The sequence below is a fragment of the Aphis gossypii genome, chromosome X (assembly GCF_020184175.1).
Source record: "Aphis gossypii isolate Hap1 chromosome X, ASM2018417v2, whole genome shotgun sequence".
NCBI classification, from domain to species: domain Eukaryota; kingdom Metazoa; phylum Arthropoda; class Insecta; order Hemiptera; family Aphididae; genus Aphis; species Aphis gossypii.
In genome coordinates this window covers 59,908,348-60,052,526 of record NC_065533.1, presented here as the reverse complement: position 1 = coordinate 60,052,526, position 144,179 = coordinate 59,908,348, and the positions used below count along the sequence as shown (strand labels likewise).

The window sequence follows — 144,179 nt, the reverse complement described above, 5'->3', positions numbered from 1 at the left end:
GTTGTGTACAGTGTACGACTGTACGAGTACTAGTATCATACTGCCATGCGTTATTATTAAATCTTGTACAATTTTGTTTTACACGTTTACTGTTTCACTATTTTTCTCTACCTTGACTACGATTACAATTTTTTTCTGCCTCAACTACAATTTGGATTGAAAAGGTACGTTCAAGTTTATTTAATATTAGTTTCATCGGTATTTCGACATATTGCCGTTAAATTTAGCAAAACGTAAATATTGTATTATATTATCGCTGGTAATACGATATTGATAGTCAGTACAGGAAAATATTATAAAATTTAATTTTATACTTAATACGTACTAAGTTATTTTTTTATTCAATAACATTTTTTTTCTATACAAAATATAATTTAATTTAAACTAATTACAAAATACATAGGTAATATTTTAGTATTTAGTTTATATTTATTCAGCATAAATCATTGACATTATTACATAAGTTATACTAATAAGTTAAATGTCAAATGATTATGTTAAAGCTCACACGTATGTAGGTATTTATATTTAAATATAAAAATACTCATTATAATTTATTTCAGTTTACCCATCTCTATAATAAATATTTTTATTAACTTTCCATATAATATTACAGAATATTTAATTAAAATGGGAAAAAAGCTTTCGGGAGCCCAGAATAGAAAACGAAAGGCAGAGGAAATTGCTGCTATAAAAAAGGAACAAAATAGTATAAAAAAGTTCATTAAGCCCATTGATAATAAACCAAAAGAATCTTTTGAAAAATCTAAAGAGACTTCTGATTTTGATTTAATTGATAGTGGTACCCATGAACAAAAACCTAATGTAGACATAGAAAAAAAAGAAATTCAAACACAATCTGATAAACTCATATTTGACGACGGCTTAGGTGTTTTAAATGAAAGTACTGTTTGTGATGTCAGTTATTTAGAAAATCCAGCCAAGTGGCCATTAGCAATAAATATGAAACGTCATATTATAGATAGATTAGTAATGATCGGTCCAAAAAGTATAGTTGAAAATATATCTTATCCACTAGATGAGCATAAAAGGCATTTTTCTAATTTTCATATATATCGTAATTGTGAAAACGGTGAAAAAATTATAAGACGATGGTTAATTTATTCAAAAACTTCCGACAAAGTATATTGTTTTTGTTGCAAACTATTCAAGCCAGATAGCGGAACATCGTTAGGAAACAGTGGTTGTAACGATTGGAAGCATATAGGGTCTATACTAAGTACTCATGAAAAATCCACACATCATTTTATTGCTACTAGCATATGGATTGAATCTGAAACCCGTTTAAAAAAAAATGCTTGTATAGATGCTCAAAATCAATGTCTATATGAACAGGAAAGTCTTCGCTGGACAAAAGTTTTTGATCGGTTAATAAGTATAATTTTGTACCTCGCTCAACACAATATGGCGTTTAGAGGTACATCTGATAAATTATTTCAACCAAATAATGGAAATTTTTTAGGTTTAGTTCAACTTCTTGGTAAGTATGATGATGCAATGGCAGAGCATTTACGTCACATATCCAAAAAATCGAACAGAAATCATTACTGCAGTCATGAAATTCAAGATCAATTGATAAACTTAATGGCTAATAACATTCGTGATACTATTATAGCTAATCTTCATGAGGCAAAATATTATTCAATTATTACAGATTGTACACCAGATATAAGTAAATCAGAACAAATGTCATTCACTGTTCGTTTTGTCGAGAAAGTTGGAAATAGCATGATTATAAAAGAACATTTCATTGGTTTTAAAACTGCTACTGATTCTACCGGATTAGGTCTTTCACAGCTTATGTTGCAAACACTCAAAGATAACAATATTGAATTTACCAACTGCAGGGGACAAGGATATGATAATGGGGCCAACATGAAAGGAAAAAATCAAGGAGTTCAGGCAAGATTATTAAATATAAACCCAAGAGCATTTTATACTCCATGCAGTTGTCACTCATTGAATTTAGTTGTGGCCGATGCTGCATCATCTTCTAAAGGATCGATTTCTTTATTTGGATTAATTCAACGTGTATATGTATTATTTTCGGCGTCTGTGAATCGTTGGGAAATTCTTAAAAGTCATATATCAGGATTTACAGTTAAGCAAGTATGTACAACTCGTTGGGAAAGCCGCATAAGTGCCGTTAAAGCAATGCGTTATGAAACTAATAACATAGTTAATGCTTTAATAGAAATTTCTGAATCATCAAATGCTGAAGCAGGTCTTCGTCATGAAGCGCAATGTTTAGCCGATAACCTATGCGAATTTGAATTTCTTATATCACTTGTTGTTTGGTACGATTTACTATTTCAAATCAATGTAGCCAGTAAAGCAATGCAAGGAATCACTATGGACATCATCACAGCAACTTCAATAGTTAAAGGTTGTTTAAATTATATTATTTCTTATCGTAATACAGGATATATTTCCGCTGTTTCATCTGCTAAAGACATCGCTGAAACTTTAAATGTGGAACCAAGTTTTAAACCAAAAAGACATAGACTAATTAAAAGACAATTTCAATATGAAAGCTTAGACAATTATGAACCTACCCTAGAAGAGGAATTTAAAAGAGATTTTTTCTATTGTCTTATAGATACAAGTGTAACATCAATACAGTCACGTTTTGAACAGTTGGAAGCTCATAAAAATACATGGGGATTCTTATATAATATTTCTGATTTGCCTGATCATGATACTTTGGTAAAACATTGTATGGATTTACATAGTACACTTAAAAATGAAGACCAAAATGATATCAACGGAATAGACTTATGTGTTGAGTTAGAACATATTAAAACTCTATTACCAAAAGATGTATCTTCTCCAAAAGCAGTATTGGAATATATGTTACAATCTAATACATCTGATCTATTCCCAAACATCTGGATATCCTTAAGAATTTTATTAACAATTCCTGTTACTGTTGCCAGTGGTGAGAGAAGTTTTTCAAAATTAAAACTTATTAAAACGTATCTGCGTTCAACATTGGGGAACGAAAAGCTGACATCTCTAGCAATTCTTTCTATTGAAAATGAAATAGCTCAAATGATGGATTTCTCAGAAATTATTAAAAATTTTGCAAAATTAAAAGCAAGAAAAGTTTTTATCAAGGTTTAGAATCTTCTTTTTTTATTAAAATTAGTATAAATAAATAACTAAATGTTAATTATAATATGATTTGAATTTTTTTGATTGTTTTTGTTTTTTTTTTTTTTTTTTTTTAATTAAAATAATATAGTAAATGTTTATTTATAAGTAGTATAATAAGCATAAACGATGTTTTTTAAATATGAGTTTACGTAAGTAAAGAAACCATAAAATCATGGCACTTGAATTTTTAATTACAATATTTAATTTAAAATAAAACGACTACTATTTATGTAGGGAGGGGCCAAGGGCGCATATTTGTTTACTCGCCCAGGGCGCCAATGACTCTACCGCCGGCACTGGTCCCGAATAGGCACATTTCAGACGTGATTTACCAGAGTTAGAGCGAGCACCTTCACGTCACCCAGCTCAAAAATTGTGTCTTTTGGACTTGGAATATTTTTCACTAGTTTAATTAAAATAATTATTTGGACTTGGAATATTTTCACAATAAAAACACTTAGAAATATTTTGTCAATCTTTTATTTTCTAACTACTATCTCAAATACCACATCATTACTGTTGCTCAAACGTGGCACGCTACAGTTATAATCATGAACAAGATATATCCTTAAATGATTTACAATGGATAGAGTCGTGCCATTTATTTAGATTACACATAATGTCGATGATGCACACATGCGAATTATGTGACCTCTACTGCGTATGCGTAAGCAACGAGTCGCAAATTTATCTCGGCCTATTTATTCCTATAATAATAATTATTATTATGTTATTATATTCATGTTACTTATAATATTTATAATATAAATATAACTTAAAGCCTTAAAAACAAATTATCAGTTACGTAATATTATTTTTATATTTATCATTATTGGGAAAAAATGTACAAGTCGTTTGCGCTTGCGCAGTAGGAATCACATAACTCGCGACTGGTCGTAAATATGTGTGCATCAAAATATTAAGCTATGGCTCCATCCGCGGCTGTATAATATGAAGTGAGGATATAATATTATCATAGTCCGTGGTTACAACATAGATAATCTATGGGTTACAATCACGGTAACAGCAATCACGGCTATAGATACTATAGTATAGTATCTATAATAGCCGTGACAGCAATATTGTTATTTTCGGTTATCACTTATCAGTAAGTTAGTTAATGTTATTAATCATTGTGTCTTAATTTATTTACATTATATGTTTCAAACATTTATTAAAAATTGTATACCTAGTTTATTACTGAATCAAAAAAATATTTATCCTCAAAATATTAGACTTAATTGAACAGGCTTACAGTGACGAGTATATTAAATGAGGTTACACAGTGTAATCGTATAACTGTTTGGCCTAATCATATCATACAACATTTTATTGCATCCACATACGTCATACATCCCAGTAGGTAGCTACATAGTTAATAAATTAAATATGGTTAATTTAACAGTTGATAGGTATTCATTACTTGTTGAGTATTCTACACATCATACATTTGAGTTGTTTACTCAGATTTTTTTAATTTACTGTTGTATTTCAATCCAAATACTAAGTTTACATATTTACCTATAGTATATGCCGGCTGATTTTGTTATTATTGCTGAAATGGAAGTCATATTTATTTGTATTGCTTTATCGTATCATTAATACCATTTTAAAAAAGGTTTAATTTGCATAGATGAGGTACCTACTGTCAGATTCAGTGGTGTGAATTTCACTAAATTTGTAATGATGTAGAAGAATGTTTACATAACCTTCTTTTTTAATAAATTACTTAGATACTACTCACTATGTATGTTTGTTGATGGTGCCTATGACAAATAACTAATTGTTATTGTTTAGAATTTTTGCTGATCACTAATGTGTACGTGATAATTATATTATTTACTGTTAATAATAGAAATTAATACCTCTAGTACCATACCTCACAATACATTCATTTTCTAAGTATTTAATTAAAATATACAATTTTTTTATTTTCTTTTGTTATCAATAATATAAAATGTTTCATTTTTCAATACGTACAACGTACACACATTAATTTTAGATCTATTGTTATAATGCATGTATTATAAATAATGTTTAATTTAGTTACTTGTTATTATTATTAGTTAATTATAACTGGTTACTATTTATACTTATTTTTATTATTATATATATATATATAATAATCTTATAAAGGTTTATCTTATAAAGGTTACATAAAAACCATTTAATAGAAAAATATAAGTTATATTTTATTAAAATAGAGTTCAAAATGAAATATTTTTAATATAATTTAAAAAAGTAGAACAGTAAACTAAAAAAATAGGGACCTAAATAACTAGGTTAACATTTTATTTAAAAAAATGTTAAATACTCACTTACAATTATACATACAATATAGTAAATTTGTGAATCAATTTTATGCTTATAGTTTTAATGTTAAAGAGAATTGACCTATTATCAAATTTTAATAATCAATATTATCTATCTAAGTGATGCCGCTTAGCTTTTGTTGTTGTTTTAATTTAAAGTTAGTTATATCTTTCTAAAAGTCATAATATGTGCTTCAAGTACTTTCCTTATTTTTAAATTTGATTAAAAATAGTTCAGCTTACTCTAAGATTAAAGCCAATAACCTAAAATAAGTTTTACTGAGCACATTTCCAGTATTTTTAAATCATAGAGAACAAAATATATATTGGCATGTCGTTAAAATGAATACAAGTTTTTTGATGTTTAAATTTCTTGTAAATAAATATTTAATTAATTAATTTTAAGTTTAATGATTTATGTTCTAAATTATAAAGTATTAATCGATTTAATAGTAATGACTTTTATATTATAACTTGAAAGTTATTAAGTAGGTAAAATATTTTGTTAATTCAATTTTTATTTTTTAGATAAAATGGAAGTCTGTGTTGATAGTGTGGAATCTGCTATCAATGCGGTTAATGGAGGAGCTCATAGATTAGAGTTATGCAGTGCATTAAGTGAAGGAGGATTAACACCATCACTGGGACTATTAAAAACCTTAAAAACCATTGTTTCAATTCCTATTTTTGTTATGCTTAGACCAAGATGTGGTTATGATTTCCAATTTTCAGATTTAGAAATTGGAGTTATTCTTAAAGATTGTACTTCATTCAAAGAAGCTGGAGCTGATGGATTTGTATTTGGGGCTCTTACTTCATCTGGGGATATTGATATTGCTGCTTGTGCTTCAGTAATTTTAACGGCTCAACCATTACCTGTTACATTCCATCGAGCGTTTGACGTAGCTACACAAAATCCAATAAAAATGGCACAAAAAATAGCTGATTTGGGTTTTAAACGCTTACTAACTAGTGGTAGAAGTCCTGTAGCATTTGATGGAAAATGTTTGATTAAAATTTTAATCGAAACAATGAAAGATCGTCTTATTATAATTCCCGGAGCTGGTATTCAAGTTGATAATCTAAAAGATATCCTAGTCACTACATTAGCACATGAATTTCATGGATCAGCAAAGGTTTTAAAGCAATATTTAAATAAAAATAATTTGAAATTTAATTCAATATTTAAAGAAGATCCCATTTATATTACAGACTGTGATACTGTAAAAAAATTACTTAATATTTATAAAAACCATTCAAAACTAGAATGATAAATAAAATATAATTACAAACTGTACCACAAATTATTTTGTGTCTGATTCGTATATTATTATATAATATAATATGATAAAATATTATTTTATACTTTATTTATATTATATTAAATTTAAATGTTATTTTTTATGTTGTTTCATGTTTCATATTTTTACTAATTTCAGTACAATAGTTATGTTATTCAATTATTTTCAACCAATAACAATTTTTTTTTCTTAATTTACCATACTATAGTGTAATATATTATGTAAAAATATATCAATTAGGAAAATAATAATTATTAATTACTTGTACTATAGTAGTTTCAGAGGAAAAATAGGTAATTATAAGAAATCAAAACAATATTTTGCATAAAATAACATTCAGTTTTTCAAAGTGGTTTTAAAAAAAAGTTAAAAATGTTAAAAAAAAATTAAATAAAAATTTGTTTTAATTATTATTTATTATAAAATAAATATACTCTAAAATGTACATGTCATTTTCTCTCAATTTTTTATTATTGTTATTACTTATTATCTTAGCAATGCAATATTATTAGAATCATTTATGGTCTATCTAAATCAACACATTTTAATTGCATTTTTGTATAAATGTTTAAGTAATTGTTGTGGACTACAAAATATTAAAATTGCCTATATTAAGCTGCTTAACAGACATCAGTAAAATTACCTTTTGAGATAAAATGTATCAAAATAAATATTAAAACAATTTCACTAAATTTTAATAAAATACAAAAATGTACCAAAGTTCAAAATCCTCTAAATTAACTATTTTTATTACTTACACCTAGAATGACTTGCACAGTTATACATATTAATACCAAACTTGTCAAATATTTGATGAAATTATAAAAATTTTACGATATTTTTTATTTAACACTTATACATTTTATTTCTACATACATACGTTTATGAATTGCTTTTATTTTATAAAATCAATATGATTAAATATTTAGACAATGTGACGGTGTTATAGTTGTTGTTTAATAACTGATTATTTTTCAAAATTTAAATATAATTGATTAACTTTGTTGTTATTTATTCAAATAAAGCAAATTATGCAAGTACAATTAACATTGCCTTTTTTTGAAAATATGTTTACGAAATCCAAAATTCCCCCTTAAAATAACGTTTTATTATCAAATTATTTTATATTTTTGTTATAGTTAAAAATTACTAGTTGTAGAAACTTGAAACACATACCAATTGTTTTAAATGGCATTTTCTCATCACATTTTTCATCTCAGTTCAAAATTGTTTTTCGTATAAAATGATACTTATTGTTGGATTCATATTTAACACATAAATAATAGTGACCTACTACACAGTAGAGCGTTACCTACTCACTTAACCAATATTTTAGAACTTATAATTTTGCAAAATTATTATAGAAGACAGGTATTTTATTAATTGTAATAGATTGCTTACATTTATTATGTCTAAATAAATAATTGATGAATAAGTACATGATTTTGTGTTGAATTATTCAAACTAGTAACGTCAATAAGATTTTTTTTTTTGGAATTTGATGATATTATTATTTGTATTGTAAAATGTAAAAATTATAATATAGTAATAATTGAAAAATAATATTAATAATTGTTTATATTTTATTAATTATTATAAACTTCTTAATTTTTATTTAATAATATGTATTTATTTATTATCATCAAAAGAATAATACAGACTATTCCACCATTTTTTTAATACTTAGATGTTAGTTATGCATACAAGTTAAGTTTAGCATTCGGCACGCGAATTATTTCATATTCTCGGCCAGCCTAAATTTTAATAAAGATAAAAGAAATAGGATCTCTACGATGTATAATTTGTATTCTATTGTGTACGTTTAGTTAGAAAAATGTTATTATTGTTTAAGTAATAATTAAAATGTTTAATAATTTTTCTAGCAATATCAGATAGAAGAGAATAACATTTTTTACAAAGGCCCAATATTGATCTAATATGGCATAATAGCTTTGTGTGGTTGTAATACCACCTTAAAAAATAACTTATTTAACATTTGAAAAACAATTTATTTATTATAAAATGAACTATCTAGTTAGAAATCGATAATTTAACTATATTAACAACACTATAGATGATTAAACTCAACAATAAAAAAAAAAAAAAACTCATTCAAACTGTATAAAATCCATTACAAATTGTATTTTAAAAAACAGTGATCAAGTGAGGAACGTTCTGCTGTATAGTAGGTCACTATAATGGTTGTGTAAAATTTGAATAAAATAATAGGTATCATCGTATAAGAAAAACAATACTGAACGAGGATAATTTGTCAGCCAAGGATATAATATTTTTCACTGGTTGGTGAAAGTAAAAGATTTTTAATTTGAAACAGTTCAAAACTTTAAGTACTTAGGAGTAGATATGAACTCGTAGGCTGATAGCCACGAAGCCATTTAAGCCATTGTGATTTTAAAAATTAAATAAGTGTTTCTAAAAAGAACTTCTTATTTGGTACAAAAAATCTAGTACATATGAAAGTAAAGTTTTGTATTAAATATAAAAAATTTAGATTTAGAAAAACCGTAACATTGAAGGAAACGAGTTAAAGATATTTGGTGTATCACTCTGTATATTGTTAAAAATACAAGTAACCAATGAGATTTTATGGCTGGTACACACTTTAAAAACAAATAAGAAAAACAAATAAGAAAAACAACCGAACAACTTAAAAGGCTTAAAAAAATCAGATTTTCTTTAGTATTAAGTTTTCTATATATTATTTATCACCATTCGTCGTTGAAAAACGTATCTATGTAGGTATAATAGAAAAGTCCGTAAAAATTTTCATAAGAAAATGGCTTCAATGTTATTCAAATTGAATGCCACATTTATAGTAATATGCATTAGCATAATTTTAATCGAAAATTCATCATCACAAGATTTCGGTACTATACATTATTATTTTTGTATTTATAAGATAATATGCATTTTATTTAACTACCTAACCTTATAAAGACTCATAATAATTAATAATATAAAAGTTATTAAATATACACTTAAATAATAATTCAATCCCAAAATGTACACATTATTTGACATGTATAATCTTTGTTCATATATTATATTGTATAATTTAATTGTCTGAATTATTTTTATAGTGAAAAAAATGAGTAAGTAAACTATGTTTCAATTATTAATGTTGTAAATTCTGAACACAGTATTTATTTATAATTGTAGTCAGTCCTTACTCCTTATTAAAAAAAAAAAAACATTTAAACACATTTTGTGTAATTTTAAGTGAAAAAAAGTCGGTAAGTGGGTACCGCTCTGCTGTACATTAGGAGATGGGGTGGACCTCGGACTAGGGTAGGTTAAATTTGAATGCAATGATAGGTATCGTTGTATACGAAAAACGATTCTGAACGGAGATGATTTGTCAGTCTAGGATATTATATTATATTTAAATAATTTGCAAATATTCATGATTTTGACGAATTTTTGTCAAAATTTGAACTTCAAATGCTAATAAAAAAAAATTGTGCCCATGCATTCTAATAATTTTTTAATCACTATAAGAGTAACACATGAGGAACTTTGTATAAAATTTTAAAGTATTGTGATTGGGCCAAAAAATTTTATCGATACTTCAAAAAAAAATTTTCAGACAAATTGAAAAATTCAGTTGTCTATAAACAGCCCAAAAAAAACTTAAAATATTTTGAAAATTAAATCATGTAAATAAAATGCCAATCTAAATAACTGGTAAAATTTTAAAGTATCTACGACTTATACTTTTTAAATAATAACAAATATTTAAAATAGTTTGAGGATAAATCGTTATCGTTACGCGATTTCGTAAAAATTTAAAATTCAAACGCACTTAAAATTTTTCCTAAAATGATGCTTCGAGTTTTCTCTATAGCTACTTGAAAAAAAACCTATGGAAAACTTAGTGTTGTATTTTTAATTCTTAGTTATAAACACAAAACATTTTATGATTTTTCAACTTCAAAATTACTTGTAAATTTTCACGTTTTCGATAGATTTCGTAAACATTTGAATTATAAACGCTTATAAAAAAAAATTGTGACCAACGATTTTTAATTTTTTTTAGCTACAATAAGAACAACTCATAAGGAACCTAGTATTAAATTTTCAAGTTTTTTTGGTCATCCAAAATTATTTTACCGACACTTCGAAAAAAATTCGCATAAAAATCGAAAATTTCAGTGGTCTATAAATAACTCAAAAAAAGTCAAACATTTTTGAAAATTTAATTGTATATAGATAACACTAACATAGAAATTTGGTGAATATTTCAACTATTTGCAGTGATTAGTTTTTGAATTAAAAATTTAAAACCATATAAAAAAATCGATTCGGTCGAAAACTGGTTTTGCGTAAAAATTCCCGTTTTTCTCGATTTTTTTGAAAATTGTTGGAAAATGTTTATTATTTACCTCTATAATGCATCAAAGTTATTCACTTTTCCATCGGAAACCACCCCCGAAGTTTGAAATTGAAGCATTATTTCGACTAGTTATGCTGTACACAGACACAAAAAAAAAAAACAAAAAAAAAAAAACATACATCATTGTAAAATCAATACATTCATCACTCCGTTCAGAATCTAAAACTCAGGTCTAAACTAAGAAATGCACAGTTGTAAGCTATAAGTTACACTAAATTTTGTTAGTATGTATTGTAAAAATAGTTTATATATTATAAGTATAGATTAAAAATAATCTTTTCATTTACAACAATATACACACTAGTTAGGTAAATACATAACTGCATAAGCATAACAATTATACGTTTTATGGTGAATTTTTTTTTTTTTTTTTTTGATTTAATGGGAATATGAGAAAAAATTAAGTTTTATGAATTTCTAAAAAAACTTGAATATAAGAACTAATTAAATTTTAAACAAATTTAATTTGATGGATTTAAGCTCAACAATAAAATTAAAACAAAATTATGTTTAAATATAGTATAATAATATTATTGTTATTTTATCTATATAATTATTAAATATCGTAATACATTTAATAATGATAAAAAGGGATTATATATCTACGATATATAATATAAAATTATGATTTAAAAAAAAATTAAAATGTTGAATTTTTTTACTAGTGTCATATGGTAAGTAAAGAAAATTACAATTATCAATATAGTTTAATGAGGACAAAGTAATTATCTATGATTGCCATTGCCAAAATAAGTTTTAAACGACTAAAATGGTTTTTGCCGAAACGAGTATCTGAGCGAAACGGGAAAGGTTGATTTATGGTAAAATGTGTCATGTTAATATGCTCCGATTGTTATGAGGCACAACGTGTGAAATCTAGTTCTGATTGAAACATTCTTAGTAATCATACGAATATTCGGTTATAAAAATAAATGATTATTGAGTATATCGTAATGATGTTATGCACGTAACAATTGCAATTACTAATTCAAACGAGTTGTTATAAATTTTATAAATTTTTTTAACTAACCAGTATCTATCCACCTCATAAATTAAACAATTACAAAGTAAATAAGGCGTAGGTACATTATTGAATTGCTACACGTTTACTAAGTTGGTACTTACGATATGCAATATAAATAAAACACATTTGTTCACGTAGGAAATCAACGATTAAATATCTGTGTCTTTTATATAATCAATAGCTAAAAAAATAATTTAAAATTTGAAAAAATGCAAAAAAAAAAAATTACAGCATTTAATAATTTATATAAAAAAGAATTACAGTGTGAACTAAAAATGTCCTATATTATGTTGCTGTAAATGGAATATATTTTCACTTGATACTTAGACGTCATAAATTTTACAGTATAAAATTAATCCACCAGTTGAAAAAATGTTTTCGCCCAATTCTTTAAAATACATTTTCAACTTGATATCCTTACTATATATAACTTTCAGCATATTGGAAAACAGAATAAAATAAACGTGGATAAATTTAAACTACAATAATATTGCTGTAGACGAATGCAGACTGCGAAACAATTTTTAATTTACGCATAATTATTCACATAATTTAACCTATACCTGAGTAGTATGGGTACTTTTATAAACGTTAAATCACAGATGGGATACTCGATTAACACTCAAAAGATGTTTGATTTGTTTGGAATATCAGTGTATCCATAATCCATATATATATATGATTTATATATTTATAATATATTATGCATACATCAAGTAGTTTGGTGGTGAGGCACTGAGGCGTGAACTCATACAATAGTTTGTAAGGGGCTGTGAAGCTCAAAGGTTGTGAACCCATGATCTACAACAACAAAATGTCGGAATAAAATTCTCGCTAGAAAAATAGAATAATAGAAAATATAATTTTGCCACAAGCACTGATATTTCAACAGGTGTAGCAATATATACATATTTATGTTGTACATGCTTATATATATAAACATATGTGTCCCATAAGAACCAGTGTTAAATTCAAAAAGTTTCAGTTTTGGTTGTTCTTTAGTTATTTAACTGGCCATATCAACTATTTAATTAAGTATTTAGCGAATTACGTTTTATTATTACTTTTTTTTTTATTCATAAGGACTGATTTAATGGGAATATAAGAAAGAATTGAGTTTAACACACTTTTAAAAAAACTTGAATATAAGAACTAATTAAATTTTAAACAAATTTAATTTGGTGGATTTAAGCTCAATAATAAAATTAAAACAAAATTATGTTTAAATATAGTATAATAATATTATTGTTATTTTATCTATATAATTATTAAATATCATAGTAAATTTAATAACGATAAAAAGGGATTATATATATTATATATCTACGATATATAATATAAAATTATGATCTTGAAAAAAATTAAAATGTTGAATTTTTTTTCTAGTGCCATGTGGTAAGTAAATAAAATTACAATTATCAATATAGTTTAATGAGGACAAAGTAATTATCTATGATTGCCATTGCCAACGTAATTTTTAAATGACTAAAAAGCACTAATTAAATTTTAAACAAATTTAGATGGATTTAAGCTCAACAATAAAAAATTAAATGCATATAGAAAAATTTAATAATTACAGTTTCCATATTGTACTTAATTATTAAATATCATACTAAATCGAATAATGATAAAATGAAGGATAAACTAGCTACTATGTATAATTTGTATTCTATTCTGTAAATATAATTTAATTATTGTTTTAGAAATAATATTAAAATGTTAAATCCTTATTCTAGTGAGCGGTGGAAGTAAGTAAATAAATTTATATTACTGATATTCTATATTTTATACAAAGTTTTTTTATCTGTAACTGTAATTAAAATACATTTTTTAAGTAAAGAGAAAACTAGAACATAAGATAAATCTTATTTCTGTTTAATAACATTGTACCTATTGGCTATTGCGTAATGCGTTATAATGTTATATGATAACTAGAAAGGTTTTAATTTGAAAAATTATCAACACATTTTACGTCAAAATTAAATACACATTTAAAATTTATATTAGGAAATATTTATTTATATTTTATAACAGATATACTTGGTAAAAATTTTAAAGTTTAAAAAAAACTAACACATTTCGTACTCAATAAAATTTTACGAGAAGAAGTTTGGTGTAGATATCTGATGAATAATAATTATTTTTTATAATTATAATAAGAATAATTCAAAATTGATATAATGTTGAATGATGGCTAGAGAAAAATGACAAAAAAAGAAGTCGACTGTAGAATTCATAAATAATAAAACACGACAAAAATAAATAGAAAAAATCACGTCGAGGTCACCAAAATGTAAGGGCCGGGGCGTAAAATGGTAATACGCGCACTCGAACACTAAATTTAATTACGCACCACTAACACTAACAGACTTAAAATATGAAGGACAAGCTGGGTGTGTAGTTATGTAATGGCTCGAACAGCAGTGGTCGGGATTGCTGGGTAAATACTGTCGAACCATCGATGTTCCTTCGGCAATGCATTTGTTCTTCATCTGGAATATGAGTCTCCTGTAGTAAACTACTTCAGCTTTAAGTTCTGATAATAATCGAGCTAAATAACTACTTTTGTCTCTGCTTAAGCCTTCAACATTCAGTTGGAAGATAATTAGCCGAGGGCCAAAATCTCGGGTCAAAGAGCAATAAAAAGGTTGTTTTTACTGTTAGTAGGTACATATTATTGTTGATGTTGTTGCTCATACTTGCTATGAAGTCATGGAGACAGTACAGCAGTTAGATTTGGTAAATCTTTAGTTGTTTAAAAATGTTGTTCGGGTTACACTAGGTGGAAGCAATTTACTTTCCTTTTTACCTCAACTTTAAAATAATTAATACATACTAATTAATAAAATTCAACGAGAAGAAATGTGGTGTAGGTACTGCTTAGATATTATAAACCAGTAATAGTTTTACTGACATTTTCCTTTGTTTTGCTTCTATTATACAATCCTTTATACATTGTAAATCTAATTGATAAATAATTGTTCTATTATAAATTGAACCGAGTTATTGAAATTTGATTATATAACAAATTAAACAAAATTAAATAGTTTTAACCTATAATAAAATTAATATTTTTATATTATTTTATTAAAAAATATCATTCTAAATCTAATAATGTTTAATAAAGATATGATATTTGTACGATGTATAATTTGAATTCTATTGTATATATATTTGTAAATATGTAATAATTATCTTAAAATTAATTAAAACGTTGAATTTTTTCTTCTAGAAACAACTGATGGTAAGATCATTAGAAGGGCTTTAAAAAACACAAATAAATCTTTAACATCAAAATTAAATTTATATCAAAATATTGGTATACTAGTAAATAAATTTTTACCGCGGATATTTATAGAAAAAAATTACTATTATTGATATTATATTATATATAGTAATAGAATATACTAAATATAATAATAATTAATAAAGATAGGATACATAGTACGATGTATAATTTGTATTCAATTGTATATATATTTGTAAATATGTAATAATTATCTTAAAATTAATTAAAACGTTGAATTTATTCTTCTAGAAACAACTTATGGTAAGATCATTAGAAGGGCTTTAAAAAACACAAATAAATCTTTAACATCAAAATTAAATTTATATCCAAATATTGGTATACTAGTAAATAAATTTTTACCGCGGATATTTATAGAAAAAAATTACTATTATTGATATTATATTATATATAGTAATAGAATATACTAAATCTAATAATGATTAATAGGGATAGGATACATAGTACGATGTATAATTTGTATTCAATGGTGTATTTATTTGTAAATATATAATTTTTTTTTTTAAATTTAAATGTTATATTATTTTTCTAGAAAAACCTAAAAGTAAGATAATTAGAATGATTTTAAACTTTAAATTTATACAAATAAATTTTTTTTCGTCAAGATATCTAGATAAGAACACAAATATAAAATTATTAATTATGTTACTAAAATTAATAATTCATAACGCAAGCTTATAGATAAAAATTATGAGTTAAAAAAATTAACTCATTGTGTGTGGTGGACCACGTAGGACCAACTAGCTGTGAATTTTTTATTATATAAATATGCAAGTAATTTTGTAGTTGAAAAATTATAAAAATGTTTGTGTTTATATCTAAGGTTAAAAATTCAACACTAAGTTTTCCATAAGTTAACTGTAGTAATTTCGCATATCTTTTTGAGACAAAGTTGACTTGACAGCCGCTATTCAAGATCGCCCTGCATTGTCGACGATAATCTTTCCTTTAGTTTGCTGCTCATAAATTTTTTTTCGATATTGTTAAACTATTTTGAAGATATGATAAATAATATTTCTATGAAATCGTGTACCTATTTAGAAGTTGAAAATTTAGGTAGATTTAAGAGTAGTGGTTTAGTCATTAAAATAAATAAATGTATTTGTACATAATATAGTAATAAATTATCATACTAAATATAATAAAAATTAATAGAGATTGGATACATAGTACGCTGTATAATTTGTATTCAATTGTGTATTTATTTGTAAATATATAATTTTTTTCTTTAAATTTAAATGTTATATTATTTTTCTAGAAAAACATATAAGTAAGATAATTAGAATGATTTTAAATTTTAAATTTATACAAATACATTTTTTTTGTCAAGATATCTAGATAAGAACACAAATATAAAATTATTAATTATGTTACTAAAATTAATAATTCATAACGCAAGCTTATAGATAAAAATTATGAGTAAAAAAATTAACTCATTGTGTGTGGTGGACCACGTAGGACCAACTAGCTGTGAATTTTTTATTATATAAATATGCAAGTAATTTTGTAGTTGAAAAATCATAAATATGTTTGTGTTTATATCTAAGGTTAAAAATCAACACTAAGTTTTCCATAAGTTTTCCTCAAGCACGTATAGGTACAAGGAGTGGTTGTGGGTTCAACCCCCCCCCCCCCCCCCGAAAATTATTAGTTGTGTAGTTTTTTTTATCATCATTCATCGATAAATATTGATTATTGTAAATTTTTTTATGAACCCTCATCCCGTTTGTGTATAGGCCTGGTTTTCCTTCAAATAGCTATAGAGAAGACTCGAAACATAATAATAGGAAGAATGTTATGTGCGTTTAAATTTTAAATTTTAATGAAGTAGGTAGGTAAACATTTCAGTAGGTAGGTAGATAGTAGATACTAATCTATATTGTCGTAGAGTTTCTTGGTTATCTATACGATCTGATAAAATAGGTATGAGTATAGTGTTATACAAGACTTGAATATGTTAGTCGTTGATGATTGATGATTTATGAAAAATTCTTAATTCACTTTACACTCTAAAATGACTTGTATGTTTATATTTATGATCAATTGTCGTGCGGTGAATTTTAATTGTGGTCAATTATATTCCGTCAGTTATTTATTTACGATAAATTGACGGTACACCAGTAGTAGCACCAGGTACAGTCATTTTTCTTTGGTTGATGGTGTTTATAGTTAAGGTTAAAAAATTCAACACTAAGTTTTCAATAAGTTTTCTTTCAAGTAGCTATAGAGAAAACTCGAAGCATCATTATAGAAAAAATTTTAAGTGCGTTTGAATTTTAAATTTTTACGAAATAGCGTAACGATAACGATTTATCCTTAAACGGTTTTAAATATTTGTTATTATTTAGAAAGTATAAATCGTAGATACTTGAAAATTTCACCAGTTATTTAGAATGGCATTTTCTTTACATAATTTAATTTTCAAAATATTTTGACTTTGTTGAGCTATTTATAGACAACTGCAATTTTAAATTTTTCTGAACATTTTTTTTTGAAGTGTCGATAAAATTTTTTGGAAAATCAAAATACTTGAATATTTAATACAAAGTTATACACAAGTCATTCTTATTGTGGTTAAAAAATTATAAGAATACATAGGCACATTTTTTTTTATTAACATTTGAAGTTTAAATATTGACAAAAATTAGTTAAAACCATGAATATTTGTAAAATATTTTGTAAGTATAATTCATAAAAATGTTTGTATAAGTAGCTAAAAGTTGAAAATTCAATACGTGATTTTCCAAAAGCTTTGTTTATAATAATTATAAAATAACTTAAATTCTGGCGTATTCAGGCCATTAAAATATAAATCACTTTTTTCACCAACCATTCGAAATAATATCCTAGGTTGATAAATCATCTTCTTGCAGAATCGTTTTTCGTATACAATGATGCCTATCACTGGATTCAAATTTAACACTACTATAATATATAATAATGATTCATACGGCACCTAATGTACAGCAGAGCGGTACCCACTTATCCGTTTTTTAATTGTTTTTTTAGTTGTTATCCTACGTATTATATTGTGTCATTTGGTAACTATCTACCTGTCCCAGTGAGATATGGGTCGCGCTAATTATGTTTTATCCAATTGGTACATAGACACATGGTAGCTTAAAATATTATATAGTTTACACCGTGTGCTATATAATTATTTATTCAACATGCTTAAACAGAATATGCACACAAAATCTCTACCTAAAAGCACTTTTAGTGATCTTGATTTCAAATCCATAATTAATGAATATTTCATAGCTACCTTAAATTAAGTTAATTCCGCTGATCTTAAGTTGAACTCGGTATTTGTTTGCTCCTCAAATAACTGAGCTGCGAGCTGAAAATTGCAATATTCGAGATGAAATTGATGTCCTGAAAAGAAAATTAATCAGCGTTGAGTACTCTCGTAATACTAAACATGCACTTTCACTTGTTACTCTATTTTTCTTCGGGAGATCTTCGTGTGGGAAAGTTGTTTATTTTATTGACACAGTGTATTTCCTTTTACTCCGATTTGTTTAAATATTGGTGTCTGTAAGGATATACCGTTTCATATTTCCATTGACCTATTTCTATTTAATCACATACCTACCTCTAAAATGTTGGAATCACTAGTATTGAATACTCTACAACCATCTATCAATAGTATGTTAATGGAGGAGCATCATGGTTTTCCACCCACTAACCTACTATTGTAATCACCCTTAATTACTAATTAGTACTGTTATTGGCGAGTCTCTTTTATAATGCTTCCTGTTCTAGATTAGGGACAGATATCAATGAGTAAAACATAGTGATATAATTATAATTAAAATTTAAAACACAAATTACGATGTTTTGATTCAGAATCGTAAAGTCGAAGTTATCAAGTCTGTTGCACACCCGAAGCATACACCTTTTATATTCATTAAAAATATATGATTGACTGTGGAATCACTTATTAAAAACCGTTTTTAATCCTCGTTCTTTGCAAGTGTAAGATTATGATTATTAATAGAATTTTTTTTCTATAGTTTTTTCTTACCGCCTCAATGCGTCACATATTATGCATGTTGTTTATGATTACCTCACGGACCTATGATTTAAATTCAACCGTAGACTTAATCTAAGTTTCAAATGAATTATTTTTGTTGTAATGGTTTAAAAACCCCTTAGTTCAGGTCTCCCGTTTAGTTTGTCGATTAATGCACTTTTTCGCACTTGTGCGTCCAATACTTACTAGAGTAAGGGGCGATTGTATGGTATTATTATACTGCAGATGACTCATTGTAGCTTGAAATGGTACAGCGATGATTTTTTTCGATTTATCAGTCATTTGTTGCAGATTCCATGTAAGCCCCATGGTTATACTCCTGTGTCTGACTTACTCAATTTGACTACACTAGTTTAGCATAGATATTTAGCAGGAATAAACTTCATGAAAGATCTCTTGAAAAATAAAAGTTTATTTTTCAGCTCTTATCCCATTGTTTTGTTTTAGGGTTCCTCAGCATACTTTTAGGATTGCAGTTTTTTTTTAAATTCTACATTCTACTAGTTACTACTAACTACATGCTTAATAACCCTATTAGGCAAATGTCTGCATAAGCGTAACTACGGGTCAAGACAGTCAGGCAGTGGCCTGACTTAATACTGGCTACATGTCATAGTATCATATTGACTTACTAATTAATAGAATTTAAAATAAAAATTTAAAACTTAGAATTTTTTTTTATAATTATCATTTAGCTTGTCCTAATAAATTTGTTAAGTTTCGCCGATGCACATATTGCTTCAATATGGATTCCTTCTTTTTTATGTGGTTGTTCATGTAATGTAACGGATTTGCATGCGCATGCACTTTTATAATAAACTTTTACACTTTTTTCTCTGTTCAATACTATTTCAATAAAATTATATCTTATAATCTTAAAATAATATTTTAATGTATTGTACTTTTGAAAATGAAGACTACGTTCGTTCATTTGTTGAATGAATTGATAAATAAATAATAAAATATCTTTAATAGTGTTAAAAAAAGTGGTTTACTATCTATTATGTATAATTTGGAATATAATATTTATAAATCTGTAACTATGGGTGTAGCTAGGATTTCAATGATGGGGGGGGGGATTAAGACTTGTTTTTTTTAAAGTTTTTTTAAAGGTATATTATTATTTTTAAATTATATCAATTACAATTGTCTAGAGTCCTCTCAAAATCAAAGTATAATACCAATTTCTAAAGTGATTTTAATGTAAAATTTGTACATTTTGTATAAAGAAATAGAATTAAATTTGAGGCGTAGTGGGGGGGGGGGGGCATTCCCCTCCATCGATACGCCCATGTGTGTAACATAACTGTCTTAAAAAAATTAAATTCCGTTTTAAAATCTCTCTAGGAAGTTCTGGTAATGATGGTGGTAATCATGGAGTATCAAGTAAGCTAATAAAGTTATAATTACTATTGCTTGTTAACACTGTAACAATTATCCATCAATATTTTCAATGTAAAATACTTCCAATACACTAGGTGGATTTTAGTTCCTCCGAAATATATATCATAGACATTATATTTTGATAATTGAAATGGCTATACGAAAATACACATAAATCATTTAGTTAAAAATTAAGTTCATCTTTATCTTCATATATTATTAAAACGTGAGGCGATTTTTCATGACAGTTATATCTGAAGTTCTACTGGATCGATTTTTATAATTTCTTTTTCTAACCCAAGTACTTATTGTGCAGATGAGCCACCAAAAGAGAAAAATTAAATTTGTTAATTACCTATTTAAATAGTTATAAGAAGTATAAAGTTTGCCGTATTTTTACATACAAAAAATAAAATAAGTCAGTTTGTTATACCAACTATATAAAACTACGAGATGGCACATTATTATATCTTATTCACTGTAGTAAAAAAAAAAATAATATAACTAAAACTAACCTTACCTAACTTAACCTAACCAAGGGTTAGAAGTTAATACCTATAAACTTACGTACACATCTTGCGGGGTCCACAATACACCACAGGTGGATTGCCTACCTGATAATATACTGCTCGCATAATCGTAAGGGTCTCACGAGCAACGCCAAGCTTAATGGTTATAACTTATAATATAATCTGACTAACTAACTAATTGATAAACGTAGAGCCTGAACAATGATAGATCGAGGCTTTCGATTTACACAGTACATATACGTACCACAAATTTAGTGTACAATAAGAAACCATTTTACAAAATTCGCATTTTAAAGTTGTGCTTGCACAAGTTTTTTGAAAGTAAAAATGATCAATGAAAATGTCTAAGTCTTGAATACCATTTAACCGAATATTAAATAACAAATTAAACAAAGTTTGAATAATATTATAGAATTGGAATTTTTAACGGTCAACGAAATGCATGGGGTCAACTAGTATATAATATATAATATATTTATATACATAATACAATGTCTTGTTGATTATTGGAAAAAAAAAATAAAAAGTTTTATACAACTTACATGATACCTACATACCACACTATACTCGATATAATTATTGGATAAGAAAAACTTTGATAGGCAATCAAGTTAGTGAAACAGTAGAACAATGGAAATGTAATTGATATCGTCCATCGGTTTTGGTTATTTTTATATATTTTAATAGGTATATATTATTAATCTATTTTAAAGATTTGAAAAATAATTTTTCTATTTATTAATAGTTAAGTGCTGTTATTGAAAATTCTTTATTTAAAAGTAATTAGTGAAGTTTGTGCTAAACAGTGTATATAATTTATTAATGATTATTTGGTAAAATGATGAGTTTTTTTTTGTAAATAAAATGTAGAAATTTGTAATTGTATAATAATACATTAAGGCCGTGACACGTCATTTGATCCTGTAGATAATAACCTGCGACAAAATAGCCGCCATTAAAAATATCCCTTGACAAGGATAACCGAGTACCAACAATAATCAGTTTTCTAGTTTTCGTAATGTATACAACACATTAACACCTGTAAGAATTTATTAAACGTTTTTCAAGATTGGTTATTATTAATAAAATTAGATATGTTACTCGCATTTTCTAAAAGTCAAAAAGGCAATAAACTTTTATTATGCAATGGATATTTACACAAATACACTATACATTAAAAAAGCATAAGATATTTTTTTAAAATGCCGATGTCATACTACGTCTTACGGTGAATCAGATATGAATAACATAGTTATATTCACCATTTTTACATTAATTTTATTTTTAAATAAAGATTTCGAAACACCACTTGAAAACTATTAAACATACTTGCAAATATGTATTAAAAACTAACAAAATATAGGTACTCTTATTTTTCAAAAATATGCCAAAAACCCATTAAAATTTAACTTTTATTTTTTATTTTTTGATTGTCTAATGATTTTTGCCATCTGTTATGTACGAATTAATATCAGTAAGTTAATTTAACTCCGATTTTGATAGTAAAATAGGTAGTCAATAATACATCGATTAAATACCCGACTAAAAATAGTCATAGTTTTAGATTAACCAAAAAAATGCCTTTTTTTGTTATTATATTTTTATTTTTAATATTTCACTAATAAAAATAGCTAAATAAAATTGAAATAATAATGTTTAAAGCATATTTTATTTACTTATTATATTAGTTATATTATTATAATATATATTATATGAATAAAAAATTCAGGGGAGTTAATAAAAGAAACGGCCATTGTCATTCACCAAATATTGCTCAAGTTGAAGCTCTATGAAAGAAACTGTTGCAAATGAACAAAAATGCACAAAAAATATTATCAGTGAAAATCTTCAAGATATAGCTGTTGCCTGTTCCTGTAATAGGACATTTACCTTCAATTAAAGCGCTATCTAGAATAATTCAGAGAACAAGAGTAATAAAAGAAAATCCACCAATTAATCCTAAATACATAAACGGTTTGATTATTACTGATTTATTCAAATTTTCTAAAAAAATAAACTATTTCTAACTTATAATAATGAAAATAGAGTTTTAATATTTTTGACTCGTATTATTAGCTTCAAAAATCTGATAGTTGGTTTGGAGATGGAACTTTTAAATCGGCTCTATCTATTTTTTCACAAATGTATTCTATACCTTGTCATAAAAACGAATTCGTATTACCATTAGTTAACGTTTTAATTACTAATAGTACAAAAGATGCATTTACAAAAGTATTAATCAATTGTTGAAATGTAAGTCCGATCCTGATCCAAAGTCAATACTAATTGATTTTGAGCAAGCGTCTATTTCAGCATTTAAAGACATTTTTTCGAATGAAAAAATTAATGGAGGTTTTTTTCACTTTTGTTAATGTTTTGGCGTATTATTAAAAATTTGTTCCGAAAACTCAACATTTGCTCTTCATGTTGTGTGCTTTGGCGTTGTACTTGTACACATGTAATGTAGTATATGCATTTAAAGAACTTATAAAGTTAGAATACTACGTAGAAAATGAATCTCATTTCCAGCCCAATCTGATTTACTTCGAAGACACTGGGATTGGTCGTCCTGTACAGAAGAAAAGAAGAAGTCCAATTTTTTCATTAAATATATGGAATGTATATGAAAATGTTTTAATGAAACGACCAAGAACTAATAATGCAGTAGAGGGGTGGCATAGTGCGTTTAATTCTTTCATATGAGTCTATCATACAAAAATATAAACATTTATTAATTTTATTAAAACTGAGCAAAACTTGGGAGCTAAAATAGAATTAATTTAGGTGAAAGCCATGCTTCAGAAAGAAAAAAATTCAATGATTTAACCAACGAATAGAAAATGTTGTAATAAATTATTTAAAGATCTTATTCATAATTTAAATTTTTAATCATTAAATTATATAATATATTTATCATAGAAAAACAATTATATATTTACAGTTAATAATTTTAATTATTTAAAAATACCGGACACTTTTAACCCGGTTAATTTGAGTATAGGATATTTTTGTACCGGATCTATAGTGACGCAACCATTTGTCGCTGGATATTATTAACCGGATCAAATGTCGTGGAACCATAACATATCTATAAAGTCATGATAGCCAAATGATAAAATACTAAATTTATTTAGTTAAATTAATATTATTATTATTTTTATAGCCTCGAGTTATGGTAGAGGTAATGATGCCGACAGCTCTGGATTAGTGATTATTTCTGTAACGACCAATAACGAAGGAAGCGAAGGTGCATATGGTGGTGCTGACTGTGGTGGTGGTGCTAGCTGTGGTGGTGGTTAACAAGATAATATTGATTTGATCGACACCTTTTCATACTAACTAAACATTTATCAATTTCTTCGAGTTTTAAACTGAATATTATTATAAACATTTTAAATTATAAACTTATATAAAGTTAGTTAATTATAAAGTGTTCGGAATAGGTTTATTGTAGAACGCATTAATAAATATCATTTAAGTTATTGTTTCACATCTTTGATTTATGTTCTTTTTTTTCATCACAGTCTTTAATTGTTTTTTGCTTAATGTAACAATTTAAAATATATATATATATATATATTATACCTTTGATGTTTCCTTTTGTTATTTATATTCTATTCATGTTTCTGAGCCTCATGTATCCGCTTGGTTAACCTTATCTGGCGTATCAATCCCATGGACTTCAGTTACTGATGTAGGTAAGTCCAGGAGACATAAATATAAGGTGCTCGCTCGAACTCTGGTAAATCACGTCTAAAATGGGCCTATTCGGGACTCGCTTATATATCGTCCAGAGACTCCCGCGGTACCGGCAGGTCTCTGCTGGTCAGTACACGTGCATCCGCTTTTACCACGCATTTGCGTCAATCATACATCGATGATTTTCTGTTGAATCATAAGCGTACGTGCGATGCTATGTGACCCTGGGACGATACAACTACGTATTATGATATAATTTTAATATAATATAATATTGTCGATGCGGTCAGCATTTCCATGAAAGACTGTTCCGTTATTATCGATGATTTTAGGCCTACAATTTCCTACGTTTATGACTTTTGTCATTCCTTTTGATTGAATTGGTAAGATCAACGATTCTTATACTGTGAACTGTAGTACTTAAGTTCCCCACGGCTCATATAAGAATAAAAAAAAAAAAAACACAATGGAAACCGTTTATAATGACACCAGTTTGAATGACCTTAGATCGAAGGTTTCTGCAATACTCTTACGTTGTATGTACTAATTTGTATCGATTATTATGATGTCTGAATAATGACTGTTATGTTATATATATTATACGGATGTTATGATGCTAATTTTTGGTTATATTAGAAAAATCTTCTTCAAAAACAAATGTTAAAACTGGAAATAAATAAAGCCTGATTTTTGTATAAAGTCCAATCTAAAATAACAGATTTTTATTATTAGATATTATATTATTAAAGATAATAATATTGTTATTTTGACATTTAATGTCTTTGTTTTGGCACACAGAATCGAAAAGCGTACGGAAATGCGTTACAGGGCAGTTACCCTGGTTAACAGTAAACATTGAATCATTATAATTATTGTTATTATCATTATTATTACACCAATTATATATGATAGCAAGAACGGCAAAGGCATAAAATGTGGTAAGTACTCATACTCGTATGCAATATGATTCCCACCGTTTGCTCCCCCCGTACACCCAGACCATTTAAATACAATTATGAAATAGCATTCATTCTAAAATGATTTACTGTGTATACCTGCATTGTGCCATAATTAGAATTTTTTTTTTTTAAAAGAGTACATAGATTTATGACTTATGGAATAAATTTTGTACAAATTACACTTTTAATTCATGTTTACATTCGAAACACGTTCACAGAATATTTATTTTTATGCTTGGAATATTTACAATATTTGCTCGTAAAGCACATTAAAAAAATAATGTGATGACATAGTAACATACTATACAAGTATTAACATGTATACTATGAGAAAGGAGGCTATTATCTATTGATAGAACCCAACGTGTTTGATAAGGACTAACTTGAGAAGTCTCTACTCCATTGTCGTTTCAAACGGCGTTTTGAATTTTCGAGAAAGTTAAGTTAGGTTTATTATTTTTAAAAAAATTATGAAATCATTTAAAATTAATTCTTATTGGTTACATTTTGAATATTAATTGCAAGTTTTTTTTTTAAAAAGTGTCATAAACAAGACTAACATAATATGGGTAGGTATAAAATTATAACACTTCTAAAAAAAAATACGTACAAATATTCAAAAAGTAACCATTAAGAATTAGTTTTAAAGGATTTTATAAATTTTAAAAAATAATAAAAATATGAATTATTAATTGAAATTGGCATGGCTCTTATTCAATCAATTTTGAAATTAGAACCATGTTTAATATATCAAAATTGTTGAAAAAATTAAGCTATCGAATATGGTGTTCAAAATAAGTGTTGCTATTAAAAAAAAAGTTTTTACTGAGCATGCGCAGACCAAAATTTTAAAAATTTTTGAAATGTAACGTTAATACGTATATAACACCAGTTTGTATAACTAACCTAACCTAACCCTTGACTTATTCCAAAAATATCTAGCCGAGAAATTTAGTGTACCCTAATTGAATTGATGAACGCCCTATTATTATTATACTAACTAAAACCATATTTATAAGTAACTAATTTTTATTATTTATATTAAACTACCTATTAATTTGTAAAACACACAGACATTTTTAGAGGGAGCTTGGATCCTGGGTGGTAAATTTTGAAGAGCATTTTGATATAATACAGTATCTAAGTTATTTGGGTGATAATAAAAAGTAATGGTACTCAGATAACCTGGGGTGTAAAATTCCTGAATACGTCTCTGGTAAGACATATATTGTAAATAATTAACCATAAACTGTGCATGTAACGTTAAATAGGTCCAGCCCGTAAAATAAATAAATAAATGATATTATGTACGAACATAAGTCAACCATCTTTCTGTTTGGCAGAAGAAGATAAATAAACAATAAAAGAAAACATCACATTTATTATTGTTATATTATTATTTAAATTATCTTTATCTACCTATTATTAAAACGTGAGGCGATTTCTTATGTCAGTTATATCTGAAGTTCTACTTGGCCGATTTTCATGATTTCTTTTTCTAACGAAAGTACTTGGTGTGCAGATGAACCATCAAAAGAGAAAAATTCAATAAGTTAATTATAAGTAAAGTATTAAGTACTACTAACAGGGTTCACAAATCACAATCCATCACAGGCGAATTACCTATCTGATAATATACTGCTCGCATAGTCGTCTCACAGGAAATGCCAAGCGTAATGGCTTGGTTAACCTGACTAACTCACTGACCGATAAACGTAAAGCCTCTATAATAATAGATCGAAGCTTGATTCTGATTCAAAAATTATTAGAATACATTTGTGAATAATTTTATAGATACCAACTTAAAAAGTTAACTATAAACATTTTTGTAAAAGTAGCTTAGAGTTGAAAATTTATTACAAGTTTTTCCAAAAGTTTGTCTCACAAATCACAATAGTCATAAAAAAGTTGGAGGTTACCCGATTAATTAAATGTTATCTAAAGATTAAATTTTTACAAAATCAATTATTCACGTGGTTTTCCAATGATTATTTACAATCAAATATTTTAGATTTTTGTTATCGGTAGTTAAAAATTAATAGTTCATAGTAACTTCAAACATAAACCTGTTATTCAAATCAGTATTTTTTATAAATGATTTAATTTTTGGGTGTTTTGATCATTAAAATATAAGCCACCGTTTTCACCATCGAGTAGAAAATATATTCTAGGCTGATAAATCATCTTCGTTCAGAACAATTTTTAGTATGTAAAGGTATCTATTATTGCATTCATATTAAACACATCCATTATAGTGACCTACGGTTTGTCTGAAGTCCACTCAATACTTACTTTACAATAGAGCGTAACCACTTGACCACCCTTTACATTATTATATTTTGTACAAATATTTACAGTAAATTAAATATAATTTTATTATAGATATTTACCTATTTAAAGTATGGTTCATATAACTCATTGTTACCTAAAACTATTATTTTCGTCTGATAAGTTATTAGAATAAACTAGAAAATCTATATTAGGAATATAAGTTTTTTTTTATTTATGTCTTCACTATCATCTATGTAGGTTTTCTGTTTATCTTGATTTTGTCAAACGTGGAAAATGTTGATTATTGTAATAAAAAATAAAATCCTGATTTTGCAAATGTATTCACAACATCGACGTGTCTCTATCGTAAACATTGTAATGAAAGTAGAACGAATAAACTTAAAAATGTTAGCACACATATTCTAGTTACTAGAATACAATATCCAATATTATAACAATACAATATTTTTCTTGGCACGCTCTAACAAAAAAAAAAAAAAAAAAGATAAATTGACACATAGTCTTTAAAAGGTTTACCAACCCTGTTCTAGTATTATCTTACTTTAGTTTTATAATTTTAATATTAAGTTACATACATTTTACTATTGAATTTATTAGTGAACCATACATTATTAAACTACCGTTATTATATGCGCATGAAAACAATTGAAATTAGTGGTCACACAGTTTTATGAAGGGTAAAAAAAAGGTTACCAAGTAATAAGAATATCAGAAAAATGTACGTACATTTTAATCTCTAACTAGAATCTAGTAGGTAATAAAACAATCGCTTAATAGGCAGTGTTGGATCTAAGGGGGGGGGGGGCGTTTGGCAAGTGGGTATCCTTAATTCGGGCGTTGTTGGTATAAGGGCGCTCTTATGTGTTGACATCCAGCACACTTATACTATGTGTTGTCGAGGCGATTTATTATTATAAGCGGCAAAAGTTGTAAATAAGTTAGAAACACAAGAACAAAAAGCATCTGATCAATCATATACTCAAAATCATCGACAGGGTGCTGAAACTCACATTAAGTTACCTAAAATCAACCTTCCGAAATTTAATGGAGAATATGAGAATTGGCAGTTTCTTTGGAATAATTTCACTGTTATCATTTATAACACTCGAATACCTACAGTGCAAAAACTTCAATATCTCCGTTCATCTCTGAAAGGTATATCGGCTCAGTTAATCGAAAGTCTAGAAGTAATGGAGGGGAATTACTTAGTAGCATGAAACTTAGTACACGAGAGTTTTGAAAACCAGCGTCTCATAGTACACACTCATGTTTCAAAATTATTTTCGGTAAATAAAATAGAAAAGGAATCTGCCTCGGAATGGGAAGTTTCTTCGACACTTTTAATCGACACCCGGGAACTTTAAAAGATATCGGAGAACCAGTAGATGAGTGGAGTAAGTTATGAGTACATATTACAGTATCTTCTAAAGTAGATTATAAGTCTCTTATGAAATGGGAAACTTCTCAACTAGACACCAGTGTACCTACCTGGAATAAAATCCTCACATTCCTAAATCATCGATGTTAAACACTCGCAGTGATTCAAATTTCTAAATTACAGAGAAGAGACACATGACAAAAACTATCAATCCCAGTACGATGATCTTTCACCACGGTTCACTCAAGGTCACCATTTTAGAGTCAAAATGTCCCATGTGCAAATTAGTACATGCCCTATATGAATGTCCTAAATGTTTAGCTATAACAACTCCAAAAAGAGTGAAATTTGCCAGAATAGTAAACGTTTGCGTTGATTGTTTGCGTGGTGGTCACAGAGCATCATCTTGTCGTAGTGCGGGTTGTCAAAAATTTAGCAAACGGCACAATATCAAACTACATCTTGGGGACGAGGAAAGGGCAGAAGCATTCGTGAACAGTGTATTAATTGTTGAAAAAATTGGAAGTGGTTATGAGATTTAGGAAAGCATCATGGATAACGAAGATGGCCAGATAGTATTGAAAGCACAAATAACAGAAGAGAAAAACTTTTGGTGAAATAACAATGTTATCAACGGCTTTAGTTATTATTACCGATATACGCGGAAAGGAAATTGTGGCAAGAGTTTTATTGGATTCTGGTTCCCAAGTACATCTCATGATTACAAGACTGGCAATAAAACTAGGTTATCCAATAACCTGAAACAGCTACAACTGTAAATGGAGTATCATTTATGTCATGGAAAGCAATTGGACAAGTCAACGCCACTATAGAATCGAGAATTAATGCATACTCAATAGTTTTAAAATTCTTGGTATTATAGAATATCGCGAACACATTACCGTCAGTACAACTAAACACTGAAGTCATGAAAACAATTAATCAAAGTGATTGTGCTGACACAGACTTAAGTTCTATAAAAAAATCGATATGATACTTGGCTCCGAAATATTCTACGAGCTATTATGCAGTGGTCAAATAAAACCTAACCTAACCAAAGGAACGAAGAAAATATAATGCTGAAGAAAGTAAATGTGAAACCTTTTTTTTTGAAGACGAGTTTAAGAGAAACCAATGGTAGATTTACGTTAAAGATACCATTATATATATGTCACGTTTATGCGTGAGTATCAAAATCTTGGTCATATGACCCTATCGACTATCGATGAATAAGAATATTCATTTGACAAAACATCCACAAGTATATCAAGTAAAAGGGCAGGATTCTCTATTAGAAAATGGTGTTCCAACTGTGAAGAGCTGTTAAACCGAATCCCCGACGATCTGAGAGGTACTAGTTCTGATCATAGTTTTAAAGAAGATCATTCAACTAAGATCCTTGGAATACGGTTGAAACCTTAGGCGGACCAGCTGCATTACAAGGTTCAAGTAATGAAATCATTAACATGAATGACGAAGCGAAACATAGTCTCTGAAATATTCTGTTTATTTGATCCACTAGAATTAGTTGGACCAGTGATTGTAAAGGCGAAAATATTCATTCAACAGTTGTGGAAATTATAGTTATCATATCATGGGATGAATCACTTGTGAGTGAATACCATACAGCTTGGTAACGATATAGAAAAAAACTTCTTGATATCACAAAAGTAAGCATACCAAGAAGTGTGATATGCTTTAGTGGGCAGCTACATGAACTTCATATATTTTGTGATGTGTCAAAAGTCGCATATGGAGCATGTGTATATATTCGCAAAATTAGCCATTCAGGTAAAATTCACTCACAGTTATTGATCGCTGAATCTCGGGTGTGCCCATTGAAGACAGTGACAATGCCTTGCCTGGAATATGTGCAGCACAGTTGGGCAGCAAGTTGATGACGGTTGTGGTGTAAATGGTGTAATCGTTAAATGATATTCTTATATTTGATCGGATTCTACTGTGGTCAGACTCATCAATTGCATTAAGCTGGATTCAAAGTGAAGGTGTCACCACAGACACTTGGAAAATTTTCGTAGCAAATCGCATTGAAGAAATCCGAGAACTAACAAAAAAAACAGGATTGACGGCACATTGACGGGATGGATAATCCAGTGGACTTAATTTCTCTTGGTTTAAACGACACAGAAATCACTTATTGCACCCAGTGGTGGAGTGGACCTCCATTCAGATCAGAAACCAAATGGCCAGAAAAAAACATTATTGTACTATGAATGGGAACCTTTAGAGCACCGTAAGATAGTTAAGGTATTACATGTCCAGACCAAGAATCAAAAGGAGTTTCAAGGTGTCATTAATAGATTTTCGAAACTAGAACGTTTGTAACGGGTTGCAACTTATCTAGTCCAAGCAGTAATTGTAAAAAAATATCGCCTCATTGGAGAGTTGAAGGCTGAGGAAGTAAAGCGTGGGTTGATGTATTGAGTAAAATGCACTCAAGCTCAAGCGTTTGCAACTGAAATTGCTCAGTTAAAATTTGGATATAGTTTAAATGAAAGTAAATTACAATCATTAGTTCCATTCACTGATGACAATGATATATTAAGAGTTGGAGATCGGCTACAAATTTCAAATGAGCTATATGACGCACGTGATCCTATTATTCTACCTTCTACAGCATATTTGGTTGAATTAATTACGGATAAAGAACACAGACGGTTAATCCATGCCGAACCTCAGCAAACAGTTGCTAGTTTGCAAATAATGAAATACTGTTTTGGATTCCGGGCTTAGCCAGTGTTATTTAAAAAATAATATTTAAATGCAATCCACGCTATAGATAAAAGGTACAGGTTTCCTAATGGGTTCCCTTCCAGTTAATCGAGCTAATCCATCATCAATATTTCATGTCTGTGATGTCTGTGGTCCGTTTCAAGTGTGCTTCAAGTCACGCAGATCCCAACACATATATAAATCATATGTTTCTTTATTTGTATGCTTCACAACAAAAGCCATACATTTAGAATGAGTAGATGACCTACTGTCTGAATCATTTCTCACTGCATTACGGATATTCATATCAAGACGTGAGTGTCCATTACATATTATATATTCCGATAATGGTCGAAATTTTGTTGGAGCATCGGCACAACTTAAGAACTTTCCCGGATCAAGGGAATTCAAACAAAGTATTACCGCGTAAACAAGTCATGCTGGAATTTATTTTTCTTCATTCTGTCATATTTCCTACATATGGGTGGACTATGGGAAGCAGGAATCAAATCTATGAATTACCATCTACGAAGAAATTTAGGATAGTGTACATTAAATCACCAGGAATCAAAAACAGTGTTAGTATAGATCGAAGCAGTGTTAAATTCAAGACCCTTAACTCCAGCATCAACTCATCCTAGTGACATGGAAGCCCTGATACTGGGTCACTTCATTATAGGAAAACCTTTAACTGCATTCCCGAACCAAATCATTTTGACGCAAAAAGTAAACGCCTTCGTTGGCACATTGTACAAAAACTACGAGTAGTACAAATATTTTGGAAAAGATGGCTAATCTTCAGCTATTACAAGCACGCCACAAATGGACTCAACCAGAAGAGAATTTAAAAGTTGGTGATTTGGTACTGATCAAAGAAGATTACGAAAAGCCACTAGCATGGAGTTGGGGGAGAATTCTTCTTTTACACACGAGAACCGATGGTCTCGTGTGCGTTGCTACGGTGAAAACAACAACTGGAGAAATGAAGCTGCCAATACACAAACTTTGCTTATTACCTGCTCAAAGAGAAATCCAATTAAACCCGTAAAGGGTTTAAAGGGGGCTGGAATGTTGTCGAGGTAATTTTTATTTATTATTATTATTATATGCAAAAAAACACGGCGGCCGCGGCGGCGACCCGTCTTTATCGTCTTTATCCTCCTCGTCCATTGTGTGTTTGATTTTTAATTACCTGCATGTAAATTATTTCATTATTATTGTTGTCGTCATATTGTCTTTGTTTTATAATCATCTGTTCAATTATTTTTATTGTGATTACGCGACTAAGAGACTTTTTTTATTATTATTCGATTTTTCCGTTAATGTAGACGTGTATCACCGATCATTGTTTTTTCATTTTTCTTGCTATTAAAGCAACTTAAAGTGATTTTGTTTTATTGCCAATGTGGCAACGAATTATCGCTAATATAATTTATTTTGTCATTGCGACATATCTTACGATTGTGCCGGTCAGGTCACTGTGACCGAAGTATTGTATTGTTATTTTCAGTATTGCCGTTATTATTATTATTGCTATACTCCACAATAAACATACCATTAACGCACCTTAACATGAGTTTCACATATTTTATTTGGGTGTGAATAATTATCGTACTTGTGACATCGAAAGAGACAGTGGACGTAGCTCTTCCATCCCTGAGACCGGAATTGGTGCCTGTTTGTCAGCATCGTCTGTGGACTAGTTGCTAATCCGTGTCCACTGTGTAAGACCGCCAGCATCCACCATGATGTGTGAGAAGCCGCCTAGGTCTTCGAGTCATCATCGTCATCATCATCTTAATTTTAAGTATAGTCCGAAATGTGTGAGCTCGGTGGTCATTGCACCATACAGATTCCGACCACCGAGACATCCCCCTCATAACTAAACTCATCTTCCCCTTTCCCGTGTCTAAAGTCAACTTCCTTATTCCCGTGGTCGTTAGTCTATTTTGGTCTCCTTCTGTCATCGCTTTTGTCGTCGTCGTATTTTATTGTCTACCCCGTTGATTCCAGGCAGTGTACATTGAGTTGCCTACCTACACCACACAAGGCGTTGTCTTATATTTTCTATAAGAAGGTATTAGTTATATTATTATATATTAGGAATAAACTATTACATATACATCGTAATAAGTCCCAGCGACAACACTGTGTAAAGGTGCTACATTTTTATTAGCCACAGGCGTTAAATTTTCTAGATATGGCACTGTTAATGGGTACTAGCTAGGTAATTTAATCTAATAAACTTTTATTACTCGAATCTCACGGTATTAGTAAATGGAACTTTTTTTTATAAGATTATTTGGATTATTAGAAAAAATGTAACTTATGAAAGATTATCATTGAAGTTTCATTGGTATAATATACGAATATTGTCTTAGCAATTCAAGTTTTCCAATCAAATTTTATTAATTATATTACATGAATGTATCTTAAAAGTTAGAGACATAACTTTTTATAGAAGATCAGTCATTAATTGATTTAAAAACAAGTCGAATCATATTATCAAACAATTAGTTATGTGAAAGTAGAAAGATCACCTCAGACTGAAACCATAATTATACATCATTTTATAATCAACTCACTGAACATTACGGAAAATTTTACGTTTAGAAACTTTGTTAGTGTAGTAAAATATTACTATTGTAATATAAAACATATACGATTTTACAACGATTAACCATTATCATAAGTATATTTAAACAAACTGACAATTTTTGTGATTTAACAATAGATAAATTATTATACGAAAAATATGTGGAAGAAAAAAGCATATTAGGTATCAAATTAACCTATAAACATTCTCAATTAACAATGGAAATACCATATATAATGTGAACTTATGTAGATTTTCGATGTGTATTTCAAGAAACACAACAATTGTTTGATCAGTTGTACACTGTGTACAATATTATAATGATAGTTATTAATTGTTATTAGGCATCGATAATACACATAATATTGTGTAGGCACTGTACTTACTTCGGTGCTATGTGATTGTGAAACGTAGCCTGCTAAAATAATGATCATAATTCATACGTAAATACCACATATATTTTCTCTGTGTGTTTCGATTAAACAATTTCAACAAACATATTGCATTTTATAACGTTATTTATTAATATTCAGAAAATTATTAGCTACTGATATAATATAATATAAGAGCTAATATATAGATATAGGTATAATATATTGCGCACACAGATAAAGCCCTATTAGTATCACAAAGATTATGTTCCCTAATTTCACAAGTATCTAAAAAAAAAAAAAATAACACAATAAAATAACAATAATACTAAAAAAATTACAAGTCACAAAGTCTTACATCAATTTACAATAATCTTTTTCCACGATCACATACAGAATTCATTATACAATAATATTATTATTTTTTTAACTTAAAAAACATAACTGATTTACTATTTACGTATAGGCATAGATATTAGATATCCTCGTATGAATAATTGCAGTGTATTAAAATACTCCAATACTTTATAATAACGTTTTTACAATCACAGAAAATTTAGTTATCATAATTTGAACTTACTTAAGTTTTTATTTGAATGATTATCGGTATCATAAATCATGGATTAAATAATATATTATATTGTAATCTATAAATTAAAATACATATTACATAATAATTCAATCTAGATATTTAATACAATTGATTTAATTTCAAATTAAATATTCGTGCAAGATAGCAAGTTGTGTCGGTTAATATAATAATATGTATGTTAGCATTTAGTAATGTTTGTATTTATTCATTTATAGAAAATATTATATTTATTATTTTAAAATCGAAAAGGACAATGAGTTGTATCATTATCTGATTAAGCTAGGTTCCTTTAAGGTTATAATAATTATTTTATTTACCCGTCTACTAATAGGTATATAATATTTCTAATTTTTAAATATAACAATATGATCGCATGAGTTATGATAAAATTGAAACATGTGTTTTCAATTGAAGTAATTTTATTCGTTATCAAGAGTAGTATCTGATTCATTTAGAATATTTTGATGCTTCCTATTTAATTAAATTATTATAAGTGCATTTTTTTAAAACTATTAAAGTAGGTACTGATCATAATTATTTTTATTATTCAATTTCTTGCATGATCTTTTGCTTATAAAATAAAAAAAATTTTTTAAAAATATGGTGATTTTAATAAAACAAACAAGTTGTTTCACTTTAAATAGTACCTATTAAAACAATAAATATTACTGATCCCTTTTAAATTCAGTGCTCGAGGTGCAGGTGGACAAAACTCTTTCACTATTTTTTTTTTTAATATTTTATAGATAAATTGAGATTGCGCCTACTTATTATATTATCTGTATTAAAATTTCTTATTATGATGGTAATGTGTTATTTTTTACACACTATTTTTTTAACATACATTATTTTTATAATTGTTATCTCGCAAATAAGATATTTAAATTGAATTTGGCATACAGGTACCTATGGACATTTGGATTATAATAAACAAATGAGTAAACATTAAATTAATTACAATTATTATAATAATTTTGTATAAAGATTAATGGATTGGTAAACCTTTGTTAAGTTAAGTTGTGCTCCATTATTCTAAGGGACGTTATTTTTTTTAAAGTATCTAAGTACCTATATCTTTTTATTTTTCCAATTAAAGAACTGCCTTTAATTAAGATATTTATTATGTTGTAATTTAATATTTCAATAGAAAATAGAAAAAATTGTTTTGCAATAATTTAGTTAGCAATTGAAATCGAAGTTAAAATGTATCGTTATAATATTTAGATGGATATGTTGAAGGATATAATAAACAGTAGTATCGCACTACTAGTACGTGAAGAATATGTAACTATAATTTATTAGGAATAGTACATTATGAAAAATGTTTTCAGTGAACTTATTCACTTCTTATAAATGTGAAATTCATAAATACGTAACAATGGTTTACACAAAATCAATATTTAGAAGTAGGAAGTTCTTAGCGAATTTCTAAATTTTAATGTTGTTTTGTAATTATTAATTTAATTGACAAAGTTAATTAATAAATGATAATAAGCTTAGGTAAAGGTAAAAATGATATGTCAAATAATAATACAAGTTTAAAAATAATATCATGTTTGTTTTTATTTTAAATTTGTTTTGTTAATTTTGTAAAGGTATAAAACTTATCACATTTTAGAAAATTAATTGAAATAAAAATTTATTTTTGTTTAATAATATTTATATATGTTTAATTTTTCCCAAAGCCTAATAGTATTATTATTTATAGTTTTAGTAGAAACGTCTTATAAGACAAACCGAGTTTTATGACTTTAGGGTGAAGGAACTAGACAAATGCCTGTATTATATTGTGTACTAATTTATATTGATGATTTTAATATCTGTGTAATGACTTATATTTTATAAAGGTTATTTTTGGTTAGATACGAAAAATATTTCATCCAAAATGACTGTATTATATTTTATTGACGGTAATATATATATAACAGCCGTTAATATTAACTGTATCGAAGAACAAGAAGAAAAAATATGTTTGAAAATATAGATGATTATGTTAACTTTAATAATGATGTGATAACTTCAGAGCCATTAAGTAATTAAGTAATTATGTATAATTTTAATATATTAAAAAAAAAAATTGTTATTACCTATTCAATTTAAATTAATATAAAAATTTTGTCTATGAACTGTAAGTAGGTACCTACATTATTTAAATGTATACCTATAATATTTTCATGAAATTGTCAGCTATATTGAAAAATAATTAAAATTGAATCTATTTAATAAATTATTGAAACGTTGAAAGTGTTGCTTTTTAAGAAATTAACTCAATAAATAGGTAGATACTATATAAATACTATTATCTGTTAAAAATATTATAACGTATTATTTTTGGTTTAGAACTTTGTGTACCTATTTAGACATCCAATAAAGTGAAAATAATTTTTAGAGTTTAATGCATCATTTATTATCGTTTTATAATACGTTTATAAATAAATAAATACAAGTAAAATACACCTAATATTATAATAATATTAAAAATTATTTGCTCGGAATAATATGTTTAAAATTATTTTTGAATTATAATATTATAAATATTAATATTATATTGTGAATGTGATATTTTCTATATATTTTTTTTTAAGTATAATATTGTGCCAACAGCTAAGTTGAGAATTAAAATTTTAAAATTGATAGAAATGAATAAACTGGTATTTTTTATCTTGTGCTTAGCAAACTTTATGAATTTCAAGTATACTTTTGTACCTACTATGCATTTTTAAGATTATTTTTAAAACTCAGCAATATCGAATTCTTGTAAAGGATAAAATAAAATTATTTTTGAGGTTCATTTTAATATTTTGATAAGCTTTATATCAAGGAGTAGGTATACTGAAAGCTTTGAAATAATGTAAATAATATGTAAAACACAAAAAAGCATATGGTTTTAAAATGCACAGTATTATAGACCAACTATAAAGAACAAATATTATTTAGAATGTTAATAATCAATATCTATTTATGTAGCACATTATTTGGCGTTTATATTATTATGTATTATAATGTAAAATATAATTACATATTTTTTGAATCAATATTTTAGGAAGTTTTATAATATTATTGTCTCGGTTTCCAATATTAAGAATATCAAATTATCTAATGTTCTTTTACACATACATTTTTAGTTTATAGATTTATTGTCCATTTTCGTGTACATAATAATGTTGCTTAATGCTAAAAATAATCATAAAATAAAACATAATCGTGTTCTCTTAATATGTTGTACATAACAATTTTCTCCATACAAAATAATTGATAGATATCAGTATAACAAAAACGATATTACCAATAGTATAATATAACATATCAACATTAAAATATTATTATTACCCATACACTTTAACATATAATAAACAGTCGAACAAAAACTTAATTGAAATTTTAAACATAAACAAAATAAAATGTATTATTGTCAAAATTATTATCAAACTACGGTTACATGCAAATCTCACTTTTTGTTATTGTCATAAAATTTCATATTGTATTATATTATAATGCATATATATAGGTACAACTGCTATATAATATTAGTTGCTTAAAATAAATTCATAATTTTTTTATTGTCATCAAAGTACTATAAATTACTGTTTTTTTTTTTTTATTTTATTTTTTTAACTGTACAATAAATTATCCATACAATTTATTAATATACTTGGATTATTATAATCTTGAATGCCTGTTAATATTATAATATTTACTTATTGAAACTATTGTGTTTTCCCTCTAAAATTTACCTGATAACTATAAAATTGTATCGACACTGTTTTAAAGTGAGTTTTTAAAAATTATATCAACAGCATATTAATTAATATATTTTATTTTTCAAAAGAGATTTTTCTATTTATAATTTTATTCTACATTATATATATCTGTATTTTTTTTTTACTTGTATAATATATATTTTTATTATCAATATTTATATAATTTCAATAAAAAAACTTTTTAAATACGAATGAATTAATGTAATATTCAATGAATTACATAGGTACCTATTCTATTAAATAATTTCAATTTTAAACATTTTATAAAATAGCTTTTAAGTATTATTATATCAGCATATTTTTCAATTGTATTATTAAACAATAGAACCTAGTTATAGAAATAAAATACGGTGATTCATAAAATGTTTTTTAAAAGTTTCATAAAATAGTTGTATTTTATTTATTTAAGATTAAATAAATCGAGACGTTTCCACTCTTACTTAAATAATTCAAAATATTTGTTTACATACTAATTATTATAATAATATGAATTTATGAAATATATTTCTAATACATAAATAAACATTGTAAATAGAATATTATTAGTAGCTTATTTTAAAAATTTAAAAATCAAATAACTTATAATATCATTCAGCATGATGCTTGAGATGATAGATAAAAAATGGTAACTTTCAAACCACAATACTAGCGAAAGTAAATAAATTTCAATTTCAATCAGTTATTTTAGATTAAATTTTTATTCTAAATATCTTCATTTATAGCTTATAGATTTTAAATATTGATTCCAATATATAATAATAATAATTTATTTTATTTTAATTTCATTAAAAATAGACCAAGACAATTTAAAATATTTTATTCATGGTATCACTGTGGTTTAGGAGAATAGGCATAATAATAAAATAAACCAAAATCTACTTTAAATAAAATGTAAATGCATATTTTTTCGTGAAAATTATAGAAAAAATGTTTTATAATAATTATAATGTTATGAAATATTTCATCTTATTATAATCATAATATCTATATATAGTATATACGTATAACCTATTTAAAATACATATCAATGTATCAACTGAATTTAAGTACTGGTAGATACATATTTATTAACTGTTATATTTATCCTAATCACGAACGAGACATTTTTATAACGTTTTGATTAAAGTATATATTTTAATTTAATTAAAATTTTTTGTAATAAGTACATTAAATTCGGTGCTCGTCAATTGCGCCGATTTTTCTAAAACACCTTTAAAGCTACCTATACATCTTTCACGCCGGTGGATTTATCACAAACAAAAAAGGTATACCTACATTTTTTGCACCAGTAAATTTATTAAAAATTAATTATATATACAACGACTGCATCAAGAAAATATAATATTATATAGATACAATAATATTTTTAAAGTAAAAATACTTGTTGAAAATTGAATTAAATTAATTATTAAGTCTTAAATACAATCAATAGGATAATATAGAAAATAGAACAATAACATATAAAATTAATTTAATTTAAAAAACCATAAAATATTAAAATGTTATTTTTCAATTTTGGTATCACCGGTGCAATGTATGCACTATGCATAACCTTTTTAATAACTCAACATCGTCCGGCGCAATTGATGTATAATCTTTTGAATCCCATAATTTTTTTCCCATACTTGTTATTTCTGGCGTAATTGACGTATGTCCATTAAACTAACAATTATAATATTATAATGATAAAATAATTTCCCTTTTTTTTCTATATTATTTTTGATGATGTGATTTATATGAATGGCGATAATAATAATAATTATAATAAAACACTTAATAAATATTCTATATTACAATACATTATTAAATTATAATAAATTGTAATATAAACTTAATTATTAATGATACATTACATATACTTTCACACGTCAGCCTAACTTAAACTAATATCCGAATTCCCGCGTTACGGGAATTCAGTCTCACTTTTCTGTCTTTATTGTTAAGACCCCTTGTCAATAGACAAGGTGAATAGCCTTTAAAACGGTAATAATAATTATTACAAAATAAAAAATAATTCAAAGTAATCATCACAAACATTTATCCAGTATAATATTCATTAGGTAGGTAATTATTATGTTTCTATATACACTATTCTAGATACTCGAAAGCGTCTTTTATAATATAATTTGAATTATTATCTTTTTGTATTACGTATATTAGCCTAATTTTATAATAGTTATATTTTTATATTACTAAACTTTCACTTGAGCAATAATAGATTAAACTAGCATGAAACCGTAAAAATAATTTAAATTTTATACTAAATATCTTTTATCAAGTATTTAGAATAATGGTAATAATAAATAAACTAATAAAAGTATAACGATTATAATATTAATATTAATATTAATAATTAGGTATACATTATTAATAACACAACCATATTTATATATTATATCAATATAAGAAGAAAATAGTGTACAATATTCAGAACTGTACACATTTTATTGAGACAAGCGTTAAATGCTGAGTTAAGAAGTAACAGAAAACCAACGATACGAAATATTTATTGAAAAAGAAATAGATATATCGATGATATTATTGCCATGGTAGAAATTGCATAAAATGAAGTCTGTAAAAGTATAGGTATTGAAAAAACGTGTTGATTTTTGATTTTATGTGGTAACGTTTATAGAGATTGCACTTCCATATTAAATACATTATAAATAAAACATACATAATTTAGGTAGACTAAAAATAATACGCTACCACTTACAAAGCATAATTTCAAGCAGTGCTTTACGTTTGCATTTTTCTTTTCATGATAAGTCAAAACATCCAAAACTTATATATTTATCCTGAATGAAGCGTAACTCGAATAATTTTTAACTCTAAACAATTTAAATGACATATTTTTTGCGATTGATTTAATTTTTTTTTTTTTTTTAATTATTATACTAAAAATATAATAATAACCTAATATGATATAGGTAAAATATTATCCATATAATATTATGCTTTTAGCGAAATAATTTTTTTTATCGATACAAGTATCGGAATAAACATTTATAAGTAAACATGTTCATAGTAGTATAATATTTTATGAGTTTAAATAATATTCCTAGGAGTTAAGGAATATCCTATAAATTAAATTGAAATATTGTGTGTATATTAGGTTTTAAGCAGTTAAAACTAAATAAACTTGTTTTGTCAACTAACCGGTTGTTTGTTTGAATTTTATAGTTTATAAACAAACTTAAAATTTTATATTTTATCTGTTAAACATTTAATAGTTTATTAATAAGGTATGTTTGACTTGAGAAATCGTCGCTCCCATTCTTACAACTTAGTTAACATAATACTTTTGGAGAGCTATTTAAACTGGTATATTAAATTGTACATTTAGACTTTTTCCGCTTTTACTACCAAACCCTGATTATAATAATGTGCAAAGATGTTGAAATATCATCCTGCGTCTCAAGCGTGTTATTATGTGCGGCCGTTGGCAGTTTCGTATACCATATTGCGAATCGTCTTACCAGAAAAAGCTTCACTACCATTTTTACGATACTTTGATATTATTTTTTCAAAAGAACTACGACCATATTGGTTAATCCTTTTATTGGGAAGCGCACGCATTAGTGTATGTGTGTATTGATATAAGGTAGTCGGTACTTGGTAGGTATAAGGTGCACTGGAACGTTTGGAAATAAAAGTTCGAGGTAGTTAAGAGTTAAGTATTGTGCCTAGTGAGAGTATGTCAATTATGGTTTGATATTTTTTTTTTTTTTACAATGTTGTTTAGATATAATAAAATTATGTTGATTAGCATAGGCTAAAATAAATGCACTGTTAGAAAAAAAAACAATAAATATTTTACTCAACATTCTTTTAGAAATTTTATAATCATTAACTCATTGGTAACATGAATGATTAAATTATTTAACTATTGTGTACAAGTAGTATTTGATTAGTATTTATGTATATATATATATATATTTTATTGAAGGTTTACGTATATGATAGTTACTACAGTACATGTTAAAACAGTAATGATAACACAATTTAAAGCTTTGGGATTTAATTTCATGTAATTGTATATTTTCTTTTATCTTTAAATCTTTATTTTTTTATTACCTATTTATATTAGCTTATTCAGACTTCATTTTACAAAAAATTCTATGTAACTTATAAAGCTTATAATCTATTTAAAATAAAATTAATTATAAAAGTACTAATCAAATCAGTCTCATTACCTATATGTTATAGATTTTATACTTATTGGTTAGTTATAATAAATACAGGAAGATTGGAGAATCATTATGTGAATCTACTATCATTTTTTTACTCTTGCATTTTTTTTTTAATAATTTTTAATATGGCTGATTAAAATAAAATATTATAAAAATTTCTGTTTTTAAATGTAATTAAAAGTTAAATAGCTAACCAAATAGTTTATAAATGTCACTCGAAATTGTTTACAGGTAATAAAGTTTTAATAATAATTATCAACGTCAGATAAAATAAAAATAAAGTAAGTTTCACGCTTTATGATCTTAACAATAAAATAAAATTGATTATGGCTCTATAATATATTATATATATACTATGATGTAATATTTATACTAACTATGTTTTTTAATCACAATTCAATTTACTATTCTATGGTTATTTAATATTTAATTAAGCAAAGATTTATAATACTCATGTTAAATTAAAGAACACGACTTTAACAGGCATTCAAAATCAATAATAATTTACACAAAAAATGAATTAAATTAATTGTTAGTTTAAAATATAATTAATATATGATGAATAATAAGTGTATCTATGCTTACCTTAATCTTGTTTTATTTATACACAAGAACAAGCGTAACGAATCAGGTAATTCATCGTCGGAAGGAAGACAAATGGTAAGTTTCTGTGAATGGACGTAGGATTTGCTTGGAATATAATATATGAACATAATATTGTGTACCTAGGTATTCTGGGCTTTACTGTCGACGTAATATTGTCTTTATGACATTTACCATCTAGAATTCCATGGTCTGATAAGTGGTGAAGATTTATACTGAAAACACAAAAGAAACTGTTATTAAACGACTAACAATTCGAAAACGAGGACGAATAAGAAGACTGAAATATTAAACGCGAAAATTTAATCAATCAAATTAAGAATTATAGTTTTCTACAATGTTTAAACTGAGATTTATTCTACTTAATATTTATCTTTTAAATTCGGGGTATTGTTTAATGCTGTAGTATGAATAGAAGGTGTTTTCCGTCGCAGATGAAATGGGATGAATTTAAAAATAATAAATAGGTTTCTCAGGTTTCTGTATGCTAGAAGTTTTTATAAATTAGAGTGTATTTAAATTAACATCTACAAATTATATTGGCTCGTTGATCGATGGATATTTTTGCAGCGCTACAATGAATTATTATAATATCAACGTTATTTCTATATCAGTCATACAAAATAAAAATCTCCAGGATAAATTCTTTTTTCTGCCTCCTTGAGTAATATTTCTTTGATAATAAATTGTTTAACAAGCTCATCTTAATAGTATGGTTATTAGTGTGATACCTATTTATGGCTACAATAAAATATTATGCACTTTAAATTTCAATGCTAAATAAAATTCATATCCTAGTTTAATATTGGTATATAATAAATAAAATTTAATGTAATGTACTCTTTAAAATTGTAAATTAACGAGTTCAAATATTTGTGAATCCATATAAAAATGTATACTTCTATATTATTAATATAACAAATTAACTGAAAACTAAAAATATCATGACACAAATGCACGATAAATACATTATAAAAATATCAAGATAAGACAATTACATTATTTTGAATATAAAATTACAATAAACATTTTTAAAGGTAGTGCCTAAAAATTATATAAAATAATAATTATAATATTATTAATATTTATTATATACCTATATTGTAGGTAGGTATTCATTATTTATTTAAAATTGAGATTATTATTTTTTGATCATAATTATCGAAAATATCATTACATTAAATAGTTAAAATGTAAAAAATAATAATTTAAGTTAAAGTGGAATATTTAAAGCGTCTTACGTAAATATTTTTTTAATTTAAACAAAAAAAAAAACATAAATCATCTGAGAAGAAAATAAATTGTCATTTACATGTAAATTTCTAACTTCATCATAATTCAAACTTTGAAGGCTCGTAAAGAATAATGATTTTTCTTTATGTTCAACTATTTTGTTTTTTTTTTTTTTTTTTTAATTCCAGTTAGAAATACTTATGAGAAACCTGTTGTTTTATATTTACAAGCATTTTGACAGAAAACAATATTGTAATACTCAATCATTTTTTAGAAAAGAAACTAAAAAAAGGTAGAATATTTAAATGTCTATAAATAAGTCAAAATAAGCCAAAATTGTTTAAAAATAATAAAATGTCAAAAGTAACTAAAACAACATGTCTAGAACTATCTTAATTTTATAATATTATATAATTTAATGATATTTGGTAAGAATTACATTTACAGTTTATCATTTTTGAATTTGAAACAAAATAACAAAATCGATTTAGTCAAGTATTGGTGTTGCGTACCTAAATATATCAGTGGACGAGTGATTGTTTTTGTTTTTTAATTTTATCTGATTGTTATTTATTATTAATACACCGACTCGCTCATAATCTAATATTGTCCCACGTGTCTCATATATTATCTATATCTATATCTATACTACTATATAAAATAGAACCCCCTTTTTTGTATGTACGCGCATAACTCAACAATGCCTTTACCGATTTCGTTCATTCTTTTTTTGTTTGGGTCGTAATTGCCAGGAGAAGGTTCTTACAGACGAAAAATTTGAGAAATTTATCGGGTTAGAGAAATATGACGAGGTGGTGATGAAATAATAGAAGCGCCATCTATCCAGCAAATAGTCAACTAAATTATTTTTGGTAGTCAATGGCAACCATTTAAATAAAATAAATCATTTATTTAAAATGTTTTTAAAAATGCATGCAAATAGACATACAAACTTAAATCGTTGTCATAGTAAAAAAGAAATTAAAAATCTATATATATAAAAATGGAGACAAAAATGTATAAAAATTTATCAATTGAGAACAGCTGAACCGATTTCGCTAATTATTTTTTAGTTGTATTTGTTATTGTCTGGAGAAAGTTTTTACGAAAGAAAATTTTTAAAAATTTTATTAAAATTAAAATTTATTACTATTAATTTTTAATAGTCAACCGAATAAATAGAAAAAGTGCAAAATCTATTCATTGATATCTGGGATTTGAACTCGATACCATTGTCTTTATTTACTCTATGGTAGACGTAGACATCTAAACCTCAGCTCGATGTACAATCAATATAATCTATGGTTTCTATAGTTATTTTAGTTTGGAAATTTGAAATTTGTTGAGTGAATTTTTTTTTATTTCACAATAATCTATCTATCTTCTATCTTCTATATATATAAAAATAGAGACTAAAATGTATAACATTTCATCAATTGAGAACGGCTGGGTCGATTTCGCTCATTCTTATTTTGTTTGGGTCGTAATTTCCAGGTTCTTATGTAAGAAAAAGTTAAGAAAATTGCACGGAAAATTAATAAAAATACAATGAAAAATAAAAAATACCGATGACTACTATTACTATTATTATTATTATTATTATTACTATTTTATTTTCGGTAATCATGGTAACAATTTTTTTGTTATTATTATTTATTTTCCCCATTTTTGTAACATTTTTCACTGATGATTCGCTCCTATTGGTCGCAAGAGAAGGTGCTTATGTAGTACAATTTTAGGAAAATCCACCAGAAGACTTCGGAATCTGGATGTAAAAAAACAACAACAACTATCACTGCAGTGATAAAAAAACTATATTAAGGTCACTATTGATTATGATTAAATATAATAATTATAGACCTGTAGTTGTTATATTTTGTTAAAACCATAACAACAAAAATAAGAATTAGCAAAATAAGTCAATGTCTACAGTAAATTTCAAATTCACAGCAATAAACTAACATAACATAAGTTATACCAAGTTTTATTGTGTTACCAACGGGCAACAATATAAAAACCACGAGATGGCACATTATTGTATTTTACCCACCGTAGTAAAATAAAAAAATGATATAACTTTGAAACTTAAGTGTTAGAAATTATAAGCTTACGTACACATCTCGCGGATTGCCTACATGATAATATACTGCTCGTGTTATGGCTTAATTAAAAATAATTTTAATTCCCCAGCCACCAAAAATATAAAAAAAGTTTTGTAAATTATAACGGTGACACAAGGTCCCCAGTATAACCAGTATAATCAGTATAATCAGTATAATTATTATCAGTATAATTAGTATCAGTATAATTGGCATTTAACTTATCAAAGTAATAGTCGAAAACTGTTTGCATACGTTCCTAACTTGTGTTTTATCATTCAACTCGGACGCGGTGCGGCAGTTTTCTACCATTTTCTTTTCTTTTTGCTTGCTGCATGTTCGAGAAGGTCGTCCGTGTGTGGCTCGACTTGTCTATTTTTTATGTCGTCAAAACACGTGTTGTCTTGGCACATTTGTACATTGCTGCCATTCGGGTAAATATCGTTCGATATTATTATTCATATTATTATTTACATTGCTGTCGTTAAATTTAGGATGTTTCGACTCTCGTTTGCATTTGATTATTTCAATTCTTCTGTTTACCTGCGTTAATGCGCTGTGATGGTAGTTAGCGTTCCCATCATTGGCAGCAGACTCTTCTGTGAGTGAGTTAGCGGAGGTGCTGTGTGTGTGCGGGATCACACCTGTTATTTTTATTGTATTTAAAGAGTTACCTACAGATCCCGGCGCCACGCACCCCATAACCTCAGAATAGGTAGGTGGTGCACCACTATCTTTTATTTATTTGTATCTGTGCCATCAGGCCAGAATTGTTAATTAATTATTATTTATTTGTATCTGTGCTACCAGGCCAGAATTGTTAATTAATTATTATTTATTTGAATCTGTGCCATCAGGCCAGAATTGTTAATTATTCTTTATTTATTTGTATCTGTGCCACCAGGCCAGAATTGTTAATTTATCTTTTATTTATTGTATCTGTGCCACCAGGCCAGACAAATTTAATTTGTATTAAATTTATATTGCACATTATTTGTTTTATTTTATTATTTATTGCTAACCGGTTTATACAACAACGACACCCTAAAAGGTCATTCACCAATACAGTCCACTAAAACACTAAAATATTAAACCAGTAAAACATTCACCAAAGCCCGCCTAATAAGCTCTTTGGTCTTAACAGCTCGCATAATCAAAAGAGAGTCTCACGGCAACGGCAAGCAGAATGACTATAATATTATGACTTGAGTAACTCACTGACTAATAAACGTAGAGCCTGAGCAATGATAGATCGATGCTTACAATTTACACGGTACATTCGTAAAATCGTACCACAAATTTAGTGTGCAATAAGAAAGCATTTTACAAAATTCGCATATTAAAGTGGTGGTTTTACAAGATTTTTGAGAATCAAAACGGTCAATGAAAATGTCTAAGTTTTGAACACCGTTAAACCGAATATTAAATAACAAATTAATCAAAATTCGAATCATATTATATAGAATTGGCATTTTTAACGGGCAACGAAGTGCACGGAGCCAGCTATAAATATAAATAGATAATTAATAAAGACAAATAAATTTATTTATGTTTTTCTCAATTATTATTATAACCAGATAATATCAATTGTACTGGAAAAGATAATATGATTAATATAATTGTACCTATAAATGACAACATTAATGGTCTGCAAATAAGTGTAAGCATAATAGTGGATTTTTTTCGTCCCCCTTGTTTAGTAATCGCGCATTAAATGATTGGAAATCAGTATTGCAATATAAAAAATAAAATATAAATATAATTGCCTGGGGTGTAATTGTCACAGTATCGTCGATCTCTTCGCCGTTTGGTTTCACGTTCATATAATGCCCTTGTGAAAAGTGCCTGGGTCGAGACATCAACGTCTCGTAGCCTGGTCGTTTTTTACCTGCAGTGCCATTGGAAGTAACCGCCGCCGAGGTGATCGGTACGACGGAAAACTGTTCGTCTTCGCTGTCTCCCGTTTGGTAATTATTGGATTTCTCATGGCGCATCAATTCTTTTAACTCTTGAAATCTGTCTTTGGCCGTTAGGCGCATGGCAATTACGGGGATTTTAGTTAAGGGATGATAGCCTAAACGAAATAAATTTGCTTTTCTCGTCAATTGATCGTCCATGATAGCCCTCGTTGTAGTAGTCAGCCTAGCGATTTTTTCAAACGGTCTGAGTTGTCTGTAAATATGAAATCTGTAAATTTATAATAAATTAAAACGAATAATTTAAATAGCTGTTATGAGACGATATAATTTATTTAATTAACTAAAAATCCATGAAATGTACATGATATTATACAGGCAAATTTAAAAAAAATGTAAGTATTTTATTTATTAAAAAGTATATTTTTGGTTTGAAAGGAACAAATAAATAATAAGTGTATAATTACACACATGTTCACAATATATATATATATATATATATATATATATATATATATATTATACAATATACATAATACAATGTATAAAAACAATAAATAGATAAACTTTATAAAATAATAGATAGTTTTTGAAAGAATTTAATACGTAAAATAAACTTTATATGATTTAATATCATATTGCTTTTATTATATTTGTATAGTATGCCAAATAAAATAGCTTTTAAAAGATATGTAATAATAAAACATAAAAAAGGGAGTTAGGTAATATCTGGTATATGAATTTCAATGCAAAATAAAATTTCGTATAACAGAAGTCAAGTAATAGTTTTGAGCCCAGTTAACAAAAGTAATTTTTAGATGAAATAAAATAATTTCGTTAAAAATTATCTAAATACAGATTCAGGTGACAATTTTTACTTTTATTTAGATAAAGTAAAGATAAAAATGTTTTTATATAGATAGCATAATAGATATTTTAATTTTATCTTTAAAATGCATAAAAAAACAAATATACTTATTAATTATTTCAAACAATTTTTTTATTATATTATGACCATTCTTTGTAATAACCGATTTTCGTATACGATGCCTTATTTTAATTGTCAAACAATGATTTATTTCTGAGTACCTTCTTTTTTACTTCAATTCAAACTGAACATGAAGATTGTTCGAGCGAACGTACGAAATTTAATATATTATAATATGCCTCACCGCCGACCATCACACACACACACACACACACACACACACACACACACACACCACACACACACACACACACACACTCATGCACACGTAATTATTGTTATCTGTTTATTTATTTATTTTTGTATGTTTAATTGTCTCGTGAATTATATAACTAGCATTACGTAAATTACGACGACGTAATAACACAGATATGCCGCCGTAATAGTAGTCAGTCTATTCTCCAGCGTTGTCGCAATAACGCCGTCGTGCATTTTTATATTTTTAATTGTATTTTTTGGGTGCTAATCATCAGGCTTTAATCAGCAAGTGAAAAACGTGAGCGCGAATCGCCACTAGCTTTTTACTTATATTTTACAAAGATATGGGCGCGAATCGTCACCATTGATTATCATTTTGTCGTGAACGCGAATAGCCCATATTATTATTATTATATTAATTTTTTGTTGTACGCGAATCGCCACACATTATTATTATTATATTCATTTTTTTTGTGAGCGCAAATCGCCACACATTATTATTATTATTATTATTATTACATTCATTTTTGTCGGCGCTAATCGCCTTACCTATTTGCTTATTATTTTTGTGTATTATTTCAATTATTATTTTTGTGTTGTGTGTGTTAATTTTTCATAGGATAGTTTAGGTAGCAGCTGGCCAGCCGAGCACCTACAAAATTGTGAGTTTTATTTATTTTATTATTATTTATATTTATATTTACATTATTATTAGGCAAAAGGAGCCATAAATTATTATTTTATTATTGTTATCGGCTGTGTCAAATCATTTTTACTTGTTGGGCCAAAAGGGCCGTGAATTATTATAGTTTTGTTAAATTATATACCTAGCCGTTATAACCATTTAAACTGAGTTACCGTTTTTTTGTAGAGTTACCTATCCGTTTTAGAATTTAAGTTTTACACACACACAATAATACACACTTACACACACCACTGCACACTAGCTCTCTTTGGTCTTGCTCGGCGACCCCGTCCACTTCCTTAGAGTCGCTATACACATTACACACACGCACACATCTACACAGATCGGTCGGTGTGTGCGGAGCACGAAGTATTTTGGTGACCGGGCGCCACGGCCTATTATTGTCCGTACCCGGCCCGAACAAAGATACTGTAAGTCTTATTAGTTTTTTTCAATGATTACTAATTGGTAACTTATAATGAATGTACTACCAAAAAATAAATTATTTTATAAAGCGTCGGTAATTTATATAATGAAAAATAACCTTACTTTTAAAACTGAACATGGACATAATACTATACAAATATCTTATGTCAAAGTACCAATTATGTACAAAAAATCAACACAATCCATATTCTTATATATTGGTATATAGTGCTCATTACTGTCAAGTAATGACTGGATTATAGACCATTTAATCATCATACTATTATAGTATGTACCTATTATATCAAACATACATATTTTTAATTTATTTAGAATGAGATTGATCGGTATGCGAGTTTAGTAAAATTTTATACAATGTTATATTATTTTCTATCATCGCATTTTGACTATCATACTTTTTCATATTTTGATTGTAATAAAATTATTTACATGGTTTTAATCAGCTATAATATTAAATATTAATTATTTTTTTTACGACTAAGAAATATACGATTATTTTGAAGACTATGATAGTTTGAAAATCAGAGGACTAAATAAATATTGATACAAATAAATGCAATAGAACTATAAAACAATGGGATATTTACAATACTAAGATATTGTAATAAAAAATACTATATAAAATTAATTTCAAATATTGAATCATATTTTTAAAGACTATAGGTAAAACTACTAAAAATAGTCAAAATCGAAATATATTATCCATAATTAATAAAAGATTGGCATAACAGTTTAAAACTTTAAACGTAATTTGGTAAATTTTATTGGGAAAAGTTTGACAGTTAATATGTTTTGTTATCGAGAGAATATATTTTGAAGCGAGTAAAAGAAAGGATTTCAGGATAATCAATACTTAATATTCAATTATGTAAAAAGTGAGAGACTAAAAACGAACGATTGGCATTAATCGGAAATAAATTAAGAAAATTAAGTGCTGTTTGGTACGATTTATATGAATTATGGGTCTGAGAATGTTAAATTTAAATCAAAAAAAATCAAACAAGATATATTTTTACGTATTCGAAAATTTCATCTTTCTTGTATTAATATTATATTAATACAAATCAAAAGGCAATATTCGAGCAACCGTGAGAGAAGTTGAACGTTTTAAAATATGTGTGATCATTGAATAAACGACTTGTTCTTTTAATAACTCTAAAGTTGAGCATTTATTTTTTTTCTTTCAGTATTATTGAAGAAATTTCATATGAGTCAATTGAATTGCACTGAGATCTTTAAAATAGATACTAGATCAAGATTCAATCCAGAGAGATCAAATAATTAAAATTAATCTTTTTTTTTTTTATATATTTATCATTAAAGCGAAACATCCATATATATTTTTATCAATAATTAGTTTTAGACAGTTATTAGTGAACAGTTTCTCAAAATTATTAACATAATTTTTTATACTAACTGTGTCTTGATAATATATTATTTTATGTTCGATATCTTTGTATCGTTAGTAAATAAAAATAATATTGTAGGAAATCATTGAAATCAATTAAACAAACATTTGTTTATTTATTCAATATTTATAAGATGGATATTAGCTTAAGCTAATTAAACAAAGATTATGAAAATAATGTATTAGTTACCTACTATAATAATACATATATTCATATACCTACGTAGTTAAAATTAAAAGAAAGTGTTCATATTATTTGTATATCTCAGATTTCCAGCGAGTGGATATAGTGTTTTTTTTTGTTTTATACCTTAGATAACCAATACGAAGATAATATGAAGAAAGGAAGAAAAAAGCTATGTTTCGGAACTCTATAATCAATGCGTTGTAGAAGAGAGAAGAATCAGTTATACCATGGTAAAACTTCTGTGCGCAGAAAAGATTATTTATGAGTAATACTTAACAAGTCGATGATCGACAAAAAATTTAAGCACATGAAGCACCATAATTGTAAGGAAAATTATTTTAATATATTTTTAATATCGATTATAACTAATAAAACCCTAATTTAATATTTTTAAAGATATGAACTTATAAATGTGTTTAAGAATGATTAATTATAGTTTTAGTACTAAATATTAGTTAAATAAAATAGAAAGATTACGGTTTTTAAAAATAAAAATATTAAAATGTAGTGAACGCAGGGTGAAACTCTCCACATTTTTTTTAAATATAAAAATCATAAAATACAGGAGTATAACAAATCAAAATTCAAAATTAGTTTAATGAACCTTACACTAAATGATCTATTACTAATCCAACGCGATCATTAAATGAGGACCATTTTTTTCTGATCTTAATTAAATGTCAGTTTTTAATAAATAACAACTATATTTTGTATAAGTAATATTTTGATAAATTGGTATTCAAATTTTTTTAAATTATTTTGATACTTAAAATATTATACTCACTGCACACTGTTGGACATAATTTGAATAATACTGTGTCTATTATTTTATTAATATATTACCTGTCCGGTATGGTTCTTTCAAACATCATTGATTTTTGTCTGTTAATATATCTTGGCTTGATGTAATCTTCCCACGTATTAAATGCAAACGGATCGAAAGCCAGCGGTAAATTGTTGGCTGACTGTGAAAATTGATTTTGCCGCTGATATGTACGCCACATTAAACGCAATTCTAGGCAGCTGGGTTCGTCCAAAAAGTCTTCGGGCTGAGAAATAATTTTTACCTCATTAATTCCGTCTTGTCCAATTTTCGCCTCAGGTTTTCGACGATCTATGACTGTTACTTTGGGACCATACATTTTGACTCTAGGATGAGTAGTACAATCCGTATACTTATTGAGTATTAATATGAATGAGATGTACAATACGACGCTGATTTTCATCAGGTCCATCTATAACATTAAAACAAATATTTGATTTCTAAGTATAATGTTATTACATTCTCTAAACTTTGTAATATTATAAATAAACAAGTTTAAGTGTTTAAAAAAGCATATGAATCAACCAAATAAATCAACAAAAAAAATGTTTTTTTTTCTCTCTTTTAATATTATTATTCAAAAAGTTTAACTACGTTAATAATACAATATATAAATAATTGTTTACGTTTCAATTTGTGTACGTTATATTACACTGATATTAAACTGAGTAACTAAATTCTCCAAATAAGAGATTAAAGGAACTCAATGAAAACGCAACAGGTCTACGCTTAAAAACAGTTTGTCAAACAATGTGACTGTTTATTTTCGTTTGAAAAATGTATTGAATTTAATTTTTCATCATAAATCCAACAATATATTTTTAATTAAAAATGATAGGTTTAATGATAGTCTTATAATGACAATAATTAATACTATAAGTATAAGATACCTACTGAAAGTATCTATATAATACATATTGTATTGAATTATTTTCAAATAAAATGATTTTAATGTGACTTTTAAAGTAATGCGTTTAAACCGAATTAAAGTATAATTCAAAAATATATATTAATATACGTTATAGTCGTTTTAAAGAACCACCTATAGACTGATTCTTATTGGTAATGATCAGAGCAAGGACTTTAATGCACTTAAAAATCATCAAATATGCATTTAAAAACATGCAGTTAATTAAGCCCTCAAAAAAAAAAAAATAATACACTAAAATTTAGAGCTCTAAAAATTATATTTTTCTTAAAATATTTAATTTTAATAATTTTATATTATCTCTCTATGACTCTATAAGTTTTAACTAAATTTGATATCACTTAATTGTAATCTAATCTACAGATTCGCAATTAAGATAAAATGAGTCTCTATTGTCTTTATGAGAAATTATATAGAAACAGTGAAATACAATAATTTGTGTTCTTGATCATGAAAAATATTCACCGAAGTACACGATTTTCAAAAAACCTTCAAAATATGCTCTTATAATCAAAAAATATTTCCTTAAGCTCAAAAATATCAAAATATGCAAAAATATGCACTAAAAACGTTGAACTTATGATTACAAACATTGTGAAATGTATTGTGTACTTACTCTGCATACGAAAAAGTTAACCAGATAAATATGCGAATGCATGAAAGTCCTTGCCCTGTAATAATAAAGTGTTAGTTTGATTATTTTATTTATAATTTATATTGATAGAACGATAATTATTCTGTGAGTAAAGTGAGTAATATACAATTGGCTTACAATATCGTGATTAAGTATTTTCGACTTTTTTTATGAACGCATATTCTGTTATATAAAGGAGATGATTTTCAAATATATAATTTAACCTTTTAAAAATTTTTCCTTAAAACATTATATACTATCATTAAATATATAACAAAATTAAATTTATTTTTGATAAAAATATCTTATGACACAGTTCTCGAAATGTGGGAGAGTAATACAGAGTTATACAGAGGGAATGCAACTCATCTAGTATTTTCTTTTTACTAAAACAGGACAAACTATTACTCAAAATATTTTTTCTAGAAATGTGGTTTTAAATCACCATCAATGTTATAATACATTTAAAAATTTTTAATATCAAAATTATTTTTGATCACGTTTATATTTGTGCTTAGCACAATAGTGTATATATGCCCACAATAAATTATTGTACTTTTGCACATGTCTATGAAGTAGTGTTGACATAGGTCCGTTTCAGACAACTCACAACTTAAGTAACTAATTAATATGTCCGTGCTAGTCCGAATATAACTTATACACATATAAATGGCTAGACACCAGTCATACCTATCACGTAAAATGCATATGATTATACAATTATTATGAGATTGTAATGTAGGATCTGGGAAAATTGTGTTACTTGTTATATCCCTAATGTATAAAAAATAAAAGTTATTACCTGAGAACTAACTTAAGACCTAAGTTGTTCATTAAACATTGTACAATAGCTTATTGCTAAATGTCTTATTATGAGTTTAAATAAAACCATTAAACTCAACTGTATTTTTTAAATAATAATATTATTAAGTTTGTTCGTTTTATTTTTATTAATATTATGTATAACATGTTAACAATATAAATATGTAATTATATTATCAAAAAATATTGCAATAATATGCATTTAAATTAAACTTTATCAAAGTTGTCAAAGTAAAATTAAAATCGATTAGAAAATAAATAAATAACTAAAAACATAAGCTAAATGATCAAATAAATATAATTTTGTAAGAATAAAACATATTTGCGAACGTATACATATATGTTAAGTTTGTTCAAAAGTGGTATATTTTTATTTTTTATAAATCTGGGCGAATATGTCAATAAACACGTAGAATAATTAGTAGTAGTTATTATCGATTTTATTTTATTTATTTCGTTCGAAAAATGTTAATACCGTTACGAAAAATCTGACTTAATAATTAACAGAATTGCAATTTTAAATGTATTTTAATTAAGTTAGGTAGCAGCAAAATCAAATTATTCATTGATATATTGTGATGTGTGTGTGTCTGTTTATAAAATAATTTATTAAAATAAATAATGTACCTTTGTACGGAGATGTGATTACTAGCAAAAGCACTATTGAGTACGTTTATGAAATAATTTAATAATCTATTATGACGTGCATCCGGATTTTTTATTTTGGACACTGTAAAGATTGTAATAATATCGTTTTATAAGTCATGACTTTAAGCAGTATATTACAAGCAGTATAATATTAGGTATATTAACGGGACGTAACGACGTGACCGGTCGAACAACATGATCACACTCTTACATTCGAGTGTATTTCACTTAAACCATTGCAGTAAATCACATATAATATCGTGATAGTTTGTGTATTCTACCGACACTCACGTCAAAATGTAATATTTTACTTGTAATATAAGGTGTCCCAAAAAATTTTTGATTTATTCTCGAGATCCGGGAATCACAATGCTCAAAATGTTGAGAAATGATGAACTATGATGATCACGTTTCAAAAATAAAACCCGAAAAGATCGTTTTTATTTTGACTTAGTCATAAAAAATAAAATAAATGTGAAAATATTGTTAAATAATTTGTATAAATTAAGATATTTTAGATATCACGAAGGGTGACGTTTGTACAGGATCATCATTTTATTACATTGTGTAATACGACGTGTTTCATATCTTTATAGCTGACAATATTGTACGTCCGTTGCTTTGACAATCTTTCCATGCAAATTGTTTACTATAACTTTGTTTTTTGTTTAAAAATATTGTTTTGCATTTATTTTGTGTACAGGTGGTTTATATGTATTTATATATTAATATATTATATATATTTATTTCAAGATAGATTAGATGACACGATGCTAAAATAAACGAGTGGCCCACCCTACTAGATACTGCATTTATTTGAGGTAATATAATTAAATAATTAATGTTTTATTAGTTTAATTAAAGATTTTATAAGATATTTTTTTCTAATTAAAAACTTTTGAAAAATAATTAATATAAATTTAAAGCTCAGGCCTATAATTTAAAATGAAAACGTAATGCGTTTACATATAAACATGAGCTTAGACTTCAAAATAAATTTATTAACTTACATAATTTATTACAGTATTAGTTTATAAAATGAATAAAAATAAATTGACTAGTGTTCACAACTATAAAATATATAGTCTATTACAATATTACGATATAATATGTTTGTACCTTTTTCAGAATATATTTTATGATGCAGCTTAGTTTTTTTTTTAATGTTAATAATGCGTTAACATATTTTATCAAGAATAACATTTATCACACACTAAGACTTAGACGAAATAATTAGTAATTGGATTGAATAATTTCACTCTCAAAAGTTAGATAAAGACATGTGACTAAAGTGCATTCGTAATTATTTTATTATTAAATAAGATATTATAATAAGCGCCTGATGCTTATGGGATAGGAGAGATATTGATGTACCTAAATTGCCTCTTCTAAACGCCGTGCGTTCGTAATTTTGTTATTGAATAAACATAATTTGCATAATTTAGTTGTTTATATATATATATTATATTTTTACTTATATTGTACTGTTATATTCGATTCGTACCTAATGACATCCTTAATTTTTTTTTTATGTCCCAAACCAGTAGCTGAATAACTATAAAATAATTAGTAGGAAAATCAGAGAAATAGTTTGTAAGTGTTATATTTGTTATATTTTTTTAATAGTTTGTATATGTTATATTATTTCTAAATAAAAATGTCACATTTATAAAACAATACTTATAATTTTTTTAAAAGGTAAAATAAAAAATAAAAATAACTAACTACCTAAAAAAACCAGTTAGTTAACTGTGATGTATGTATATGATAACATGCTATAATATATTATATTCTAGGTGTATAAAAATAACTGTTTTTTAATGTGATTTTCATTTTGCACTAAAAGCTATTAAAGTAAGTCCAAATGTACAGAGTAATTTAAAATAAAAACTACATATATATATATATATTTGTTTCATGGTTCGATTTCAAAGAATACAACAATAAGTTCTTAGACTGTTATTGTACTGCAAAAAAAATGCGTTTTGAGAAAATAATAAAGAAGAAAAATATAGTTTTAAAATAAAGGTTTATGTGGAGTTATATTATTTATGAATATCGCCACGACCGTCTGGCAGCTACACGTAAAAACAACTCTAATAGCTCTTTATTGATACCGAAAAATACGGCTGATTTTTGTTTATAAATAATAAATATAAAATACAAAGGCGTGAAGGTTACATCTCACTCATCTACAGGAATATTGCTGACATTTCACTCAAGGTCCTGTCGGAGATCACATTTAATAATATAGAAATCACAGTGAGTGGAAATAATTTTAAAAGCACTCACAGTATTTTTCATAATAAATAATAATAGATTCGTTTGAATAGTAAATCGAATTCTTCGAAAATATTGTAACTACGAGTTTTACAATATGATATTTCCAAGTTAATTAAAATATCTTCTTGATATTAATTTATAATAAACTAAAGTAACCATCAACGTTTTATTATTATCTATAAAAGTATTTGTGATTATCACTTACGAAAAAGAGAGAGTAGATATCTACGTACCTATTATCATTTATTAGCGGGTATTCTGGTCGTATTTTTTGGTGAAGAGACTTATGCGCACATTTTTTATTCATAAGACATGTACTCAAATAAGTTCGTTACAAAACAATTTCTTTAAAAAAAAAAAAAAAACAACTAATTTTGTTTTGTTATGAGCGAAAACCGACAAAATAAAAGATATGTTTCATGGAGTTTTTTAAATAATAAAAATAATTACTTCTGTTAAGTACTATATTTATTATAACTAATTTTTCATTATGATATTATCATTTTAAGTAACTTGATGACCTTATTTTTGGTGTCCGAGATGATGAAAAACGTCGACTCGGATCGAAGTAAGTCGCGCTGTGCATTTCTTTGATTCTTTCTATTTTTCAATGATACCTATGTTTGTGTAATTTACCTATTATATAACGATAAACACTAGACTATGTCTATGTTTTTGGTGATTTAATAATCAAAAATTTAATTATAGTATTGATTCCATGCATTGGCTGATTTCCTATTAGTTATTTAAAACTTAATTCTTGAATGCTTAAAAAACCTAAAATTTGTTTTTTTGATAAACAGTATGTATGTATACATCTAAAGAGTATTAATTAAATATATATTGTTCACTCAAAATTTTAGGTGAGACACCACCTCACTTGCCTCACTATGAAAAACATCCTTGTATAGTATTAAGGTACATTTTCCGTAGACGAATATGGAACGGGAACATTTTAGGCGCTTGTTGTACGCGAAATTAATTAAAACATACGCACTATAAACAAAATTAAATTTAAACGTAGATAAATGCTTTACAAAATAACCATACAGGTAGCTAATAGTGTTAAAGATAGACGCCACTACACCAATTACATTCACTGTATTTCGTTTACTGCAGTCCATTACAATACAATTTAATGGTGAAAACATTTATTTATTTCGATACTCTATTCGTAAATCGAAAAATTGAACACTAAATAATAGTAGGTACGTTCTACAAGATGTATACAAATAAAAAGAACTATTGATTTTCTCATCATTAAAATGGAAACATCGACAAAACTAGTGTACATTTTTATAGATTTATTTTAGATACATTAACTATATAATATGCCAACTGTTTTTTCGATTCAACGATAAATAATTATAATCGAATTTTTGCACATTGACTAAGCTCACAGTAGTGTAATGAAAATATATAGATAACTTCTTTCAATATTTAAATGAACCTTTCTAATAACGATGTAATAACCAGTAGTATTTAAAAATATTGTTATTCATGTTTTATTCATGGATCATAACACAAACAAATATCTTAAGTTTGGGCATATTTAGATTTTTACTTACAAATTAATAAATTTAAAAAATAAACTCTTTTTTTCCTGTTATACTAATATATATATTATATAAAGTGATACTTGCGAATATAATTGATACTACAATATAGATTATAATCTAGAGCTAAAAGTGACAAACAAAAAACATAGTGTACTGTGACATTTTTAATATAATTTTGACCATAATATACATATATAGTTAATATTTATTTCACTAACTTTTATGATAATATTAACATTTAGATAAAGACAGTTTAGGAATATCATCAGTTCACTAGATATTAATCATGATTGATTTTTAAATACAGTGAAGTCCTAGGCTTCAAAAGAAACTGAAATATCACATCATTATCTCACAAGTACTATTTTTTACTAAATTAAAAATTTGAACTCAACATATTTTTTGATAAATAAATTAAGATGAAATTTTGAAAACTAATTAATTTTATTATTAATAAAGGCGATTATCTGATTTCAGGTTTTAGAGTTCTATCACACTTATTGGCCGATTTTAGGGATAAATAAATTTATTCTCTTTGAACCACTCCTCCCTAATCAATATCCTAAGGCCTTAGTAAAAAAAAAAAAAATATCATCATGAACAATGATGTTCAAGTATCCAAATACATTATAACAATTTATTATTTTATAATACAACATTCGAGTTTTTATTCATAATAATTTGTTTGTAAAGCACAAAATTAATATTAATTGTAGTTTTTTTTTTTATCTAATAATATATTTTTAGTTATGATATATCAAGGGTTTTTTTTTAAATTAAAAAAAAAAAAAAAATTAAATTAGTATAAATGTAAATTTTCTAGGTAGTCATATCAAAAGAAATTTTAATAAAATAAATAAGTATTATATTTTTTTAGTTTTAATTATGGATCATTTTGTTTTAATGAATTATAAATTATATTACATGACGTCTAGTCACTGTAAATACATTTTATTTTATTTTTTATATTAAGCTTATATTTTTTAACTTTTATAAAATGTTAATATACTAATTTATTATAAGCATTATATTTAAGCTTTTTTTATGATTCCTATAACATAAGTAGGCCACTAACACAAAGTATTATTAATGATTATATATTAACATTTCTGTCAATTAAGCAAATACCTGCTGGCGTGTGTGCAATATTTATAATTTAAATGTGAAGACAGTATACTGTCATTCATAAAACATTTTTTTTTTGTTGCATGTAATCATTTTAAATATAACCAAAAAGAAAAAGGACCAATAAGCATTTTAGAAAAAATGTACATTCTCAGCAATCTCCTTGGAAAAGCTGCCCATCTGTTTATAAGTTTCCGGTACAGATCTGTGTAAAGGTCTGGAAATTCAAACATTTCCAAACTTTAAGTAAAATTAAGTTTATGTAAGGTTGTTATTTGTAAACTTATTTTAATATTTAACAAGGAATTTTTATGCGTATTATTATGTACAAAATAATGTATAAAATATACTTTAAAACAGTAAATAAAATAAGCTTAAGAACTCATATGGGTATACACAACTTGTTTACCTTTAGATCAATAGTTAAGCTCAGGTGGTAGGTACTTTCGAAATTCTTCTCCAGTTAATTATTGCGATCATCTGTTTTTAGCTATCTCATATTTTCTTTTTTTTTTTTTTTAATGTTGTATTCTTTTTGCTTTCTAATTTATCATTTTTTATTTATTAACAATTTTTAATTTTTATAATGTTATCCATATGATATTGACATAGTATTGCGCTTGCGATCTCTTCTCATCCATACACTACTACTCTGGCACAGATAGGAAAATATCGAAGTTAAAATGATAAGACCATGGTGACTCACTGTTACGAGGCTTGTGCTCCATCCTCGTGAGTCGTGGGTTTCGGAATAATTGAATTGCACTTAATACTTAAAAATAAATGGTCGAATCGCACTTGAATTGTAAAAATGTAATGTTTGAACTGCACTTAGGCTCAAAAAAAGTATTTCAATAAAAATATCATACATTTGAAGGAGTAAAACGTTTAGAAAACCTTATTTATTTTTCAACATACAGTCTTAGGACTAGCAATAATTTTAGTCGTTGGCGTCGTTATAATTCACTTATTGAATTTTTCCTTAATATAGAATAATAGGTTGTAGATTCCATTTATAGCAATAATGATATGTTAAATACAAAATTTGAAACTCATTACAAATAACACGATTTGTAACGTCAATGATGCGATTTGACATTGTACTAATTTTAGAAAGTCGTGACAATTGGTGAAATGTGTCACATATTAAATTTGTAAGTATAAAAAAATCCTACCCGGTAAATTTATTTATAATGCAAGTATAGTGCCTACCTATATTATATAAAAAACCATTCATACTCATCTCTGTAAATATATAATTATTTTCAGTAATTTAATAGAATCAATAATGATATATGGTATAATAATAAATGGACTGCGGTAGAATATAATTAAGTATCGAATTTTTGACGAAAAAAGTATGTTCAAACAGTTGAACTTTTAAGAGGTTTAAATAATATTTCTAGATATTTTTTTTTTTTATGATTTATTTATAAAAAATGTAACTAGAATAGTATTTAAAATACATATTTTTGTATTTGTTAGCTGTTCCGTGAATCTGAAATTATAAAGATAATTCATTATGATATTTCGACACAGATCTAGTGGCATATATTTTATATATCTGTTTTTGAATATAATATATATATATATTTTTTTTTTTTTTTTGCAACCTAAGTTATGAGAATTTTTTTCACACAGCTTTAATATTCTTGTTATACACTATTTAAAAAAAAGAAAATGTATCTGACGTTATCTATAAAACATTTTTATTTAAAATTATAAGAATATATTTTACAGTCTTACTTTCTAAAATTACTGCGAGCCAAGTAAGCACAGTTCACCCTATGTTTAATCTTACAATAAATATTAAGAAGTACAACTTCCTAGCAGGGATGTTAGCACATTATTACTTTGTTCTCTCTGACCTGTTCAACGTTAACAACTTTGAGTTCAACAGAACAAACTTTTTTTTTGTATTGCTAGTATAAGAGTGAATTGACCTATTATCAAACTTTAAGTTATATATATTATCTATGAATTTATATTGCTGTATTACGATATTTTAACTGTATTGTTTGTTATGAGAAATTTTAAATTTTATACATTTTACTCATAACTAGCATTAAAACTGAAATATCTTAAAATAACTAACGTAAACAATTTGATAAGGTTCCCAACTTTAATTTTGTTAAAAGATCAATCCACACTAACATTAAAGCTATCAACAAAAAGTAGGTTTTGCTGAACGAAAATTTTCTATATTGTATGCATAGTTCAGAGAAAGAAATATGTAGAAAAAACAGTACACTAATATCTTCTTAGATTTTTTAATTATAGACCATTATTTTGCTAACAGTACTGCGTAGACACTATTTTAAAAATAATATAAAAATCAATAAGTTACAGCGATCGTAATCATAATAATACATTAGAAGAAAAATTTTAGGTTTCTCATTATCGTGATACTTCTTACTTTGTTTGATTAATAAGTCTGTGGTTCGGTCTAGTAATTATTTTCGATGAAAACGTTCTTCAAGAGAATGTGAAATAACATGATTTTTCTTCAATCGTCAAATAATTGTAAAGTAAAATTAACCCTATAATAAGACAATAAATTGTGATGATATTTTTAAAAAGCTCTTAAACTACTTAATAGCAGGGCATGTGATATTTTCATTGATATTATTATAGTATTTCTATTTACTTTATTCGTCAGACTTATTCAAATTTAAATATAATTATATTCTAAAACAAATTAAAACATTGTATAAATGTACATATTATTATGTATACATAATATGTACATATTACATAGTCATGTTAGACACAGGGACTTAACTTTGAAGTATCTGTTTCTCAATTAATACAATTTGAATTTGAATACTTGAGTCCTGAATACCTACTTGTATTATTTTTGTTAACTAATTTGTATTACAAATGCATATTAAAGTATGAATAAACTTTCGTATTCATTATTGTAGCTCATCTCTTCAAACAATATCCAATAAATAATGTGTTGTTCTTTTCATACTGTTTAATTAATTAAAACTAGTCAAATATATTATAATATCATAGAGTATTATTTTCGATGACGCTCGTAATAAAAAAAATTAGCACAATAGTACGCATAACAATGCAAACAATATTTAACTATTTACAAAGTCCGACTCGACAAGCTTTAATGTATTTTATAATAATAATAATAATAATAATAAGACACCTTAATGTTTCTCTTTGTATAACTTAACGATTTAACATATTTTCTTAGAACCTATACTTGTTCAAACGTTCATTTAGCCATCATTTCCATTGGTATTAAAAATAATACTCTATGTACCAAATAGCACATAAACTTTTAACCTTTTCACTAATACCACAAAAGCAGGAAATTTTGCAATTAGATGAATTTCTTGAATTTTATTAAAGCGAATACTTTAAGTAAAAATTAATTGGAATTTATAAGATTAAGCGTTATACTATTTTCTATTATATTAAATAATTTATAAATATTTCTCTAAGTGTTCGAAAGTTCTAAAAGAAAAAATGTGCAGTAGAGTTGGTATACCAAAGAACTAAGAAGATAGGTATTGAAATGATGATAAAGTTTTATTTTTATATATATATATTTTAAATATTTAATTAAAAAAAATAATTTAGATTTCGCTAAGCATTTTTAAAACGTATTTTACGTTAATCTATATTTAACATAATAATAAAAAAGTAAATAACTATGGTCGTCGTTTTTTCATTAGATACTTGATACTTAATATATTAATAAGAAGTATATTTTATTTAAAGTATATTGTTTTAATGTTTGTTTTTCAAGATTTTTTTTTTTATACTACGTATGATAAATACATACGACAGAGATTATTATGTTTAAAAAACTTGCAAGCAACTGCAAAGATACAATGAATTTTATATATAGGAATTTGAAGTTTAAATTTAACATATTTTAACGATAGGTTAGGTAGGTAATGAATTAGATATAATTAAGTATTAAATTAATTAAGTTAATTAAAATGTCACTAAATTATTTTGAACGTAAAATGTTTCTTTATTGAGTATTTTTAACAGAATAAATAAAAAAATAAAACAAAACCTTATATTTATGATAAAAATTAATATTTAAACATAGTTAGGTATATTAACATAATATACTTAGTATATTGGGTCAAAATGGATTTACTAATATAATAATGTTAGTGAACTCCCAACAACCTATGTATTTAATTAATTAAAACCAGTATATCATTTTTCGTAAATAATCCATATGTATTCAAAGTATTTCTTTCAATAAAAAACACACAATTATTATTAACAGTACTAAATAAATTGTTATTCACGATTAACATTAAAAATTCATATCTAATTTTTTCATAGTTCAGTATTCAATTTTTAAAATTCAAAACTCTCTATTAGGCACTATTTACCTTCATCGTTCAATTTGACATTTTTTTCCTACTTTGAATTATCGAAAGTATTGAAAATCTGTATTAACACAAGTAATTCTTTATTATCGAAAATTAGGAATAATAATTTATATCTTGACTTTTTAGATTCTGAACGAAGTGATGTATGTATTGATTTTACAATGATGTGTGTTATAAGTTATAACTAGTATAATATGTAGTAGTTATGTATGCATAACTAGTCGAAATAATGCTCAAATGTCAAACTATGGGGGTGGTTTCCGATGTAAAAGTGAATATCCTTGGTGCATTTTAGAGGTAAAAAGTTAACATTTTCCAACAGTTTTCAAAAAAATCGAGAAAAACAAAAAAAAAAATGACGGAAAAACGGCAATTTTTACGCAAAACCAAAAACCAGTTTTCGACCAAATCGATTTTTTTTTATGGTTGTAATTCAAAAACTAATCTCTGAACATACTTGAAATTTTCACCAAATGTCAATGTCAATGGTATCTGTATATAGTTAAATTTTCAAAAAAATTTGACTTTTTTTGAGTTATTTATAGACCACTAAAATTTTCGATTTTTTTGAGAAATTTTTTTTAAAGTGTCGATAAAAAATTGTTGGATGACCAAAAAGTTTTGAAAATTTAATACAAGGTTCCTTATGAGTTGTTTTTATTGTAGCTAAAATAAATTAAAAATCGTTAGTCACAATTTTTTTTTATAAGCGTTTATAGTTCAAATGTTTACGAAATCTGTCGAAAACGCGAAAATTTGCAAGTAATTTTGAAGTTGAAAAATCATAAATTTTTTTCCTTTTATAACTAAGTTTTGAAAATTTGGTACAAGGTTCTCCATACATTTTTCTTCAAATATCTGTAAAAAAAACTCTACCGGATTCAGACAAAAAAATTTTATGAGTGTTTGAAATTTAAGTTTTTACGAAACCGCGTTAAATAACGGTTTAGCCTCAAACGATTTTTGATTTTTTTGAGCTATTTATAGACAACTGAAATTTTCAATTTTTCTGAAAAGTGTCGATAAAATTTTTTTGGCCCTATCAAAATACTTGTAAATTTTATACAAAGTTCCTCATATGTTATTCTTATAGTGATTAAAAAATTATAAGAATACATAGGCACAAATTTTTTTTATTAGCATTTGAAGTTCAAATTTTGACAAAAATTCGTCAAAATCATGAATATTTGCAAATTATTTTGTAGTTCAAAATTCATAAAATTGTTTGTATTTATATCTAACGTTAAAAAATTCAACACTAAGTTTTCCATAAGTTTTCCTTCAAAAAGCTATATAGAAAATATAAGCGTCATTAGAGGAAAAATGTTTTGAGCGTTTGAGCTTTAAATTTTTATGAAATCGGAATATTTGTTTCAAAATAGAATATATGACAATATTTAATTATAATATATTCTAGACTGACAAATCATCTCCGTTCAGAATCGTTTTTCGTATTCAATGATACCTATCATTGCATTCAAATTTAATCTACCCTAGTCCGAGGTCCACCCCACCCCTAATGTACAGCAGAGCGGTACCCACTTGCCGACTTTGTTTGTTTAAGTTTATTGTTTCACAATAATTTAAATTTATAAACAAAGATAAAAACATTTGAACAAGCATTGGGGGATTTTGGGAAAGGCAATAATCTCGCCATCTAATATCTTTAAATCCCGATAATACAAATGTATAACCCTTATGTTTACAAAATTAATTTTTAATAGTAGTAGTATTTTTTCAAAAGGACCATTCTTGGAATTTTTAACTAGACTTACTAATTGATTGAGTAACTGAATTTGATTACTTTTAGCTAATAAAAGAAGACTTTTCATATTCTACGAAAATAATAAAACTCTAATAAAATATCAATTTAAAAAAATCTATACTGGATTTTAAATTATTTCCAACTTATTTACAGTAATTAAAGAATACTATTACTGTAGTTTGTTGTAATGTAAATTAAATATTTAAATATTTGTATAATTAAATTAATATACATTTAATTAAATTTTAAATGTATCAAGGTCATTTTGCAATAGAAAATTAGTAATAAATGATATAATAGTACATTGATAATACGCTCTGTGCATTTCTAAATAATAATATCTTTAGGTAGTGATTGAAACGAGGGAGTTAACTCGTTATTGATTTGAAATAAATTCTTCTTTACAATCAATAAAACCTATACATAAATTTTCTCTTTGAAATAATTATTATTAAGCACCTGTGGTATGTTCAACAGTTGTTATTGAATCATTTACTATCAATGTTTATACCAAATATGTTTTTTTTATTTATTTTTTTTTGAATGGCATTAACCAACACGCGTTTCTTTTTATCTTGCATAATATTTGATGCAATGAAATGCATTATAAGATAACTGCAGAAATGTATTAATGTGCAATAATAAACGTAAATAACTTTGTACAGTTTTAAAAGTAAATAATTTAAACTATTACAACTCATTTGTTTTGAGTATCTAAATGAATTTGATCATTTTTTTTGTTTTTGTTTCGATCAAGCTTAATATGTAACATAATTTTATGTGTGTAAAATACGGTAGGTAATGAAATTAAATACTTTTTTTGTTCCTTAACTATTTAAGTCTGTGTTGCGAGTATAAATATCTACATAAATCCAAATATAGGTAATAGGTATATTAATTAAATTAATCTTTTTTCGAAGGTTATTGGTAAACTTTTTAGTGCTGTAGTTATGGTTTATTTAAAAACCATGTAATTGGACACTATCATTAATGTTTACTATCGTTACTTACACACTTTATGTATTTTAAGTTATGTGAGAATTCGCCAAAAATCACGACTCTTAAAGATGAATAAAGGCTCGGTACGTGGAGGTTCCATGATTTATTTCTTCGAGTGTTTCAGTACTAGTAAAAATACTGTTCACATTTAAAGCATTTATCAGTCCATCGACTACTCTACTCAAGAAATAATAAATTAACATTTTATATTTTTTTCAGATAGTTCTTTAAAAAAAATTGTTTTTGTATTAATAATAATACTGGAGATTGAACTAATATGTTCTTAGAACATTGTATAAATTAAATAAAAAAATGATTTTATTATTGTCATTAAGTTATTAGCTGATGATTCTAACACACAGTTAAACTGTGTTCACAGATCTTATAGTAGAATTAAAAGTTATAGTATGAATAGTTTAAATAAATCTAAAAATTTTAAATATGAAAAACGATAATGTAAGTATAATATCTGTTAATAGTTTAAGTTTGTTCTACAGAATAAACTGTATGCAATTAACAATAACGTCCTCTAGAGATGCTTTTAAATTACATTTAAAAAAATAAAAACAAATCTTTACCTTTAATATCGACAAAGCTCAAAAATACAAGCACATTGGTGCAGGGCCGGTTTTAGGGGAGGACTGAGTGGGCTGCAACCCAGGGGCCCCTACAATTCTGTGATATTTTAATAAGTAAAATAATATGTATTCTTGTTTATGTATAAGGAACCCTCACAATGCATACAGCACAGGCTACCATATACCTAAATCTGCCCCTTCATTGGTGTATTCTTTAACGTTTAAAATTAAATCGACGAAAGCACGTTTAAATTTCATTGTGAGCTATAGAACATCGAATAAATTAATTACGCAAGAGAGCATTTCATTAAAGCTTTGTTTATACAGTTGAGGAAATTGTTCCTAACCAATCAGATAATTTACACTAAGGACCACTAATGATAAATTCCTCAAAGATGTGAACTATATCCCTAATCTCAAAGTACACAGTCTCTTCTATCAAACAAATAATAAAAATAAAAATATATATTGTAAATTACTTTATTTGACAAGCGTTCAAAGACAGATTATCATCTTATCAACACTTTACTTATCAATATAATAACACTATCACAGCAATAATAATTGGCGGATCATAAAGTTGTAAATTGTAATAGCTTTTTTTATTAATAAATAATAGGTAAAATTAAAAAAAAAAAAACTAATTAATATATTTATTTTAATAAAATTAATTGTAGAATTTAATGATTGAAAAGAAAAAGAAGAATTTCCAATTTGACATATTATGCCAAACATAAAGGTTTAAAAACCAATTTAGACCAAACCATATTAATATATTTTTAAACCAAATAACCGCATATTATTGTAAATTAGGTATGGTAATGATTTTTAAATCAACGTTACTCTTTTTTTATAAGAAGTGTTTGATGTTTACAGTTTATACAACATATTAATATTTTTTATAACATTTCTGCATTCTAGCTTCCAACTAGTACTCAAGAAACAATTGTTGTTATATAATATATTAATATAGTTATATTTTTGGTTCTTAATGACTAATGAGTAAAATAAAAACTTAAATTTATGTATTAATACTTAAAAATAGAGTACTATAATTCGATTATTACTAAGCTATAGTTAAATATCTATTTCGATTAAATTAAGTTATTATAGAATAATTCAAGTGTCTAATAAACTTGTTAGTTATAATTAATATTAGTATTTATAGGAATATAAACAAAATCAAAATCAAAAATACATTTCAAATACAGTAATATCATCAATTATTATTTTTTTCTCTAATTTTAGTATGCATGTTCAAATTGTCAGTTAATAATAATATGTGGAATATCATCTTGCCTTTTGTATTTTTTTTATTTGGTAAACAACTATAACTGTTGGCTTTAAATGTAAATATTATGCTTGATTTTCTTTCATAAGTTTTGAACCTACCTACCCACCAATATTCGATATCATCATTCATCGGTTTTATAAGTTAACGGTGTACTATTTAAAATTGTCCAAATTTATTCAATTATGTTTTTAATTTTAAAAATGTATAGATAAATTAACAAAAAAAAAAAAGTAAATAAATAAATAAATTTAAAAAAAAAAAATCATTTAGTTAAACCAATGGACCCAGATGGGGAATACTTCATTTTATAAATACTTATTGAATTATGTATTTAATTAAGTTGCGTACAAGTTTAATCACTGTGTTGTTAAATAATATTTTATTTCAAATATTAAAACTTGATCGAACATAATACCACAAAGGTTAAATAATTGTTTACTAACTAAATTCATTCGAAGTAATTAAATAAATATTTCCAATAACATTAAATCATGATATTATAACGGCGATAAACTACACTTATATTGCATACCTCGCAGATCCGGAGTAGAATCATTTATATTTGTTTTTCAAGTTACTCCTAAATATGTAATATGTTTCAATAAGCCTAAAGGATCCATCTTTAAGTTTGAACAATTTTGTTGAGCCCGTAGAGGTGGATTTTAAATAAAGGCGTTGTTTATTTGAAACATTTCAACACTATTATTACATATAACCTAATCTGTATATAGACCGAAACAACAACAATTTGATATAATAATATACCTATCAAATACGTAAAATTTCAATTTCAATTTAAAAAGGTTGAAACGTTTTTGTTTGTGTCTATTATAATATTATACCAGTGTATTTAATTATTTATCGACATTATAATTAATTAAAAACATTTAAAAATTGGTATTATGGTTGTGGATGAGTCAAAAGGTTTCAAAAAAAAATCCTATTATCTCGACAATAGACACATGAGTTAAATTACTGTATGTACTATAAAGTGTTAAATACAACACGATATTGTTTTTTTTTCATATACAGCAGTTATTATTTTAACAAACAATAATCTTTATTTCAAAATCTATTACAATTTTTGAAAATACTATTCTTACATAATTTTTAGAAAAAAAAATTTTCAAATGTGTTTTTAAAAATTTTTCATCATTAAATTTTTTTTTGCAGTTTTTTACTTTTTAAATGATGAACCTTACCACTTCTCCCATTTAAACTTTAAATCATTTTAAATCATTCAAATTTCAATTTTGATGTATCAAAATACTCCCAAAAGTATACTGCTTCAGAACATGAAATACCCATATATTGTCATTCGAAATAGTAAAACCTTAAAGAATTATAACAATAGAATTTTTTTTTTTAATGTTATTTTATTTCAACAAAATAAAATGTTTAATATCATATTAATAAAATATTTTCAAAAGAAGTAGTATAGATTTTTAAATAGCAAGTGTTGTTCGATAAAAAAGAGATACCCAGTACTCTATGTAAATTTGATAAAATATAATATCCATCAACTTAAAAATTATTTAAATAACAGATATGATTGTTTATAGAAAATAAATAACACTTAAAAATAATTGCTATTTTGCGTTACTTTTGATAACTATTTTAATGAATACGTAAATATGGTAAATAAAAAAATTGTCAAGTTTGCATTCATATGCCAAATAATATTTCTAAGTATCGGATGGATTTTAAATAATTTTCATAAAACATAAAATTAATATGAATTTCAAATATTCAAAATTCTTGTCAATAATTTATTATTAGGAACTACAAAGTTTCTCTATGTTTTGGATTTTTTTTTATTGATACAATTTTAGTTTACGAGGAACTGAGTCAATTTTAGATTGCCTTGTATACATGTTGAATTTGCCAAACACGCCCTACTATTTTATTCTGAAAAAATAATGGATTTACTCAATAAGTGAAACATTTTGAGATTTACTAAAATATCATATTTTCAAATACTTAGTCTATTAGAATAAATTGTTATGCCATTTTAAGAATTTATCGTGAAACATCAGTTTTTCTTTAAATAAAAATTATTACTCTTTCCGTAAATAGTTAATTACGTGGATTTTTGCAAATGTATTTAAATATAATTTTGAACTAGTAGTTTTTGAGTTGTTAATTATATAGACAATAATGATGATACTTAAAATTTAAATTAGAATTTTATGCAGTCTATTACCTAATGCTTATTATCTTGGACAATTTTTACACACATAAAATGTTAATATACCTAACAATATTTAATAACATAACAATTAATTATAATAATATTTAAATCACAAAAGCTTCAACATATTTGATTCAATCATCTTAACCTAATTATCTTTAGTACAGAACCTATAATATTTTAGAAATTCCTCATTCAAATTTCAATTTATATGCATCAATATTTAGAAAAATATAATCAGTTTAACGATTTACAGTAAAAGGATGATACTCGTAAAAAATGAAGTTTATATCGACACATAACAATCATTAATAATGGCATAAAAATATCCAAGTACTTAGAAAAAATAAATAGTGTTTTAGTGAACATAAAAAAAAAAAAATATATTATTTTAATAAATAAATTATTAAATTTAAAAAATGGCGGTGTACATGATTATTTGTAATCATGTGTAATATATTATTACATATATGTTGCACTTTTTTTTTCTGGTGATTTTGTCCGTTACATCTAGGTTTATGATGATTTACGGTTTACGACAGATGCATTTACTTAGATATGAATAATTTTTCGGTTATTAGATAAAAAAAAAAGATGAGCACTCATATGATAATAATATGATATTTTCCCATATATACGTATAATGCCCAGTGAATATATCGAATATATGTGCACATATTTTATCATGTATTTGGGATGGAATAAATAAAATGCAAAAGTTCCACTATTATAATATTATACTTGTACTAATATATTGAAAACAAATTTTGAACTTTTTCAAAACTTCTTGCATTGTCAATGGTAATTTTATATAAATATTTCAAATACTCTATTAAGCTTGCAATGACACGTATGATAGTAGAATATAAATCCGTTGGTACAATACGTTTTTATAATACTATGTGTACATTATTTCAAATACCTATGTGAGTGGTCGAACGTACTCTTTGTTCAAAATATTATCTATTTCGTTTTGTATGCTTTAATTCTGTGATGTACATACTCGTAATATGGTATTATGTTTGTATAATTACATTTTTTTTGAAGTCAGAAACCTAAAAAATGTAACGCAAGTCTCATTATTATAGTAATTCATACTAAAATATTAGGAAAATATAGAAAATAACACTATTTTTTTTTTTTACATATATAAGGGTTTATGTTTAACTTTTTACAAAAGTTAAAACTTCGTAAAACTCACGTAAAATTATAAATTTAAAAATTAATAATATTTGAAATTTTAATATGTACAATATATGGTTTTAAAATTAAATACCATATTCCTCATAAGTATTTTAATTAGAAATTAAATAAAACTATTTATAGTCTATAAAACATAAATTTAAATTAATTTTAAGCTGTTTAAATCATGAACAAATTTAAGCCATTTTACGGTACGTCAATATTTACTTGTAAGTTAATAAAACTAATAATACCTATTTCATAAAATAATCATAATAATAATTACTAAATAATATAAAAGATGTAATTTGATTTTGTAAAAAAAAAAAAAAAATAGCTTAACCTTCTGGATTTACTTATATTTAAACTGCTAGTATAGTCAGTATACTATATATACTTAATAACTAACCCTTGGTTAATCATAAATATCATTAAATTTATCCCCACTTTCAGCCTAAAATAATAAATTTAACAATAAAATTAAAATATATTATAACTAAACATATTATAATATGTACACCCAATGGTCTTTACTCAATAATAATAATAAAAAAAAAAAAAAATAAATAATAATATTACTAATATTAATTATAAAATATATTTTAAACTATAACTTGACAAATGGTCTACGTTCATAATATTTTTACATAAGCAATGAATACAAGTTTAACACAATGTCTACACAGTAACCTACTTAACGATGAGATACTATACTCACATATTCTACCACACATCAGAGTGACTTTTCTGGTTTTTCTTTTGGCTCTTAATGATATATTAAAAATTATAATTTTAAAAAATAGACCAGTTTGGATAAGTTTATACATTTTTTAAATTTACAGCAACATATTAATTATGTAACTAATGTGTAAATGCGATAAAATTGACTGTATACCGTTCAACAGTATTAAAATATAATACGATAAATACAGGTTGTTTATTTCAACAGTAATCACGCGCGCGTTATCTTGAAAATTCTTAACTTTTTTTTTTAATACATTGTTTATACTATTTATTATATTTAACGCATGATTTTCGTAATAAATGGTCTTACAGCTTTCTATAAATACCAAAATAAGTATGTAGGTTTAAATTTTTTTCACAGACACTTCAAGTTCTAATTTAAACGTATAATAAAAAAAAATATATATTTTCTAACCATTTTAGGGACTATGTCACCATTCAAAAAGTACTACCTATTCGTAAAATGTTGTATTTTTTGGTAAAAGGCGACTCGTATTATTTACCGTTAAAATAATCACACTGCATAATATATTATGTTGTTTTATTAAAACCAAGCAATTCATAGTACAGTTATTTAGTGTTGCTCGGTGTAATTATAATTTACAAAAATGTTATGCGTGTTGACCTTATCCAAATGAGCGTCTAATATGATTAAGTATGCCTACTGTAAAATATCTGGAAATTTGTCGAGTATTGATATTTTTTTTACACATTTTGTATCTATAGATAGTATGTCATATGTGTTTGTGTAGGTACGTATATGTACGTAAACTCTTACGTATGTTTGAAAAATGAAAGAAACACTATGTGTAGGTATATTATAAGCACGTAAAATATAGTAAATCGAGCTTCTATAAGGATCATATTTCCAAATTTCGTACGCGATGATTTATTATTCAAATTTATAATAACACAAAACTGTCTTGCGCTTGAAGCACGCACGAGGGACCCAATTCTTTATGCATTTTTTCAAGCGCTCACGCTTGTATTACACTTTATGTACATTTTTTCTTGGATTTATTCGACTCTCGAAATTTAGCTATAATTTATAATAATATTGTGATCTTCCTATATCGATGTAGTATGCAATAATATAAAATGCCATTGAAAATATTAAGGCAAGATTATTTACGGTAATCGGTATATGCCTATATTTAGCCTGTTGTGAACTTTTTATTGTGAAGACTTTTTAATCAATGTTTACACATAGTGTAAGTAAATTTGTTTTCATAAAACAGTAAAAAAAAAAAATGTAGATGACTATCAATATTAATTTAAACTAAACATAATAATAAATACCTATGTATAGCGAATAATAGATAGTGTGTGTAGGACGTAGGTGTGAAAAATGTTTTTGGTTTTTGTTAATCATTATAATTATTTATAGTTGTATATTGGCATTCACAATTAAATCGATGCATATCACATGTATTACTAATTATCTGTTTTAACCAGATTTGAATAGTGTAAATATAGATTATGTTTTGTGATAAAAATGATATAAATTTAAACGTTTTGTTTTACATACATTTATTTTTAATAGGCACAAATAAAAAAATAATACATTAATAATAATTAATAATTTTTATTTTTCAGTGTTTAATTTCTACAATAGGTACATATATTGATGGATTTCATTATAAATAAACACGATATTATCGTCATATTGTTTATTTATTACATTAATATCAATAGTATAAAAACTGACACATTTTTTATACATATATATTTATTTAAATACGATATTTTTATTCTGTTAATTCAAATTGTTTCTCATACATTATACACTCATGTTAGTACATAAAAAAACTAGCTTATTTAAAACAAATTTTTCTTTTAATTTATTTAGTTAAGAGATTTCGGATTTATCTTTTTATTATTATTATTTTGTATATATTGAAATGGTCGAGACTGATTCAATAAATAAAGTTGTATCATTATAAACCTCGAAAAATAGACATCTAAAAAATTAAAAAAGTTGAGATTTAAAGTATAGTTATTATGGCTCTCATATAACGACATAATTTAATCAAGTTTTAATGTATTTGAAGAGAAAGTTTTTAGTGTAAACCTGATATAAAAAATAAATGATCAAATAATAAACTTTTCAAAATCAAAAAAACATACAATTATATATTAAACTCTTCTACGAAAGAAAATTGCTTATAAAAATACGTTTTAAATATAAAACAAATCGTGTAAAAAAATAAAACAGTTCATTTACAAATTACCACCAAAGGTCAAATATAAAACAGCATTTTTTTTTTTGAACCAGCTGTTAAAGTTAAACGTTTCAAAAGCTCAAATTATAAAATAGCTAATTTCCCATACTTCCGAATTAAATGCAAATATTATTATTATATTTATGATAAATGATAAATTGATAATAATTAAATGTCAAACGCACGTTCGAGTAATTAATATTTTATATTAAATATACGTAGGTGTATAATGGAAAATATTTATCTTTAATAAATATTTCAACGTTTTGTCTTGAACGAATTTAAACAAAACCATTCTAATCATTTGTATAGAAAAAAGGAAGTTTTTAATAAATTAACAGAATGTGCAAGTAAGTGTAGATACAGCTCAAAGAAAAGAACTTTTGTATACTATAACGATTAAAAATAAAACAATGGTTTTATTATTTTATGAACACATATTTTGTTTGATTAAAATTATAAGTGTATGAATATTGAATAATAACAAAAATTAATTGGAAATGTTTTTTTAACGTTCTATTAAAATCATTTAAAAATAATCATTTGTGTTGTTCAAATAGAAAGCTCAACGTATTTTTCAAAGTAAGTTGTTTAAAAAATTATATGATATTCTTGGGTTATGTTAATTATAATGGTATGTATTCATAATATTATGTGATATATTTCATATGGTAATATTTTAACCAACAAAGATTTAACTTCGTAACATTTATACACATAGTTAGTAATTAGTAAGTGTTCAAATTTAAATTCAGATATAAGCAATAAAAAATAAGTACCAAAACTGAAAATACAATATAATGTAATGTATATGATTTCGTCAAATATATACCTATATATTTATTAAAAATATGTATTAATAAGTTACGATGTTATTAAAAACAACTTAATCCATCAGTAACAACTAACTTGTATAATATCCTCCCTCAACCTCAGTTTCTTTGCGATTACGTTTGGTTTTTGATCTGCAGAAAAAAGTATTCAAAGTAGTTTGGTTCTTTTTAAATTAAACTCACACAATAACATAAGTCATATTATAATACCTGTATATTTATGTTTTTTTAAACTTATATTACTTCGAAGAATGTTTCAAACATATTAATAAAATTGTAATAAACAACAACTGCATAATAACTACTGCTGAATTATAGCAACTGTAAATATTGTTATCTTACAGTTGGATAGTAATAAAATTTTTTTACTGTGAACTGTGATGTGTAAATACATTGTTGTAAATAAGATCAGATAATGTTATTTTATTAAAATATCTAACTCATTTTTATGGTAGGCAGCCACCACATACCTACCTACCAACTTAATATCATTTATTTTAGATGTCTATATCCAGACAAAATATTTTTATAAATCATATTGTCATCGTTTTTATATTATTCTAGCTCAAGTTTAACATAGTTTTTGTTTTTCCTAGATCAAGGATCGGATGTTGTGGTCGTTGACGGATCACACGCGGACCGTCGGAAACACGCCTCATACAGAATAAATCATCCTCTACGTGTCCACATTGCTGTGTGTAACGCTAACCGTTAAGCATAATGCTATTCTGACCGAATATCTAATACACTGCGATTAAAAGGGAAAATGTCAACTACCTGACGAGTTTTGCGATATACCGTGCCCAGGACCCAAAAACGTTGACAAGCACTATTCCGCCGTAAAACTGGCTCAGTATAAAGTGATATAATATAATATAATATTATACGTACATTAATAACAATCAACATGAAATCAGTAATCGTAGTGAGAAAATGTACGGATATTTAGCAACTATAAAAATACGCAAGCCTCCCCTTAAAAATCCATGTTTGATGAGTATTATTAATTAATTCTGACTATTGATTCTGTTTTGATTTATATTTTGGTCAATTTTTTTTTAACTATGACAACCCGTCTTATTCAGAAATTATATTTTATCAAAGCTACCCATTCTTCAATCGATCAATCATTTCCTTAATCGATTAATTCTAATAAAAAAAATGAATTCATACCATTATCATAGAATAAAATATATCATGATAGATTATTAACTATACTGTATAGATCATACATTTTAGGTTTTGTGAAATGTAAGTTTTATTAGCTTTCGTGAAGTTTGACTAAATACTTCAGCCTTTATTTATGAACGTATGAATTATGTGTTGAAATATTTATAGTACCTATTTATATTTTATTAAATAATTTAATATGTATCTTGTCAAATAATCAAGTGTTTAAATACATGTATTTCAGCAAAAATTTAAAATCCCTGTTTACGAATGAATCACGAATGAATATTATCTATCGACGTGTTTCTCATTTCCGTGAGACAAGTATTTCTCTGTCGTCATCAATACTTTCTCGTCAATATAATAATTCACTATGATACTTATTTTGCAGTATACTAAAATTTTATCATATTTGATTGACGAAGTCATTTTCAATTATCAAGACACAGTGCTTACCCACTCACATAACAGTTAAAGTTAAAGTTTTTGTTTATAAAATAATTTGTTTAAAACTTTTAAATGATATGATGAGAATATTTTTAAAACATAAGATCAGAAACATATATATTTTGAAATAATTAATATTATAAAATCATTGGGATAAAATATTTTACTTATAAAGATTTTGGAAACCCAAATATATTCCTACATTAATCACATTAAAACATATTTTTTTTTCAAAACTTATTTTCAATATTTTCAAGAATTTGGTATTTTAAGACATTTAGCATTTAATATTTCAATAATTATTGTTTATTATCACCACATGAATGTTAATGGTAGATTTAATTAGTAACCGTAAGTTTGAAGTTTTGTAAAAATAACAAAACGTCGTTGCATAATATTTTCTGCTTTCCGGGTTTCGAAATAGAGTAAAATATACGATTTAAAAATAACTTTATGTTTTAATATTTAATTATTTTGATCTCTAGTACTTTCATCTCATATATTTCATCAAAGCGCAGGCTAATCGATCTACGCTTGTATTTTAAATTCGTTTATATTTTTTTTTTTTGCCAAACGACCATTGAGTACCACAAAATTTTGCACATTTACGTCATATTTTTCAAAGGCGTGTTATTGGAAGAACGCCAGAAAATCCGGCCGAAAACCACCCCAGATATGGCTTGGCCACTACTTTATAGTCCATATTTCATTCCCTCTTAACGTTTTTTTTTCTAGATGTCATCTGCATTGCTACTATGAATGAATATCAACAAATTTCAAGGTAACTATTTCAACAATACGACTGTGCGTCACAACAGCCAATACTATGCGAAGTAGCCTGCGAAATCAAATCGATAACCGAATAACCAACCTCGAATATAGACAAAGGAAAATTATGATATTTTATATACGTAAAAACAGAAAATTATTTGTTTTTAATCAATTTTAAATTCAAAAAACGTCAATTACATAATGTCAAAATGAAAATTTTTGTACACATAATAAATTTAAGATGTACTATCATGTACGCGCATTCCAGGAAGATCTCCCGGCGTTGGACCGACAACCCGACAACAGTTAGACCAGCGAAAATAATATTAGTGCACACAAATTAGGTCACACAGTTTTTCCTTACTGTTTGTTTTTTATTAATTACCACACCAAAATTGTGTTTTCTGATATATCTCGGAAAATAGTTTTAATATGTACAAAATAGTTTATACATTCTATAAATGTTTCTAATGTATATAAACAAATAAAAATGATGTGACCTAAATATACAGAAACTAATATATCATGCAAAAACAGATTTAAACTACGAACATAATTTTTTTTATTTTTAGAGAACTTTTAAAAACATGATGTAGGTAACTAAAAGTTTTGTGCACGGTGAATGTTTGTTTACAAGATGCAGACAGTTAATAAGGGGCTTCAGAAAAACGTATAAGTGAACATTATGTTTTTAATTCGTTATAGGAAAATACTATCGGTGTTTGGTGACTTTGAATGAAATTTTACTTTAAAAAAGAAATAATACTAAATCGATATAGTTAAGTTTTCTAAAATAGTGAAGTATACTCCATGACGAAACGAAATAAATTTCAAACAAAACAAAAAAATATGAAAAAATATGAATATATTTATATATTTTAGCACACGTGTGTATTGTATTATACATTATTATAGTAGAGATCGTATTTAAAAGATCTCTTCTGTTACATCAGATTAGTAAAATCATAATGGCTTCCAACCATATAAGAATGTTTGTAGATCAAGGAATACTCATTGTTATTATAAATGTGAAATTATATGTTTATACTAAATGCTATTATAATTTATAAGTTACGTATACTATCGAGAATAACTATAAGTATTCGAGGCACCTCTGTTATTTGACTCTCTGTTTATATAAATACCACATTAAGATATAAAAAAATGGAAGTAAATCCTTATCAAAAGTTTTTTTTCTTTTTTTGAATTACCTACAAATTATTGTATATTTTTTTTCAAATCAAGAATTGTTTTTCAGTTCAATGTTTATTATAATTGGCTAAAATGTATTGGTATTTGTCATTTGATACTTGTTAATTCGCTGAAGAATGATTTCACTGAAAATGCGGTGAATAATAATCCGGAGATAAGGTTGTAGATGCAAATATTATAATTCGATAAGGTAATATATTTTAGAAATTTAATATAACAGTTGCCAGAAAAACATAAGTTACAGTGTGACAGATAATAAAAGTTTGAATTATATTTGTTGCACAATTTGATTTTTTTACTTTCAATATAAATATAGAGCATTGCCGTGACATTTGTCTGTAAAGAATTAATGCAAACACAATATTTCATTAAAAATTAATAAAACACACTACATCGTCTAAAGGAAAAATTTAACAGGAAATGTGCTTACTTAACACTTTAACAAAGAATCTAATAAATTAAATTGAATTTAAAAAATATATATACGTCCTGGTTTATTTATAAACAGAAAAATAACGCTAAACGAGTTCTTCTACTACAGTGCAGTTTTTGAAAAGCAATGACTTGAGATAAAAGAATGTTTTTTTTTTTGGTCCAGTTATCTGAAATTAAAGATTGGACAATTTATTGTTACTATTATTATGCCAAGGCTCTGCAATGACTCGAAGCATACAAAAGAAGATTATAGCCATTATAGGTACACGTAAAACATCGATTTGTCCAATACCTATTGGTTTTTAAAGCATCTCAAAATTACAAAAACAAAAATTATAAATAATATTAAAAAATTCAAGGTCATTTTCGAAAGATAAAATATTATTTATTGTATGATGTGACTTCGGGGAAAAATCACAAACTGGCCAAAAATAAAATTGCGTAAAATGCTCTCAACGCACAGTAATTTAAAATCTTAAATGTTCATAAAAATTTCCCAACTTACTTCTTAAAATATAAAAAGAGAAACATTCCTTACACAAATATGCAGTACGATAAATAACTAGTGTAAACAAACCAATGACTTTATATCAATATTTAATTTATAAGTATATAAATTCATTTTTATTCAAAAAAATACGTTATAGTGAATTTTAATTTTTTGTTAACCTTGTATTTCATATCCTATAATTCTATATTTATGATATTATATCGTATTTCGTGCCTCTGTTATGTATTAAATGTACGCGTTAGCGTTATAATACGTAAAATAATAAATGATAATTCATTAGCCATATAGGTACGTGAACTCTGATTTCTGAGGACGAACCAAAATATTTTTAAATTTAAGTCGAACCTAAGTCGTAATTTTTATTATTACCTATCTGAACCGATCAGAACTATTCTAAAAGCTTTTAGATTAGAATTACTATCACGATAAAATTAACAGATACCTAACAGTTAAATAATTATTTAATTTTATATTTTTCGTTTGTTTTACCTGGCATGGCTTGCTTTTGTTCGATTCGAGTAGTCGTAATATCACCACAATCTAATCAACTATAATATATTATTAGTCACTATACACGTTAAATAATAACATATACTTACTAATAATAATAATAATAATAATAAGAACAAATACGACAAGAACGAATTTATCGTCGATCGTGTACATGGTACCTACTGTTCGTTATTTAAAAAAAATGTGCCCGAACAACGCTTTGACGGGCTTCAAAACCGCGCGTAATTCGAAAATAATCACGTGTTCCGTATTAAACGAGGTCGACTCATAACGTATCATTTCAATGGTATTATAAAATTATTAACGTGTATAATATTGTTATGGAGAAAAAAAAATGAAAAGAAAAAAAAAATGTAAGTTGAGAAAAAAAAAAATAGTCATCGCGCGTGTTTTTTACCTCCGGTGTTAGTGTGATGGTTCAACGTCGCCGGGCGGCAGCCTCCAGGCGCGTTCGCAGGTGGTGGCGATGTGTTTTTGACTGGATCGTATCACAGAGTCAGTGATTACGGCGGCGGCGGCCGGTGCTTGGGATGTGTGTGAGAGAAGGAGGCGAGGACAGGGACGTGGAGTGACGGCGGGGGACGGTGCTCGTTTGGCGGCGGTGGTGGTGCTCTGCGACGACGTGCCGATGTTCTGGTGTCCTGTGGCGTACTGAACGGCGAAACGGTGCCGCCGTCCGCGAGGCGAGCCGAGAGAGCGAGACACCGACGACGTCACCGCGACGACGGTCGTCGCGAGCGCGATGGGTTGGTGACCACTACCGGCGATACGCGGCGGGGTGGTTTTTTCGGGGGGGGGGGGGGGGGGGGGGGCGATACCGGCGGAAACCGTGCGCCGACGGGGGGGGTGAGTGTAGCGGATTCGCGCGCGCCAGCGATCTACAACAGGTGCCTCTCTGTGATAGGTTTGGCGCGGGCGCGCGAGCCAGCGAGAGATGCCGTCGCGAGCGTGTCCGTGCGTGCGCGCGTGTTGCATCCGACTCCGGGAGCTTTTATCCGGCGGCGGGGTTATGGGACAACCCACACGCATACTTTTAGCCGGGGGTCGCGATTTCCCCGTCTTCTGCTCCCCCCCATCCCGTACTCACGTCCTCTCGCGGGGCCGTACACACCCTACAGCGGCGGACTTTTATCGCCGTGCCGTTTCGCTCTACCGCGCCGCTCGCTCCGTTATCGCTCCGCCGCCGCCGCCGCAGCCGCCCGTACCTCGACGAGTCACACGCACTTCTCTACGCCCCCGCGGACACACACACACACCCACGCACGCACACAGATTCCGTTGGACCGCGAAATCCCTCGCCGCGCTCCCCGCCGGGGCTTAAGCGTCCGCCGCCGGAAATATAGATTTCACTCGTTTCGGGATTGTGAATGAATGATAAGCCGATTACTACGCCGACCAAGGCCGCCGCCGTAAATTTCGCGCGCGGAAAATCGCAACAATATAAAACATAATATATATATATATATATATACGTCATCGTCATCATTATAACCGCCGCCTCCGCCGTCGCTGAGTATTATTGTTTTTCCGGTTACCACGCTGACAGTGTTATTATTGTTATTATTATTATTATTATTGAGCGCGAAATAATAATAACAATAATAATAATATTATGATAAACGCAGGTGGACCCGCAGAGTATAATCTGAAACACGTAACACGTAATTTAATATATGCGTATGCGACGAAACCCGTAGCTGGACGATAATAATATATTATTATTCCGCCCGCCGACACAACGTCATTATTATTATTATTATTGTCGTAATATATTACGTATACCCGCGTATTAATTCTCGTAAACAAGGACCTATTCGATGTGAATCCTATGCACGACCGAAACGATCTTACGATTTCGATAATACTTACACCGATATCGCGGGTTCGAATGACCTAGGTCCGTCGTCCTGGTGAGATTTTACAAGTCTACTACGTGATGACTATTTTTTTTTTTTTATATAATATCGTGTACTGCGTCATGGTGATTGGAGGGCTTCGAATCAACTTGACCCGAAAAATTTTGTAACGACTTTGGTCGCACTGTTCGACTATCGGGATACACGACCGACGCTTTTCTACACAATCTATTAAAATATCGCTGTATACGTTCCACGACAGTGGTTTTAAAAATAGTGGCTCAATACGATAATATTTTAATCACAAATTTAAATCGACATTAGTCTATTTGTGATGGTCGTCATTCTGGATTTATTATTATACAAACGTGCATATTTTACAAGATTTTGTCACCAAACCAGAGGTTAATACTGATTAATTATTGGTTTCAAATCCACTTGCGGTGATATCTGAAATATGATACACAAACTCTTCCTGTATAATACAACTAAATACCTATGACTTAATTGTTTCGGTGTAAACTCTTGGGTAGTCGAACAATTTCCCCTCGGACATTTACCCCCCCACCCCCCATTTTTTTTAAGTTTATTATTTAATAAGAAATTATTTTTTTTTCATAAATATAATCAATCATACTATAATTAGTTTTATAAATGTATACTATAAATTACATTTTTTTTTCATAAATATAATAAAATGTAAAAAAATTGTATATAAGTAAAATAGGTTAAAAATTGTAGAAGAATCTTATCTTAATGGTCTAATTCATATAATTAAGACAGTTTTTGACGATCCGGCAATCGATTGGGTTTTAGATACAATTTTAGATTTCAATGTTACAAGCGAATAATATGTATAGTATGCTAGTATTATTATTTTTTATTTAGACAATCTTTTAAATATAATATTACTATTATTTTACTGTTTCAAGTATTTAGGTAAACTTAACCTAACTATTGATATTTTGACAATAACTCTACATTCCCATAAATTGTCCGATATTGATAATAACACAAGGCGTATCGTATTACTTATACACGATTCGATAATATGTAGATAACAAATGATAATTATAATGACTAATAACGGAACGTCAAATATGTGTTCAGTACGTAGTAAGTGTAACTGTGTAATAAATTTCTAAATTATAGAAAAAGTTTTGTGCGTATAATTTGTTTTTTCACTCGTGACTATTAATTCAGTTTATTATTATCTCGGTAGAAAATTGAAAACGGGAAATGAAATGATAAAATATTATGTTAAAACCAGTCAAATATAACGTTTCGGGATGAAAAATATTCTGTTCCGTTAAATTATCCATTCAAATCTTTACGCATAGTGATTACTATTATATTAAACAAAATAAATTTATAATATGATTGTCTGCAACTGTTGTGGTTTGGTAGATGATTCTACGGTAAACACATCGTACTAGATGAGAATCTATCGTCATTAAAATTACCTATTTCTCGATAATTTCAGTGTAATTAACGCTATAATTTGCACAAGACTTCTGACCCTCATTCAGTAAAACTCATTTTTGTTGTTGTTGTTAATGTTATACTGACAAATCTGAGTTTGGAGAACTTTGTGCAATATATAACAATTAACAACACTTTGTCGATAAATTAATATTTAAATAAATAAAATCTATCATCGATTCTATGCAAATATATTGTGTACCCGTGACGAAGACATCATGCATTGGTTATAGTATTATGACATTCTATATTTATGTTACTTTTATAAACTCAAGATATGAAAGTTATTTTATTGAAGAATAGTAAGGTTAGTACACGAAAGTTATAGATTAAAAAAAAATTGTACATTAATTTCTACTAATTAGATGTGTATTTTTTTATATAGCTGAAAAAATGATATAATATAAAAATTATAATACTATGTAAATTCCTACATGATCAATATTGTTAAATATGTACAATTTAACATGATATTTATTTTTTATAACATTTTTATAAGTTAAAATATGAAATATATTTTTTTTAATGTTTTTACAAGTATTGAATAATGTAATATTCACAACTATAATAATTTTTTATATTGTTAAGGATAAATATTAATTTTTGATTTTTTAAGACAGTTGTAGAACTTTTATTTCTGTCGAGGAACTTAAATATATAGGTAATTAATTATTCGTGTAAGAATTTAAATACCTCATTTATTATTCATGTAGGAACTTAAATACATCGTTAATTATTCGTGTAGGAACTAACATAATATACGTTTGTTTTACTTGCAAGGTATTAGCCCTCTCACCACCAACTAAGCTTTCATTCATCTATTGAAATCACAATATTATGTTATTTTATTACAAATTGTTTTCTGTACCATTAAGTAGAAAATATAATTTAAGGATTATTAGATTATTCGGCGAACGCGTTTGGCCAATATCTAAATAATAATTTTCCTATCATAATTTCTGAAGAATGATGAAATTAATTTTTTCTGAATGTAAAAGATACTCTTTTCGGTATTTTGTAATTTCTCTGTAAGTTTATAATACTACCATATTTTAATAATAAGTCCATACAATTGTTTTAAACAAATCTGTTTCTTACAAATTTGATGTCAAGCAAGCAGTTGATTTAATAGTTTATACCTGATTATATGTTCAAAATGCATGAAACACGATTTAATACATTGGTTTACAGATTTAACGTGCCCATAGAAAGTCGTGATCATGATGGAAAAAGTTATCAAATTCTCTCTTTGTCTTATTTTTTGTCTATCGATTCTTATAATTTATTATTCAAATCAAAATTCATGTTTTCAATATTTTTTGTAGAGTTTTTAAATTTTTCAAGATGATTGATAACAATAAAATATATAAGGTAACAAAAACGCCATCATGGGATGATTTATGTCAAGATGTTACTAGTTCTGAGAATATTCATAATATGCATAACCCCTCATTCCTTTAGAAAAAAAAAATAACATAACATAACTGGACCATATTATAATAGCTAATGAAATTAAAAGTCCAGAAAAATACTTTTAGCTTAATTTTTTTTAAAAAAAAACAAAATTATTCGATAATTATTATTGGTATACTAATTTTATTTTAAAGATATTTCAAAAATAACTGTCATGAAAAATGTGTGTTTGTTTAAAAGTTTGAGAAACTGTGGCTTCATAATAATTATTATGCTGTATTACAGATGTAGTCTACAGTTATGATTGTTAGTGATTTCTGTTAATGAAATCTTTTATTTTTAACTTTGATTTCAATACAGTGCTATGAAAATATTATTTTGTATACAAGTATTTAATTTTTTTATGCTCATAATATAGTAAAATGATAAAATTAACCTAACCATATTAAATAAACATCACGCCATAAAATAAACGTATGTTTAACGTGATATTTAATGGGACAAGTGGACATTATACCCAACAAATAGACAATTTCGTTATAGACGGGACGTGTATGGTCACCTATCACCATTATACAGATACTGCAGTACATTTTACGCTGTTTTCTCGTTTCCTAAAACGATAACATAATATTTATAAATTAACATAGATACATAGGCACATTGCTGATAATATATAATATCCAATTCAAAGCTTATAATACAATTAGCAGAGATAAACTTAAGGACTTTCAAGAAAAAGGTATGGAGAAAAATATGTGGATCTATCATCGATAAAACAACAGGAACTGAAAAAATATAACAAACACCTATACAATATTTTTGAACAAGCACCAGTAACCAGCTTTATTAAGAACCAAAGGGTACAATGGTTAAGCATATAACGAGAATAAAAGAGTACAAAACAGTTAAAATACTAGGATGAAAACTATAAGAGAAAAGACCTGAAGGAAGAACTAAGAAAAAGTGGATTGAAGAAGTCAAAGTAGAAGTATCTGCAATAATTATTAAGTCTAACAGTACACAAGGCCGGACTGGGTCGTAGCGTGTATAATATTATATATTTAATATTCGTGTTACTCAAGTCAATATTTGCAGTGAAATCATCTATTTAAATTATATTTTAGTAAAACTTAAATTTTATTATGATAAACGGGTTTTTTTACAAAACATAGATTTCATTACACAGTTTATTTTATACTACGTAATTATTTCGGCGCAGACGGGTAGTGAGTAGCACTTAAAAAAATGCTTTACGAAAAGGTGTGACTGTATTTATGTCTCTCTTTTTTTTTCTTTTTTTTTTTTAAAGGTGGGTGGGTCGTTCGTATTTGTGATGTGGACTGTATAGTTAACTATTTATCGTTGAGATAATTATTATTTCATATTAATAATTTCTATTTATTTATTTATTTGACGTTTAAGACTGTAACTTTTTTTATATTATTAAAAAATAAAAATAATTATACTTTAGAATAAATTCTAGTATTTAAAGTCTAATAATTAACTTGATAGTAGCATCTGACAGTACCTAGTTGAGAGTTTTGAATTAATTTGTGACTTCGTTAACTTTTTGAATTTAATGGTGGAGTTTTTAATAGCATGAACTATAATTAAGAAATAAATGCAAATTGAAAGTATATATGCAAATTAAATTGTACAACCAAGGAAATATTTTACAAATAATAAGAAAACTAATAAGGCATATACCTTTTACATTAAGAATAAAAATCATTGCATTTTACTAGTTTAATTGTTATTAGATCGACTAAAGTTAGATACGTATTATGCGTTTAACACATCATTTTTATAACGATAACTAAACTATATATTTTCCATTCAAAAGGATATGTAACGGTATTATGAACACTGTAGTAACTTCAATTCTTTTAAAATTACATTATTTATAACATTTATATACCAATATAATATTATTAAGATTTAAAAAAATTATAATACAATAATAAACAAGAAATAAAACCCGTATACATGGCATTGTTTTAGTTCAACATCTTTTATCTCATAATAAATTATATTATATATTATATTACTAAATGATATAACAATTGTAAGAATGATATTTTTTAAGTCTAATGATTAAAATATTCAATTAATTAGTAATTTTTAAGTTACCAATTTTACAATAAAATTAAAAAAGTCGAGACAATTCTTTGAAAATATAATTTTAACCATAAAACTTTTATGGATTTATATTTATCTTAAACGATAATGTGAGTATATATAGCAAATATTTTCTGTGTTTTTGACAACTCACTTTAAAAATGACATAATTTTTATAAATCTTTGTTTTAATAGTTCCATTTTCAAATTTCCAATAGATTATCATAATTGTAAATTGTTAACCTATACTATAATGATAAAATAAAAATCTGCTACTACCTTTATTTTTATGATCTAGATAAAATATATACTGAACCCATACATTTAAAAAATCAAAAATTTCAAACTTAAATAATATTCATATAGATTATACTTATTAGTTATTATATTTCAATTTATACATATTATAGTTTTAGAAAAAAAAGTACAAAATGTTATGTTTAAACATATTATTTATAATTATACGTTTATAATAACAAAGAACTATAGGTGTAATAAATTATAACTATAGTAGGGGTCTCTATTCCACGTTTACCATTTTTAAACTAATATATCAAGAAGTACAGTATTGTTAAAATACACAATTATATTATGCATATTTCACGTTAAAAAAGTACCGAATAAGATGTACAATACAATATGCTTTCCGAGGTGTTTATATTTCCGAATAACTTTTTTTTTGAGACAATAGGCTCAAGTCTAAAATGAGTAAGTGTTTAATAAGTGTTAAAAATATAAAATATGTATCATCAAATGTAGGTAAATAAGTAATTTTTTTTTTTTTTTTGTAAGACATTATTTATAGGTAATATAAATTCATATTTTAAGCATGTGGGTCCTTGATTTATTGTCTGACCCAACTTTAAAAACTATCCCATGAATCACTCAGGTTAGGTTAGGTTAGGTTAAGTTAATCTAACTGTATTTGGTACATTTTATTGAATAATTTAATTATACGTATTAATAATTTTAATATTACAGTGATTAAATTACGAATAAAAAAAAGTTATATATTTCTGATTCGTTGTGAAAATTACTGCTGCTTACTTCAAAGTGACCCAGATGTGATAAGTGTAGGGGATAATTACATTGGTTTAGACTTAAGAGTTTAATATTTTTAAGTGTCGATGTATGTCTTTTCACAGAAATTGTGTTTTATTTTTATTACTCACTTTTTTAGTTAGTACGGTAAATTATCTTGGTGTTGCACTTGATCAGAAATATACTAAGAAAATATCGATAAATTTTGTTGTAAGACTCATTTGTCTGTTATTTGATTTGGGTTTGTTAAAAATTATAAAACACATTATTTATTCCAGGGAAACCAGAATAACCAATTCATGAATTTCGTTTAAACAAAATAACAGTCTTAGTTTTCTTGTACTTAGTCAAAATCAAACAGTCACACAAATTAGTGTTTTTACTAATTATTTTGAATGATAATAAATTATAAATACATTAACTATTCGGTCGAAACAAAATAGGCATATGCTTATAAACACATTGATAATATAATACAAGATTCATCATTAGTTGCACGTATAAAAATTTAAAAATATCTAAATATTTACTTACAATTTTACTGATACAATGACATTAACATAATGTGTACAAGTTAAATTTAATAGTGCATAATTATTATATATTAATAAACATGTGTATATTTGACAAAATTTCTTAAAATATATACTGGCAGACTGTCTCTATCCAGAATCTTTTTTCATTGTAGATAATTAGATTTTTTTACTATAATATTTACAATAAAAAACAAAAAGCCGTTATGGTGATTTTACTTCTATATTTCTTATTTTTATCGTATACATTACTGTATTTTAAAACGTAATAATTCTATTTCAGAGTTCATTCCGTTACTATAATTAATTTGTTTAAAGTTGTCACTGGACAAATATTTTATAGCTACTTTTTTGTTGTTGCTTTTAATCAGTTGTAATGATCGGAATAATTACCCGCACATTTTGCGTAAATTCGCGTGTTCCTTTGTGGTTTAACCGACATGGAATAAATTCAGTATTTCGTCTGGTCGTCATTTTGCATTTTATAATGGTGTTTAAATTTATGAAAAAAAAAACGAAACAAACACAAATTGTTTAACACAGATTAATGTATAAAAACTAAGTATAAAAGCTTTTTACGACATTTGTAAGCTATATATATATGTGAATGTGTGTGTATGTGTGTTATTATTATTATTAAGCTTATATAAAATCAATACTAAAATACAGCTCTAAAAACATTGATTTTATATATGGGTTTTTTTTTACTCCCACAATCACTGAAACATACTTTTGAGTATAATTTTGAATGTTAATTGCATTTTTCGACTTTGCATTTATTTGTTAACACCCGTAATATTATGTTTTTATGCATGATGTTTTCAATAATAATTACAGACACGATATTTTTAATTTGACATGGTGGAGGGGTTGGAGGTATATTTTATGTTTATAACTTATAAGTCATATTACAATATATATTTTAAAATCATGCAGTACACATTTCCGGACTAAAAACAATAAGAACGTATGGTTATCATTTGTTTTTCTTCGTGCATTTAATGATTAGATGGAAGCACAAAAAAACTTAAAGAATTATTTTAACTAAATAACTGTTGTACAGAAAAATGGTAAAATCCCGTGATGAATATTTTATGTTATATTTGAAACGGATTGGTTATTATATAAGGTATAATATCATTGTGTTCATAATTTTATTAATCATAAATAAAATTCAGTAACAATTTATATTGTTCATCAAAATGTGTCCAGTTTGGTGGCCAAGTAAAGTGTTATCTGACTTAAAATTGGTATTCCGAAGACTTTTAATTATTATCTTAGTAATTAATTTTTCAAACTTAAAATTGTTTAATCAACTGCATTTAATATTGTTGTGAAACGTATAATACCAAATAAATATAGTGTACGATTTTAAATAACAATGAAATATTTTACTAGAGAGATAGAATTATATAAATAAAATGGGTAAATTTTCCAATATAGTTTTGACTCGCTTAGAAAATTAAAATATTATTTATTTCATTAATTCCAATATAATATACACTCTTATTATTATTAATGCATTTTACACGTTGTATTGGATTTTTATAATTACTAGCGTATTTTATTCAATATTGTTACAATTTTAATTCACTGTAATTTTTTCCTTTCAAATGGTGCTTCAAATAAATAATACGCATATGGTACGTATAAGGTTTTCCAACTCGAAGTTGTGGGTATAATAATGTTATAATATAATATTTTTTCAATGATAATAATATAATTCATATATGTTGGCCGGCGCGTTGTATAGGCAATTTCGGTACATTGGCGTGTAGGCAGCTGTCGAACGGTATACAATGTATACTATACATTTATATTCCATAAACGATTAATGATTATTCACGTCGTATTGTTCCACTTTATCCTTGCTTAGTTGTGTATAATAATATGACTATTCCAGTTTAATAATGAGCGATGGAAAATACTCAGATTTCAAATAGAATGGTTCTTTAAGTCGAACCATGGTTAAGTTTTCATCGAACGAAACAATAGATTTAGCGTGTTATAATACTGATATGATTATAATATGAGCGAAATACTTCAATGACTTCGAAATATCAAAACAATAAATTAATACTTACATTTTTTTTCAGTTTTTCACAGACGCGTATTATTTTTTGAATAAAAATTCGATTTGTTTCAAATAGACGTATTCATATATATTTTCATATGATATATAAATATACGTTACTTATTGTCTTTAATACGTTACGTAGATGTGTAAATCAAAAATAAATATTTATTCGAAATTATTATCGAAAATATCAAGAATAAATACTTGTATGATTATTAAGTATAAATATAAGTTATACAACTTTATAAAATATATAAAATCACAATAGTTAAAGTTATAAAATTAAAGTTTATAATATTTGCATAGTTTCGACAATATTAAAATGTTGTAAACTGTACCTATTATAAACATAATTTAATATGAAATATAAAAAATAAATAATAAAATTATTTAGTATATTTGTTTAAACTTGAAATTATTTAAATTCAATATATAGGTATATATATATGTATACACTATACATATATAAAAGTACGTAATGTAATATAAATATGCTAACCTTAAACAAAAAAACAATTTCTGTACAACTATAGATTATATTTATACGTTATATTATATCTTTCTATATTTATCCATTTTATGAGTTTTAATAATTTTAAACATATTTAATATCACAGAATAGTATTGACTTAACGACTTATGTAAGCAACATTCAATTTAATATAGTATTCCACTTGGAATCATTGTTATTTTATTTATCATCAAAATTAGATTTCTATGTATAAATTTCATGATTATTTTTAGACATAACTTGTATAAAGATATAAAACTCTAGTTAAAATAATATTTATTTTATATAAAAAAAAAAAAAAAAAATCGTCTTTGAATAAATAATTTTATAATGAAAATAAATAAATTCACTATTTCATTATGTGAACAATCATTAATATTATGTACGTGGGTCTAAGAGGAATTAGAATACGTATTTGTGTAGTATATATATATACTTAACCGAAAAAAAAATACTAATGGAATTTTTAATGTAGTTTAATTATTAGGTAGTGATATAATAGGAATCTGTTTCATATAAATAGAGGGATTAAAATAACATATAATGTGATATTTCATTTACTTTTACTTTTTGCATACTTGTAAGTTTTCAGATTATTTGACACATTTAATAGTGTTTTCTAAATTCTATAGTTCATATTTTATAGTAGGTAGTGTACTTTATATATATACATATTATTCTAGTGAAACTATATATTTTCAAAATATATTCATTTATAATTTAAAAAAGGTAAACTTTAGGTTACTATAATGGATGTATTAAATTTAAATCCAAAGATATATATCATTGTATACGAAAAAAGATTTTGAATTGAGATGATTTGTCAGCCTAGGATATATATATATATATTTCAATAGATGGTGAAAAAGGTGGTTTATGTTTTAATGACCTGAGTACCCCGAAATTTAAGTAATTTTTTTTTTATTATTTCAAGTCGAACTTATGGAAAGTCTTGTATTAAATTCTCAACTCTTAGCTGATTTTACAATTTTTTTTATAAATTTTAATTACAAAATAATTCATAAATATTCATAACGAATTTTTATCAATATTTAAACTCCAAATGCTAATGGTTACGCGAATTTGTAAAGATTTAAAATGCAAACATTCGTAATATTTTACCTACAATGATGCTTCAAGTTTTCTCTATAACTATTTTAAAGGAAAACTAATGGAAAACTTTACTTAATTTGTAATTTTTTTAAATTTAGATATTTTTTTTTTTTATAACATTTATTTAGAAAATATACAATCTGTAAGATTATTTACAATAAGCATATATGCGGTGTTTATGTGATTTTAACGTGAGTTAACATGATTTAAGGAACTATCCAACAGTAGTACTTATGGCTTGGGGGATTTTATTTAGATATAAACACAAAGAATTTTATGTATTTTCAACTACTTGTAAATTTTTGTAATTTTGACATATTTCGTAAAAATATAAAGATAGGTTAGCATTAAATATAAAGAACGCTTATAAAAAAAAATGTGATTAACGATTTTTGATTTTTTTTTAACTACAATAAGAATATCTTATAAGAAACATTGTATTAAATTTTTATCGACACTTTATAAAAATATGCTTAGAAAAATTGAAAATTTCAGGTGACTATAAATAGTTTAAAAAAGTCAAAATATTTTGAAAATATATCGCTAATATAAACATTTGGTGGAAATATTAAATATTTACAGTGATTATTTTTTGAGTTACAACCATATCAAAATATCGATTTTTTTTTAAACTGTTAGAAAGTTTTTACTTTTAATCTCTATAATGCACCAATGATATTCACTTTGTCATCGAAAACCACCCCCAAAGATGGAAATTGAATCATTATTTCAACAAGTTAATCTGTAAATAGATGCAAAAAACACATGCACGCACATCATTGTAAAATCAATACATTCATCACTTCGTTCAGAATCCAAAAAAGTAATTTAACATTTTCATTAAGGACGACCACATTTTTCAATTAAAATCAAATCAAATTATCAATTTACCAATAAATAATAGAGTAAGGTTATGTATCCATAATTAAGTGAACTATTACTATTCAGAACACATATTTTTGTACTGTCGTTAGATTGCGTACCACTTGAATCAATCTCGATGGTTTTTGCGAAAAACTCATTTTGAAACTTTAACTAAGATGCATTCATATTATTAATTGGTTTTTAATAGTTTTTATATTTAAATCAATATCTGCTAAAATTATGAGGTCTTAGATTTTTGGTGAACATCAAAAAACAGAACTATATATTTGGTCAATAAAAGTTCAAAATAAATAATCTGGATATGGTGTTTTTTCAGCCAATTTTTAACGTACTAACTTTCAACCCGGGTGTTTGCCGGTTTTTAATAATATTTTATTTTATCATATTATACACAGTATAATGGGCCACTAATATTATTATATTTAACGAATTTAACCCGTTTGTTTTGCAGTAAAATAAACTACGTTTAGTATAATTAGTGATTTGAAAATGTTGAAATTACTCGACTGCTTAAACTGCTTAATATTATGTGCACGAAATTCGTATTTATTCAGTCAATAAAAAAGTTTGTACCATTAAATAATTTTAACGTTCTTACAAGTTACAAATACCCATTTAATATTAAATACTTAATAGTTTTATACAGGTATATTATATACATATATATATAAATGATTATTATTATTATATTGAGTTTATTTTGTTGCATATTTTATTTTATGTTTTTATTTTTTTTTTTCTAACTCACAATATTTACAAATGATTTTTTATATTATTATTTGATTTGAAACGACTCTACGAATTTCACACTTCCACTGAAAAAATAATTCATTACAGTTTTTGAGTTTATTTAAATTTTTTTTAAATTTAATCTCTTTATAGCCATTATATAATATAATTTAAGTTCAAGTGGATTATCCAATAGACATTTAACGCAATCTTAACTTTTCAAGTATTAATTAATTTATGTAATAAATCAAAATTCAAATTTTACCGCGTTTTAGAGTGAGTTTGTGAAAGGTAAAGCACTACTGAAATCATTGAAAATTCCACGTGGTTAGTCTTCTGGAAACTATAATAAACGTATAGCTACTTGCTACCTTCAGAATCCTTTGATTAACAGTGCACTGAAATAATACAACGTTTACGTACATATTGGCTTGGTGGTTAGAACGAGGGGTGTTGTGGAGGGTTCTGGGTTGCTAGGCGGACAGACCCTTTCAAGAATTCACTCGAACCCTTTCAATAATATCAACTCTTAACTGTGTGAAAGACTATATATATTTATTTTAGGCAAAGATAGACTTACAGAAATATTTTTAAAACACGTTGACACATGGCCTTAGATAAACGTTTGTAATTAATGATCGGTTATACACACCGCGGTACTCGGTAGATTAATATTATTAATGTGTATGTGTTGTACGATATACCATCTGTAAAAAGAATCATACCCAGCATTGACTTAAGAGCTATTGATTATGTCGAGTTTTGAACTGTGAATTAAACTGATTCAAAAAAAAATATGCAAACGCAACAATGTTAAGTACATAATGATATATTGATATATTGATATGTTATAGGATGATTAGGCCTCAGGAGTAGTAAGAGTTGCGTATTGTTCAAAATTCTCTCGATATATAGCTGTCAGTAGACCAAACTAAAACACTAACTATACGTTTGCGAGTTTAAAAATCGAAAATTTAAAATGTATATTTTGCACATTTCGTCAATTTTATGAAAAAAGTGTGTATAGTATTAATTTCCAAACGCTTATTAAGCATAATATCTAATATTTTTTTCTAAACCGATGTATTTTAAACAATTATTAATTATAAAATTCAATATTTATTTAGGTTTTTAATGTCATCGTCACAATTGAGTATGTATTTTACGATAACAGCACGATGTGCATTTAATCCGTATCACGCTAATATGCTGAAATAATATCTTATCGTTGATAAATTATCGAATTAACTAATCGTAAATTTATTTATTGTTTATTCGTTAGTAGATCTGTTGTAGGTATTCAATTCACATTTTAAAATATCTTTTAGTATAAAAATATGTCAAAATGCCAATCAATTTTCCGTTATATTTTAAATATTACCTATAAATCTTTTTTTCCTATCTTTAAATCTATCTTTATAGATATTATTAACTATTAATATCATTAGACAATTTTTTTTTTTTTTTGGAATTCTGAATAATTGTTTGAGCATCCTTTACCTACTTTAGCTCCTATAACTTCTAAACACTAATAATGATAATACCTGTGCAGTATATTATCGTTTCCATAAATATTTTTGTGTTGTTTTCGGGAAAATTTTGAATACGGCTGTTGGATACGCTAAATGAATATTTCATGGTCGTTGAAAACCCCTAGTATATAGCTAGGTACAATAATTAATTGTATTGTGAGCTATAGTAAGAAATTTTTACTAAGAATGCATCATCAAAACCCTCAACAACAGTTAACACTAATAACCTCATAGGTCGATTTGAACAGTTTTCCAAGGTTGTTTAGCATTTCATCACTATAACGCTATTACAACTATGAAACTTATAATTGTTATGCGATAGTTATGACAACAATACCAACACTGTTTCCCCATTATTCAAACTCAATTAGTAAATACCTATGATATTCATATTAAACAAATCAAAGCAGAAACCCGTTAAACGACTATTGTGATTTGTTGGCGCCTGTCATGTTATACGTCACGTCAATTACGTATTACATATTCTGTGTCTTGATACTAAAAATCATATTGTTCTCGGTTTAATAATATATCACTTTGACAAAGGACTTGGATTTCACTACGCTTTGCATCATGTTTTTGCAATGACGTAGCAATGCATTGCTTTTATTTGCGATTAAGCTTCATATTATAATATAAACTTATATAGGTACATTATTGACCGAAAATATTGTCATTCAATGTATTTATGTGATTTCCACACTAATTCGTTTTTTAGATTAAATGTTAAGAACTGCATTTGATTGCAAAATTTTTATTCGTTGGTTCAGTCGGTATATCGATTTTTTGCTTAAGTCACAAGACGATAAACAATATTCAAAATAAAAATAATAGAACCATTAAATTTTTCAATAATAGGTACTCATTTGAATTTCAATACCAATCACTATATTTTTTTACTTTACCTGTTAAATGTATCGTTAAAAATTAAAATGGTTTTAAATCAAAAAAATTTCAATACGTTGTATTAACTTTAGGGCGGTATTGTGTATAGACATTTCCTCGGAGTTTTAGTGTATTATATTTGCTAACTCGTAAATAAAAGTTTATCAACACTATACTCGTGATCATTAGCTAACAAAATATTTTATTTCCTTTTTTAACAAATCGTATGGGAACTCATAAAAGATACGTGCGAAACGTTCTTATAAATTTTAGAATTTGTATATCTTAACCAAACCTCGTATTGATCTATATTGCGATATTATGAACGTTTATATTATTAACAATAAACAATATCTCAATAATTACTCTATGCACGTATTTTAATCGGAAAAATTGTTATCGACCAACTATAATTTCATTAAATGGACTTCATATTTATGATTTATATTCACGGCACCGACGCAAACCATAATATAATAATTATGTGCCTCGAATTATTGTCGCCTCATAAAAATAAATATCTTAAAGAAAAAGTATTCACGCAATTCTACATAGCACACCAGAACAGAAAAAAGAAACAGACCGAAAGAGCAAACTATTTATAGAAGTGTGTTTAATTAATAAAATCGTGCAATATGCACAATACGGTACTTATTAATTAATGTATTAAATAATTAATTATTATTTCATGTGGATAACGGGAATAGTGATGTTAAAATGATAAAATATTAGGTATATTGAGTAAATAAGTCAGTTATTATGAATAATAACCAAGATATGGACAATTATAAAAACGGCCAATAAATTAATTTTTGCTTTTTTTTTTTTAAGGGTTTTTTACGATATTTATTTTAGTTATAACTTAGTGGACAATGTAAGTATAACCACTTTGATAATATATGTAAGATACTTAAGCAATGATTTGATCACTGTAATAGTTGCTTTAATCCTGATACGAATAATATTGTATCTTTCATCGTCCATCCCACATTAATGTGATAAACGATTGGCTTAGTACGGTATACGATAAAAATTGGGTTGTTTTTTACTATGCTTTAAGTTAGATAATTTATTGAGAACACACATAATATAATGGCAAAGAAATATTTTATTTTATTATTATTTAATTCAAGTACAACAAACAAAAAATGGTAAAATTGTTATAATAATGTGATTCTCATCAATATATTGTGTAGAAAGTTCACACATTATATAATAATAATGATTCTACTGAGCAATGTTACCACTAATGTCTATATAATATTAATGTAGGTATAGAACACGTACTATGTTGTTTCGTCTGATTGGACACAGTTAATTTAAATCAAAAACAAATACTTGGATAACGCATCTATACCATTTCCCGTAAAAATAGTACTCGGGGCACAATTTACATATCAAATCAAATAATACAAATAATACCCGTGAAACAGTTTACATCAAAAAGGTATAATGGAACGTGGCTTACAGTATCGCTGCTATAAACAATCAAATTAAAATTTCGTTGAAATCTATCCTATATTATAATTTTAATATTTAATTATTGTAGAACGTAGGTTATACTTTATTACATATAGCCACAGCGGGTAGGAAACCTTTTTAGGATTAAGTGCCAACATTTTAATTGTATAATTATAATTTCGAAAAAAATGTCAAGCGCATGTGTCTGTAATGCGTGTTCGTATCTACAAACATTTTTTTCCGTGTAGAATAGAAAGGAAAAAATGATGGTTTTTTTTTTAATAATATTTTTATATTATAATACCTGTTTAAATTTACAAATGTGCTGATAATTTAAATATATTTGTTATTTCTATTTATCATAGGATATATATTTTTAATAGGTATCAACAGGTGTGTATTTTGTTAGTTTTAATGAAAAACGAGTTTTATTTGTCACTGTTTTGATTTGATCACATTCATTGTGAAGAATAAACTTTCAGAACTTGATATTGAGGTGAATATTTAAAGTATGAAAGTATTTCAAATTATACAAAACTTGACCAGATGAGTATATAGCAAACTTTAAAAAATATTATAATTTATTGTTAAATTGATTTTTATTTTTTAAGAAATAATTTTCATTAAATACGATATTTAACAAGGAAGTAAATATATTGTCGCGTTCTATTAATAATTATAGGCCAACTTCACTACACCTTTGGCATACGTGACGTGTAGGTTCACTATCCCTTTAATTTAACATCGACAATTGTATAATTACTATTAAATCGGAGTCTTTGTAATGAAATGGACCCCATAAGTCAGGATTAAGCTATAGATTAATCGTTGTAATCACAGTATAAAATTGTGGGTCTATTCCTGGGTGCAATTTGTTGCAAAATGTAATAATATTTCACTGTAACTGTTCTATTTCACGAATGCCTGCATTTTACCTATAATAGAGCAGTAAAACGTTATTTAATTTCGCCACTCGACGATGGTAAACGATTACAACATTATTGAAACATCAATGGATACAAATTACTTTATTTAAGCTATCTATAATGTAACAAAGCCAATTCGTATCTTCCATAATATTATATCCTATACCCATTAAACCTTCCTGATGAAATTCAGTAAAGTTTTTATATTTCAGTCATGTTTTTATTTGATTTTTGTACCACTGAATTATTTATACATTTGCAATCTACCGATTTGTAGTTTACACAATTTTAATGAACGTATTCCAGAAAAATGTATCCTGTAAAATATTGCTATATACCAATGCTAATTTAAAATATAGAAATAGCTAATATCTCTAGAAAAATATAGCATGGACCAAATTAAAAATATTATCTAATTTCAGTTATTAATCAAATTTATTATTTATTAATTAAATTATTGATTGATCCAGATTGTATCATTTTTTATCTTCGATTGGAGCAATGACTCATACCGAGAATTACATTTTATCAATAATTGTTATAATTTATACAACTTTGCTATTATTTTTATTTATTACCTATACATAAAAAAAAAAAAAAACACAATATTAATTAATATTAAAGAATATACGAAAGTAAAAAATTGAATACCACACAATAGTTAAATGGCGTTGACTATGAATCTATGACTCAATGATAGCTTATTTCTGTTTATATATTATATATTTATTATGAATTATACAAAATCATAAAATAAGATGTCAAATTGGAAATTAAAGTAATTTTGGGACTTTAATAATCAATACTACATATAATGTCGTATATGTTGAAATTTAAAATAAAAGTAACAATTTTTATTGACATCATAGTTTCAGTTTTTATTTTTTTATTATTATTTTATAATATTTAAATATATAAAAACTTTCAGAATTATTATAATATTACATTATAATTCATATTGAATTCATTTTATTCTGACTAAAGTATTCCATTGTAATATTTATTCGGTGATTCGGAGAAATTGTTTTTTAACGCAGTTATGAATAATGCATATCCAATAATACGTTATACAACGACGAAGACATTATTATACAGTATCCATATTATATAATATGTAAATTATAATTGAATACTAATAATTAATTATTATTTATTTTATTTTATTTCGTATAATTTTGAATTAATTTTAATATCAATGTTTAATACAAAAACTACACTGAAATTCGTACGCGACCGTGTAGTTTTTTTGGTCTTTTGTTATACCACTATCGCCCACTATCGAGCTCTTAAAAAAGGTCATTCTGATAAGGACCGACCGCATTCGGGTTTCATTAGAAATAATAGTTAACAACAAACGGTTTTCATTTAATGCCGGACACAACGGTCACCCTCCATCTCTTCGGTTAGTCTATTCGATCGATGGAAATCGAGACGATTATTAATTATGATCGCATAACCAAAGTTCTTGCGATATACCACCGGGACGGATAATACGTGATGCAGATTGCAGATAGGTTTCAATGATGACATGAAGCACTAGCTTGAGTTCGTAAATGATATGATATTATATAATACACTTGACAATGTTATTGTATAGTTGGGTACAAGTTAGCTATAGCATAGTGTAATACAAGTTATCAATATCGTAATAAAACGTCAATAATTAAAAAAATAAACTCACCTCATACTTACATTTAATAACGAATTTATTCAAATTTAGATTTTTGAAATATTTAAAATAGAATAAATGTTTAAATATCAATAACATTTTTAGTAATTACTAGCTTAAAAATTTAATACTAGCTTCTTCAACATTTGTTCTGAATGAATATAATATATACTATACATAATATCTCAAATATAAAATATATTTTCCATATCTGTATATTTTTTTATAGACATTTCAACTATCAAGTTAACGAAAAAAAGGACAAAAAGCAACCTCTTATGCATCTAACCAAATCTCTGACTCTGACTTAAAAATGAATGCAGCTCTATAAATTTGTATCAAATTCTACTTACATTATTATAACTCACTTTTGAACCATCCAAATATCCTGGCAAAATATCTAACTAAATCAATGCTCAGCCACCTGACTGAAAGATTGAAAATAAAATGGTGTCGTGACCTACTTCGTATAACCTCAATCCAAGAATACCGTCAGTGGGCGGATTCTTCAATCAAGATCATCTTTGTCAAACCTTCTTCTATTACCATTTGAGTTTATATGTAGGTGTTTAATTTTAAATAAAGATAAAAAAAATAATGATGATGATGACAATAATAATGTTTAAACAAATAATAATAATTTTTTATTTCGTTATAATTCAAAATATCTACTAGGTATTCAAAAGAAATTTTCAAAACTACGTCTATAATTATTAAGTATACACAATGAAACTTTCATTATATTTAAGCTATTTTTAAGCTGTTGATATGATGTACCTATTTTTAACTTTTTCCGGTACGTTCGTATAACATACTCATATTTGTTAATAATAAAGCACTTGGAATATAATATGAAATAATATTGTTATTATAACAATTTATGCAAAAAAAATTAGCACAAACTACCATTTAATAATTCAAAAATAAATTAATAATAGTAATATAAATATACAATAAAATATCTTACTTTTTATGGTGCTTTGAGTGTAATTATAATTATTATGATTTATATAAATCGAAGTTTCAAGTTCATTCTGTATAATATACATACTCATATCATTTTAGATTCTAAATAAAGTTATGAATGTATTGATTATACGATGATATGAGTATTTTCTTTTTATACCTAGGTACAGCATAACTTGTCTAAATAATGCTTCAATTTCAAACTTCAGGAGTGGTTTCCGATAACCAAGTGAATATCCTGGGTGCATTATAGAGGTCAAAAGTGAAAATTTTACAATATTTTTTAAAAAAATCGATTTTTTTTTTTTTGTTAATTAATTAATTTTTGGTTGTAACTTGAAAAATAATCACTATTAAGTATTAATACTTGAAATGTTCATTATCCTAAAAATATTTTGACTTTTTTAAGTTATTTATAGACAACTGGAATTCATAGAACTAAACTTGTTTAAAATGCAATGACGGTTCGTAGGTAGGGGCCGTTGGGCGATCGCCTCCTTCTAAAATTATCATTTATTACTAATTTATGAGTTAAACATCAAATTTCAAATTTATGTTGTAGTATAATATTTTTAAAAACTCAAAAATAAAAGTTGTGTTTCCTATATTTACACTAGTAAATATTATGAAAACATTACCTATCGATAATCAATAACAATTTTCCGGGGCCCGCGATCAGCGAATGCGATGCTTGAGCAATGTTAAAAGTCGCTCATCATAACTATAATCGGAATACAAAAACTAAGCAGCGGGAACACAATAATAATACTGCCGCCGGGTTGATGATTTTAATCGCCCGATATGTGCACGAATTCCAAACTTGCGTGTGTTTATTATTTACTTTGCGCGGTCGTAAGTCGTAACATAATAACTAAATAATATATACAATAATTTATATGTACTCAATAGATTTAATTAATTAACTATTATTAATATTATTTGTGTTTGATACTTTCCATAAATAAGGAATTTTATATCACCCTACCACTTTCAAAGCACACGAGCCGGTACTTTTAAAATGTGATTTGTATTTGTATATATATTGAAATATCCGGGAAAACATTTTACTTTGAAAAATTAAAAATGTATTTCATCCAAAGAAATATTATATAATAATTTAAAAAACCTTTTTTTTTCAAAAATATTGTACAGTAATAACTTTAAATTATGTTAAACAAAAAAAAATTAAATTAAATTGTTAATAGTTTTCAAAATAATGATTGTCTTATGTTAAATAAGGGTTCGTATAATATGTAACATGCTCCGATACACTTTTATACATTACGATTATAATATTATAAACTTGTGAAAAATACAATAAATTGCAACTATTACTCCTACAATAATAGGTCGTGCGGTGTAGGTACATTTTGGAAGAATAAAAACACATTTTATATTGATAAACGTCGTTAACAGTTGCTGCTGTTGTTGTTCTAGGTGGGAGATTTAAATTCAGTATCAATAATTTCTTTTTCTTTTTAATGAAAGCGTTCAAGCTTTAACGGATTAATTTTAAACCATAAAATATGATTAATTATCCCAAACTCAGATACCTACCCACAGTGTACCTATATACCCGTGAATTTTGTACGATGACGTAATCTTCGTATTATACAATATGAATTACCCACTCGCATAATCAACACATTATATTTATTTGTTTTACTGCCGTGCAGAAATATATTAATATTATTTTTACTTTACATTATATTTGAAAATTGTTTACACAGTAGGAACTCGTAGAATTTATTTAATCAACAACAACGAAATAAATAAATAAAAATGCATTTTTCTCAATGTGAAATACTTTATTTATATGATCTGTTGAGTACATTGGTTTGCTAACCAATAATTTTTATCATATTACTCTGCCAATGCAGAGGTACTTAACTTTATAATCATACTTACCAAATATATGATAATATATATTACACATTCTGACATTCATACATTTATAATACATATATATATTTTTAAATCTCTTCAAATTCCGACAACGACATGATGTACACGAGTATTAAAAATCCTTAAAATATTTCTCTTATACCTACTTCAGAATGTATGTAAAAATATATAGGTAGTCAATAGTGTTAATAAAATCTGTCATTTTAAGATGAGTGGATATAAAAGATTAAATTGTAAATATAACAAATTCTACTCGTACTCATTGCTTATATACAAAATAATCAATAAAAAAAATAAACGTTTACATATTTTCTGATGTATGCTTAAAATGTAATAATAAGACCTAATAATAACATTTTAAATTAAATTCGTCCAATTTATATTACGTATTACTTTATTAGTTTATTCTGCACTTAAAAGTTTGACCATTCATTTTAATTTTAAATTAAATTTACTACATATTTACAATATTGGGTGGTGAAATTAAACTTTTGTTTTATACCATTATATATCTACGTATATTATAACAATAATACTATAAAGTACATTATTATAACATGTACATTGGAATTCTTTATTGCTAAATTTATAGATTTCATGAGTGTAGTATCGCGTTAACAATGCCCTCTGAATAACGGCCAATCGATATTGTTGAGGCCCTGCTAATCAAATCAGGATAAATATAAACTTATGTCAAGACCTTCGAGCCATGGATACTTTAAAAATGTGTCTGAAACAAAAAAAAAAATAAATCAATATTGAATCCTCTTATTGTTTTCGTCAATAATTCATATAACGTACTCATTTTATAAGAATTTTGAAAAAATAAATATTATATCAAAATATATTATTCTAGTTGATTATTTATAAAATATACGGTATACAAGACGATTCGCCTAACATATGCTTACCTCTTTCTAATTTTTGAATTAAATGATACAGTTATTTAAACAGATTTTAAAATTTTTTTATGTTTACTTAAAGATAATATTGTTTTCAATTTGTTGAAATGTATGTACTAGTTAAGGAAGTCCTATTGTGATACAAACTTCTATCCGTCAAATTAGAACAAAGAGCAATCCTAAATATTTTGTATGTATAATATACAATTAGGTTTTAGAATTTATATAAAATATTCTTAAAAATTAAATTATCGTAAAAACCAACGATAGAATATAAATTTTTTTTTGTACATTTAACAATAGTTCAAATAGTTTAACAGTATCAGTATGTTGTGCATTAGTAAGACCGAAACATCACATGTTGATACACCGTTCTCTTAAATTGAAAAATGGGAGTGAGTGTGGTTGGCGAATCACCTCGTAGGTATATTATACGCGAATAATGTTATGTCTATGGCTCCTAGAAAAATTCATGTGATATACTTAATGGCGTTCAATTAATTTCTTTGTACATCACACGCGTATAGGTTAATTTTTAAAAACATTTCATTTTCAGCATTCAATATACTCACTTACTCTACCAATATTTAATTTATAATTTTTTATATATAATATTATAAACGCTTTAGCCGGGTTGGTAGGTAAATACTGATTTCGTGAAGCGTTGATTATTATTTTCGACTGTCAATACGTACTAACATAGTCGTCCTGCAATTGAACCCACACGCCGATGTTGCTTTTCACTGGGTTATTCGTCCGCCTGACTGAATTTTTCCGGCGTTATTTCGGCGTGTTGTTGACACGCTGTCAGTTAATAAAATATTTCGAGTTGGTATTAAATGCGTAGACGTTTTAATAAAACTTCTCGGTGGTGAATGTTGCATCGTATCATCGCTGGTACGATGTGTAAGCGTAATCTCAACGCTCTAAGCTCATATAACACCCCGTCCATTTATATATATATATTATACATATAATATACGTATTGTGCATATAAAATATACCATTCGGCCAGTATCGCGTGAGTATTTATACAGAGGGAATTGAAAAAATAAGAACATGAGATAGTATAACAAGCCTAGGTTATTATATTAGGACCCGGATTTTTATAGAAACATACCATTTTGTTGAAAGTAGTTGTTTTAATTATTATTCCGATTAAAAATTAGCACGTTTCGGGATGTTCTCTAAATTAAATAAAACGTATTCGTTATTACATAATATTTTGAAATAAATGCGTTTCGTTGAATATTTTACAAACAAGTTTACATTCTATTAAATATTTGTATTTTATATTTGCTTATTCACAGCAGACTGGTAATAATCATTGTTCTGTGAGAAATCTGTCGTAAATCGTAGTTAGTCGTGATAAATAAAATAAAATATTTAAACGATTTTCGATATCACCATCATGGATATTATCGGTTATAAACTCAATTATAAGTACTCTATACTCTATAGTTACTATTATAGTTACTCTAGTTCGTTTATACGTTTTTCTATTCAGTACTTTTCTTTTTTATATGGATTAATTTTAAAGATAAACGTAAAATAAAAACATATTTTAAATACTTCATGTTTTCAAAACATTTTTTTTTTTTTTTTTTGCAAATATGATAATATGATTATTTACATATTTTGATATTTTGATTTTTTTATTACATACAAAATCACGCCCATACATTTATTTTAAATTTTGAGCTATTACCTATTTATTGTAATGCATTATTGTGTTTCTGCTGTGAAATTGGCCTGATATAATCACTACTATCAGTGGCGCATTTACTGGGGAATGGTGTTCTCCCTAACCACTCGTGCTTAAAACTGTGTTTGTGTAGCTTGTACATGTTGGTTTTTACGACTTCCAAAACAAATAGTATATGATAATAAAGGGAAAATATTCTCAATTTTTCGACTAGGTATATTATATTTTTAGTCCCTACACCACTAATGTTTAAGAATACATAAAAAATATTTATAGTTAAAATGGTAGTACAATAATTTCACTGATAATTTAACAAATACCAAGTAATAGTTTAAGTTTCTTAATCAAATGTTAAATAATATCAATAATAGGTTATACAATAGGAAATTAAATTTTAAGACAATAGTTAATGACTTTCAATATTAAAGAATGGAAGTTAATGTTACATCAATTCATCATATTATAAATAGGAATATGCATTGATTATTGAGCATTAAACATTTAATACGAAAATAAATAATAATATTTAAGAACGCAATAATAATCAAAGTACTTAAATACAATATAATATCATGATGTATTTGGCTTTAGCGATTAATTTTATTTCTTTTAACTATCCCGTTTATATATGTTCCTTCACAACCATCCATCGATTACACTAGTGTATAATATTCCCGGAAGAACACTTCCAAAGCACTATTGAGTATTGACATACATACTATTTGTTTTAATTTATAAACATATAAAAGAATAATTAAATATATTGCAAAGTAAATAAACATTCTGTAACATGATACAAATATACGTAATAATATTTTAATCGCGAGTTTTCATAAATAGAAAAGTATTTTATCGGTAGTACAAAGTTACCGATATCAGCATATTATATTGATATATCGTTCAAAACGAATTTAAATTTTTATAGTATTTATTTGATTTTTCTTTTAAAATTAATTAACAATCACTTGGCATAAACGATACTATATTTTTAGTATGGCTGACTTAAATATATTTGTGTCAAATTCAAATTAAATAATTATTCCGTACCTAATGGTGTACCTATTTCCTACTTAGGTATACTTATATTTCTAATATTTTCATACCGTCGAATATAATCAATATGTAGATTATGTATGCTTTAATTCTTATAATAATGTATTTATTTTATCATGAAAATTCCTGTACAAAAAATCAAGAACAAAAAGAGCATTTTTAATATAAGCTATTACTTATAGTATTATAATAATATATATATATATACGTTCCTGCAGATTATTTCCTCGACTTAAACTGTACATCCTTGAATAGATACTATTACTGTATTTAAAAACTCACGATCTCATGTAAAATCCTTCGGTCAATTTATCACCGATTAATAATGCGTTAATGTTACTCATTAGTGCATTACATTATTGACGTCATATAACACATCATATACGATATACCAATCGTATATAAATGAGTAGATTCCGACCTTATTGTGTGATAAGTTTTAATCAACATTAAACAAATTAATTTAATTCAAATTAATAGATACTTACTCCGAAATGTTAAATATTTTCAACTAAACGTCATAGTCCTCTTAGCCATCCTTTACATTAGTAAATGGAAATGTCTTGCTATTATAAGACGAAATAAAGCGTATCGTGAGCCGCACGACCGTCCCTAAAGGTTGAGTTTTGTATTGTAGGTACCGATACTATACAACTGACGCTCGTTATTATAAATCTGAACAAATATAACGCCAATTATTTGTTCGGGCCGGATTAATAACTGCATAAAGAGCCCTAAATAGCGTATTCAGAACTTTTTAAACTATTGCATTCCGTGACCTTTTTAATATGTGACTCCCTCGGAGACCCGAATACATTTATGTATATACATATATTAAATAGTATAGCAATTAATAAATACATTTTATTTAAAACAATATTCAATAGAAATAAGTTATTTTTACTGTAAATGACCACTTTTTTTCGTGATTAATGTAAAAAATATGTATGTATTATTATTACTATATGCAGTTGAAAAAAAATGGATTTTATTGAATGAAAATTGAAATAAATAAATAAATACAATGTATTTTAACTATAGGATATAATTAATATAGAATTATAGTTTTGATTCCAGAATCCTATTACGATTTGGACCAAAATAACGAATTACGTTCTGCTACAAAAAATCTCCAGTTTTTTTAAACAAGTCGCAAAATTTTACTCGAGGACTGCAAAAGTTAGTAATTTATTTACGAAATAACTCGATTTAACTAAATTTAAATAATATCAAATCTTATCACAATGAAGAAAATTTGAGAATAACTTTTTTAATCAGAAAAAACTAATTAATTTAAACTTAACTATAAATTATAGACACCATATAAATTTGAAATCGAATTAAAAACTAACAATTTCACTTATCAATATTATGATTGTATGATAGGTATACATTTAAATATAATCTTTTGATATTATAATTTCATGGTTTTTGTTATTGTACTATATTGTGTTCTAATTATTTTTTTATTTTTCGGTTTTAATTTCAATTTACGAGTAATATACCATTTTTACATATTTATGATTTTACAATACTGATATATTATTATATTATTATTTATTTAAAATAATAACTAGCTAGACCTGATCTATAAGCAATAATCATTTTATACTTTTTTTATTTTTCAACTACAAGTTATTACCCAGCGATAAACCGTTATACTATAGACCGATTAACTATTGTTGAATTTTAACTTTTATTATTATTTTATTATTTTACATCGGTTAGAAACTAGAATACACAATAATTAACATAAATCTTATTATTTTAGTTTAAATTATCGATTTTATTTTTTTTTATTTCAATATACATTTTGAGTATTATCTATTAATAAATGTTTTCGATTTTTATATTAAATTTTAAGAACTTCTATCGAACTGTAAAACCAATTTCAATCATTACTATAAACTATGATAATATATGTATAGTACCCATAGTATTCATTATGCTATTAATTAAAATTTTTAATTAATAGCATAGAAAATATTACACGTGCTATGACTGTGATAGCGTATACGTGTATAATATAGACTGTAACACATTTGTTTGTAGTATTACTTTTTTGTCCACTGCCTTATGAGCTACCTTCCCTGTGTATAGTTATTACAGCCTTAGTAATTTTCAATTTTTTAGAGTACCTATACGTAATTCAACTACGTATTATATTTTTTTGTTTTATACAATATTCATTATTATTGTATCATATTATAAAGAATAGCGTTTGTCCTAACACGCTTATATTATATATAATTAAATCTATTTGTATTTGTTAATGTTTTGCCTCGTAAGAAGTTTTAAATATTTTCATTTTACGTAATATACGTAATATACGTATCAACTATACATATATGCGTATAGTTAAAGTAAACATTTTAAATATTCACACTGGCAATTCTGTCACGTATATAAAAATTAAAAACATACACGTGTAATGTGAATACATGTATACATTTCCGGGTCGGTCATTTTTTTTAATTTATATATAGGAGGCAGTCAACGCACTAGTTATTTATTTTCTCTTTCAAGCCCAAGCACAATCATTCACTATTTTTTTTTTTTATTTATAGATATGTATTAGCTGAATTCCAAGGGTTCGCTCGTACGTAGTTCTAAATTTAAATGCGATTACTTATATATAATATATATTATATTTTTTATGTTTTTAAAAATCTTAAAATTATTCAAATTTTTCGCCTAAACAAAAATAAAATAAATACAATATATTCTCTCCTCTACTCTCCTTAGAAAAAAAATGAAAAAAGGTGAAATGGAGATACTCGATGAAGTATTTCAAACAACTTTGTGGAAAAAAAATGTTTAAAAAGTTCAATAGTGTCATTAGAAACTTGGTACACAGACCTACTACCGACCAGTCGACCGGTGATCGCACACACACACAAACACACACACATACCCTTTTTTTAAGTATAGATTATAATTTGCAAAAATTTGACATAGTGTGAGTTGATAACGCCCTAGATTTGTAAATCCCTTACCTATTTGTATTTGCCACGCAACTAACCAAATGCTGATAACGCGTTACAAATTGAATATATCCATCTCTACATGACATTGTATAATTAGAACTTGTGACTATCACATATATGGCATATTCATATCTCATAGTTATGAGTTATAAGTTATAGTTATCCCTATGTAGTAAAAGTAGCTCAAAATAAAAATGTGATATTGTATGTTCGTAAGATTCTTTATAAGTAAAGTAGGTATATTTCTTCGTTTCCTTACAAATTAATAAATAATATATTTTAACGTCGTGGGATGAAAAACAATAAAAACAAAAAGAACTATTGTAAATTGGAACTTCAATCTATTACATTATTTTAATATCTTAGGTATGTTATTCGTTAAACTGAAATATCATTAAAAAACGATTTAAATCCAATTTACAGGCATTTATTGCGTACTGGAAAACAAATATAAAAATAATACATTATTACAATAAATTACAATAAATTACTTTACATAGTATGCATACACTTATATTACATAATATTATAATGTATCCGTATTATTTTATATTGCTGATTTTTAGAATTTTTTTATTCTAAGTGAATTTTCTTAAAGACCATGTTTTCAAATTTTTAGATAATTCATTTAATATTCCATTTAAAGAACGTCTCTGTACATACAATTTTTTTTTAAATGAGATCCATCGTGATAAGTGTTTGAAAATGTCATGAAATATATATTTGTTTAAAATTTGAATACAGTTTTTATGTTTATATATTATATAAGCTTTATTTGTAGGTACATATATTTGCCAATAATAATTGTTTTATTTAATTTGCTTTAAGCATTTGATTTTTTTTTACTTATTTACAATAATCATAATATGAAATTATTTCAATAATATGATGTATAAAAAAATTAGAAATATATAATTCCTAAATTACAATGGAACTTCATACTTATATATCTGAATTGAGTTTGTCAAATAGTCATTTTCAATCAAATGCATTTTTATTTTTAATATTTTTATTTATTGCTCCATACAACTCCAAACGGGATGCATTTTGTCCCGTTTTTAGATAATATATAGTCCAGATTTAATCTCGTTATTTTCATATTGACCATATTAGAATTGTATATGCGTAAAAATAAAAAACATTACCCCTAACAAAATAAATACAAGATAATATTTAAAATGTATATTAGTGATATATTTTTTGATTTTACAATAATGCGTGTTTTTTATTCTTGCCATAATCATTTTTTGGGACAGTAAAAATGCTTACCTAAATTTTGGAGTGATTTTTGATAAAAAATTAGATCAATTTGCTACTTTTTTGGAAAAAGTAGAGGGTTAAAATTAAAAATACATAAATTCATTTTAAAAAAATTTGAAAAAATAAAAAAACTGAAATTTTTGTGCTATCATATTTGAAATTTTTAATTTTTTAGTTTATTTGAATTAATTTTGATATCCCAGAAAGTTTGGAAATTTAACATAAAGTCACAATTTTTTTTTAAATCATAAGTAATTAACATTTTGACAAAATCACGAAAATAATTATAATTTTAAAAATATTAAAATGTTCCTTTTTTGTAGTTAAGGAGGCCAAATACAATAAGTTTATTATGAAATCAAATAATTTAAAAATAGATATATTTTTTATTGACATTTATTATTCAAATTTAAATGAAATTAAATATTTAAACAGAGAATATAGATTTTAGTTATTTTGTGATATTTTTTTATTTTAAATTTTATTTGAGTACTTGACATTTTATACTTAAATTATTATTTATATACGCGCAAAAACATTTTCAAATGCAATATTTAGAAAATAGGGATTCATCCTACAGTTTAAAATAAATTAAATCACTCTAATAGCAGTATAAATATATAAAAAAAAAAAACTATTCGTCTTTTCAAAGAATACATAGATTACAGGTAAGTTTAATTTATATTTCATATATTGTACACAATGATTTATATACTAAACTATGGTACAGCAGAACGATTTATTTTTTAAATTATATAGGTATTCGATTATTGAAACTGATGTTAGTAGTAAACAAAGAGTGTTTATATATTAATAAACATTTAAATCGTCGAGTACACTTTACTTTTTAAAATCAATATTAGAGTAAACACCTTTTTGTGAAAAAAGAGAAAAATACATTTCAAGTTAAAATAATAAACTAAGACTACCGATATTTTTTTTTTGAAAAATGGACATTTTTATTATCCATCCAAGATATATTCATGTTTATAACCAATTCGTGAATTTTTATAATACGTCATATTTTATATTGCTCATATGATGATTTAATTTGTTTCTATTTAAAAATATTATATTTCCTGTCAATATACGTAAGAATCTCTTTACTTATCTATATCGTGATGTAACGTGAATTTCAAAAATCAGTTCAAAGTAGGCTTTAAGTTCAATTTTCGATGAGTATATGATTTAGGTATTATAATGGTTAACGATTATAATATACGATAAACGGCATATGTTTTATTTATACTACAATATATAAACTACGCATAATTATCTTTATTCGGAATATGTAATAAATATTATAGCATAACTTAGCGTTTAACAAAATTCGTATCCAACTAAAAAGTATTATAATAACAGTATTATTACTATACAGCGCACTATACACTTTTCGAAACCTTTGTTTGAAAATTCTGAACAGCTGATACTGCAAACTCACACCGGAACAATATTATACAATACGTATTGATGATATATTTTTGTATAATACAAAAAACCTGAGCGTGAAATGAATGAAGTGAAACGACCCAAAAATATAATAATGTGTAGTAAAGTATATTGAAAAATATTGCGGATACACTTTTCGTGTACAGCTACTTACTGCGTTTGGATTCCAAGTATCTAACAATGTTTGTGTGTGTTTGCGCGAGTGCGCAAAATGTTTTTTTAAACGTATATATATATATATATACATATATGACATAATATTTTTGTATGTATGTATATATGCATAAAATCTTTTTCGTGTTGAAGTATCGCTGCGTAAAGTTTCGCATCGCAGAATCGGAAACGGAACACGGATGTCGCAAACTTATGTAACAAAAGGTTATAGCATCCGAAAAATCGCAAAATCAGTGAAAACCGGAAAAGATCTATATTTACAGCTGTACACATCCGTTATTGTTATAATCGACTTTAGTAATATTTCGATGCCATTCGGAAAATAAAAACCATAGATTATAATATACGTCATCGCGCGTACCTACCTATAGATAATTAATATTCCAAACGTGAAACGACATTTTTGATAGATTTAGGAACTTTTATAAAATAATATTTTATAATTTGATTTAGCTTTTGAAGGACCAAACGTATGTTATCAACCGACGATATTTCAAAAAAAGTTCTTTACTCATTTTTGACACAAAAAGCGATGTACCACTGTATTGCTAAATTTTTTTTAGATTTTAATTCTAGCAGTATATACTGTGGTATATATTCTTTTTATCTTTTTCTGTGAATACATTTTGCGAAAAATAGTTTCAATAGTAACACAACTCGCACAAGATATTGATTAGAAACCGAGTTTATATGTTGTTAATATTTTTTTGTAGAGGTCGTTTTTTTTTTTTTTACTTTATCGGTAGTTTTGTTACAGCGTGATTAAAAGAAAATTGTTGGAGAAATTAAGATATTATTGTAGTACCAACCTTGATTTTAAAATATATTCTTTTCCCGACGAAATAACAATGAAATAGTTTTTAGTCTACAAACGTACCTAAGATTGTTTTAATTTTTTTTTTTTTTAATTTAAATCCAACAATTTGACAGCTAACGATGTTTTTTTACGATTTTAAGTAATGACATTTAAATTGCAGCCCGACTACGCTTGCCCGTCCTGGTTACCCCCGACCTATATACTTACGCTGTGTATAAGTGATTCGCGTGGGTGCTGCCTTTGCTTATTCGTAATGTTTACCGACGGTTCGTGCAATAAATTGCTCGAATGAGCTATTAATTGTAATATTGCAATATTATATTATGCGGAATAGTTGTGTAATAGTTTAACACGTTTACGTCGAACTCGGGAGTATTATAATATGTATATTGAACTTGCCTCATAATAATATAATATATTAATATACGTGTATAATGTATATTTATGTAGGTATTGTACATTGTTAAATTGAAAAGTCGGCAGTGAATGGACCGAGAATAATTTAGGTATCTCATTAAACGCAGTAACGCAGCCCTAAGATTCCAACTTGAGACTAAATAATGATAAAAATAGGTTTAACGGTCGACTGCAGAGTGCAGACTGCTGAATCGGAGACTGTCGCAAAGTAGTGCGATTAACTAAAGTGTGAGTAACTTCCTACGCGAAACATGACAGGAATGAAACCATAAGCAATGTATTATGCAAAGAGTTTTTACTCGAGATGTGTAAACATTTAACGTGTAACTATATACTGTATAAGTTTCCACTGTAGGCTTTAAAACTAAAATCAAATTTGTTTGTGATTGTTAGATTTTAATTAAAATAAATAATAATAATAATTATTATTATTATTATTAAAACTTACTATTAAATAGATTTATTACAATGAAATAAGAATCGTAAATAAATAAAATAATCGAATACAATTGTTGAAAATATATAGAATAAATGATGTTAGAATTAAACTAGCTGATTTGCGTATGACTAAAAAAAAAAATTCATTACGATTTTGCTAATCGTATTATATTTCCAAAATAACTAGTTCAATAAATAAATCCTTAGATAAAAATAAAATGTATCATAATTTACTTAAACCAATTAGAACTTGCAAAAGCTCACGATATAATAATAATATTCTTATTCATAATCTAGAACAAGTAGTAGGAATCAAATCATCTGCACTTATTTGGTTAAATGTCTTATTTATATATTATAAAATAATAGGTAAAAATAAGAGGCATCTTAAGTGATGAGGAAATAGTCTCGTCTGGTATACCTCAAAGAACCTCTATCACCAATACTATTTAACATACAAATGAGCCACGTTTTCCCAATCCCTCATAAGAGTAAAATCGCATGCTATGCAGACGATGCGGTTCTCATAAGTTACGTTGACAACTGGAACGGAACTAATCACACTATCAAATCGAATTTAATTCTTATACTGTATGGTTATAGTTAGCAGAAAATAATCTATTTTAAATTCAAATAAATCTTGTATTTTATTTCAATCCCTAACAGATAACAGGTATTCCACTAAATATAGAATCTATCTGCTTACATGACCCCTATTTTACGCAGAAAATTAAATTTTGTAAAAAAAATTATGATAAATAAGTACACAAAATATTGAAGTATAAAAATGTGTAGTGACATGCTATAGGTAGAACATAATATAAATCTAGTTTCAAATAAAGTTAGGGCAATATTTCACCCATTTAGAGAGCTACAAAATATCTCGAATAGGAGAAAAACCAGTACAGTTAACATGGCTACCGTCAAATTAATTATATCGTATAGACTATAGAATCATCAGCTGGAATGCGGCTTCTGAAACGTATTAAAAACTTGACAAATAAATTAAAATAAATAGATTGCCCTCGATGAGGATCTATCTACACATACTGTCGATCTATACAATAGTTTCTATGTATTAACTATAAACACTTTAAAAAAAGTATTATTAAGTCTTAGTAACTTATCTAAAAAAACATATTGAGTTGTTAAAATAATGTAAGTACAAGTTTTGAAGCAAAATATTTTATACGACATGAAAACAGTTAAATGACTACTGGATGCAATTTGTAACTATAAGAAATAAAATTGTGAACATTCTCCAGGAAGCTTTTTTAAATCAAAATCTTAATAACCTTATAATAATAATAATACAACACATTGACTAATTACCGATGTCGTGTCTTTTCAGTAACATAATTTGAATATAATATAATTACCAAACCTAAGTTTAATAGCTTGAGTAAGTTATATCATTAATATTTAAATTTATTTATTTTATATAATTTTAATATTAATAAATATTTAATACTATCTACAATAGTTTTATTTTATTTTTAGATTGTACCAACTTATATCAATTATCAATAGATAATTGACATTACAATAATTAAATAATCATAGTTATTAATAACCAGAGTTAAATCACTTTCAGTACCTACAATATTAATAGGTAATTTATATTTATTGTCATCCCGTCTAAGTTTTTTTTAATTATCTTTCACTAAGTATAAGGAATATAATAATCTAAATATGTTTTATGTCTTCATAAATCTTACTTATTGTGATATGCCATATAACAACACTGTTAGTACTTCGTTCGTCTCACGATATTGTCAATTGTATGCTTTATTTTAAGTTTCAACTCACTTCTGATGATTGACGGTGGCGTTACTTTTAAACGCCTGCCCATTGCTTATTAAAATAAAACACGCGAATTATAGTATAATGATTAAGAAACGATTTATAATATATATTAGGTTCGCACACAACGTGTTACAGTACTGAGTACGATGGTGGAGTGAAGGATGTCACCCATTTCACGCTACGATACGTTTTTATTTTTATGAATTTAAAAAAAAAAAAAATTAATAACCGTGACAGAATCACCTGAAAACCCTCGGGCCACTACGGAATAACACGTATTTAATAATATTCTCTTCGTCTGAATATAGTCGGTGGGAAGTTTATATTATACAGCCATGTCACACAGACAGGTACCGCGTCTATTTTCCGCAGCATCGCTCGGACGCTACGTGATTTTACTCGTTTATTCACCAACAGCAATAAACCGCGGTTATAATGCATCATATACGTATCGTTTGAAATGAAACGTAGTCAAACATTCAAATGTTTACTGTTTGAACATGCCCTTTACACTACACTCAGCTGATCGTGGCGTATTACGTGTACACTCCACTCATCGTTTGTATGACTCCGAAACAGAAGGTTATTATATATACGTGTATATACGTACACACCCGACACTGCATATAGAGCCGAGGCAGTGATGGTAATCACAATATTCTGGTTTAGATTTTTCTTTCGAATCCGTTGTACACAATAAACAAGAATAATCCTTTCGACCGACGTATAACAGACATTATTGCGGGTATATTGTCATTTGCGACTGAAATTACGACCGGTGCCTGGGGATTTCACTCATTATTGTTTCGGTATCGGTTTTTGTGTTGGTCGATACTTCTTGAAGCTGAGGATTCATTATGATTTAAAAAAAGTGTTCATATAAAACTGAATTCCTTTTAAGTTTTTACATAAGTTGTTCTTACGAGACTGAAAATTATGAGTATTAACCTAAACCACCTACCAAAAATATATTTATACTAACACTTTTTTTTTCATAAACATATTTTGAAATTCAAAATTTCTCGAAATCGGAGAACAAGCAAAAATAACAACTATTCCCTAAAACTGTAACTTTTTCGGTATTTAAAAAAAAAAAAAAATTAACAGCTGTGAAAACTTGAAACTTTGCACCTCGACTTATACTATCATATGCACAATTTTCAAAATATTTATATTAATTTGTAATAATTTTATTTACCTTTAACCTATTTGCACAACGTTATACAGTACCTATTACCAAGATACCTATAACTCGGTATAAACATATTAATTGTTAATACTTGAAAATGGTTCAACCTTTCAAGTATAAAGATTTATGTACTGATAAAAAAAATTTAAAAAAAATTGCTCGCTCAAAATTAATTTTTTATTTTGTATACATTGATTTATAACTTTAATACATCCATAACAATAAACAGAGACATAATCTATAAGGAAATAAGCCAAGACGTATAATACGTCTGATGTAAGTAGGTACTCTGTTTTTTTTTAAACATAAATAATATATTTTTTTATAAGTCATAATATTTTATTTTAGTTCATATTAATTCATTTAGACTACTCTTAATTTATAAACTAACATATTTAATAAGAAAATATTTTAATTTTTATAGTACTCAACATTAACCAATTATTAAAACATAAACTAATTTTGCATACATATATTTTTCCCGTTTTATTTAAAAATACATAGCTATCTTTATTTAGAGCACTAAAATTAAACAACGATTAAAAAAAAAAGTGCTAAAATTTCTTGAATATTCTTTTAAACTATACTTAAATTAATTTATTATATTTAGAAGCTACAATTAAATAATATTATATTTTATTTTATATAGTAACTAGGTAATAGTAGTATCATATGTTATCAGTTATTTTATTATATTATGATTTTTGGGTGGAAAAATGTATATTATTTCATCTCAATAATTATGTACAAAAATAATAAATATTAGGTTTCTATAAACTTTACATTACTATCTTTATTCACATAAAAATGAAACTAGTATAGAATTCCTCGACCAATTTTTCCTGGTCCCACCGTATCTACGTTTTGAGGGTGGTTGCGGTGCGACCCTTTTACTCCCACTCGCAAGTCCGTGGATAGTTGTAGTGTACAACGCACGTACGCTATCGCAAACCGAGTGAATATAACTATGAATCCGCCCACCATATAATAATAATAATAATACTACGCCGCTCCGGGACTTGAATGAAACTCTGGTGAAACAATACACAATTTATAATTATACTATTTATACGTCGCACGTTTTTGCTAGCATGGTTACAACGACTCTGTCTGGTAGTATAATATAATATCTACAGATATTGTATCAATGTAATAACATCGGTAGGTGTACAACGCACAATACGATTCTTAGATCATATAACTTCTTTTCAAGGTGTTATGGTCTTTTGATGACATCACAAAAATCTTACCAGCCCTACTCTTAGAATTTAAAAAAACGTAGATTTATTTTTGTCATTATAATTAGTGTGAATTTGAGTGATAATGGGTTTAGAAAAAACACTTGAAAAAAATTTTTTGGGCTTGTGAAATATCTCACCATTAGTGTAAAAATAAATTTTTCAACATTTTTCTTTTACCAACAATTTAAAAAATGTTCACTGATCGCGCATCATTTTTTTTTTTTTAGTTAAAGAAGAATGCTATGCAAATTGTACTTTTATATTTAGGATGGCAGACAGGGAGCATTTTACCAACCCGTCCTCAACATACAGTATTTTTGAATTTACTCTGAAACTATTATATCGTACAAATTTACCATGTCCATTTTCCTTCAGAAATGAAATACCGTTTTTCTCCACCGTTGATTTTCCTAAAAAAAAGATTGGATTCCATTTTCTTCCAAATACAGTAGCGTCGCGGTAATCCGAAGGGATTGAGAAAAGGGGTCGTTTGGATTACCAATTCGTTCGGATTACCTATGCCTTTATTACAAAATCGTCTTGCAACTTAAACTTAATTTTTTTTTTTTAATTTGTGTACTATTTGAATACAATAAATACTATATATTGATTACTTCTTTTTTTTAATTGATTAAAATTATTATTATTTTAAATTATATTATATAGTTTTGATAACACCTATACATATTAGTTTATTATTTTATTGATCTACATAAGTACAATAATAGAACGGTGATGATGTACACTCGAAGCCATTCAAATTACTGCGTCTTTCAGATTAGTCTATGTTCGGATTACTGTAACGCTACTATATTATATTAAACCGGCGCCAATGTTATGGACCGTATTATTAAGTGAGTGAATAACAGTCGATAGCATATTGTTATAAATTTGATTAATCCTAACTAAGATACGCACAAGACGTATACAACATACATGAGCAAGCTATAATATACGTACATTTGGTAAATTGTGTATGAGTAAAGTTATCACCAACGATTATAATATGGTTCTTATATGGTTATTTATACAGACTTGTGTGAAACAGAAATACGAATGTTAGATATCTGGGATATTTCACTTTTTAGTACTACTTTTTTGTAGCCGACTAGTAACTATATGTACCTATCGTGTTGAATGTGTCCTATGGTTATTGCATTTCTCCCAAATTTTGACTCTTTACATATCTGAAAAATCGATATTTATGTAAAGTTTATGTTTCTGATGATAATTTAAGAAAATTACAAATATTTTTTAACATATAAGTAAGCCGAAATCGTAATCTAGCGATTCACGAGGGTGATGTTGTTTAATTACTTATCAAGAAATAATATTCACTAATAAAACTGAACAAACAGTAGTTGATAAATTACACAATTATTAATTTCATTTGTACAAAACTCAAACATTATTTTTTTTCTTAATATTCTTCATTTGAAGGAAAATGCAAAATGGAAGAGGTGAAAGAAAATGACTACGGCCTTTACAATAACTAATAACTGAAAATCCGATTTCCCAACTATTACGAGGGGGCCGGTAAATGTACAAAATAAAATCACTCGAACACGAGTGGATCAATCGATCTGAATTATTCTGCTAACTCGTTAAATTTTGTGCTTTTTTTGATTAAAAACGATTATATCAAACTATATATAGGCGTGGTTTGTTGTTAAATTATTATTATATGTCATTTATTGTTAATGATACCAGCTGCATTGTAGTCACATTTATTTTTTTTTAATTTTAATAATCTAATGTTTATACACGGGGGGTAAATAACACTTTTGACGTGTGACACTGATTTTATATTCATATAATAGTCTTTAAAAGGTTTTTAATATACAATACACATATACATAAATTATACATATTATATAAATTTATGTTTGTCTGTGTGTCCTTTATGCATTCTTAAACCATTCATCCGATTGTTAGAGATTTGGTACAGAGATAGATTCGATTTCTGGGAAGAAGATAGGGTAATTTAAAAAAAAAGATGTCCAACAAGAGGAGACGCTCAAACAGAGATTTTGAGATTTACGATAAAAATTTTTGTTTGTAAATGGTTGCTATTAGTTTTAATTTTATTATTATTAAAGCGATAATAATTAGTTATTAAGTAATTAAATAATAATTTGTCAAATATTTCTGCAATGGGTGTCTTATTTCGATTTGTCTTATTTTTTTGCCATCACTCTAAGAATTGATAACATTAGGTAATTGTTGAAAAAAAAAATAAAAAAAAATAAAAAAATATTGTGTATCATAATGCGCTTCTATAAATAACATTCAATCGGAAACTTATCATTATAGAGTTGGTATTTTTAACGGGCAACGAAGTTCATGGAATCAGATGGATGATAGTGTGTGTGTGGTATACTGTATATTATATATTATGAACTTTTAAAATCCGATAGTATAACTTTTCGTTTTAATAAATAATTCTATAGAATTAAAACTTAAAATTGTTGTTTCAAAATCAAAAGTTCATAAAAATTTCGTTAACTCTGAAAAGAATAAAAAAATAAGCATATCACCTTAAAAAAGAATTGAGTATGCAGAAGTTAATATTGGAAAAAAAATGTTAATGCTTTGGACTAACCTATATACTAAATATTCCGCCACTTTACTGCAATAATGTCAAATACATATTATATAATACATACATTTTTAAGAACACTTCAATCATAACAAGTTGTTATTTAGCATAAATAACTAGAATAACATAGCTTTAAAAAATACAAACAAATTTAAATAGCATGTAAGTTAACAAACCGTAAATATAATGTAACTCTATAATGGCTTTTGCTGCTAAAGTAGTATCTAGAATCAATAAAAAATAAAAATATTTATCTGTACTGCACGTTTTCTTTTTTTATTCAAACAAAAAATATAATAAAAAAAAATAACAGATATTTGTTTTTATACATCTATTTTCAATGTGATCCTAAGAAATAAATTTTATTGGTTCGCCAAAATATTATGTTTATATAACATAAAATATATGTTTAAATTGACCAAATATCGGTTGGTTTAATGTTTAAACAGTCGTCGATCATAGCCAGCTCATATAAGTGTTTTATAAAATATATATTTTTATTATATAACTATGTATTAGACTAGGTATGTCGAACTCAAATAAATGGTTACAAATCGTACTGGAACTGACTTTTCAATCAGATGTCTAACCAAACCAACCGAACTGAATCTATATCGAGCTTTTAAGTTAAATGTGATCTTTATTTCAAACCACAATTACCAATCTAATACTATTAAACTCCTCTGCACATTAAAAATAATAAACATGCAAAATAAATGGATGTATTTTTTCGTCGATAATAGACAATAGACAAAATACAATTTTAAAAATAAATAACGGAAACATTTCTTGTTCTCAATGTTTAGATTTTTCAAGCTCGTACATTTCTATTTTACAATACAAATCAATTCTAAAATTTCAAACTTTTTATTTAAGTACAAATATTTAGTTGGAAACTTCGAACAGAATAACCCACCTCTAATATTATGCTTTTAAAAAATTCATCAACGCTAATTAAATAAAATAAAAGTAATAATATCAATATTTGTTTGCATTTTATTCTGAAAAAAATTACAAATTGTATATATATTTAATATTTATCTATTAATAGTTTTATATGTAAAAAATGAATTATATTCTACTTAACATATCATTTAAATTTACTAGTCTCACTTCAAGTTGTAACTAATAATATTGTCACCTGAATATAAATAACCTGAACAATTCAATTATCAACTAGAATGTTTGTGAAGTGGATGTGCATCCATAATTTAACTGAATAAATTAATAAAAGGTATATTGAAATTAATAAAAAATATTATTAATTCACTGGTTAAATAAAAACTGAATTCAGGTCTAAATTAATAATTATACTATTTTATAAAATAACAAAATTATATTTTAATTTATTTATATTTTTATTAAAATATACATACGTGATCTATGTTTGGTGCTAATTTTGTATTGAGACATACTCAAAAGTAGAATAATATGAGCCATTTACCCTCCCTTCTAGAGGATATTTTTATATGAAAGAAAGCCAATTAATTACTCAACTATAGGGTAGTTATAATAGCTATCTAAAATCGTTTATAACAATCAAAAGGTATTTTTAAGTCGGTAAACGCATTCAATCCTCACTCGAACGATTTCAACACTTATTTTCAACAAATACTCATACCGAAAGTACCTACCTTATACGTGAGTACTATCGTTTTTAAATATTAGGTATGTACTATACACATTTATTTACTTAGTAAAGCACTGTAAGATCGTTATTCGTCGAGTGTTCTAGCCAATCGTTTCGATGGAATTACACCTCAGTTTATAGTAATCGCGCGTTGTTTATTGTCTGTATCATAAATCTATTCACAAATTTAAGGTCAAAATATAGCGCATCGGATTTATACCGACCAGACTTAACTAAGTGAGTCGGTTAGCCAGAGTACTCGGCAGTGTCAGTCAATTGCGTTACCTATGACTTACATTAAAATATATGATATGGGGATTACTTATTATCTATATTATACAAAATTGGGAGGAGTGAGCCACCGTTAACGTATAACTTAATTAATGCAGCTGTCGTGCGTTGGTCGGATCGCTTATGCTGCTGCTTGACATCTACGTAATACTTGAAAATTACGTGGCCGTGGTCCTGAAGAGGACCGTTTTAATTTATCGTCCAGGAACCCAATGCTCGAACCAGATTGTCGCTGAACGTCAAGATGAAACGTGAAAGATGCTCTACACGGTGGTCCTAAAAAGAACCGTTTTACTTGACCGCCGTTCAGGAATCCGATGTATTGGTAGTATCGAGTGATGGGGCACTCAGCAACCGCTTGTTGTTGAATGTGTGCGATGATGACGACCGCACTGGTCGTTATGGAGCGCTGGTGCTCGGCTGGTGTCGTCAAGTGCCCATGTCGATCTAATGCTGGGCAAGTTACGTTATCAGTTGTTCAGAAGGTCTTTGGTAGTACTATAAGAGTATTTATAAGAGTATTCGATTATTTAGTTGATGTTGACCATTTGAAAAAATATTGAAGACTGAATAAGGTCGAGCAGTGTACCGGTATTTGTGCATAGCAGGCTTACGATAGTCTGTGTTTAGCTCATATTAAGTTGTCATATTATGTTGTGTGAAAACCTGGATTATTCCGTATATTGTTTTCGTTTATTACACTACACTTTGTTAATGAGTGGTTTGCTTGGGATTTTCTGTCCATTGTTGATTCTGACAAGGACCGTTTTATGACGTTTATACTATTTTGTATGTTTCGTTATAACTGTTTGTATTATTGACGTTATAATAATATACTTATACATATATTGTATGCTCGTAGAAATGTACAACAAATTAACAATGGTGGACAAGTTAATGAAAATAATTAACTATCGCTAGTTAAGTTAATTCAATTAAATTACTTTCAGTTACAGTTAAAAGTTAAGATAGAAAATAAAATAAACTTAACTCGGTTAAAAAAAAGTTAATTTTTTTTTATGTCATAAATTGCACTAGTATTTTGATTTGTACAAGCATTTACCAAGATGCTTAGCAATTTAAAATTATTATTATAGTATACCTACATACTACATTGTTACTAGAAACTTATAGGTTAATCTATACATAAAGAAATTTAAATTAACTGTAAAATAATGATAATTATAAATTAACTATAAAAAACTTAGTTAAAACAATATAAATTTTAACTGAATAAGTTAATGAGTTAAAAACAAAAATAACTAACTAGTCAAGTTGAAAAGTTAAAAAAAATTAAATTTTTAATAAGTTAATGCCCACCATTGCAAATTAAGGTAATTCTTAATAGATAGATGGAAGATTAAATATATAATAATATAATATTATGTATAATGTTTATAATATGCAAACATGTGTTTAAGATGTTCGAATACTGATATATTAATCGTTTATTTCAATATTAACTTAATATCCCATAACTTGTTAAAATTATAAGTATATATTTATTTTGAGATTCCGCTCACAAACAGTTTAAGTTAGTACATAATATTAAGTAAATAAAACTATTTACTATACAAACCTACTATATTATATTATTAAACTATAGCCGATCTTATCCATTATTGCCTTAAAAAATCTTAAACTCCGTTTTGTATGTAAAGCCGCACAGGTTCTTGACATACTATTATATTTATTTGATGGTTTTAAAAATGTATAAAATACAGGTCTATAATATTATAACTAATTACAATAACTGTTTTATTTTCTATGTAGTTCATGGAAACAATATGTACAAATAAAACAATAATATTATAATTGTTTGTTGGTCAATTAAATCCAATATTTATGTGTACAATAATAAAATGTAGTCTATGACACTATGAAATTTTCTAAATCTATATTGACGAAAATCCTATGAAAAATGGTCAAAAACTGCTTTTTATTTCATAAATAGTATATATATTTATTTTTTATAGCTGATCCTTTACGGCATTTCTCATGAAAAAATAAATAATACTAGTAGATTTACTCTGTATTTAACTTTGTTAAGTCTTAAATGTAAGCTATAAATATTTTTGACTTTATAATTTTGGTGGTTTTGACTATGTACAAAATAGAATAGAAGTGTAAAATTATATTCAATTAGAATAATCTATAGACAAAAAAAATTTCTTTTTTCAGGATCTAATAAATCCTTTTGTTAGATTCTCTTTAAAATATTGACCTCGATGTGCAAATTACCTAAAAAATAAAAATACAAAATTACAGAACCAGAACTCAAAAGTGTATAAAAATGTTCTGTTTTTTGTTAACACACACACACACACACACACACACACACACACACACACATACACACACATTGTTTAATTTATATATGTTAAAGATTAAAATTATATAATATGTATATTCTTGTACATCCTATAATATTCCATTTTAATGATTAAACATTATATGGTATCATATGAAATCATTGGATACATAAAACTTATTAAATATGCCTGTTTTTATTTAATTAAAAAAATGCCTGTTTAAATTATAAGATAATATAATTGTCATGATTAAGTTGAACAAAAAAAAACTATTATTTATGTATATTATATCGTAATGGAAATCACAAATGTAAGTTTCCGTTTTATGCAATTTAACTGCCGAACCCACTTGTTAAAAATTACGAATATCAAAAAAAAAATTATACCTACCTACCAGTTGAACATAAATTTATAATCAAAATGATGTACCATTACATAATAATTATATTATAAACTGTTTATAAATAGTTTGTATCAGAAAATTTTAAAGAAAGCTAAGAAGTGAAAAATCAAAATATGTCCATAACAATATAATGTATAGTAGTCAGTTTGGTGATCATTATTTATCACGATAAACATACTTATATTTAATTTTTACTGATTTAATATTACTGTTAAGTCAAATTATTATATAAATTATTAAGATCAATAAACCAATTTAATTTGACATCTATTTTAGGCTATTTATGTTATTTTCATAGATATTAGTCTATTTTATTATGCATAGTACATCTATCGAATTCAATGTCCGTCTAGACGTTAGAGCTTAGAGTCTATATTATAGATAAATCAAAAATGTAACAAAAAAACATTTTTAATTTATATATATATATATATGTATTGATGTGTTAACATCTTTACACCCCCCCCCCCCCCAAATAAAAAGAAAAGAGCGTGTGTAAAAAAATGGGTCTAGACTCTCTAGAGTGAATTGGTATTTCGATGTCATGAAAAATTATAACGGAAATGTAATAGTTGCCATGGTTGCCCATCAATAATTTATTACAATATAATATCTTTTTAATACATTATTATAGTTTGTTATTATATTATATATTTAGTTATATCTCCAGAGAGTGCTACACAGCGGCAAAGAGCCCATAGATGTTAACACATCAGTATTGAGCGTCAGATACAAACTCTGACACACACTTTTTTGATATACATATATAATATATATATGCTTATATTAAATAGATATTAAGTTTATTAAAAACATTATAAATAACTATTGTTAAACTCTATTTTCAATATTATTTTATAATAATTATGTCATAATACCTATATCAATTATTTGATTTTAAAAGTGATATTATTTCATTATTCGATAAAAAATAATAAGCATTAGAAAGTTAAATTACTTCAAATCATTTTGAAATGTTTTTTTTTTAAGTTAAAATTTACTTAAAATCTTGAAGTTTTTTAGTTTCTAAGTGGTGTGCTGAATGTATTGATTTTACAATGATATGTGTATTTCTTTTTTTTTTATACAGGTACCTGTAGATAGTTTTATAGACAGTATAAAAATGTTTTTATTTTCAACTTAAATATTTTTTATATGAGTAAATTGAATTTAATCGGTGAAAATGAAAATTAATTTCAAGTAATTTTTATAATAATTTAGAAAAACAAAAAAAAAGGGTCAAGTGCGTAACGCTCTGCTTGTTTTTTCAAAACTGTAAGTAATTTCTTACCTCTATAATACACCATGGATATTAACTTTGCCATCGGAAACCACCTCTGAAGTTTGAATTGAAGCGTTATTTCGACAATTTTTTTTTTTTGTAGGTATTCTTTCTTTTATTTTTAAATATAATATTTAGGTACTTTTTGTACCTATTGAGTTTTGTAAAAAGTTTTAAACATAATACAATAATATGTTGTGTCTATTTATCTTATGATATTTTGAGTCAATTAAAATCTATAATAATAATATCCTTTATGTCGCGCTTATTAGTACAACATAAACTATCTGGATACGAGCACAATATGATATAGGTAGGTACTTTTAATGTTAAAAAAAGAATATAATTCAAAATTCAAAATTCAAATATACATACCTATAACAAAAACATTGTTTTGATAACATTTTTAATTTATAGAGATTTTGAATATAGCGTGGTCGTGATTTACAGCCGATATATGATTTTGACGTCTGAATAGTCCCTATTGTTGAACCACAAACTTTGACGTAGCTGACCTTTCCTATAATATAAATCTCATCACCATAGTTACCTACTGTCCATTGTATGAATGGTGTTGGGTCTGCTGTCCTGAATTATTGATGGTGATTTAGGTATAACGTTTCTTATAATTTTATATTTAATCGATTTCAATATACTTCAATATACACGAAATTTTGTTGTACTATAATTTTATTATAATAATTATTTTTGGCACGCCCCATCTTTAGACTATAAACATAATGGATGGTGGCTGATTTTCCTTTACTTAAGCGCATATAGAGCTATTTAGACAAAAACTGACGAACCGTTCGCACGCTTTAGCTTTTTTACTCGTATAAAAGTGACGGACTAACCACGGAACTTATCGAGATATACCTCACAGAACCAGTGACCTTATAGGGATACGTCAGGCTTATTTACGGGAATATTGTTATCTATCTATTACGCCTACACTTGACTATATGTTTAACAAAAATGTACAGATTAAATTCGGGATGACACTAAATTCCTCCAATTTTATGAGCAAGTGCATCCAAAAACTACAAATGATAATAAAATAATTCATCAACATTACAAAAGTAAATTGACTATTGTACTTACTACATCCAAAAATGTAATTAACTCCTTTAAAAAAAATTGCAACATAAATCCGAATCATACTTTAAGAATATTCATCAAAAATATACCATGTGGCATTAACTTATGTCTTGTATTATTAATATTGGTAAGAATTAGGTATTTAACAAATCTTTAAGCCATTTAAAATATTTAAAATAGATTGGCGATACATATCATATCAATAAATTAGTAATCATAATTCCAGAGAAATTAAATTAACATATAATAAAAATAAAAATGTTATTTTAATTTTGATAAAATTAATTACGATTATTTTTAATTATATCTGTTTAGATACCAAGTTTGCAATAGTAAGAAAAAATGGTTGAAAACAGCTGTATAAAATATTTGAATATATATATTTTATTTATTTAATACCTAAGTTTACATTTTGCTAGAAATTAATAGTTGTGTAATAAATCATATCAATAAAAATGATTTCTACATACAATTTACGTAGATTTAGATCAGTTAAACGTAAATATAATAAAAACCCATGTGAGTAATCGAGTGTGTGTTAGTGAGATAAAGTTGCATCCTTAAGACAACTATTCAAAATTCTATTCAAAATTATTGCGACACAGATTTTCGTAAGTTATTTTAACAACTTTAATAGTTTTGTATAACAAAATTGTAATACCGTTTAACAACAATAACTATACTACGCAAACAATAATAGCTGTAAGGCTTATAATTAAAAAATGGCATATTCTACAGAACCTATTTAGGCTACATCACATCTAAATATGTTTGTGTTCATTGATATTTGTAAAAATCAACAATATCTACCTGTATAAAACTAAGGTATATTATATATACTCATTTAAATAACCAAATAACTAATATAACACAATAAATACTTGTAAAAAAATGTTTATTGCCGAAATAGTCCATGATTAACTAAAAAAACTAAATAACTAATTAACTAGACTTGAAAAAAAATAATACTTGCTACTTTTATTTTATATATATAAAATACATTAAAAATATAAAAAGAAAGATTGGTGCGAATAATAATATGGCTGATATAACGTAATATTATGTTAATTGACTATGACTGTACCAGGAAACGTCATATCAAATGACTATTTGAGTACTTAGAACTATTGTGTCATAAAACGATACTATGGCATAAAATATTGTGTATAATACTAATAATTTACTTTATTGAACTACCGAGACAAGACAAAATTATATATATTTCACAATAATGATATAATAATTACAGTGGCACCGAATAAAATGATTAATCACTATTTGCGTATTCAATATGAGATCTATTATTATATTTAGCTAATTACAATATTATATAATATTATATTATTATTATAATAATTATTACAATCTGTAAGCTTAAACGAGACAGATAAAAGTAATTATAGCATTAGGGTATGAAATATGAACGAAGAAAATTTAAAAATGCCGTAATTAAATTTTCTTCCAGAATTAGGTTATTGATAGATATTCCTCTATATTGACAAAGGATGCTATCGAAGATGGCAAAAGAATGGTGAAAGAAATTGACAATAAAAATATTTATCATTTACCTAAAATAATTGTCAACATCTAAAGAAAATATGCAGTACATTTTTCGCAAAACATGAATAGTAGTGAAAAATATTTTCCCATAAACGTTTATCACATTTTTTTACTGATATTAAATTCGAATTAAAAATTACAGAATAATTAAACTTGCCACCAAATAGTTTCTATTGTCATAATCAACCCACGCACGTTTGACAAAACCTTGTATAATATTATTCAAGTAGGAATATGATATTTTGCTCACGATAGAACATTTGATCTGAATTTTTTTATTTATTTATTCCTTACCTTACTGAAACTGTTATGTCGATTTTATACGATTTGAGATTAAACATTCGATAAGATAAATCTTTTTTTTTATTATTATTATTTTAAAACAGAATTGTACAATCTTCACATATTATGACGTATATAATACTATGGTATATTATAATAAATTAATAAACACAAGTGAAGTACAAGTGATATGGAAATTTAATTCTGAACGACTATAACACAATGAATTAAAAAAAAATAAAAACGATCAAAGAAATATCATTCATTATTTTTCTACGAAATCAAAAACATTCAGTATGAATAATAAACACATCAGTTATTTCATACTGGCTCATCTTTCTTTTCAACCAGACTTGTTCGTCAAGTCAAAAATGTTTTTCTAGAAAATGCATCATTCTATTTATCCTCTTTTATTGACAAAATGTAGGACTGGTAGCAAAAATTCCCTGCCAAGGCTTTCGTGATGTGCAAGTAAGTAAGTGATATTTTGGAAAAAGTCAGCTCCGCCTACCTTCGAGAATCTGTTATGATGAAGTGATAGGTTTTGAATTTTCTGAGGTACTAAACTGAGCATCACTACAGAAATGAATGGATAGTATAGGTAAGTGATTTTGTAAACTCACACAAACTCATAAAATTACATAAATCGTTATGCATGTCTGCGATTTTTGTGTATTTAAGTTCTCTTATTTTTTTCTACGGATTTAAATTTTTTAGTTTAAAATAATAAAATACGTGAATATATATTATATGAATATAACAATAAAAACTCATAATACGTATATTTTTGGAAATATTATATGAAATTTCAAATTTTCACAATCGTTCGGATCGAGTTCGAAGCGAATCTAATGAATACAGTAACGGCTATTATCTTGTATAAAATTACTTTGTTTGAAACATATTTGCATATATTTGATGATTAAAAGTATCATGTATGTACTAAACTAGCTCTAACTTTGTCAAATTTATAATTATACAATTTCTCATTTACTTAATACGATTAAGTTAATTATGTTCTTTTATCGGATTATAAAATCTAACAATATTTTAAAGGTAAAATAAATGCTTTTTTTACTTATTTTACACAATAATAATTAATTTTATAAAAATAATAAATTTAAATTCACCATTAAATAATTATTAAAAATAAATATGTAAATATTGTAAACACGAAGAGCAAAAGACCGCTAGTTCGTCACTATGTAATTTTCTGTTGTACGTTAAACAATAAATGAAATTTCGAAACAATTTATTTTCCATAGATTTATTTTATTTTTTGTAAATTGCAATTTATAAAATGTATACAACTTGATGAGAGCGTTACACGAAAATAAAATTACTTTAATGTACCGGTACAATAGTGCTACAAAAAAGGTACCGCTGTTGAAATTCCTATTTTATTAGATACCTAATGGTTAAACACGAAAACAAGAACATCTTCGGGACAGCAGCGGTACACTATTTCCTAATCCGGTAACGTCCTATACAGGATATCCTGAACAAATGGCCACCCAAATACATCCGAATAAAACGGAACATTGCACATACTTGGCACACCCGCCAAAATGTTGTCGAAACGGCTAAAATACCAACCATCAATAATACTCTATACTTTTACATTTTTTTTTCCACTCGTTTTATGACATACGCGTTATAAAATCTACACATTTAATATACTTACACAATTTTCGCATACGATAGTGTTACGAGATAACTATCAAGGTTTTTCTTGAACTGTCCAAACCTCCTATCCAAGTTATAATCACGTAATTACAATAAATCCTGATTTCTATACATTTTTTTTTCTCAGATACACAATATGAAATGTTCGTTACTGCTGCTACCATAAATTCGTGAATAACAAAGGTCACTTTGTGCATCATACCTTGACAACGCACAGCATTCTTCCGGAAACAGATAGCAGCTTGTTTTGTCGAGCTGAGAGCAAACAAGAATCGTTTTGCCACTTCGTGTACACCGCACGATACATATATATTACTCGCCCACTAACAGTGTTGCGAAAATGTTTAATTGAATACCGAGAATTTCGACTGGAATTTTATGGCACTGCACAACACACTATATTATATTCAGACACACTTGTTAAAAAATCCACAAGATAGCTATGTTTGCCTACCATAAACTTTAATACTATCAGGTGGGCGGTCACCTCTGTCGTAATGCCCACGTCGTGGTCGGATTTCGAGAATTAAGAACCAAATTTTGTCGATAGATGTTTTAGTGGTAGTTTTATAAATGCGTTCATCTACGTTTAATCGTTTCAAAGATTGTATGATCTTCCGTGACGAAGCAACCATGGTAAGCACAAAAATAGGCAACTCCATGCGACGTAGTCCTGTGCATCGTGGCCGTTTTATGATATATCACCTAAACCCCGCATACAAAGTTTTTTTTTACCACATTATAAGTTTTTTTTAAAACACTGTAACTTTGCATATGATTGTTTTTTTTTTAAATTTTTTTTATTGTTCAAGTAGGTACAACATATTTTGTTATTAAAGTTAAATAAAAATAATATTAGACAGTTACCTAATATACCGGAAACAGCATAATCTAAAAGATGTACCTATCACTAAAATGTATATCAATTATTTTAGATCTAAGTATTAATAACTAATAATAATAATAATTACCAAATAGTATGTAATACATATGCAGATGCATATTGCATACATACAACAGACAGTCATTATCAGTATACAATTAAATAAAGCTAAACTTTTTACAAAATTATATCTATCTGCAATTTGGCTGTCGATCGTTACATATATTTCTATTTTTTTATTTACAAATTACATGCTAGTTTTTCGTTGGCTTCTAATTATCCAACTATTTCTATTTTCATGATTAGATATAGCTTTGCAAATATAATAATTAAATTTCAAAATGGTTTTACACCGATATAGACATATAGTGTTATCTTAATTAATTTTATGGCATGCGGACTTTTGGTATTAGAAATATTTTTAGAATGCGGAGGTACGCACCAATGGTATCAACGAATTATTATATAGATTACCTATCACTGCTATAACTCTTACGACAACAATCATTTAAGTTTTCTCAACATTGTCAAAATCATGATATTTTTCAATCGAACAGTTTTCAAACTCAAGGCATGTTTACGCCATGTTTTCCATTAAAAATACATTTATTTGAAATTTTTAATCATACTTTACGTCATACTCTTTTACAGTAGATTTTTAAACTTTGATGTACCTAAATCAACATTTAAACGAGTAGTTACTTATTAGTTATTAAAATGCTTAAACTAAAGGTTATAATGTTCTCTCGTAATATTAGCAGCACAACTGTAATAACAGATACATAATATGAAATATATCCAATTTGTCGGTAACTTGTTGGGCATTTTTGGATTACTCCCAAACTTTGTTGAACTAATTTTCACCAGAAAAGTTTTTATTACTTTTTTGCTGCCAACTATACTCCAATACTATAACTCTAGGTTAACAAAACTGTCAAAAATTGTACTGAATCAAAAACATTGAGCTCGTTTTAATAAATACTATTAATTCACTCCGAGATTTTTTTTGGATTAACATAACGAAAAACATCGTTCGTTAACATAGAATTGTACTGATAGTGGTACAAATTTGAAACAAAATCTATCGGTGTATATAATGTCCAAAAAATCACGGAGTAGTTTAACAGTGTTAAGCTCAACATTTTTAGCTTGAGTAAAAGTTTACTAATGAAAATTTGAATCATTTATGGCACAAACTAACTTAAAAAACCACTCTACCATCGAAAATAAAGTCAAACAACTTTATGAGGGTGAATAATATTCCTTAAGCGAATTATTTTACTATAAGTTTTCTAGTACCTTCTCATTATACTCCATTCATTTTTAAAAATTATAACGTTAATGGATTAAAATTAATTACTAATCGCCAAAGCCCACATATATTCCAAGCCCATTATGATGTATTATTCTTTGTACACGATGTTACATAACTAAAAAACAACTCGTTCAAATAATTATTTTGATGCATCAATATTTTCAGAAAAATTATCCTATAGATAATTTATATTAGAAAAGGTGGGTTTTAATTTGAAAAATCAAAGTCTGTATCTTAACAGACCACTCTTTTAGTAATACTAAAAATGTCTAGAGTTTGAAGATATAATATTTACTATCTTTAATTATACTCATATTCGATCATTTCAAAAATCAGATTTTGAATAATTTAATTGAAAATAATACAGCGTGATAAACATATTTTGTGAATAACCATGTTTAATATTGGGTAGATTTTATATTAAAACATAATACCATAGTAAAATATCAGTAAATGGTTATTAAACATTATAATACCTATATAGTTATACATTATATCTTCACTTAGTATTATTCATAATTAACCAGATATTATATTCAATTAACTAGAATTATACAGAATTTAGCATTATATTATTATTGTTATCGACAACGGTGAAATTGAGTAGGAAATGAATTCAGGGATTTGAAAATACTTAACTAAAACTATGACTAAAACATTCCGAACACAAATACCTAACCTAGTTTTTGTATAATGGTGTAATCTCTCAATCGTTTAAAACAGTATTGTAATTTTTATTCTCTTCTCTAAAAATACTACTTTTACTATAAGCAACTAAAAAATAAAAATTACAGTAGTACTTTGTTAGAGTAGCACCAGTATTCGATAGTACCTACAAATAGTTTTTTTTAAGGGTATTAAATTATTGTGCTTATAATATTAAAATAATTTAATTTTTATTATTCGCTTAGACAAAATACGATGTAGGTACTACATACTTATATAATATGCCTACAAAAATAACAATTTATAGATATTTATAATTAAGTACTATAAATTAACAATGTTGGTATATAAAAATTATTTTTTTCTTAAGTAAATTGTTGATCCACACTACTTATAATTTTTTTTGTATGATTTTTTCCAACTAGTCTAGAAATGCAATGAGCAATAAGTCATAAGTCATTTTAATTAATGAATATGTATTATATTTTATTATATAGAGGTTGATTGATGACCGAGCTCATCCATACACCATTTTCTCCCCCACACACAAAAAAAAAAAAAAAAAAAATCCCGTAAATAACTACAATTTAGTAATATATATACGAAACCATTTTTACGAAGTATTACGCACTCCATATTAAGCTGTGATTACCAATGTTTTCAATAGCAAAATAATAAATATCAACAAACTACTATGTCACATTTATTCGTACTCCGCATAGTAAATATTGATACACACATATTCGTTTTTAATAAATCTAATCATGCTTGTGATTATATATCTATCTGTTACTGTTCTAAATAATATGATTTTAATAAAAAAAAAAAGCTCTAGGATGAACAAGATGATACATTTTTATATCGCGTACATTAATTAATAAACATGAATAGCAATTTTATTAACAGGTAACGGTGCGCACTGTTGGTGTAACCGCTACTGTGTTCTCTGAAATTCAAATATTATTAAGTATAAAACTAGATACATACATAAAATATTTGCATTTAAATTTAAAAAAAAAATCCATTGAAAAATAATATAAATCGTAATGGATGTATTTCGCAGGAGTGGTAGTTTTTTTTTTAAATTTACAATTATAAAAACTGAATATGGAAATTTATATATTAAATTAAATATGATTACAAACTATCAAAATGATTGCATACAGCTAAATAAAAAAAAAATGCGTTTATAAATTCAAAAATTAAGATTAGGTTCTATTTTTTATGATTTTATTATATGATATTTGTTTAAAAAATAATAAAATAAAATAATTTGTAATAAAATGTTTTTAGAAATTACCTTAGTCAAATTGAAAACTATTTTTTTTGAAAAGAAATTTTCTTTTTATAGCCTTCACTGTAACTTTAATTTCGTTTATAGTTAATTTTTTGTTAATAGGTACAGATAAAATAAAGTTGTTAGTATTTGATCAAATATTAATTTAATTGTCAAGTTCAGTTGTTATAATTCAAAATTCTAAAGAAACCTGACTTAAAAAAGGACAGTGGCTGAAAAAAGAAACTGTAAGTTTTAGACAAAAAGAGTGACGCTAATTTAGCAGTTATTATTATGAGTGCTTAGATACTTAAAATTTTAAAGAATAAAGAGTAATTATGTAATTTCAATTAAATGATTAATACGATATTGTTTGTGTATTACGTTCAATACTTATCACTATAATTAGTGTTTTTGTATTCATTGTCGTATTACTGTTTTTCAGTTTATTTCACGAACATTTTATTAATTAAAGGCACAAGAAAAAAATATAATTCACATGCGTTCGTCAAATCCTAATAACTTGTACTACCTAGGTACTATAATATTGCAGTAATAGAAATTGGCAAGAAAAACTCGTCACGCGAAAATGAGAATACGACTAAAACTAGAATGAATATCAATTACAATAACAATACACGCGCCGTACAACTAATACTATGTTTAATGATGCATAGAAATATTCACAAAAAGATGTTTAATTTAAATAATTGATTAATTATTTATCAGCTGCGCTGAAGTCCATTAAATCATGTCAACAAAAATTAAAGTTTTTTAAATTTAAAACAACGCGTTGTGACAAATGATTGACATTTGACAGTAATTAAAATTTGTATCATGAAATGTATAACAAACATTATTAAATAACCACTTATATAATTTATACTTACTTTATTAGTTTGATTCTTAGGATACCTACATCGTATTTAGTGGGATAGGTGTATTGCCGTATTGAAAAGCAACTGAAATACCTACTTGTATAATGAATCATATTAGACAGAATTAAAATAAAAAATAATTCAAAAGTAAATTATTATATTATTTTTTTTTTTTTTTTTGTGAACAAATAGAATTTTCTTCAAATATTCTTTAACAAAAATAAAAAAATCCACAAGTTTTCAGTTCGCATTGTACATATTATTATTGGATTTTCAACAAATAGATATGCTAAGTGTAAATTAGAAAAATTACAACACATAAATAAATTTTTTACTTGTACATTTTCCATTTACTATTCTATTTTGATCATTTGTCCAAAATGTTGAAAATACTTCTATTTAGAAACAAAAAAAAATTAACTTAATCACAAAATGAAGCTTAGTATATAACATTATAGTCATTATATCTCCCGAAATAAAAATCAAATAGGTATATACAGTTTATGAAATATGTTTATATGCAATAAAAAATACTACTCGTGGGTATATTAATAAAAAGTATGAAATAATAACAATCTATATAATATTACCTATATGGCTATATGTAGATATTTTTAGAGGATAGATAGGTAAGTCAAGTTATAAAGTAATGAAAATACGTGTTTTTTTTCTAAATTTTCAATAATAAATTTAGGAAAACTAAAAGATCATTTATAATGTGTTGTATATAAATGCTATAGATAATTTAAAAATAAATAACAATATAACAGTAAATCATTAATATAAATAACGCCATAATCTACTATTATGTTTTTTAATTTTAAAATAATTTCACAATGAAATTACAAAAATATGATTCGTCATAAATATGGTTAAAGTACAATAGGGGAATACAATATCATAATTTATGTTCAGTAATGACAACAGGATGTTTTCTAAATGGTGCAGAGTTTGGGAAAATTTAATTTTTGGTACGATTTAGTGAAAATGTAATATCATACCTATAGAGAGTTTCTGACACACCACCTTAGTATACGTAATTATATAATATCCTAAACTTAATACACGTGAAATTTTATAAAATAATATGAGTATATATAATACAGAAAAAGTTATTGTTGAAATAAAAAACATTTGACCATTTTTTTTTACACATTTTTATTGTAACTAAATAATTATAGAGTGTTATTGTTTCCGTAGTATTCTTTAATGAATTTATTCAAATTCTGACTCTCAAATTGTTTGTTAAATTAATGTTGATCTATCTTAATTAAAAATAAAAAGTTAAAACGATTTTTTCTGAGTTAGTTTAATTAAACTCAATATACTAAGATTAACATTCCACTAAACTAGATTTAGAAGATTTTAAGGTTATGGTAATTTTAAAAGTTTAGTAATTTTTGTAAATTTGTAAAAATTGTTCATATAGAATAATTACTAAACTAAATACATTATGTAGGTACGTCTATTTTATAGGTTTTATATAAAACTATATTATCTAATGAATTTTCATATCCTTAAATCACAACGCTTAGTATGTAATTCGAAAAGTGACTTAAATTTCCATTTATACATCGATATTATAAGATATTATTAAAAAATCTTCCTTAAAATTTATAGTGAAAACAGTTATTCTAATTTGAAAAAAAAAGTTTCGTAATCGTATCACCACAGAGTCTTCTAGTATAAGCGATTTAAAAGTATTCAAAATTAGTCTTATACGCGTAACATATAGAAATTCATAAAATCAGAATTAGGTCATACTTAATTATCTTAATTTATTTTAAATATTTCAATTTTATTACGTTTAAGAAATTATTATTATGTATAAGTATATAAGTGAATATTTTAATATTATTTTGCGTTTTAGTACATCGCACTTAATATTTCACTTTTAGGTGGTATAGTAAAGTATAATACGAAATATTTAAAGGCGTCACCACTGATTATATTACATTTTCAAGTTTTTGGTAATCAAAAATTTAAACTGTGCATTTTGTTAATATATTGTTATTACTCAGACTGAAACACAATTAATTTTTGACTGACACCTCGTGAAATTTTATTATAATAACTATACAGTTTAATTGTTATTAAATTGTCCAGCCCTTCGTACTCCTGCACTAAAGTGACAATTTGTATTAAACTTTAACGATACTCGTAAATATTACTGCTGTTTTAATAATTCTGTGCATAATGTGTATAATGGATCCAGAGATTTACCAACTGTTAATTTATTTTTAAACGAATGCGTTTATGTGAATACATCAACGTTTTTAATGTCAATAAATATAGTATAGTAGGTAAATAAAACGTTATTATCGTCTGCAGAATTACGACGAATTAACCGATTACATTACGATCTTTGTAAACACCGGTGTACCGGGTCCGCAACTTTTCATCACGTTTTCTCCTTTTTCAATACCCATATTATTATATTTTCAGCACCCCGCAGGCAACTCCACGAACCGTTTCCAATCGACGTGAATCTTTTGGGAAGCGCCAACCAAACAAACGAATAGTAGTTATTTCCTATAGTACCTACATAAATAAAAACACAAACGACACGTGATCATCTTTGTAAAACCGATATAATGTATTTCTAGTTCCGCTCTTGATTCGCTGCATCGCATCTGAATACGTCCAAAACCGTTCGTTCGAAATAATCTGAGCTGTATTATAATATAATCTACATTGTAAACGCTTGCTTATGTATACACTGAAATCGAATGTAAGAGTTAATAGGTACTGTCAAATTATACGGGTTGAGAATTGGGATCTGTTTAAATATTATTACCACGCCAAATAATTTGTCGAGACAATTATTGTGGTCTTCATAATAAAAAAAGTTTTTTCTAAGTAGTTAACAAAATTGTTAAATATATTGGTTAACAATAAAAATAATATGTTCTAAAATAATCTAATTTTAAATATTTTTCGTTGTTTCTTTTAGAATTTTTATAAATTGACATATATTATTTTTAATTTAATAATCAGAAACAGTTCACTTAAAAAAAAAAAAAATCGCAATGAATATACCTATATCAAAATTTACTGAATAATTTAATTTTTTTTATTTTTAAAGAATTTAAATCATTTTAGATTACCTATTTTTTTTAATTTTTTTTTTTAAATATTTTTTATAGAACATCCCGTGCGTTATATATTCCACTTAAAAACACTCGATAACACTATAATAAAATACAGTAAAAACAAGATTGATTTTTAAATTTTTTTTTACAATTATATACTTTAGGTAGATACAACTAAAAATAGTTTGTTCAAAATCACAAAACTATTTACAATTTTATACTTAAATAATGGCCAATGACCAGTTAAAGATTTGCCCTGTTAAAAAAAAGTTAAATTAAAGTTTTTTTTTTGTTTTTAAATTTAATAGTACCTTAGATTTCGACAAGGTTAAAAAAGATGAAGTTATTCAATTATTATGATTTCTAAAGGTTTAAGAACCCATACATTTTAAATTACCTACAATAATTATTAACACTCAATAGTTACGTGTATTAATATATGATTACAACGGTTTGTGGACATGTAGACATGCAGTAAACGTGCTTTTTTCAACAC

The 144,179-nt window shown here is 26.1% G+C and overlaps 3 protein-coding genes and 3 long non-coding RNA genes across 11 annotated transcripts in view; 4 read left to right on the top strand and 2 right to left on the bottom strand.

The window, feature by feature from the left end:
- Positions 1-18,821, bottom strand: part of LOC114128430 (cyclin-dependent kinase-like 4) — a 40,432-nt gene extending 21,611 nt beyond the window's left edge. Inside the window, exon 1 of one of the 2 annotated variants that reach the window (XM_050206370.1) lies at positions 18,801-18,821. Coding sequence is in view for 1 of the 2 variants with exons in the window: in XM_050206368.1 (XP_050062325.1) it covers positions 4,699-4,748 (50 nt within the window). In the remaining variant the exon portion in view is untranslated. Of the gene's footprint in view, positions 1-4,698; positions 4,796-18,800 lie in introns of those variants that run through there. The other variant, XM_050206368.1, reaches the window with a different exon arrangement.
- Positions 4,057-8,261, top strand: LOC126551963 (copper homeostasis protein cutC homolog). Of its 4 annotated transcripts, none has more exons than XM_050206374.1 (2): positions 4,057-4,285; positions 6,018-8,261. In XM_050206374.1, the coding sequence occupies exon 2, from the start codon at positions 6,023-6,025 to the stop codon at positions 6,758-6,760; it is 738 nt and encodes a 245-aa protein (XP_050062331.1). In that variant the 5' UTR covers positions 4,057-4,285; positions 6,018-6,022; the 3' UTR covers positions 6,761-8,261. The 4 variants fall into 4 exon arrangements, with proteins under 4 accessions (XP_050062331.1, XP_050062330.1, XP_050062332.1 ...); XM_050206373.1 differs by lacking the exon at positions 4,057-4,285 and adding an exon at positions 4,292-4,536; XM_050206375.1 differs by lacking the exon at positions 4,057-4,285 and adding an exon at positions 4,292-4,540.
- Positions 16,954-24,977, top strand: LOC126551964 (uncharacterized). The gene is made up of 2 exons (XR_007605825.1): positions 16,954-20,957; positions 24,648-24,977. It is a non-coding gene; the product is annotated as an uncharacterized LOC126551964 (long non-coding RNA).
- A 19,309-nt stretch (positions 24,978-44,286) lies between these two features.
- On the bottom strand, positions 44,287-84,583 carry LOC126551905 (uncharacterized). Of its 2 annotated transcripts, XM_050206286.1 has the most exons (5): positions 84,285-84,583; positions 56,190-56,244; positions 54,666-55,057; positions 49,760-50,180; positions 44,287-44,876 (listed from the first exon to the last, which is right to left on the bottom strand). In XM_050206286.1, exons 2-5 carry the CDS (start codon positions 56,229-56,231, stop codon positions 44,832-44,834), a joined length of 900 nt encoding a protein of 299 aa, XP_050062243.1. In that variant the 5' UTR covers positions 56,232-56,244; positions 84,285-84,583; the 3' UTR covers positions 44,287-44,831. The 2 variants fall into 2 exon arrangements, with proteins under 2 accessions (XP_050062243.1, XP_050062244.1); XM_050206287.1 differs by lacking the exon at positions 56,190-56,244 and having other exon boundaries at positions 44,369-44,876; positions 84,285-84,574.
- Positions 51,648-58,498, top strand: LOC126551906 (uncharacterized). Its single transcript, XR_007605787.1, has 3 exons — positions 51,648-51,757; positions 53,951-54,145; positions 58,435-58,498. It is a non-coding gene; the product is annotated as an uncharacterized LOC126551906 (long non-coding RNA).
- A 49,808-nt stretch (positions 84,584-134,391) lies between the features above and the next one.
- Positions 134,392-140,578, top strand: LOC126552709 (uncharacterized). The gene is made up of 3 exons (XR_007606122.1): positions 134,392-134,488; positions 139,837-139,961; positions 140,250-140,578. It is a non-coding gene; the product is annotated as an uncharacterized LOC126552709 (long non-coding RNA).
- Positions 140,579-144,179: the final 3,601 nt, after the last annotated feature.

Coding starts and splice junctions, on each gene's coding strand:
- LOC126551905 (XM_050206286.1), bottom strand. CDS start 56,231: ATGCATTCGCATATTTATCTGGTTAACTTTTTCGTATGCAGA. Junction 55,058..56,189: donor TTAACTTTTTCGTATGCAGA/GTAAGTACACAA, acceptor TTAATGTTATAG/ATGGACCTGATGAAAATCAG. Junction 50,181..54,665: donor GAAAGAACCATACCGGACAG/GTAATATATTAA, acceptor ATAAATTTACAG/ATTTCATATTTACAGACAAC.